The 101,944-nt window shown below is 27.8% G+C and overlaps 6 protein-coding genes across 8 annotated transcripts; 3 read left to right on the top strand and 3 right to left on the bottom strand.

Annotated features, from left to right (window-relative positions):
* Positions 1-23,767: 23,767 nt before the first annotated feature.
* Positions 23,768-32,497, bottom strand: LOC129969523 (N-terminal Xaa-Pro-Lys N-methyltransferase 1-B-like). Its single transcript, XM_056084131.1, has 3 exons — positions 32,212-32,497; positions 29,453-29,642; positions 23,768-24,160 (listed from the first exon to the last, which is right to left on the bottom strand). The coding sequence occupies exons 1-3, from the start codon at positions 32,365-32,367 to the stop codon at positions 23,841-23,843; spliced, it is 666 nt and encodes a 221-aa protein (XP_055940106.1). The 5' UTR covers positions 32,368-32,497; the 3' UTR covers positions 23,768-23,840.
* Positions 32,498-32,698: 201 nt separating this feature from the next.
* Positions 32,699-56,471, top strand: LOC129968633 (transcription factor IIIA-like). 2 transcript variants are annotated; one of them, XM_056082729.1, is made up of 9 exons: positions 32,699-32,906; positions 37,809-37,903; positions 38,942-39,044; positions 41,299-41,381; positions 42,429-42,502; positions 43,998-44,084; positions 50,872-51,095; positions 53,920-53,970; positions 54,153-56,471. In XM_056082729.1, exons 1-9 carry the CDS (start codon positions 32,802-32,804, stop codon positions 54,813-54,815), a joined length of 1,485 nt encoding a protein of 494 aa, XP_055938704.1. In that variant the 5' UTR covers positions 32,699-32,801; the 3' UTR covers positions 54,816-56,471. The 2 variants fall into 2 exon arrangements, with proteins under 2 accessions (XP_055938704.1, XP_055938702.1); XM_056082727.1 differs by having other exon boundaries at positions 54,150-56,465.
* A 170-nt stretch (positions 56,472-56,641) lies between these two features.
* Positions 56,642-66,222, bottom strand: LOC129968634 (eukaryotic initiation factor 4A-III). Its single transcript, XM_056082730.1, has 11 exons — positions 66,036-66,222; positions 63,872-63,944; positions 63,025-63,154; positions 62,550-62,682; positions 62,087-62,167; positions 61,829-61,970; positions 60,733-60,871; positions 58,339-58,454; positions 57,346-57,453; positions 56,988-57,115; positions 56,642-56,885 (listed from the first exon to the last, which is right to left on the bottom strand). Exons 1-11 carry the CDS (start codon positions 66,172-66,174, stop codon positions 56,869-56,871), a joined length of 1,206 nt encoding a protein of 401 aa, XP_055938705.1. The 5' UTR covers positions 66,175-66,222; the 3' UTR covers positions 56,642-56,868.
* Positions 66,223-70,488: 4,266 nt separating this feature from the next.
* LOC129969160 (zinc finger protein OZF-like) lies at positions 70,489-75,424 on the bottom strand. 2 transcript variants are annotated; one of them, XM_056083596.1, is made up of 3 exons: positions 75,315-75,418; positions 73,564-73,944; positions 70,489-72,459 (listed from the first exon to the last, which is right to left on the bottom strand). In XM_056083596.1, the coding sequence occupies exon 3, from the start codon at positions 72,126-72,128 to the stop codon at positions 70,935-70,937; it is 1,194 nt and encodes a 397-aa protein (XP_055939571.1). In that variant the 5' UTR covers positions 72,129-72,459; positions 73,564-73,944; positions 75,315-75,418; the 3' UTR covers positions 70,489-70,934. The 2 variants fall into 2 exon arrangements, with proteins under 2 accessions (XP_055939571.1, XP_055939570.1); XM_056083595.1 differs by lacking the exon at positions 73,564-73,944 and having other exon boundaries at positions 75,315-75,424.
* Positions 75,425-77,138: 1,714 nt separating this feature from the next.
* LOC129969028 (U3-aranetoxin-Ce1a-like) lies at positions 77,139-83,319 on the top strand. Its single transcript, XM_056083426.1, has 4 exons — positions 77,139-77,294; positions 78,136-78,247; positions 79,157-79,272; positions 83,148-83,319. Exons 1-4 carry the CDS (start codon positions 77,244-77,246, stop codon positions 83,232-83,234), a joined length of 366 nt encoding a protein of 121 aa, XP_055939401.1. The 5' UTR covers positions 77,139-77,243; the 3' UTR covers positions 83,235-83,319.
* A 7,077-nt stretch (positions 83,320-90,396) lies between these two features.
* On the top strand, positions 90,397-100,109 carry LOC129969293 (toxin CSTX-20-like). The gene is made up of 4 exons (XM_056083794.1): positions 90,397-90,500; positions 95,855-95,966; positions 97,545-97,657; positions 99,913-100,109. The coding sequence occupies exons 1-4, from the start codon at positions 90,450-90,452 to the stop codon at positions 99,946-99,948; spliced, it is 312 nt and encodes a 103-aa protein (XP_055939769.1). The 5' UTR covers positions 90,397-90,449; the 3' UTR covers positions 99,949-100,109.
* The last annotated feature ends 1,835 nt before the right edge of the window (positions 100,110-101,944 follow it).

The following is a 101,944-nucleotide window of genomic DNA, read 5'->3' on the forward strand; positions in this document are numbered from 1 at the left end:
GCTCAGAATAATATTTGGATAATATTTCCGAGCTAACAGGAATATTTATTGACTTCAATCATATTCTATAAATCCTACTCATCGGTTTCAATAATTCTAATATATTGTGGCAGAAAGACTTCCTCGTCTTTTCACAAAACTTCACACACACACACACATTACTTTCTGGTAGACGGAGTGTAGAGAAAGTATTGTAATCGTCAAAAACAAAAAAAAAAGAAACACGAACTAGAGGCTTTGACGAATCTTCACATTTTAAACCTTCTTAAATAAAAATAAAAAATTTAAAAAAAAGCATAACACATTTTGGGCTTTATGTTTGTCTGTGACAAAGATAATTCCCTTTAAACTAGATGTACGAAATTTAATAAAAGGTCTTTACACCAAATTTGTAGATTTCTTTCAAATTTTGAGCGAAATCTATTTAGAGGAAGTCTCATTGTCCGGTTGTCCGAATATAACTTAACATAGCTACAAAAAGAAGAGAGCTAAATGAATAAAACTCGATACACAGATTTGCGGGCCACTAAAGTGTAAATATCCATCAAATTTGGAACCAAATACGTCAAAAGGTTGACTTCCTGTTGGTCTGTACTTTCACAGGCATGTAAACGCTGCGATAACTCAAAAACACGTTGAATTAAATGTATCAAATTTGGTATGTGATTACTTTTGCTGTTTGTGTCAAATTTGAATTTCAATCTGTTGAAAACTCAATTTCGATTTTCGAGTACTATTAACCGCATTCTAGGGATTAATTACTAAAAAAATCGTCAAGAATTTTAAGACTGATTCAATAAAAATGCTACATTTACGCCAAAGATTAATATTTTGTGACTATTGTTCTACAATGCCATGCAAGGTATTCGTGGCCTTACCCAAAGTCGCCAATTTTATGCGGGATGAGAAGGTAACATCTTTTATTAAAGAGAATGCAAGACAGTTTTGGAAAGACCATTTCTGCTGGTATATTTTTATTGAAATATAATATATAAAAGAAATGAATGAAATGCAGAATTCTTTAATTACATCTATAGTGCAATACAGCTCAGTTTGATAATCAGCATTTCGCTTTCAAAATAAAAATGAAAGCTGCCGGACTAAATTAATTCTTTTTTTTCTACATGCTATATTTGAGTACACAGTGTAAAAAAGTAGAAGAACACTAGATTTTTTTTAAAAGATAAGAATTTTTTATTTTTACTGCAATTATTTTTAAAAGTATTACTTTTTAGATCATTCACCGAAAAAATATTAGTATAATTACCATGATGTTCAAAAATAAAGTATTAATGACAGCAAAAATGGTTTTTTGGTACTCTACGAACAAGCCTTACCCAGATATTTTCTACTATATTCAGATCGGAGCTATTAGCTGGCCATAGTAAAACCTGCCCATTATTTGCAGCGAACAAATTTCAAACTCCATTGGCGGTGTGGATTGAGGCTCCATCTTGTTCAAACATCCACTATTCTCCTAATTCGGAGCCATAAGGAAAAAGCTCGGAATTCGGAACATGAATGTAGTCTGTATGTTTCTGCCTACCATTGAGAAAGACCAAACTCTTTCTTCCACCATAGTCAACTGCTAACCAGACCATCAAACTTCCTCTTCCCGTTTTCATAATTGAATAGTATTGTTCTGTATGCTTCAGACAATTTCAGTAATATTGATAACCGTCTGAACCATCTAAATTGTACTTTTTTTTTATCTGAAAATATCGAAGTCCATTCTGTGGTTCACGACATGCATTCCTTAGCCCAAGATAAACGATTATTAATATGTGTTTGTTTCCACTTTGGAGGATGCCCCGTGTTTTGAAAACGAATCTTTTGGGCATTTGGATGTAGTTGTATACTGTTTGCTATTATGAATAAGTCCTGCTTGATTTCGAGCTTTTGCAACAAATTGCTTTTTAAGCAAATGAGCAAGTTTTCTGTCATCACGTTACGTTGACTTTTTAGACCTACCAATCTTCTTTCTTATTCCATTTAGGAGTTTTAATAAAGTTAGAAGCTGTATTGGGGCTGACGTGCAGTATATCTCTCTACCTTTACCTTCATTTTTGTTTGCAACAACTTGACCCTTTTGATAATCATTTAAGGTTATATATACCTCTAGGCATTCTGAAATTAAATCATCAGTGAAATTTTTAATAAAACACGTTTTCCTGGGAAAAAACAGTTTAAAAAAGTTTATATTTACTCTTCTACTCGCGCACATTCCACCAAATAAAAAAAATGTAGTAAATGTTCTACTTTTTTTACACACTGTAAATCATATATTCTCGTCTTTTTAACTATAAATAGTGGTAGCTATTTCATTTTTACATGAAAACAAAGAAAACATTGTTAAATAAAACCTACATAAGAATCTATTAGCCAGGATAAAAATATAAAAGAAAATTTACAGAAAATTACTGTCCTATTGTTTTTACGCAGTGTATATAGTTTTTCATTTTCATTTAAATCATTAATCGAGTTTATATTTTCAATTTTAAATAATGAAAATTTGCAAAATACCGATTTAAAAATAGTGACACAATATTTAAATTTGTTTATAATAGAAATTGTGCAAAAAAAAAAAAAAATGAATTGACTATATCATTTATTATTTTCTACGATTATATTAAAAGATGTGCGGAATGCGTCAATGTTTACACATAATAATAATTAAAATATTAACACAGAATAAAAATAAGATTTAAAAGTCTATATTACACATTTGAATTAAATTATAATAAATATCTAATTGCAAAATAAATTTTAAACTATATAGGGGAGAGCGTGTAACTCTGCTCTTCTAAGGTAGTTTTGTAATAGTAAATTTAGTAGTGATTTTTCACTGATCATTTTTAATATTCTTTTAGTGCAACCATTAAATGCAAACTGAGAGAAATTCTTTTTTGCGCAACCAGTTTACTGTCTCTGAATTCCGGCAGTTTTGATCTGAAATATTATGAGTTACAAGTAAAAGCATTATTTTTCATGCATAAATGTAAATATGAAAATAAAATTATTAAATGTAAAAATAAAATTTTCCATAAATGTAAATATAAATTGGAGTCGATCTGGAATTCGCATATTTTACTAATATAATGTAATTAAGATACTTAAAACGAAACAAATTTAAAATAACAATGTTAAGATTCACATAGCTTTTTAATCCACAACAATCTTTATGAGTTCAAATACAGAAACTGAACTCATTATTAGTTTTCAAAGTTTAAATTCCGGCAGCATTGAAAGCATAAATTTTCATGACGTTATTTAGTTTCTCTAGATATTAAGGGGCAGAAACGTTTTATCTTTATTTACCTTAATATTTTCTCATGCTTTTACATCGCTGTTATTTGGTTTCTTCTAAATTGTAATTTCTTTTTACTTAAAATTACTTAAAAATGTTTTAAAGTAGTTTTCTACTTTCTTCTTTAAATCAATGACAGGGTTCATGATTGTCAGTTTCTAAATATATAGTATAATTTCGAGGCATTTATAAAACTTGCAAAATACCCGTTAGATAAAGCATTTTTTGTAGGGAATTATACTGCTCACCAATTTCCATGTTACGTGGAATTGACTCACTCAAGTCTTATTTCGATTAAAAATGGATAAATTGACTCAAAAATCGTTTATTTTATGAAAAATGCCAGCTCTGACAATATTTGCAGATGCAAGTTGTTTTATTGCTTTGAAAAAGAGTTTTACCTTAAAAGATAGAAGACTGAACCTGTAAGAAAAGTTTCAATTTCTTTCAATATCCGATAATATTCTAATTAAAAAAAATTAACGGTGAAGTCTTCATCTAATATATATACCTTCCATTATGTATCTTCCAACATATTACACATACGTAGTTGATCCAAAAACATTTTTCCTCGCTTTTTACTACTGGAAAAAGCTATGTGCGGAATTGTCCATTGCATAGAATCACTTCTCTTTGCCTTACGTAGTTTTATAATTCGAAAAAAACATAATCGTTGGAAAATTTTTTAGAATAAATATGGAATGCAAATTACATATTTTACATTAATCCTCTGACTGCGCAATTTTTAAAAATTATTATTTAGTTGTGTTGTTTGCAAATAAGTTCAAATATTTTTCAAACAAAATGGATACTATATGCTACACGATAATAATAACGTAATAAAAATCTGTAATCGCAAAAATAAACACTATAAACTGCGAAAAACGCGGGATGCAGTAGAAAAATGGACTGATTTCCAAACCGGGAATCGCGGGATAAGCGGCTGGAGGATTAATATTTTATAGCAGAAATGCAAGCTTTGTATCTTATTTGTAATATTTTCTATATCAGAATTCACGATTTTGGAGGTACGATTTGGAAGTCCCAAATAGTCCATTAAACTGAATGTTCACCATATTTTACATTCTACCCAGTTTAAATGGTGAGAAAGGAATAGGGATTTTTTTTTTTTTTTTTTGTTAGTTCATGTTTCTGCAATTATATCAAAGAAATTGAAAACACAAAAGCTCGTAACTGGATTGGGAAAAGCACAACTGGAAAGGGAGGAAAAAAAGTGCAAATTATTCATCCAATAGAGTTTGGAACTGAACGCTGATAATTGTAAACAACTTTACTGAATACTAGTCGCCTTTGGCGACCAGCTGTTTCGCCATGATTAATGACGAATAACAATTTTATTTAAATATTTTATGCAATTTGTCCTTAATGGCTTCTTCAGCAAAATGTTTTTTAAGCTTGTGTGGAAAAAGTGTGTCATCACAGAGCATCAAAAAAATTCGTGAATGTTCGATAACATGTACAAACATGCATTTCATGATTTAACGTGAATTTTACATCACTATCTCAAATTGAACAGTTACAAAGTGTCTTGTGTTTGAAAAGTAAAATATAAATTAAGTCATTTTTCATTAATTTTCCCGATCTTTATTTTGGAAAATTAATGAGTTAATTTAACTTGAGTTATGTTATTTATGATAGGTTTACACACTGCCAATTATAAGATGGCCAGAAGGCAGTGCATGCGTAAAAAAGCTGAAAAATGCCGTTCGGCCAATGGAAAGTACTTCTCCCGACAGGACAACAACATGCCACTGTATTATATTTTTTTCTTACTGCGCATGCTTTTGTAGAATTTGGCGGGGGTTTTTGCGTGAAAAAATTGATCACTAATCGTAATTAATCAATTCCGATATTTTTTGCTCCTTTCTGATGCGAGGTTGTGTGTGTGTGTTTTCTCTCTTTCTTTTATTTGCCATTTTTTTTCCCTATAGTTTTCCAAATTTTGGTATGTGGTCTTTTTTTTTTTTTTTTTTTTTTTTTACCATGTTTCTATGTGTAAATATCTATCATTTTAATACAATACGCAGTGAGAAAAAAATTTTCAGTGACGCTAAAACAGCAGTTTATAGCCAAGCATAGAAAGCCAGAATCTATCTTATGAAATCGTGGCAAACATAAACCATTCACGTTCTGCGCATGCGTTGTCTTACTGGCCGTCTTATAACTGGCTGAGTGTAAAGCCACTTTTATTTAAGAAATCTCTAATGCATAAACTGCTTTTGCATTTGAATTCTCATTTTTCTGTTTCTGTATCTTTTTCTTTTATAGAAGAAATCTTCTACAAAGTCATTTCTTGGAAACCTTTTTCACTTTCGTTATTGATTATGATAGGTTGTAGCCTTTTCTCATACTTTATCTTGATAGGAAAAGATATTTTCTTTACAAATGAAGACATAACAAAGGAAAATATGAAAAAAGAAGATACTTTTAATTTTCTAGTGAATCTTTTTAGCATTTTAGAAATGCTGTAAAATTAACTTTCATCTTACCAGTTTTGAAAATATTCTATGACAAATATTGAATTAAAAAATAATAAATGTAATTTCTATATTCATATTTGTTTTTGTTCCATTTCATTAAAATATATTCCTTAAGCCTTTTAGAATATAGGTATAGTTCGGTTTTAACGGCGACCAAAAAGCATCAAAAAAATTTCTCGAAATTATAAAATATATTCAAGTGCATTATTACTTATTATGAAAAATTTTAAAAATTCGAATCACATTCTATATGGTTTAATGATAATACGAAAATTTTTCTTGATCTTTTTTGGTTGCCGTTAAAACTGCTAAGTACCAGAATATATTTAAAAATGTATATACAAAGTCATTTAGTATAATATTTTTAATGACATAATGAGGAGGAAAGTGGAAAGGGGCTTATACAATTCCCAGCAAGGCATTAGTACATAACATGAAGAAAAATAAAAATGCACTCAACATTTGTTAATATGACACAGTATTTTTTAAAAATTTTTATAAAATGTATTTAAAAATATTATTTCTTTTAGAAGGCGACACTTAATTTATAGCATTTTTCAAATTAAATTTATAGAAAAAATCTTGTAAAATTCAAAATTTTTGTCTTCATTTTTATCATAATTTAAATGATACTTTATGATGTATTATCATATGTTATTTTATTTTAAATTCTTAAAAGAAAAATATATATGAAATTTAATAAAATTCTTGATTAATAATGTTCAATTCAAAAGGGTTAGACTTTTTATTTTTTTTTGTATAAGTAAGATTTTTTTTAAAAATCCATTTTCTCTTGATGCTCAGATTTTTTTCTGAATACTTTTTAAATGATATATAAGTGACAATTTGGTGATAAACCAACTTTTTAAAATTAGTTTTACTAGAATTTAATTCTACCGATACCTCCGGAAGAAACCAGTGGTGTCGATTCTATGCAATATTTGTTAAAGCATTAATCCTGGACTGAAATTGTGAAAACTTTCAATAGCATTTTAATGCGAGATGTTTTAACTGATAATATGTAAAATTGTATTTCATTATTTTAATGTAACACGAACCAAAAAGAAAAAGTCTACTTTTTTGTAGTATAAATATGGAAACTCTTTCCGTAGAAATTACATAGCACAGAGAAGGAGATCTCTTTCTCTCTGTTACATAGTATTTCTTTTTTAAATGAATGATACAAATCGTTTGGCATATCATTAAGTTAAAAATGTCGAATTAAAATCTGAAAATAGTAAATCACTTTATAAATAAAATATTATAGAAAAATGGTAAATATAAGTAACAAAAATTACGACATTTTTTTATTATTAAATTGCATGCCTTAAAGATTTTTTTTCTTTCAAGAATAGTGGGAAGAATTAAAACTAGATTCATGCGAAAGAAAACTTGGAAAAAATTCATAACTTTTCCAAAGTCAACTACATATTTGAGACTCATTTAATATTTGATAATTATAAATTACATTTGAAATACAACAGAATTTTTGATTTTGTGTATTCACAATCTTTTTTTATTTTATTCACATTCAATTTATTTTCAAAGAATTCTTAAAATAAGAATTAAATTAAAACTGAAGAAAAAGAATTAAATTAAAACTGAATTCTTATGTGGCAACATATTGAAAAAATTCTTAAGGAACACATTCTCTTCTAAATTTTTAAATTTGAAAAGCCTGACAAATAGGATATCATGTCTGGGAAAGGTAATTCCTTTATCTTCTTAAAATATATGCAGTATGTAAAAATATTTATTGAACACAAAGTTTATTATAAAACAACCGTATTTGAAATTTCTTTTGTATAAATTAATATTGTATTTTAATATATTTTTTAAACATTGGAAGACTTTTTTAATTATATTTTTATATTATTCTGAAACTTTACTACACTTTGAAGTTGTTCATTGTGAAGTGTCCTAAATTTTAAAACTTGCAATCCGCAACAACAATAAAATCTTCCATAACTCCTCTCCTTCAAACAAAATACTTTAATAAGTTTTTAACGAGCATAAAACATTTTTTTTTTTTTTGTGTGTGTGTGTGTGTGTGTGTGTGGATGAAATTCGAATTTCGATGTGACAAATACATTTTCTTTAAATATCTTTTCACTATGTCTTAATCTGGCATAGTATGTGAAATTAATTGAAATATGTATCCAAATACCAAAATGGAATTCACTAGAAAACTATTACATTTTTGATTAGTTAAAGCTAACTATCATTTCAGCAATCATTTTCAAGAGAATAAATTAAAGTCTTAACTAAATAATGATGTCGAAGCAAATTTTTAGAAAAATATGCAGGGGTTCCCAAATCTTTGAGCATGAGCACATTTTTGGTGGTAGCAGAAAGATGTTAAATGCATATGAATCTTTCAACAATTTACGAAAATATAATAAGGGTTTTAATTTATATTCAATTTATATGTTGTTGTTTTTTTCGTTATAAAAGATCTTTTTAGCTCTATAAAATCACTTTCAAGAAGGCTATGTGCTTCATGTTTTTTTTTTAAATCAAAGTATAGAGAGTAAAAAGTAGGCCAGTACAGATTCAGTTTTTCAGAAGAAAATGGATTGCAATGTTTAAAACTTACATAATACCGGATATAATTAAATTTAGGCATAATGAATATTTTAAAAAAATCAAATATTCTTAAAATATGTTCGATTTGTGATTCCTGGAAATATAAAGCATTTAGAATAATGTTATAAATATTATAAAATATATAGAAGAATAAGATAAGTATACGTTTAGAATAATATTATAAATATTATAAAATATATAGAAGAAAAACATAAATATACGCTTAGAATAATATTATAAAAATACTATACGCCTCAATAGATATCAAAAAGAAGAAAAGATGTTCAAACATTTGTTAAGAAATAAAATATATTATGAATGTGATTAAAATTCCAACAATTTAGAGTATTAATATCGGCGCCTCACGATTTTTGCTTTGACTTTCAGATTTTTGTATTAAAAAAAAATATATTCTGCTTTCGCTTTTTTTTTCTTAACTTTTTTTGTATTGATTATTTTCTTTGATTTTAAATGTAAAGTAATTAAAATTATTTTCTCCATATAAATAAAGAGCTAGAGACGTATATTTTCCTTCATAATGAATTCCAATTTTCAGTTTAACTAAAATTGTATTACAATTATTCTTGCAAGAGGAATGGAAATGGTTCAATAGAAAAATGCGGAAATGTTTTTAAATGGAATTTTTTTTTAAAATCTATCAATTATTTGCTTTAATTGAAAGAAAACGTTCTCCAAAAAGGTTTATATTTCTTGCAAGCAACAATGTTCAGAATCTAGATTTCCCCCGCACATTCATTGCTTTTCTTTGTAATTTCAAACTTCAATTTAAATTTTTTTTTACTCTAAAAATTTTGAACAAGCTTGCATTATAAAATGACAAAAATGTTAAAGGTATTAAGTTTATTTCATTCTCATTTAATTATTTCCAAGCGATCATGAATTTTTTTTTATATTGTGAAAAATTTATACTTCTTAAATATAGCCTTGAATTTGAAGCTCACAAAATATCTGTGTTTTCCACCAGATCTTAAATGTTTTAACGTAAAATAGAGCTATGTGCAATTATAAAAAGAAGTTTTGTGCTTTGGAATATGATGGTGTGAATTTTCTGAGACAAACACGATGCTCAATATTATTTAAAGAAAGAAGGCCATTCTCGTCATTGCCGATTTTAATATACAATGAATTCATTTTATGTGTGCTCACGTGATAAACGGCGAAGGTACCGAATTAATTTAATTTTCGAATGCATTGAGAGAGGAAATAAGAATTAATGTCACAAAATATATTTAAAAAACATTTGCAGTTTTACGTTAGGCCACTTGTGCAGTTATTGTTCGTTACACTTTCCTCTTTTGGAGGATTTTACACCATAAAGGGGTGATAAGAATTGAACAAGAAAAGCATTCTTCCGGAGCAATTTCTTAAGCACATTTCCCTTTTAATTATTCATTTCTGCTCTTGATTTTCAATTTCTTCTTTATACTTTCTAATATATTTTAATTCGAAGCTTGTGTTATATTTGAATATATTATTTGATAAAAAAGAATATCCCTTCTACCATCTTCCATCTCATCAGTATTTTGGTGAAAACAAAACCAACTAATGTATACCGAGAGGGATATCATATCTAAAAACAAATAATAAATGTTTAACATTGATGTCACATGAAATGAATTATTTAAGACCACTCCATAAGTCAAACAATTTATGGCTGCAGTAGTTCAAAGGAAAGCATAAATTAGATATAAGCAAGATATTTTCCATCTTACAGAAGCTAGAGAGGCTTCCTGCCGTATTTCATCTCTACTAGTAAATGATATTTCAGGTGAAAGTGACCAGAATGAGGAAAATGATAGCGCATTATGTTTGACAAGGTAAGAATGAGATTTTTTTAAAGTTAGAATAAAGCATAAATTTTAAAAAATCCGATATAATTATGTTTCTTGATAGTTTTTATAGAGGACATTTATTTTCTTTATCTGCAGCTGTATATTTTAAAATAAAAATTCTAACCAGTTTTGAATAACAGTATCTATGTATTATGTAACCATAAAATTTTTGAAAATTTAAATGAAAATAATATTTTAAATATATGACTTAAATGTTTGAGGTTCGTTTTATTTAAATGCACAGTTCAGAAATTTTCATAGACAACTGCTATCATATGATTATTTATAGATATGGAGAATAGATGTCCATTACAGATTAATTTTTATTTATAAAAAATTAATTTTTAACACTGAATGCTAGAGTTAATAGATTTCACTGAGTAGTTCGTAAAAATGAAATAGTATAATATGGTTCAATATAAACTGTAGCTATCAACACTATGGAACAATAAAAGGCGAAAATCATCTTTGCATTGGGCAAAATTAGCACTAAAATATCACATTAAGCTTAGCAATTGTTGAATCATAACATTGTTTGTATTACAAACAGAAGCATGCTAAATATGCAGAACCACTCTGAACGAAGCAAAACGATTAACAAGATATTTAAATAAATGTTGTTGAATAATATTAAGTGATATATGGACTCGTTTTTCGCCGTTGAATTTCAGTAATTTTCTTCAAGACAAGTCCCAACGTATCGTTTATGGTAGCTCAAGTACACAGAACTCTAATTAAAGTTTTTGAAATGCTGAGTGTTTGCTTCTGTAATCCTTATTATTAATTAATCTTTCTTTAGGTTTGATTACCACGAAGAAAAGAAATTACCACGATTTGTCAAAAGAAATTAATTTAATGCCATTATTGAACTTGAAAGTCGGAAAGCAAGGACAGCGAAATTTTAATTTTTTATTTAATGCATTAATCAGAATACACATAATTTAATAAGAAACGATTAAGTATAACGATGAGTATTCATATTTTTCCCAATGAATATTCGTCAAAAGTTCCAGCGTATTTTTTTTTCATTCTATACAGCTTCTGAATTTGTTAGGCTATCAAATAACTCATATGAAATGTGCCAATGATGCTTGGGGGGCGCCTAAATTCAGATCTTCCCCTATAAATTAAAAATTAAATTTTGATCTTCCCCTATAACTAAGGTAAGGTAATGATTAATTACATGACATATGATTTGCACCTGAAGTTAAATATGGTATGACAGTTAGACTATAAATAGATTTTATTCTTATTTTAAATTCTGTCTTTATGAGTGAATCTGAAAGTCATGGTTTTCTCTTTCCGCTATTTTACTATCAGAACAATTCCGATAATTTTTTTTTTTTTTTTGAAAAGGAGTTTATTTTTAAAATCTGTTTTCAATTGAGTAAATAATTCTTTTAGTAAAACTACATAAAAGTGATCAACCACAGACTCCTTTTCTCTATGGGTGAAACAAGCTATGAGAACAAATACTTACCTTTTCTTTTTAAACTTATTGAAATACTATATGTTTAAATTGATTCCAAATTCTTAAATTTTCGTCCCAAGGACATTTCAAAATGTTCTTCACAAAATAAGTGATTAAGAAGATATAGGATATTCAAATCTTTTTTCCGCAACATCGTAGACAATAATGGTGTAAGTGCTCTGAGCTTTAATCGAATGGATTTATATTATTTTTAAAAATTTACTGCAACAATGGGCACGCAAAAAATGCATTTAGTATAATTATATTGTAGATTAATGTGGGAAAAATAAAATATGCCCTGATGGATGCTGAGCCATTGACCCCCCCCCCCCGGTCTTGACCACCATTTGGCGACAAAATCGAAATTCCAGAAACAGCAAGAATCTTGGTGATAACTCTATTAAGATGTGAGTTATAGTGATCTTTCCAGAAATTCTGTTCCTTACCTCAGAAATTAAAAGAGGCCAAGAGACAATGCTGATAACCATTCAGCAAACAGTCAATATTGAATCGAGCATTGAGTTATAGTGATTCGGCAGTCAAGATAAGCTCAAAGGAGAAGCCACATGAGAATAGCAGACATTCGAGAGGTACGAATAGAGGGATGAAATGTCTCTCTGTACTGTTAGGTTATTTACTACCGATCTGCTGCTGGTATGCCGCTGTTTACTGCAAATACTGTTCTTGTATACTTGCCAGCTGTTGGAGTTTCATATGTGTTAACATTATCGTGTAGAAGAAAGCGTCGCTATTTGTTTCTGAGGTTGTTGGACTTTTTCTCCGTACATCCATTGTACTAGATCTTGATTTTCAAATTTTTGAATTTTCACAACAATATAAAATTATTATGTCTACAAATAACGCAAAATGGATGATTAAATGGCAGATTTATCCATCCGCGAAATGTAGGTACGTTGGGTATTAAATGGTGAAAAAAGAGAACAATTAACAGTCCAAATTTTTTTATGTTTTAGTAGTTATAATGGAGCAATAGAAGGTGCTGTAGGTGATGTTATTCCTGTCGACCAAATTCAGCAAGAATTCATTTCAGCGGCAGAAAAATACATCAAGGACATGGATATGCTAACACGGAAAGAAAGATCTCTGTTGATGGCAATCAAGGAAGCTCTTCCACAAGAAGTATAACTACCAATCTCCCTTGAATTAATTTATTAAAAATCTTTTTTACAAATTTTACTCAGATAGATGTAGGCTAAAGAAAATTCAATTGGTATAATAACGATATTGCATGAATTAAACATTGCTTTAATTGAATTGACTCATAAAGACGGACTTTTAATAGGCACAGACTTCACTTTCAAGTATCAACATTTGGCTTTTTATTCAAGGAATTCTTTTCTATAAAGTAACAAAAATTTATACGTAGGAAAAATTAATTACTTTAAAATATTTAATTATAAATAATTATATTTCAGTGCTCAGCGACAGGGATAGTTTTAAAAATACAAAAAATCGTCTATATATTTAAATAGGGAAACCAAAGAGCAAATTCTCCACCTCGATTATCGATTTAATTTCAAATCAAAGTTCATCAGTGATCGAATATCCCCTTTTTGAGAGAAATTTCAAAAAAACTACTTTACTGTACATACTTTATGTTGAGAAAATACACCCCATGATAGAATTTTCCAGACCCAAATCAAGTATCGATTTTGCCAGTTTTTATTGCATTTCAAAGTTTAAGTCATTTAGATACGTCATCAATAGTTGCCTGCCCTTCACTGTCCTTTATTTTCGAAATATTAAAAATAAAATGTGGACACAGTTGCCAGCCTCACCAACTAGGCCGTTTTCACCACTTCATGCACATAGCTAGCTAATTAGAATACTCTGCTAATTGTGCGAGCATAATTTCAAGTCTATTTGATGAAGTAAGATGCAGTTCATTGATTGATAATACTAAATTATTTCTATTAATATCATGGTATAAGAGTTGATTATGTAATAAAACTAAATATTTAAAAATTGTTTGAAATACATTTAATTATTCATTAATCATGAATAATTTAAATCGAAAATGTACAAAATATTAATATGAATTCCTTTCTCCCACTTTATCAGAACATAGATAATTCTAAGATTAAATTTATTTAAATGAATTCATTCAAGTATTTAGAAATATGGCACATGAACATTTCAATTGACACTACATTTAGAAAAAGCGATGAGAGAGGAAAAAGAAAAGGATTTTTCACTTAATTGAATAAATGACAAATTATCAAATAAAATATAAATAAATGGCGGATTTAAAGCACAGAAAGCTATTCAATAAAAATATAAATATTTAAAGCACAGAAGCATGTTATTGAATAAAAATATTAATATTTAAAGCACAGAAGCATGTTATTCAATAAAAATATCTTGCCAGCGAATATGTTTTAAAGAAAGTTAATTCAAAAACAAGTTTGGATCTCTAACTTAGATATTTTGATTCATCTGAAACAAATAGAGAGACTGTAGAAAACTGCTACAGAATTTGAATAAATTATTATTGATTGAAGAAATGTTTCTACGATTATTGGAATCAATTATCACTTTTAAAAAGTAACAATATCAAAACTTTTAAAAAGTATATAATTTCAGTCATTAATAAAGGACACCTCGTAAAAATATTAAATAACCAGTTGTATTGATATCTCATATTTGCATTCTTACATCGACCTTTTCTTTCCTGTTATTGGGAAATATTTTTTTAAAAACAATAACAACATATACTGCGATTATAACAAAACATAACTGAAAAGAAAAAGAAGAAATTTACTGGTATTTAGCGAAAGTTAAAAAAGTTGTAACCCAAATTTTTTCTTCCAATATGGAGAGTTTTCAAGCTAAAGCCTGAATTCGTACTTCTAGTATTATCGTGCCATTCCTTTGTTTAATATGAAAAAAATCTATTTCTTTTTCTTGAAGCAAAGAATAATTAGGAAATAAAAAAAATCCCCTATACTTGTCCTAAAGTAGCGAATTAAACTTGGCATTCAAGTATTCATTTTAATATATTGATTACTTGTTCATTTCTTTTGAATAAACGTTTTAAATCCTTCAATAATAATAATAAATTTCATATTTCAATTTCCTTTTTAGGCTAAACGTGCAATGCGCATCGTAAAGGATTCCATGCAACAAATGCATGCCAAATACGCAAAACACCTGGACGGAAAGTTAAATGAAATGACTGCTGTACTCACTAGAGTTGAACACTTGCACGAAGAAATTCTAGATTTTAAACAGTGGGAAGACGAGTAAGACACTGAATAGAACTTGGTAAATTTGAAACTGAAGGGAGCACAAAAATATCCCAAAATTCGAATTAAAAAAATTAGACGTGATAAAAAGCAAAGAAAGAACAAATGACAATTTTTAAACTAAGCAGTAAAAATTAAATTTAATAGATTTTTTAAAATATATTATTAATAAAAAGCATCAAGTATTCATAATAAACAGGTGATAAGATTTTAATAGCTTAAAAAATCATAATTTCAGTTAATAATATACACAATTGTATAATGTTAATAAATATATATTATACAGCGATATGAATACAATAATTGCATGATCACTCTTCGAAATAAATAGTCTCATTCACTTCTAGCATTTCAAAAGTTTTTAAGAAGTGAGGACATTTTAATTGTTTTTTAAACTGAATACATTGTACAACAATAAAGACTTTGAAAGGATTAAAAAGCAATTTTTAGTTTTTTAATTTTTAGCAAACAATTTTTAGTTTTAATTTTCTACTAATCAAAATAATTTCTAGTTGTAACCTATATTTAGACATTATGATAATAGGGAATTAAAAAAAATTAGAGAAAAAAAACTCAAAATATTGAAAAATTCGAATAAAAACACATCGAATTAATCAAGTTTCACTATATTTATTTTATCGAAGCAAACTTCAGAGAATTTCTAATCTCCTTAAATAATGTGTGTGTATGCGTGCATGCGTGAGTGATTCAAAACAAATAAGTTCTTGAATGTAAATCTTGTACAATTTTTTTAAACAACTTTACGAAGTCAAAATCCAATTCCAATCAATAGAAAAAATTACTATGTTTGTATATTAATAATTGAAAAAAATAATTTCAATTCTGATTTGTAATTAATAATGTGTCATTTAAGCAAGAAATTCATGGAGTTTTTGTACTAGTATTTCTACAAATTTTACATGAAAAAATACTAAACATTTGGTTAGAAAACACAGTGAAGAGATTCGCTATTAAAAGTTAATCCTACGATAGTAATTAATTTTTCTATCTAATTAAATTTTTTTGAAATTAATTTTTAACAATTTAATAATTAATTAACAAAATTATTTACTTGGTTCATCTTTTTATTGAAAAAAAATCTTTTCTAACAGAAAATTTTTAATAAAACAATTACTATTTCAATTAATTCTCTAGCGTTTCTACCGTTCATCTATATAAATTCATACAACTTTTACAAAAAAAAAAAAAAAAAAGAGCTATACATTAAAAGGTTATATTTCAATTATATTTTATTTCGAATTTTCATATGCAATATTATATAATAAATAAAACATAAATCTAAAAAAATATAAAAATTCTAAAATCTTACATATAAAAAATATCTAACCAGCACATCATTATGGAGCATACTATATTTTTTATGATCTTTTAAGGGAAGGTGAATCAAGAATTGAGGCTTTCTTACAAGAAGCTCTACAAAAGAAACTGAAGATAGAGTCAACAATAGAAGATATGATTTCTGAGCTCAATCGGAAAAGACAAAATGACGAAAGATTATTTTCAGAATTTTCCGAAAGTATAAATCAACAGGTATATTTCAGAAATGTTCAACTTAATTGTTTAAAAACTTTATATACTAGCAAAAAAGTACCTAAAATTCGAAAAAAATCACATCGATGAATTGCTTTAAGTAATTAAGGAATTTATTGCTTTAAGTATTTAAGGAATTTTAGTTTTAGTTTAAATCTTCATTTCGATGTGATACGGGGGCTATTTTAGAACAGACCTTATAATTTTGAGTCATGATAAAATGACGATAACACCACTAATCTCTTAGTGTACTAAAATAAAAAAGTGCGAAAAAAATGCTTAAAGTAATGAATAACAATTAAAATACAAAGTATACTACACCAAGGAGGAAGAGTTGAAATAAATATTCATAATTTTTATAAAGCTTCATAACAATATTTGATACTGTTATGAAAAATTAATAGTTACGTTAATTGAAAATAGTAGTAATTTTAAAAAAGATGATGCACTTTTAATAAGTTTTCAACACCTTCGAGCACTTTCTTATAAATTTATTTTGATCAGAATTTTTGCGATTTGAATTCAAAAATAAAATAAGAATTTAGTCTTTCTAAATTAACTGCTTTCAGAAATAGTTAAAAAAATTTCCAATTTTTTTCAACAATTTTGAATACAGCCATTTCTCCATTAAAAAAAGAATCTGTAACAAAACAAACACATTTTTAATAGTACTAACTTACAAACAATTTTCATACATGGGGGGGGGAAGATGTAAGCTTTCAAAAAATTAAATTTAGTTACATTTTATGTAAAAGCAAATTTCATGACAACGTTAAAATGAAGACGAAGGAAAAAAGAACAATTGCGAAATTTAGATAATCTATATGTTCTTTAACATTCAAAGTCAGCGAGAATTCATAAACGTAACCTTTAGGAGCATTCATTTTTTTTTTTTTTCAACTGCAATCTCTTTTCCGCCTTTAGGTCCGATGGTCACTTCAAGTAATTGAACGTTGCCTGCAGAAATCAGACATGCGACGTAAAAATCTTTTGGATGCAAAGTTATCAGAATTAAAAGCTGCACTTCGTGAACTAAAAAAGTTTGTTTAAAGAAGGAATTCTAAATAAAATATTTCTTTTCTTCAAATATGTTTTCAATTCAAAAATTAAAATTTAAATAACTTAAGATTTCTTTTGTATAAAATGTCATACAAAATGTCTCATGTAAAATGTCATACAAATTTTTATGAATGAATTTCAACTTACAAAAAATAATATTCAAAAATTTCCACCTGTTAGCATTACTTAAGTGCAAAACTGCAATATATTTTAGAAATTTACATTTCTTTTTTCACAAATTGGATATTCAAAGTTTTTAAAAACATAGATTTTTATGAATTCTTATTCCAAGAATAACTTTGATGTCTATTCATTAGATATTAAAAATGAATAAAACGATGTTCGAAATGTTATTTGTTTTTTTTTTATGTGAGAACAAGTTTCTGAAGATCAATCTATTTCAATACAAAGGTAATTTAACTGATCAGTGAAATTAGAGGAATTTTATGAAATTAAATGAATCGAAGATGAATAGATGTTCTATGAATTCTGGCTCTTTCTTTTTATCATTTGTTAATATACTAGTATCCATAAATTAAGGAACAAAAACATTTTGTAGGAAAAAAATAAGTTTTAATAGTTTTATGTTACTAAAACAAAAACAGTAATGGCAAACAATCCTTAGGAAAAAACATAATAAAAAGTACGCAGAAATGTAGGAAAAGTACACCAATTTATCATTTTTAGACGGAGAGAGTAAGCAAAAGGATCATAACAATTTGATTATGCTTTTTTTCCCCCATGAAATTTTTGTAATGTATGCGTACACCTCTCATTACTCATTATCATACACGCTTAGTATTTGCTGCTCATACTCTTGACTGGATTATACAAGATAATTTGTGGTTAATTCTATTACTCTAGTTTAAATCCCCCCAAAAAGGGTTTTTTTTTGTCCTTGTACTTGTTACATCAGTCCATAAACCCTCACAAGTATTGTGTAGATGCCAGTTATTACGTTGAAATACTCAGTAGACTGTCAATTTTGAATTCTGGACTGACTATTCGTACAAAAACATGAGGGTAACTTGGAAAACAAGCCAAAATGTCAATTTCTGAGTCCAACGCATAAAACCTCATCTGGAAAAGAGATACCTTGTAGTCTGCAAGCTCTAAATTGTTCTGTAAATATACCTTTCCTAGAAGGATGACAGAAATACGGAAAACCACACTTGTATTCTTCTACAATTAGGCCATCATTACGATTACCTACAGCATGAATCGTCTTCATATTCAAACGTTCTTTGTGACAGAAATATGTCATTCTTTTAGAAAACATACAAGGGCAAATAAAAAATTCTGTTTTCTTACATAACATTCTAAAACTTCACTAAGATATCTTAATTGTTCAGTTTCTCGAATTTTTGTTTCCTTCTTTATAAAGTAGATGTTGCAGTTTTCGACTTCGACCAATCAAAGCGAACATTATATGTGATTAGCGAATTTCTTTCAAGTGTTGATGATGTACTAATAGACAAAATTTACATATAACAGTTTTCTGTATTGAAAAATTTCCATTTCCTAAATATATGCCTTCTAATTCTAATTTGTGAATGCATATGTATGTTGGCGCTCTACAGGCCAAACCACTTGACCTAGAACTTTTTAAATTTAATTCAAATGTTCATTGGAGGATGAAAATGTGCTCCTTGGAATGCTTTTTTTTTAAATTTTAATTATAATCTCTATTAAATAAAAATTAAGCTAGAATTTGAAGGGTTTTTTTTTTCTCTAGTACTTACGAAAATATTTCCGTACAAAAATGATTTTCGCTTTTTTAAAGTCTCAAAAATTATCTTTTCAATGATGCCAATTTAGTTGATTTAAAATTCTATAGTCTAGATTTAATTAACTTTTAAACATATTTTTAAATCTTTACAGTATTTTCACAGTACTGTTGTGAATGAAGTCGAAATTGTTTTAACAAATATTTTATCGTGATTTTCTTCCATTGTTGAAAACTAAAAAAGGATCTTATTTAATATCTATGTAATTTACAGGACGAATAAAAAACTTAAGCTACAATCCCACTAAATTTAGAAACGAACCAGACATAATAGCGCTATGATGTCATGGAATTGAAAAATTCATATATACTATTAGAAAAAATCATATATACAATGAACAGAACATACACAAGATTATTAAAATAACGCAGCTTTAATGCCCCTTAATTCAGTCAATCTTAGTTTCTGAATTTGATGGAACCATGGACATGAAGTTTTTCTAAATGTTTAAACGGGAATTAAATAAAATCAATATCTTCGGCAAATGAACTGCTCAAAATGACAATCAGTTAATAACTAAGATGAATATATGTTGGCGTTTTTCAAGCCAGATATAATAGGCCTAATAGATATTTGCCTAACAGATATTAAATTTGTCACATACATACTTTGGAAGATGAGAATGTACATCTTAAAACGATTTTTTTTCTTGAATTTTTAATTAATTAAAAATTACACTGAAGTATGGTGTTTTTTTGCTATAAGTTCCTTTTTAATGATAAGGGACTAATTTTTCCTGAATTTCGGATGATTTTTAAAAAAATACTATTTTGCTTAACATTACATAGCTGCTTTGAAATTCAAACCGTTTCATTGTTTTATCAAATATTTAATGGTGTGATTTTCTTCACTTGTTGAAAGCTACTGAAGTAGAATTCTATTTAATATAAGCAGTTTGCAAGAGCAATAAAAAAAAAGTAGTTACAGTACTGCAAAAGTTAGATCATCTAACTTTTGTGTAGAACATTTACATTTTTAATAGCACTAAGATGATATGAGTCTAGATGCCATTAGAAGGATTCACGCACATAATAAATTAAGCTTAAGTAAGACAATTAAAAAATAACATGTCGTTAACGTTAGATAATTTGGTGGAATCATGGATATGAAGTTATATATAAACCAACTTCAACATATATGGTTATATATGAAGTTAAATATAACCAACATTCATGGCGAACTAGCAAGTCGTCAAAGGCGACTAGTAACTACCTTTAGAAAAGAATTTATAAGACCAAAGCAGCACGTCAATTTTACTGAATTATTAATAATGAATAAATGATTTATATCTAAGAAGACCTAATATTAATCCAAATTGATTGCAGTCATGCCATAGGACAGCAATTATCATTTTAAGCATTTCAGATTCATTACTGTAAATTGTACCTAAATGTATGCAATTTGCACTCAAAATTAGGCAACATTGAGAAGTCATTGGAGGCGGAAGTCTGCTATGATACTTCAACATGTCATGTGCAAAATATAAGTTGTGACAGTTTTGCTCGTTGTTTCGTTAGTGTGTAAGGGAGCTCAATTGTTACCGCTGTTCCTGGTTATAACTGCATAATACATAGTATTTGTAAATTGTTCTTGGGGTATGCTTAATGTTAATAGGTCTACGATTTACATCAATGCTTTGCTTATGTTTACCGCATTTAAGTTAGACATTGCAGAATTTATACTAAAATGTGAATAGTTTATATTCCTTAACTTACTTTTTCTCTAATAAATTCTTGAAACGCGCAGTGCAGTATATACACTATCAGTACAGAGCCTTCTATTTTAACTCGACACGTTAACAGCAACTGTTTATATAATTCGCCGGGCCGCGTTCACATTTTATGTGGCTTGAGAGAATTGACTGTCTTAATACTCAATAAAAAGTAAGAAAATACATATTATAACAAACGAGTTTTGTTCTAAAAGCTTTGTCTTCTGGTACTGGTGTTCACAGATATGAGTTTATAGAACTCCGGCCTACCCTTCCGCCACATTAAATAGGATACTCAGAAGTGTACTTAATTCCCTTGCGTTTGCACAGCAAATACTATAAATACTTGCAACGTTACAGTTAATTTTAAAATAATGCAACACTTGAATTTTATTAAAATGTTTTGAATTGGTTTCTAGTGGCAAAATTGTCGTTATTCAGAGAAATTGTGAACATGTCAAAGAAGAACAAACATAGTTATCTATTGCCATTTCTCATATATTACTTTTCAGTTCCTTATCACACTATTTAAAAGGGATTTATTTTCAAGTCAAGTGTCGTTTAATACAAAAATAAGCAGGATTCTCTTGCGCAGAATCAAAACTGCCTTGGATAATAATCTGTATTTTTGTTTCTTTCTGATTAAATATTATCAAGTAAAAAGAAAGAACCGAGTTACAAACTTTTGTTTTGTCACAATCATTCACATTTAGGAATTTATTTTCAAATGGGAAATGAGAACAGTTCAAGTGCTTCTAGATCTACTTCCCTACCGTGGATTTTTTTTTTGAGGGAGGGGGATCAGTTTTCCTCTTAATAAAAAAAGGAAACTGAAAATTTGAATGATTAAAAATATTTAAAAATTAAGTAAAATGATGTATAATATTTAAAACATTTCTAGAAAATGATTATTTTCTGTCTAAAATAGTGTATAAATCACTTTTTGCTGTAATTATTCCAGAACTTACAGTAAAAAATGCTGGATATGATTATGGTTTGATTTTTGTTATTTACTTAAATATCTTAACAAATAATTCCAAAAGTTACAAATAATATAAATGACTGAAAAATAGAAATGAAATAAACAAAATTCTTGATGTAACATCTCATTTAAAGCTATCTCTCTCTCTCTCTATATATATATATATCTATATCTATATATATGTAAACGAAATTTTGCAGATGCATGGTCGAAAAGAAGAGGCTTTTGAAATTTTAACTTCGATTTGCTTCAGTATGATAATCATAATTTGTACAAGAGAAAAGCGATGATAAAAGGATGTTCTGTTTGCATCGCGATTTAATTGCACAGTGTCCAAAATTTTTCCTTTCAGTGATTTCATTATGAGATTCTGATAGGGGTTTCTTTGCCACATGTCAATTTAAAAAACGGAAGCTTAAATATCTTTTTAAAAACATGTGCAGGCGCTGAGGATTTTTATCCCTTTGTTCCTGGCGTAGGAACGTCGGAGTCTCACATTTTATTAAGCACATGTTAGAAATAATTAAATAAAAAAAGTGGGAATTGGATCAGGAAATAAGAGAAAATTAATTAGTATTTAAAGTAAATTAAGAAATCATTACACATACACACATATGTAATAATTTCTAATCAATCTATGCTTTAAAAAATAACTTTCTACTCACCTGAAATCTGACTTCATTGTAATTTTAACTTCTGAGTTAAGCAGACCTTTATTTTTCTATTGCTATGATCAAAACGCAGTAGCAGCTAATTTCTTTCTAAAACTATATAAGTTCAAAATGCTTTCTCATGGCCTCTTTTTCATTTTCTGCCTTTCTATAAGGTTCTTGTACTGCTCTTGTTATGGTTTTTAAAAAGGAGATAATTGATAAAAATTGGCCTATTCCTGTAAATTATGGACAATAAAATCATAAGAAAAATTTATGCCCGTTTCTTCAAAGAACATTTCACACACACATACATACACGGAGAGAAAAAGACATCCATTATGTAGAAAAACAAATTATTTGTTCTTTAAAAGGTGAAGTATTTTTCCTTACAAATGTAAACAAAAACTTTATTTGGAAATAAAGTTGTGCTATAAAGTATAAAAGGTTTCATAAAACAAGGTAGCATTATTACATTAAACAAAAACATATTTCTGTGCTAAAAAATTAATTATACTAGTTAATAAAATATTTGTTTGAAAATAGTAACATATAATAAATAGAACATTTATAAATTCATTTCATCAAACAAAATTATTTCAAATAAATTACACAATAGTTGTCAGACATTCTTCGTTTTATTTATTATCATGAGTAAACAAGATAATGTAACATACTGTAGCAAAACCACAATTTTGAAACTATAATGTATATACATAACAGGTAACTTTTTTTTTATACTTATATGGCACAATAATAATAATAATTTTTTAAAGGAAGGTGCATCTTGACTTCCTTTAAAAAAATAAACTTGACTTTTGCTAAAATGACTCTATAAATATCCTTAAATTTCATAAACAAAATAGATGATATCCAAAGATTTTTGCAAACCAATTAGCTTTATAAATTTAATTTCATCTTGAAACATACCATAGGTTTGGCAATATAAAAACATTAAATATATATGAAGCCAAATTCACACAACAACACTTCAACAATGGTCTAAATATATAAGACAGGATTTTATTTGAAAATAAGACAACTTTGGTTTTATAAATATTTTATTTCAATACACAAAAATAAAAGAAAAATAGTGTTCCTATTTTTCATTTAAGGTCATCTGAAAGCAAACATCTTTACTTCATATAACCCTTTAGGAAATTTATATTGTTTTCTTTCTGCTACAAGTTCAAGACCAGCCTTAGTAGCTAAATCTATAATATCTTGTCGAGGGCGAGTCACAGATCCATCTTCATGATCCATATCAGTATCATAAGAAGAAATATTGTCTTTTATTACAACAATTCCATTTTCTTTCAGACCTTTTTTGCACCTTTTCAGAAATGAGATTAAGTCATCATCTGTTAAATATCCAATAACCCACTGAATCCATATCACATCATAACAACTTTCATCAGGTATAAAATCTTGAAGACCTGTTGAAAAACACTTTAATTAATATTAAAATTTTATATAAAAAATCTAGAAATGCTGGAAATGAAAAGATTTCAATTATGTGTGCTTTTATAAAAGAAAACTAACTCGATTAATTTATTAAATATACCAAAGATAAGGCTTCCTAATCCCCCCCCAATCTGTTTTGTCTCAAATAATTTTCTGTTTCTTACATTTTTTTCAGAGAGGGAAGAGAGAAACTGTAACCCTAGGAAAATAAAACATTAAAATGAAGCATTATTTCATGGTAACGAAGAGAACTATCACTTTATACAGTTGTTTGATGAATATTTATGTAATATCTTTATCAGAATGATTTTCTCAACTATTTTTAATTACTAATATAGAAAATTTTTATAAAAAACCCCATGTAATCAAAGTTTAAGCAAACCGAAAATTACACTTTGCAACTTCATTTGAAGCTCAAGTTGTTTAAAAATCTTAGACCCTGTGAAAATCAAATACGCTTTGATGTTATGATTTTATTCAACAATGCTTTTCATTGCAATATTAAATGATTGACATACGAAAATAATAAATGACTTTAAGTAACAGAATATGAGCTTTATACAGATATGAATGAAGAAATATTAAATGTTTCAAAATACTAAATAGAAGATGGCTTTATTATATAGCTCAGAGCGATTTTATAAAACAAAATGTTTTGTTCATGAAGTTTTAATTGTGTGAACAGAAGGTATTGTATTAATAGAAACTCTATGATGCCTATAAAATGCATCAACAAAAAATAAATAAAGAAAAAACTATGTCATTTTGAAGCTATTGCATATTAGAATATCAGCCAAACAAATAGGAAATTCAAATGATTTAATTTGGCATTTTAACAATATATTAAAACATAACTCAAAAACTTTTAAAAAATCATTTTCAAAATTAAGAAATTATGTCACTTTCTTTCACTAAACTGTTCTAAAAATCATTTTAACTTAGTTAAAATGACATGTTTCAATGTACAGCATTTAATTTTTAAAATCATATCTTTTCATTTATGCAGAAATTCACATTCTATCCTGGAAGTGCATTAACTTACATGCACACTCACGCAAATAAATAAATAATGTAAAAAAAAATGTATTTGAAGCTGTTCCGTGACCAAAGAGACACTTTGAATTTTTAAACTTCGCTTTATTCCATCCCGAGAGGCACAATATGTACAAAAAAAGAAGGGACGAGATATGTCAAACTATAGCGTTACAAAAGAGCAAAAAAGAATGAAAGGGAGACCGAAATATTTTTGCCAGTTATTTTATACTATTTATATAATTTTATTATTATTTTATACTATATTCTGAATAGGGATTTCTTTACGTATGTCGATTCAGGTAAGGGAATTATCGATATCTTTTAAAAGAATTTTTCAGCTTGACAGATTTTTATTCCTTCATTCAGAGCATGAGAACTGCTGATTAAAGTATTTTACAGAGATCATGTAACATTAATTAAATAAATAAAGAAGGTAGAAATGGATCAGGAAATAAGAGAACACTTTAGAATGAAGTTAATATGGGTTAAATTAAGATAAAAATTTTAAAATTAATAATTAATTAAATTTAGATTTAGAGATATCATCACACAACACACATGTATGTATGTGTGTTTTGAAGATGCTTTGTTATTATCAGAAGATGCATAACTCACAGAAACCAATTTATGTTCAATGATTTCTTCGCTATTTTTTAAAATAAAAATTTCACATTTAACTGCACTCGCTATATTACTAGATATGTGCGGAAAATTGAACCAATTTCACAATATAAGTGCTCATTCATTAAAATTTTCGCTGATATAAATCACATTTATTTAAAAACACATAAAACTATAATTGCTGTTTCATTTTTATTTGATTTTTTCTTATATAGCAAGTTAATTTCAGCTTTTTCCCTCTCATAACAGCTCAATCAATACATTTCAGATATGACAGTATCAAGATTTTTTTTTTCTCCCCTCTCTGAATGTTGTTGCAAATAAATTCATACCTCTGATGAAGTTTAAAAATGTCCATTTTGCTACTAGATATGAAATGCAATAGTAACATTTTGCAAAGAAAATAAAAAGCATCATATTTCACTAAGATGGTCTCAAAAGAATTAGAAAGAATTTTATTAATTAGTATTTTAATATCTTATGTAAATGTTAGTTTCCACAATTCTATAAATCAGGGGTGTTTGTGGGACCCCAAAAAATCCCCGGAAACTTTTACGGACTTACTACCGGCATTTTGGAGTTTCGAGAAGGGGGGGGGGGAATTAAAAATTACAATTATGAAGTATTGAATGACCTAATTATAAAAGTTCAATGAATTACTTTTTTTGCAAAATTAATAACCATAAATTTTCAAACATATAAACTACTACATTTTATGCAAATCTTTTAAATTACCTGAATTAATTCTTTTAAAAAAAAATTATCTAATTTCTGCTGCTTTTTTTTTATTTTCTGATGTTTGTGGGCTTGTCTTTCTTTTGTGGTGAACTTCATAATTGCAGGAAGGTTGACTTTTATTTTCCTCATTTACAGTTGAAGAAATTTCCTCGAGAACTGCACATGCAGAGGTAGAAGCAGTTTGCTTTTCTGCTAATGTAGAAGGTTTTTCAGAGACTTTTATAGGTGACTCATCTGAAATACATGTTTTTAAGTCCTCTTGATATGTTTTCCAACTTCTGTTCATATTCAGTAAGAGATCTTTGTGAATTGGATCAGTCATTGGATTTTTTGAGCCATATTTTTCACATGAGGTTTCTTTAGAAGCCATTAAATCATATTTAATAGTCTGCACTGCATCTAGGGAATCAATCTTAAGAGAGGTTCTATAGTCAGTGACAAGTGTATCCATTAAGTTGAATGCACTTTCCACTAATGGGCCATGGAAGCAGCTAAGGCAGGCTTTGACCAATTTAGCCAATGTAGGATACTTATAATCATTTGTGAAATCATCTTTTAAATTAAAAACTTTAGACCAATATTTATCAATTGTACACTTGACTTGATTTCCACTTTCATCAGATGTGTAGAGCATTTCTTTTTTGATATCAATATCACTCTGGTATAACCTTATTTCAGCTTCTACTTTTGACTTTTCATTATCACTAAAAATATGGGACATAAAAGATGATATTTTTTCAAAAGCTAATATTGTACTGGTTTTACCTCTTAGCTCTGGATCTAATGCTGTAAAACTAATTAGATATGAATTTTTAAGGGGTAATTTCTGTTTCATATGCTGAAATTTCTAAATGAAATTCTCTTGCGTACATAAATAAAAAAATATTTCAATAAGCGAAACGAAAAATTTACACGTGCATCAATAAATGAAACGAAAATTTTACACAGCGAAGAAAAAAAAGTTCCGAAGCGATCAATGACAAATAGCTAATACGGCGAAAAATCCCCCTTCTCTACTTATTGGCGCCACGCCAGTAGAGATAAGACCTTTGAACCCAGAGTCACGTTATCGCACATCTGGTCGAACGAAATCTCCCCCTTTTTTTTCTGCCGCGCCTACTTGCCGAAAAGAATCCAGAAGAGAATGTCCGAGAACCGGGGGAATGAGTCATAACTCGCAATAAGGAAAGAACAAAAAAGAAGTTTTTTCCCCTTTTCACGCATTATCACTGCCTTTGGAGAAAGAAAGGAAAAGTTTTCACCACACACACTGACCTTGCGTTTTCTACTTTAAAAGCAAACAAAATTACCCAGATCAAAATAAATAATTCATTATTATTCCTACTTCCTTTTGAACGACGATCCCCGGAATTTCCGGGGATCAAAGTTCAAAATCCCCGGAGCACAAACACCCCTGATAAATAGTATATATATATATATAAAAAAAATCTCAATTTTTTTTTTTCTAAAAATAATTTCTTAATCACTAATATTAACTTCTAAGTTGAGTAGTCTATTCTTTTTCTCATGAAATCAAAATACACAGGCAGCCAATTCCTTTCTAAAATTATAACAACTCTAAATATGCTCTTGCACTTTTCTGCATTCCTATTCAATATGCTATCATCATGGCTTGAACGAATTCTTAACAATAGTTGAATTTCCTAGAAAGTATGAAGAATAAAAATTAATGAAAGAACTTTATGCCTTTTCTTGAAAGCATGTTTTACATACATATGTATTAACTTAAGATTGATTAAATTTTATCAACTGGTGAGCTTATTTTTTTAATGCATTAGATATATTTAGTTCTGCACCCAAAAATGATAAGAGGGATTTTTAAATAAAAACTTTTCTAATTATATTTGATGATTAATGAGATAAATGATTCTAGATTTACTGATTAGAGACATAAAAAAAAAAACAATTTTTAATAAATGAAATCATATGGTATTTAAAAAAAATTGGTAGACAGACACCTCAGCAATCTCTATTTATTCTCTTTTACATTTTATAAATTTAGAACATGCCTTTGTCAGAAATGTAGTGAAATATATTTTAATTTATAATAAAGAGACAGAATAAAAGACAAACAATTTGAAAAATTCATAATTTAATTTATATTTAGAGTTATAATTTTATAGTTAAAATATATAAAAATTTAATAAAATAAATATACAGAAAAAAATCTGTTATTTAAAAAGGTTTACATTTAAAAAAACAAACAAATATAAATAGATATTAGTTTTTTAATAGAAGAATATTTTGTAATTACTATTATCATGACATTTTATAAAAGGCATATTCATACCTAAAGATTCTTATTATTATTTAAATGTATTTTAATGGAAATTCTTTCATTTATTCCATATTAACATAACTAATTCATACGGACACAATTATCCATAACTTTCAGAAGTTTCATTTTTCTGTAATCAGTTTATCACATTTAATTTCCATTAAAAGCATTCTTCTTTTTAATCACTATACAGAAGTGATAAAATTTAAAAATCTAAATTAAATACAAGTTGAGTAAAATAAAAAGAATGTACAAAAATAAACAGATAAGAAATTAAAATTGTTATTCACTTTCACAACAGTCTAATTAACAGGAATCATCAAATTCATTAAAAAAAGTAAGGAATTGGGATAGAAAAGCTTTTACATTTTTAACTTATAATTCACTTAAAACTAAGATACCAATTAAAATTTAATATAAATTATTCGAGACCCCACAGCATAAATATACAGGAAATGTGAATTATTTCAAAATATCTTACTTTTACAAGCATTGAGTCAAACACTATTTGAAAATTTTTATAATTTTAAACAAATTAAAATATAACAAAATGGTAAATATAAACACCTACCAGAGTTAAATTTCCTTAAAACACGACTGGAGTCTTCTTCTAAATATGCATTGGATTCATCCAAAAAGTTTTTATTTTGCTCAACCATATCCACTGATTTAAAAAATTTTAGAAGAAAATGTTTTGTGATTCGTCCAATGCCACTTCCACAATCCAATGCATAGTCTGTTCCCAAAGGTCGAGTTTTATCCTGTAAAAATTATTAAATAATATGAATGAATTAAGCTTTGAAAATATGGAAAACACAAGATTATAATTTCCTTACTATTAAAATTATACGATTTAAACACATATCTATATGTAAAACATTTTTAAAAAAAAACATTGATATATATAATAAATAAATCACTTGTTAGAAGTTCATAATTTTATTTCAGGCATTCAAAATCAGTTCTTTTTATTATATAACTAATGTCAAATCAGAAGATCATTTCATGCCACATATCACATGACTGGTCCCTGATTACTGAACTCACTGCTGTGACAATTTGATGTAGATGATGAAGAACAGTCTGCATAAGTTTTAAGAACATACTATACCATCAGTTGTGAAATTCTATACTTGATACTTTTTCTACTTTGGATTTTTAATAGTTATATTTGAAAACAGTTTGGATACACTCAACTTGTCAATTTGAGATATGCGTCACAGAGATCTTCTACTCAAGGTTCGGACTGAACAGGTGATCTGGATCTTAACTTGATACTGAGTTTACTTAATAAGTGGGTATGCTTAGTTAAGTGAAAATTTTTCATAGAATTGAAAACTGATTATAACTTATGATTCTGAGAAAAATAAAATTAAAGAAAACAGACTTTTATATAAGTATTTCTAGACCAGTAAGGCTATGATAAAAATTTAGGCAGGAAGAAGATAGTGAGGTCTCTAGGCATTTTTCAGAAGCATGGGGTCATAAGTTCCAATTTCTTTAATGGCAATGTTGTCACTTTTATCCATTTTTTCAAAGAATCTTATTGAAAGTTTCTTGTGGAATTTTAACAGTGTTGCATGGTGAGGTCTTTAAAAAAGAAATTATTCCTAACAAAGCACAGAATGTTACTGACTTGCTGAATCGTCACATTTTGCAATCTTTATAATGCTATGATAAAAGTCTTAGCAGTAGTCGCTCAAATAGGTGGTGTGTACAAGATTAGAGACCGGAGCATGGTCTTGTAGAAAAAATGTTTGTTTTTCTGAGCCGATGGGTTTGGAGAACCAGTGCTTTTCTCTTTGCAAATACGTATTTCTTTAAATTTCTGATACCAATTGTAAACCTCTTTATTTTGAGCTTATAACAAAATACAACTATGTATTCATTCTTTGCATACTGCAGTATACAAAACATTTTTTTTTAAGGCATCGCTATTTTTTCATTAACAGATTAGAAAATGGCACTTCTACTTTTTCCAGAATTATCTGAATGCTGAAAATGAACTTACATTACTCCACTAATGTATGTCTAATTTTGTATATGTAAAATTTCAAGGATTTTTTTTAAAGCTTGGAAATACTTTTTTATACTTTAGCTAGCAACATTTGTTCTACCAAATTTTATGTGTAAATAGTCATAAGCCAAACAATTTAATATCATATGTCAGTTTCAATATTTGCAAGTTTTTAGAGTAATTTGAGACATAAATATTGTACATATTCTTAAGCTTAAATGTTCATAATTTTATTTATGTATGTGGCAGATAATTACATATCTTTAAAAAACTAGGATAATATATTACTTAAAATATACATTAGGGTAATAGAAAATCATAAAACTTCTTTTTGCTATGTATTAAATAACTGCATATTAATTAGGAAAGCATTCAAATAATTTGTGTCAAAGTAATTAATACATCATTTGAAAATTTAATCCTAATTTAAATTTTTAATCTTGTAAAAATTAAGTTAAAAATTATTCATGAAATACTATGCAGGTGAATTTGATGTCAATAACATTAAATTTTATGATGACAAAATAAAGATACTTATAAAGTCAAATTTAAGTCTCAACTTACAAAAGCTAGAAGAAGCTTTTCATATAAAATATAATAAAGGCAAAATATGATTTATTTGCTCTTTATTAACATTTGAGGAAAATAAGAAAAAAATGTCATGAAATTTCTCGAAACCTTTTTATTACAATAACTGCTGTTGTAATAAGACAATATTTCATATTCATGAAACAATCAGACAATGTATTAACAAATTTAATTTTTAATATGTATGTTTCTCCTTAAGCACTACAGCCTAGAGTAGACCATGATTGTCCCAATCAGTTTACACCAATGATCTTTTTTTTTACATTATCAAGCCACCATCTCTCTTCCAATACCTGTAGGCTTGCTAAACGTCAGCTATTTTGCTGCATTAGAGCTCTCCTCAATACAATTTAAAGCTGCTACATATATATGTGTGCATATGCAATGCACTTTGCATAGTAAAAATATTATGCAGTACGAACCATGGCACAATCTGCATTGAACTCTTTGATGGTGTTCCAATATTTCTGTTAGCACATATACAACACATACAGATTTTTAAGAACTTTTAATTTCTAATTGTCATGTTTAGATGGAAAAAAAAAATGTTACGTAGAATAGTTGTAACAATTATGGCAAATAGTATTTCTTTTGGAAGAATTGAAATATATTACATAATATTTTAATTCAATATATTTAAGCTTCTAATGTAATACAAATTTCTCATAACAGAAAAATCCTTATGTAAAGAATAATATACCCGCACAAAAATATTCCATACATACTTGAAGAAAAGTGTTAATAAATCGTGATGATGCTTGAATGTCTGCTTTAAACACGTTTGAATGACCACCTAACATTCCGTCTATAGTTGCAGGCACATTTTCCCAATAACTTTTGCCCTTTGCATAAAAATCTGTGTTACCCGGTTCACTTTCCATATTTTTCAGTCTTTATAAATGATAAATGAATGACACTATTTGCCGGTAGCTAATTTCTCTACGGGAAAATATTTTCGCTCGTTGTTGATATTTAAAAACATTTGCTTTCAGTGTTGTTTAGTTACTGACCATTCTTACACTAACAATAACAAACATCTCCTAAATTTATTTTGAATTTCACTCAAAAAAAGATTAATTAAAAATTTTTAAATTTGATGAAATCATTTCAAAAAATTATTAAATTAAGAAATATTTTATTCTCCACAATGCACGTTTATATTTAAAAAAACAAAAACCATTTCATTAACTGCAACGGTGAATAATTCCGAAACAAACGCATGTGTTTCGAATTTCACTTGTTTTTATCACCGATAGTACATTTGATTTTAAATTATTATTAAAAATATTTTATAGTTTTTCCATTTTGTTATAAAATGGGACGTATTCCCACGATATATTATTGTCCGTACGAAAACTGCAGTGCTTCGTATTGTCGCAAGGATCGGTATGAAACACACATAAGATCTCACACAGGCGAAGTGAGCATTTCAGATTTTTGTGCTTTATTATAATATTACAAAGGGGAGTCATATTAATTTAATAATAATAATCGAGTGAAGCATATGCAAAATGAATATTAGAGCTTTCTTCTGTTTGCAAGAATTGAAACTTTTTTTTTTATTGGAATTAACTTTTAACTATAATATCGCAATATATTGTAGTGAGACAGGCTTAAGAATCAAACGATTTCAGGCTTAATATGTTAAGCATTTGTTCTAAATATATATAGAAAGCATTAAATAAGTCATATGTGTGATCTTTGTTATTTGTTTAATTGAAGAAGTTTGAGAAACAGATTGCTTGCTGCTCTATATATGCCATATTTTCAGCATTACTAGATCAGACTCAAAATCGATCATGCTCTATAGATATGAAAAGTAGAATATTCAAAATACGTGGAAATAAAAAATTCTCGAACAGTATTGACAAAACTGTATTACAATTACTATAGGTTATTACATTGATCAGAAAAACTCTAAACATATAAAATGCTCATGAATTGAAATCCAAAATATTTTTGAATGGTTTTTTTGACATTTGTAATGTTAAAATCATTATCATAGCTCTGGCCACTGGTGTCATTAACATATAAAGCCAGTTTTAGTAAATTTGCTTATAATGTTTTAGTTAATTCTTTCCTAGTTGTATCAAAGTTTTTAACAAAATCTAAAAAGCTTTCATTTGTTTTATATTAGTATTGCTAATAGTAACTGATCAATTATGGATAATTCATGATGATTTATTTCAAATAATAAACAATATTTATTTGGTTCTTTTATATAAATTTAAAATTTTCAATTGTTTAACATGATCCACAGTAGGATTCAAGCTTCCATTATTTGATAAAAAAATTTGCTGGAATAGATAGTTTTTATTTATTTTTTCTAATATTCCTGATGGCAATTCAGTGTAATTTTGCATAGAATTTTTGTTTTGTTTATCAGTTGATTATATTTATACTAAATGTAATCTAAAATATATTTTGTTTTAAATGAAAGAATGAGACTTAATTTATGCATATTTGATAGACTGAATAAAATTTGCCAGTTGCTATAATCTTGACTTGTTAATAATGTTGTTGTCAGATTTTCTGTAGAAGGATTATAACAGGAACAATGCATACTATTATCAAATTTAAGTAACCGTTTATGTAAATAGTTTTTAATATTAATTAACTATTAAAGCTGGAAGATGGAAAGAGAGCGAGATAGAGGGGAAAAAAGGAAGTTTTACATTTCTACAGAATTGGAAGTGACAAATTTATCAAATTACATTTGATTACTTATAGATACTAGTAATTTGATTACTATGCAAATGAAAAAGTGAGCTTGCTTACTTGGCAGTGTTAAAACTAGTGATATTTGTTCTTGTTTGAATATCCTGTGCAATGGTCTCTGTTAGTGTCCTGTTTGATTTCATCCCATTTTTTTCTTTTATTGATCATTTGATAGCCATTAATATCAATCATGCTTAATGATTCAACCTGTACTTTCTAGTACCTAACCATTAGATGGAAAGGGAAAATGCATGTTATCTGCATAGGTAAAACAAGAAATCCCAACTAATTTCAAGTTTACTCTGATTCTGTTTGAGTATTGGTTCCTTTGAATGGTTTGTCAATGTTTTCTTATCGTGATTCTACAGATATTTCTTCTAACTAATGAGTTTTCCTGAACAGATCTTATGGAGCCTATAATAGCCTGAATAAATAAATTCATTCAAACAGTTCGGGTATGAATTACTGATGGAGGTAGTAATGGAATCGCAACGTTTGTGTAGACATCTATTGGAGTCTCCATTTTAAGTTGTCTTTTTTTTTCTCCTTTTTCTCCTATTGTTGAAATTAAAAGAACCACCTGACCTGCCTTAAACATTTCTTCTTTTTCAGAATTTTTTCCTTTTGAAATATTTTTCAATTGATGTGGTATACTTTTATAGTACTACAATTTTTCCTTTTCTCTCATGATTTAGTACTTTTCTGTAATGGCACATAAAGCAACTTTGTATTTAAAGCTACCTGTATAGGCATCCTAAAAAATGTACATCTGTCCTTACATGACTAATTATGAATGTTCTATTATTAGTGGTTATGCTGTTAGTAGTGCAGCAACCATTTAGATTGCATTTTTAGCAACTGTTTTAAAGAATCAATATAATTTGCAGTTGTTAAAAGAAAAAGTTTGTTATTATTGCAATTTCCTTTTGTTTCTGCTCTTGGTGTATACATATATATATATGTGTGTGTGTACTGTTGGACCTCAATTTGACGAATTCATCAAGACTGAACATTGTGTTTGTTAAATCAGGGTCTGTTTGAAATAACAGGGTCCAAAATAAACAAATTCTGCATTTACCTTATGGAACAACCCCAATAAGCAACAATACAAACACATTCATAATTAGAAATAGTACACTTTCTATAGAGCATGTAAAAATACAGCAAATAAATATGCATTAGTTATTTTGAAAGTATTGAATAATGTTTGACAATTTCCTTGATTCTTGATTCATAAAAGATTTTTCCATTCTTTTTCCCTTTTATGAAGAGAAGTAAATACTGTGTCATTTATGTCTTGTTTTATTAGGTATATTTTCATAGTTTCCAAACTATGTAAAGCATCAGAAAAAGTAGTACTTTTAATGGGAGTTTCAATTTCTACATCAGATTCACTTCACAGTTCAGTTTCACAGATAGATAGTCCATCATCACATGTGACATAATCTTTAAAGTCTATCTTAAGTGCGATTTCTTTCCATGTGACTTTTTCTGAAGAGTTGAATAGAAAAATGACTCCATCATTTTCACTACTTTCCTCTTGTGGACCTGGAAATCCTGATTCCTGAAAACATTTTTTAATTGAATTTTTAGAAACATGGTTCGAAGACTGTCTCACAGAATACACATCAAAACACTGGTTTTCTGTATTTTCTCTGCATTTATGTGTAATAACATAAATGTAGTATACTAGTATGCAATAAAAAATGCAGTATGCATAAATGTAATTTCTGTATTTTCTCTGCAATTATGTGTAATAATTTTTCTTATCAACAATTTTTTGTTAACTTTTACAGAATAAATGATTACACAAACTAGCGGCTGACACACATTTGTGCAGTTTGCAGGTGAGGAAATATGACTTTGATGGGGGTTTTTTAATTGCAAATTGGAGGATATGCAAGACATTGATTAATTAATAAAAGAATTTTTCTTTTTTATCTATTCATATTCATTTAGCTAAAGATATCAAAAACTCTGCAAATACAGAAGAATTCATCCTAATTTTTTTTCTTTTGTATATTTTGTCAGTTAAGTCTTTACGCTTTCAAAACATCATGGCTTTACTATCCTTCCTATCATAAATGGCTTCAATTTGTCAGTTGTATTAGCATCAACTGTAAGCAAAACTCATCACCACCACCACCAAAGCATTTTCATTTCTGTAGCAAATTGCAAAACAATCCTGTTTCTTCTGCGGTGTATGAGTTGGATGGTAAATACCTATCAATCAGTCTGAGTAACTTTTCTTCTGAATCTTTTATTACATTTTCATTTACATTAATCTTTTAACTGCAGACAATCTTTTCCTAATCTTTTCCCTTGGTCTAAGTGGTATTTTTTCTTTAAATGGTTGGCTGCAGAAAAGTCTCGCATTATGATTTTCTACAAGTTGAAGGGTTCTTTGATCAGAAATCCACTAATTGCTATTTTCTTGACAGAAATGTTGTTAAACTGTACCACTACATCAGATTCAAGGATAGAAAGAATAGAGGCTTTCAATAATTTTCTGATTTTCACTAATATTTCATCATATTATGTTGATGAATTTTTTTTTTTTTTTCAATTTCTGTTCATTGTTTAACAATTTTTGCTAAGCTTAAAGATTTCATGATGTTCTTCTAAATTGTTTTGTTGTCCAATGTTTTTGTCAAATTCATATAAAATGTCAGACTTTCCATTCAAAGAATTTTCAGTTATCTGTGATGCTTCACAGTATTTCAAAAATAAGATGTTCTACAAAACCGAGCATTCATTACATCTCACATTTCTACATTATGGAATGGGAAGGGATTTTACTGTCCCAAATTTGTGAAAACAGCTGGATACATTCATAACTCATCTGTTCTTGGTAAGATGATTGCTGTGGTCATTTGAAAAAAAATTCAATATTTTTCTAACTGAAATTAACTACGAAAAAATGATTAGACTGTTAAAATAATTCATTAATTTTAGATTTGTTATTCATTAAATAGTTTTTTAACCCTTCATTTTAATCGAGGAAAAAGAAAAATTTGTTAAATTGCAAAATTCTGGAATTAATGGTTCGTTAAATTGGTACGTGACTGTATGTATGTGTGTATGTATATATATGCATGCACACATGAAACAAATATACAATCAAAATCAAAAACAACCAGATAAGTGTACAACATGAAGAAAAAGTAAAATTAAATAAAATAAAACTTTGAAAGTAAAAAATGTTTGACCTTCGACTTAGTTTTTGATGCAGTATACAAAAACTACTATAATTCTATTTTGCAATCCTCATTAATTTTATCTCCTGATAAATAGTTAATTTATTAATTACCCTGTGCCTCCTTCATTGTTGATTTGAGATATATAAAAATTATTTATGTTTTATCTTTATCCTGTTACATTTGTTATGTCCATTCTTTACAAGCATTGACATGGTTCGATGATGCTACACATTCTCTTATTTCTTCTGAATTTTTAATTTAAAAAATTTCTAATATTAATGTGTATTACTTTAAAATGTTTTATCATTCAATTTCTAATGTGTTTTTTATAAATATTAATGTTTAATAATAATAGTTATTGTTTACATATTTGTAAAGAATTTGAAATTTATAAATATTTTCAGAAACCATTTATCTGCTCATATGAAGACTGTGGAAAAAGTTTTACTAGCTCTTCTCATTTGAAACGACATGAAGGTACTCATGGATCATCTTACAGGTTAATATCTATATAATATCTTATTACATCTATGATTCTGGTACATGTAAATAATTACTACACCTAAGTTTTTTTTTTTTTTTTTTTTTTTTTTTTTTTGCCTAGCAAACAAAAAATATTGCTACGATAGTTGCATTATGTATACTAGAGCTGGGTGAACTTGGCATAATCTGAACTGGGCCAAATTAATTGGAGGGCTGTAAATATCCAGAAGTTTATTATTTTTCTTCCACACAAAGCTAATTTAAAACATTTGATATTGTGTTATTTTTACAATGAATTACCACTATCTGATTTGCATTGAACTTTTCCTCTGAAGCTTAAGATGGTAAACATTTGCTCACTAGTTTTGATATTTTAAATTACTGTTATTTGAATGAATTTATATGAAATTAAAAAGAATCATGTACAGAATGATCAAACTTACACAGTTATGGCCACAAACTTATACAGTTTTGGCCTTTTAAAGCCATTTGTTTTAGCTTCTTTTCAAGTAGTTGAACAATCCTTGAATAAGTGTTTATGTTAGAATTTAAATGAGTATATAAAATATAGAAATTCATCAAGATCTTCAAATTTTGCTTTAATTTAAAGGTGCGCAATATAATATGAAGACTCAAATTTAATTTATATAAATTAAAACTGTAAAATTCACCCTTTGACTTTTGTTAATATTTTTAGAAAATTTTATAGTGCAGGTCTTATACAGATAATTTCATTTACTTTACTCTGTTAAATATTTAGTTTTAACAGAAATGACATGAATGATGCGACTCTGTTTAATTTCTCCCATTTGAATCCTTTACATAGTGGAAAGAAAAATTGAATAATCATATTCAGATTCTAAGGTTTTGTATGTAAGCAATAAAATTGGTAATAAATAATTTGAAAATCATTTTTTAAGTAGCTTTTTAAATAAGTAAAAGTATATATATATATGTTCCTTATTTGAGTTGTTTTAGCTTTATATTGATTTTTTGATTTGAGTTTTTTCTGATGCATTTTATAATTTTCTTTTTATTTTGCTTCTAATTTTAGGTGCACTGTAGAAAATTGCCTTGAAATTTTAAAAACCAAAGATACCTTAAGGAAACATATTAAAGAAGTTCATCTTAAATTAAAAAAGCATAAAGTATATACTGTAAGTATAGTTATGGCTATAAGTTACTGAAGTAATTTTTATTAAGACTCAAAATTTGTTTTTTAGTTAGTGATTTAGGATATGATAAATTATTTTATAATTTTTTTTATTTTATTATCGGAGATCTTCAAACCAAGTCGGGTATAAATACAGCATAGAATGAGGAGTAGTGAAAACGTTCAGGTTTGAATGTGAGTTCAGAGCATAGAAGTTATCTGTCTGAGGTATTTGAGACCTCTGAGCTTGGAAGCTGTTGCTGTATATTAGCTGAATTGGAACGACATAATTGTGACTCAGTAAATGAAATGTCCTGCAATTTCTAGAAATTTTTGCGAATAAAAAACTTCTGATATTCAAGAAACTGTTTTATCAACTCTCAATCCACACGAACCCCGAAGTGTGATACAATATGTAATTTTTTTACATGACTGATACTTTTGAAATGTTAATTGAAGTCCATTAGTATGATTTTTTTCAGCATTTGTTGTAATACAATAATTATATGAATACAAAGGTTTCTTATTGTAAAAATAAATATGTGTTGAAAAAAATTCAATTTAGCACTTTGGAAGCTAATTAATTATTTATTATTTAGACATTGATATTTTATTGTAAAGTTAGATATATTTTTTATTAATTGTACTTCATTATTCTATGTTCTTTTATTACATTAGCTTCACTGGCTTGCTCTTTATGAAAAGATTTTTGTGCTTCATAACAGTTAAATACATATATTGTTAAATCTCTTCTAAGTTGATCTCTTCTAAATCAGAGCATTGAACTTCAATTCATAATAGGCACTAACTTTTCTGAGAACGTATTCTATTGATTTTGCATTATTTTTTTTATCCAATAACCATTCATTGACCTGAAAATTACCTTTTAATTTGGAAATGTTGCTTAGTGCTGTTTATACAACACAGCTTAAGTACTATCTAAGCATATCTACCTATTTATATTATTTATCTATTAATCTATCAATCTACTTGTTCGCCCATGAAAATGTTAAAATAATATCTGTCTCAGTTTTTCTGATATTTTGATTGATTTTAAAAGTAAGAAAATTGAGTATTTTGTGATGAAAACTTTTGAAAATCTTATTGCACAAATATTACTTTTTACTTCTTCATAAAATGTAATGTTATCTTTTTACAGATTCTAATTGACTGACGTTGAATTTTTTTTCCTAATTTTGATAAATTTTAATAACATTTTTATCAAGATTTGCAAGAATACTTTTTTTTGTTGTTGTTATGAAATTCAAACTGTCTTCTTTGTTAATAATAATGTTTAATTATGTGTTTATATTCCATTGTTTAAAGCAAAGAAATAACGATTATGCATATTTTTTCGTATTTTTTCATTTCTACCAGAAGTTCTGTGAATCATAAGATTTCTAAGATAATGCAGCTTAAATTCTTATTATTATTTAATGTTTAAAAATAATTTGTTGAAAAAAACTATAAATATTAAATTAAGCATAAAATCTTCAATTAAAATTTAATAACAACCAGTATTCTTGATGACTTAATGAGTCTATAAATGTGCTTAGTGATTGGATATTTGCAAAAACAGTGGAAAAACTTTGTTTTTCATTGCAACTGTAAAAAGTATTATTTCAAAAAATGCTTTTAAAAAGATGCAAAATTTAGGAAATTAAGCACCTAATTAAATTGAAAAGATAATTTTTTTTTTTTTTTTTTATATTTTAAGATGTCGAAATCATTTATTTCAAAAAGTATTAAATTTTAGCATTTTAATTAATAACAGTTGTAAAATATTCTTTGAGCTGCATGTTTTTGTCTTTTAAAATATGTTTGTACTAACTTTTTAGATCTGAAGATAGCTCTGTGGAGCACCAATAATATACACAACAAATGCACATTTACTTTTGTTGTTATTTTTTTTAATAGAAAATATAAATGTCTGTTGACATTCTGTAGGCCAGACTACAGCTACAAATTTGGCACATATATACCTTGAAATGTGCACCTCAGAGCAATTTTTCTATAGGTTCTTTCTGTGGGTTTGACCTACAACTACCAAATTTGGCACATATATACCTTGAAATGCACCTCAGAGCAATTTTTCTAAAAATTTCAGTTAAAATTCTAATAAATTAAAAATTATACTGAATTGTGATGTTTTTCTGTGATAACTTTTGGAAATATTAATGCTCAACGATTAATTTTTCACCAAAGATAGCTAGTTAGAAATAAGGACAATTAGTTATTTATATTTCTTTTATTTCTAGTGTACTCAATGTGGTAAAGAATTTAATAAACATAATACTCTTCAAAAGCATGAGCTTAGGCATTCAGGACAGTTACCTCATAAGTAAGAAATATTTATTTTTTTATATGTTCTTAATTAATCTTTTATTTCTTTTTCACCTTGCTATTTTATAATTTTAATCTTGTTCATAAATTATTATTAAACAGGATTTTGTGAGAAGGGAATATTCAAAAATTGTGGTGGCAAAGTCTATTTGTTCAAATGCATTGTATATTTTTTTACCATAAAAATGACGTTATCATAAGCTAGCATGTAATTAAATGTTAGATTGCAAATGTAGTTGTATTTGTAATGTCACATGATTTATTTTCCTTCATCATATGGTGTATTACTTGAAACTAATTATTCTTTCTGTGTGCTTTTCAGTGCTTACTATCACAAAATAATTTTGAAATCAATATGTAAAAATTGCAGTTAAATTTTGGGCAAATATTAAGGATATTTTTTATTTTTGTGTCTTTTATTAAAAAGTTCTTGGACAAACCTTTTTAAATAACTTTAAGATCAAAATAGTAACTGTTAAAAGCTTGTAAAGTAACTTAACACTGTATATGTTATTTGAACACTGTATATATTATTTGTTCCAAGCTTGAAATTCTATCTATCATTAATATGGAAATTTTTCTATTCATTACTGAATCATAATATTCATTAAAATTATAAATACTAAATATTTATTCGGAATAAAATTTCTTATATCATTTTTTTTAATTATAAGTATGATTGTTATCATTTAAAAAATATATATAAAATTCTTGATTTTTCTAGGAAGAAAAAATCAAGGATTCTTTTTATTAAAGATTCTTAATAATAATGAATGGTGGTTTTTAATTTTACAGTGCTTTTACTGTAATAAAATATTCTTTTTAAGTATTCTAGCATTTTACCCTAGCATTTTCTTCAGCTGCTTGTATATTTTAAAATTAAATTTTTACTAATATATTTATATTATTAATACTTCTGCTTAAATGTTTTTAAATTATTAAATATGTAAAAATTTGAAAAAAAAATCTCCTTTTAAAAATTTTGAAATGAATAAACATTAAAAAAGAAGAGCACACTTATTTAACATTTGTTTTTTTTTTTTAGATGTTCTTTTGAAGACTGTCAGAAGGCTTTTTTAACACCAAGCAAATTAAAGAGGCACATGAAAGTTCATGAAGGTATATTTAGAATTTTTGTTACATGCTTTTTGTACCATTTATAATTTGCTTTTTGACATTTTTTGCAAAAATCTGTATATTTTAGCTTCATTTAGATATCAGAAGTGCAATTTATAAGAGATAAATAATTAAAAAAAAAGAGTTTGAAATTCCCCATATTATTTACCTCAGTTCTATAACATTACGTACATGTTACTGCAATGTCACATATGTTACAGTATTCGGTACATATGCCACTATTTTGATCTTGCATATGCTAGAGTAAATGCAAACTAAATTTAATTATATGGCTTTTATCATAATTATTTTAAAACAAATTTTTACTGAATTATACACAGTAAAAAACTTCATTAATTTGTAAGACTGTTAAATTTTATATTATAACACACTATTTTTATAAAGTGTTGTGCTTATGAATAGTATAAATATTTTATTTTGGCTATACATATTAAATGACCACTGTATAATGATTTTATGTTTTGGATAATATTTTGTTTTGAATTATTAAAGTGACAATTTTGATATTGAAATATAATATTTCAATTTACTGTAAAACCTTTATTAATAAGTGTAATTTGTTCCCAAATCTTCTTTGTAATGCTTTGAATTTATTAAGTGAAATAATTTTTTCAGTAAGAATTAATGTAAAATACAATGCGTTCCATTAAAATAAAAAAAAGACAAATTTATAATAATATAATTTATTATTTGTAATTCATGCTTTATTTTACTAGCAAGTCATTTAAAGACATTTGTCTTTGGTTTTGCTTCAAAATTTGTTGAAAATGAAATATGTCATTATCATTAAATGAATTTTAGCACTCATAATTATTGCTTGATCAGGGTATTGCTTCTCAATGTATGATGCAATAATTTCTCATGCTTTCAACATCTCCCTTACTTCACTGGAATGCTGTTGCTATACTGAGGCTATTACCACCAAAACATTCACAATGTTTTGGCATCAGCTCTATAAGCTCTTCGGTAATTCCAAATATGTTGTTCTACTAACTTATCGATATCATTGTTGTCTAGCTTTAGCCCTATAATCTTGACCAGGGACACAATCTCATATATGCATGTCAAAGAGAGGAGGTTTTAACAAATTCATGTGAACAATATGCTTCACATGAATTGTTCAAGCCTTTCAGAGTCATATTTAATAATTTTATCTGGTTAAAGTTTCTTCCAAGCAGAAATAAAGATTTTTTTCAAACAATCACTTAACACGATTTATACCCAAAATACATGTCAATCCTGCTTATAATGTCACAATATTTCCTTTTCATTTATTATAAAAAACATCCTTCGTTTACATTCCCCCCACCCCTTGTTATGCGAGGTGTTTGTTAAGTGAGGTTTTACTGTATTTAAAGTGTCCTAGTTATAATTATATATTTGTCATGCATAATTATTAAATATTTTTTAATGACATATATATTCTGGAAAATATTTATTAAAAATTATATATTTTCTGTTTCTAACCATTTTTCAGGATATCCTTGTAAGATTTCTGATTGTGATAAAGTATTTGGAAAATGGACGCTATATGTTCAACATGTAAGAGACTGTCATCGTCCTGGTAAGAGTTTTATTCATAGCTTATGGATTCAGATGTTAAATTTAAAATTTTCAATGTGTGAATTAAAAGAGATATGCTTTATTTAGGGCATTTATAAAGGTATAAATTATGTTAAAAAATTATATTAAAAATTATAGAATAAAACAAACTCTTACCATGTTTTCCTGTTTTAAATTCCCCAAGGTTTTGGGGGAAATTAATTATGAAATTGCATCTGGATAGAAAAGATATAATTAAAATTCCTTGTCTTTTTTTTTTATTTGTATAGTTTCTTCATAATTTTTCTTTTATTTGTTATTTTGGTTCTGTAGCAAAATATTTCCAATAAAAATAGAGTTGCAAGATCTTTATCTGCTGTATATTAAAAATGATGAAGAACTACTTATTAATGTTTTTGAATTTTTGAAATATTTAATTGACAGCAATTTCTTTATTAATTAAATTAGAAATATAAAGCAACGATAATTTTCTTTGTTTAAGCCCTTTGGTTTGATTTAAAAAGTTGTGTATAAAATAACCATTTAATTTTTATTTAATAAATGTTTCAATCATAATTTCTGTATATTGTTAAATAAAGTATAATTATTTTTGAAGTAACTGTGAAATTTCAAAATCTGCACTTTTTGTAATTCAAAGTAAAACTTAATTAAAGTATATATAATAACCTTGAAGCATGTGGTACTTTTCAAAACTATCTAGTAGTTCCAAGGAGTCCTGTATTTTTTATATTGCTGGGAAGTCTCACTTCTAATTTTATTCTTGTGGCAGATACAATGCCTTTTAGTAGGTCTGATTTATTTATTCTTAATCTTCTGCATCTTAAACATCAAAGTCTGCACTATCTTTATCCGTAATGGTGTTTACTTGCACTACCTTTCTCCTTTGATAATAATATTTATTGATCTATGTTCATATTTAATACTTAAAAGAATAAAATCTGACTAACAATGAGGCTTGTACCTCTAATTGTAAACAACATGTTATAATGATCTGCGATTTTTTTGCTAAAATAATGAAACAAAATACAATATTGCCAGTTTCAATGCATTAGGAATTTTTAACTATATTAATTGCAATATTCAGCAGTATGGTACGTAAGCTTAAGGTGAAATACTTAACTTCACGTGACAAATGTTGCTTATAACAGTCTGAGTAGCATAAATAAAACATTTGATAAATTAGATTCATCATTTTATTGCAAAGAATTAATGCTGTTTTAGCATCTTAGTTTCCTAATTGTATAATTACTTTCTGTAGCAGTATTAATGCCACTAAAAGTTTAATTTTTTATAGAGACTGTCATATTATTATATAAATACATTATATAATGATTGAGCTTAATTCTTTTCTTATTGTATGCTCATGCTAATTTTTTGTTTCAATAATAAATTATCAATATTTTAGATATTCTTTTTATTCTGCTCAACGAGATAAATTCTTCTCTTCATCTATTTTAACTAATTAGTGAGTTAGATTTTGTTAAATAAAAACCTTCACGGATTTCTGATAAATGCTAACTGCATAATTTATAAACTTCCGATTTTATAAATTTTAAAGGTTTGAGACATCTTAACATTTATTAGTTCTAATATCTCGGAGCATGCTATTTTAATTTCCTCTATATGCTATTGTTTTACTGAATGCATTATTGACAATCACTTTCTATTCAATTATAAAATTATTTGTCTTTTTTTTTAAGATTACGACTTTAGCAGTAGCTAATGTAGGCCAACAGTATTTGTGACTGTATTGATATTCTCTTTTTACTTTCTCATGTATGAGTATTCTTGTATATCTATAGAGGAAATACTGTAACTATCAAAAAGATTCAAATTTAAGATTTTTCTGAATCTCCATATTTTAGACCTTCCTGAGTTTGAAAAACACATTTTTAGCATTATGTCTATCTGTGAAAAAGATCATTCCAATGCATGAGCTAGATGGATGCTATTTATTATGCATTGTTGACACCAAATTTGTAGATTTCTATTGAATTTTACAAAAAATCCTCAGAAGAAAACTATTTGGCTGTTTGAATATGAGTTAATGTGATACCTACAAAAGGAAAGTAGCTATATGAAATTAAGTACACAGATTTAACATTTATAGTGCAGACATCTTTCAAATTTTGAGCCAGAGGTTGACTGTCTGTCTACATTTTCAGAAACATATAATCACGATAACTGAAAAATGCTATAACTTAAATATATCGAATTTGGCTTGGGATTTCATGACTATAATTGTAATGTAAAGTTTGATTTTAATCAATTTGGGAAAAAGTGTCTAAAAATGCAAATGCACCTTTATCAGAGAATAAGCAAGAATGTTTTGGGGAGACTGTTCCTGCAGATTAATTAGTTATGAATTAAAAGTTTTTGAAATTTCTTTTCAATTATTAAAAATAAAATTTACTAAACTTTTACATAATTTATTGAAAACTTGCAGAATTATTTCATTATAGTTTATATATGTGCTTCATGCATAAGATAGTCAAGAATCCCAAATTACCACTTGTGAGTTACTTGACTGTTAGACTATTTGACTGTTTAGTTTCATCTTTTATCTAATTAAATGGCATTTTGTTTCGGGATTTATTTTATTCATCCCGTATGCTCATGAGCATATAAATTATAATATCAATGAATGATTTGTTTTTCAATTTTTGAATTTAACAGTTCCTTAATATGTTGCGTATGATATATATTAAATCAGTTATATGATTAAAGAAATTTTTCTGTTACCATCTTCTCTCTCTCTTTTCCCCCTTCACCCTTTTTTTTTTTGTTGTTGTTGTTGCTGCATAATATAAACATACTATTTCATAGAAATATTTATTTTCGATTTTTTTTATTGAACTTTTAAATATATGCATGTGTTATAGTTTAGCTATGTTTTTTTTAAATAATGGTTCTTGAAGGATATTTTTACACATTTTCTCTAATCATGTTATCTAGAATTCAAAGCTTTCTCTTGTTTAAAAGTTTAATTACTGCCTTCAGCAACTAATTTATTCAACATGAATATCCATTGCCTTTTATTTTATTTGAATTTCTCGTGCAAGATTTTAAATTCTTGTGTTTTTTTTAAGAAAGTATTTGTCAACTTCATATTCTGAGAGTCAATGAAACTGTTATTTTGATAATTGTGCACTTGCTCTGTTCATTTTGCACATAAGTAGCCTTAATGAAGTCATATGTCTAAATGTAAATATCTTTGTTCATCTAATTGCAAGTTATTTGAATTAATTTTGTTTTCTTATTACTCATGTAAAACATGCATTTCCAATATTAAAATGCTGTACCATATTATATGTCTGACAGTATTCTGGCTAGGTTACAAAATACTAATTTTAATAATTAATAAATTATAACTGCATTTATTCAGCTTACCAAATATATTTTCTGATATAAGTAACATCTCAGATTCCTCAAAAGATATTTAATAAAATACATGAAGTAAATAAAAGAATATGAAAAGAAGAAATAAGCGTATTTTTCATTCCTTGGTTTTTTATCAATGGAAAAGAAACAGACAGTTAAAAGTTTGTATAAGCAATAAAAACGGTTTGAACGGTTCATTGTAGCAATGAAACATATTATTGCTTATTATGCATAAAATTATTTTAAATATTTGTTAAAATTAGCAGCGGAGGAATTGGGCAGCAATTGTTAGAAATTAGGTAGTATATGTATTTAAATAATTGTCCGAAAATTCAAGAAAAAATTTCGTAAGAATTAAATTAATATCATTAATAAAAATTATTTTTTTAATTAAAAAAAATCTTTTTTTTTTGCAATTAATTTTTTGGAAATTACTGCAGAAATACCAAAAATCTCCTTTAATTTTTTAACGAAAATTTTAATTAAAAAAATCACTCCAAGAAGTATATTCCCACCTCTTGACTTATATATATGATAAATTTAACAGCTGTAGATCACCACTACACACACACAAAGATTTTAGTTTGGTAATAATGCAGAAAAAGTGCCTTTTAGGTTCAAAAATAATTTTTAAAAATTTGGTTGAAATATTACATTATCTTGAAATTCCGCAAAGAGCTTGAAATTTGTAAAAAAATTGGAAAAAAAAAAAAAAAATAATAATAGAAATTTTTAAAAAGGACCTTTAAAATTTTTTCTTAGATTTTAGTTTGATAATAGTGCGGAAAAGTTACCTTTTAGGTTCAAAAACGATTTAAAAAAATTTGATTACAGTATTGTATTATCTTGAAGTGCCGAAAAAAACTTTAAATTTGTAAAACAAATTGAAAAAATGCAAATTTTTAAAATGGGTCTTTAAAAATTTTTCTTAGATTTTAGTTTGGTAATATGGAAGAAAATTAGTTTTTAAGTTCAAAAAGAATTGTTAAAAATTCTGGTTGCAATAAAACAATATATCAAAGTATCGCAAAAAGCTTAAAGTTTGTTTAAAAAAATTGAAAAATTATAAATTTTGATAAAATATTTTCATGAATTTTTCATTCATATAATGTTACAAAAGATGATTTTAAAAACATATATAAGCATTACAACTGAAAGAAATCATTAATTACTAAATATAATAATATAAAAATATTTTTTATTTCAAATTTTCCATTTCTTACTTCTGCAACCTTAATGATTAAAAATGTTACAGCTGCAAAATGTTTGTTTCTACTTCACTGCCACATTGAACTGTTTTTTCTTTAAATTAAATTTTTGCTTATTCATAAGTGAGTCAATTTTTGCTCATATGTATCCTTCTCTTGTGATTGAACCACAGACATTTTGAACCGATTTGGCTACCAGTTTCACAGTTCTTTCCATGCATGTGTGAGACAAGGAAGCTGGGGAAAGTCGATAACCGAATCTCCTATACTATTTGACTCAATTTCAGATGCCTTCTGTATAAAAGTCTTTCAGATAGTCATTGGAAACATATTTTAACAAAGGAGGCTCAGTAACGTCATTTTCAAGCCATGAGATCATGTTGATGTAATCCTTTGCATCAAAGTTTATTTTTGGAACATTAAACTTTCTGACTTTGTCTTTACTTTCTGTTCTTGCTTTTAAAACACGTCATAAACCAAGTTCTCTTTGCATTTTACGTTCATCACTTAGCATGGACAAAAGAATATTTTCTGAACCAGCAAACTACCCATTTCTTTGAAAAATCTGGTCTATAACATTTTTGAGATCATCAGAGATATAGTGTGAATATGATATAAGTTTAAAAAATGTTTGGAACCATAAGTATGTGAAGGTTTTAACTTAATATTAAACTACACAGGCACCTGTTAGTTTTGTCTCTTGTTGTCTATTTGATGGATCTGATTGGTTTGTCTCTTTTTATAAAGAACACTGTTCTTCTTCAGCGTTGCCATTGTCGCCAGTAATTTGATACACAAGTATTTTTTTATTGCTCTTGATTAAACTTAATTATTCTCTGTAGTTCTTTACTTTTTCTTATTTCTTCCTTCCTCAAAGCGCATGTGGTAGCAATATCAACATTACCTTTAACCATTTTCCTGTTAGAGCATTGATCATTTAGAAACTGTTGTTCTATAACTGGCACTTTTTTTTCTTTTATACAAGTCAGATATCAAATAAATGGTTAGCTTTTTCTCTAAATTTTATGAGGGTGGAATCAAATTTATCTGAACATTATCTACTTTTACACTTTAATAAATTTCTGTATTTAGCATGATAAGCTTTTACCATTTCTGAAATTTGTTTTTGCTAGAAGCAACGGGAGTAGAAGCTTTTGACCATATTGTTCTATTATGGGAACTAAAGTGTCACATATTTCACTTACAGAAGGATGCTTCTCTGAAGAAATTTTCAGGTTATGACTAATGTAACAGTAGCCCTTCATAACAGATTCTTAAGTAGGGAGTTCAACTTCAAGCAAATCACTAAATTTCTTAAAAATAGAATATTACAAAAGATGTACAAAATTCCAATATTTGTTAGTCTTCATTAATTTAGACTGAGCCATTTTTACTCACAGCAAAGCACTCAAGTGCACAAACTAATAAGTCAGTTACGTTAATTTACATTAATAAATTACACAATAGAGGGAGCGGAGAAGCCAACTCAACTGAATTCGGTAAAGCTACTAATTTGAAGCCGGCCTATACTTGTCACCGGACGTAGACAAATTTCCGCCTTACCACAGTAACAGCCGTTCCGGTGACGACTCAGTGCCATGCCAGTGCAATAGTAAAACTGTTTTTATATTTCTATTCATATGACAGCACCAATTTAAAGCTTTTTATTTCATAATTGAAGCACGCAAAAATTCTTAAAAAGGTGCAAAAAGTGTGTTTTTATAAAACTTCCCTTACCTTTATATTTCCAGGCAAAAAGAATCTACCTTTGGCTGCTGACTTTTCAGTGAAAATTATTTTTATCTATAATGCAGATCAGCATAAAATTTGGGGTGGAAAACTTAAAGCCTTTTTTCCCCATTTTTTTTAAAGCAGTAATATTAAGGAAATAGAATGCTTTGTGAAATGTATAAAAGGAGCTACATAGCTTTTAAAATGAATAAATTTTTATTAGTCATTGAATATTCTTCAATTCATTTTTTCTAATCGATTTTTAATTTTGGTGTCCTTACAAAATTTTTTGAGGAAAACATTTTAATAGTTGATAGTTTTTTTTCACGCTGAATTTAAAAATTATATTTAATTCCTGATTTATGAATTAATTTTGTATTAATAGAATAAACTGTATCTATTCTTATTGATTTCAATTAATTATTCAATTTCTTTAAAATCTTATGTGAATTTCTTTTATTAATTTAGAAATCAAGTGCAAAGTATGTGATAAAGTGTTTTCGACATCATTTGGTCTCAAGTTACATGCTCCACTTCATGATGAATCTCGTTTAGTGTATCCATGCCAGGTGCCAAATTGCAGTCGATATTATTTTGCAGAAAGAAATTTGAAATGGCATATGAGAAAGTATCATGCAAAACGCCCTTTTATGTGTGACAAGGAAAACTGCCATAGAGCATTTAAGACAGAAGTAAATATTGTGTTCCAAAATAATAACATCTGGGATTATTATTTTTTTAAAATTTTGTTTATAGATTTTCAGTGTTTCTTAATATTTTTATACAACTGTGAGGTTTAATAAAAAAATACTTCCTCTTCATTTCTAAAAATAAATTTATAGTATAAAGGTATAATATTATACTTGCTACTGCTTTTTACCAAATTTTTTCAATTTTTAAAGTGAGTGAAATGGTTGTCTTTGATTGACTTAATTCCATACAATATTTTTTTAGGTTTATATAAGAATTCCTCTGTTTTAGAATTGGTAAATAATAATAATTATTATTAAGTGGTATATAATTCCTTTATATGATATTTTAATAATATTCGAGTTAATGTAAGTATTTTAAGGTGAGAATTATCACTCAGATTCCCATTTTTAATTATTTGTTTCATTGTTGTATCAAATAAATTTTAAAAAAAAATATTATGCAAATTTTCTAGTTTTTAAATATTTGTTATGTTATTTCAAGACTTCCACTCAAATCTGGAAAAACTTTCCTGTACTTATATGCTATATAAGGGGAAATGTTTGAACAGCACTTACATGCTAGCTATAATGCGACGACAGAACTCTTGACGAATGGGAACAACAAGGAAAGGAAGCAACAATTTAGCATTATTTGAAATAATAGTATATTAAAAGAACGATTATATTTATATACAGAAAAAATATCCTTTTTTTTTATTTCTTAGAATTGAGCAAGAGAAAATTTACATATAAAGGGGCAAAAGAGTTTGATACCTCTCTTGCTCTGCAATTGTAAGTAGCACAAAATTAAAGACTCATTTAAAATAAAATACAAAACAACATTTTTACCACTATGGTGCAAACCATTTAATGATTTTTTAACAAAAAACATTACAAAGCAAAATTATATAATTTGCATTTATTTATTTTTTCGAATTCATATATTTGGACATCAACTAACCTCAGCTTTTTCAGGCAGTTTCATTTCCCATCCCTTCTTTTGCAACAATTTCATTTACAATGCTGCTTTGTGTTTGTTGGTCTCCTTATCTGTTTCTTTCCCCTGACTGACTAAAGCAAATCTTTTAAAATTTGAACATTTAAAACATCTCTATAAAAGTTCATGACATCATGCACAGTTCTTAGATCTAGATCAATTGAAGAATCTTCTTTCAGATTTCTAACAAGCATATTCTTGTCAATACTAAATCCACGTTCCACCACCATATTGTAATGTGTGAATGATAATTTTTACAACTTCTCAAAAATCAGGAAATCCTTTGCACTTCAAAATAATAAAATATAAATAATCTAAACGAACTTTTTCATTAAATGAATCAATCTGTGTTCACTTTTTAGTTTTTTCAAGAAAATTTCAAATTGAATCTTTGTATGTTCTGAATATGCTTGGAAATTTTGTGATTTGGAACAAAGAAATTGAAGCAAATCAACCGTTTGTTTTTCACATAATAATGCATTGTTCTTAAATATATGTGGATTTAAATTAAATGCAGTTTTTAAAAATTTTTGGACATGTATTCCATTTTTTTTTTTTTATATAGTATTCTTCACAAATATAAAATACTCAGCTAAAAAAAAATCTTCTTTTTCAGTTTCATTAGTATTCAAATATCTTGTATTTACTATTCCAATATTGGTATTTTTTTTTAAAATTCAATCTTAGAATTTTAGGATTATCAAACTCTAAAAAAAATAAGCTAGTTTTTGCTTCTTTGATGATGCTTTTGACGTTACTAATAAATACCTGTGTTCCCATATTATTTTGTGTATTATACAAAGCCAGCAGCATGCAACAAACAGATTCTGTAGAACTTCTCTAATCTATACATCAAAGTCAAGATTGATAATTGCCCGGATTCTGAGCAACTAATTTTTCAAAAAAAATTCTCTTAATCTACTTTAAATAAGCTTACAGCTTCTCAAATAATAAACAAACCATTCATTATACTCACAGGTGAGCCAGAGAAATTCATTCTATTCTCTTATAGCGATCTTATACATGCTTAATACTGAATAGTTTCAATCTGGAAATTTCATAGGGGATTAAAAAAACAAACAAAAAAACCCCTCAATTTTCTCTCAAATTGAAATGGATTGATCGATACGGGGGGGAAAGCAGGATCAAGTAGAAAACGGAGAGTTTCTGGGATCTCACAATTTAGAATGGTGTTACATTTCTCATCATGATGACTATGATCTTTTATTGCAATGTTTAGAGATCAGCATTTTTTTTGTGTGTTGTTATTAAATAAAAAAATTGAAATTTCAATATTTATTAACAAGTCATTTCTTCAATGCATGCTCATGTGAATTTTATTCTTCAATCTCTGCTATGAATATGCACATGAACTCTTTGTAGGTTTAATTCATATCATTGTTTTAAATTTTTTAAATTGCGATTAAAAACATATAGAGTATTGTATCCAGTTTCTTTTTCACCTTAATGAATTTAATAAAATTTAAAAATACTTAACTATTATTATCATGGGCATATATAAAGTAAATAATTGTTATATATACAATTTATGCATATATATACTTTGCTTCGCTTAATTTCAAAAACTAATGAATTGTTTATCTATGATTTGTTTTTATTTTCTTTTGAGTAAAGAAAAGTTATAGATTGTCTTTTCCACCATCAGTTCTTCAACTCAATGTGTACTATTATATTATATTATGTACATTGAAAATTTATTTATTTTGGGTTTAGTTAATTAGATTTCAATGAAATATACATTAGTTTTCACAAATTATGCCCACTTTATTATGTTCAAATTCATATAATCTAAATAATTTTTTTTAGGCTGATTTAGCTGAACATGTTTTGTATCATGACAAAAAGAAACCTCGAAAAGTGAGTATATATACACAAAAATATTTGAAATGTATTTATTTTATATTCAGTATATAATTCAAGTTAACTAGTATTACTTTATACTCTGATAACCACTTTTCTCCTTAATTTTATATGGGGAGAAATTGTTATAAATTCCAGTTTTGTGTTTATGCAAATAAAGTAACATTTTATTTCAGAAGAAAAACAAGCCAAAGAAACCTAAACCAAGCTTAGCAGCTATATTATCAGGTTATGCTGAAGTTGAACAAATGAATGAAAAATCCAAAGAAATCTTAACAGAAGAAAAAGCAGAATCTAATATTTCAGCTTGTTTCAGCAAGGTCAATTTAATTAGCCTAGAATCTGACAGAACTAAAATTTCATCTGTAGATTCTTTAGAATCAAATCAGTCATCCATAAATGAAGAAAACAATTCATGCATCTTCACTAACAAAGATGATGCTAATTGTATAAAATCACCTGTGCCAAACTCATTTGAATCTAGTCAGTTAAGTATTTTAAAAAATATGAATACTTCTCTTCCCTCAGGCAGTAATAACAGCTGTGCTACAGAGTTAGAAGTAGCAAGACTCATATCTAAAGAAAATTTCTTAGAAATGAATCAGTCAACTACTGCAGAGGTATTGGATTTTATTTCTTCCAAAAACATTATTCCTGTGGCATGTGAAGTTGAAAATTCTTTAAATGAAGTTGAAGTTACAGAGTCAATTATTCAAGAGTATACTACCATTGAAGTAGTGAATGGTGAAAATTTGTCTCAATTAGTATCTGTGCCAGTAATCAAAATTGGTGATGAACATTGGAATAGAAATGCTATGGTACATATTAAAACAGGTTCTTGATTGTTATGAAGAAACTTATTCCTATTTTGGAAAATAAAAGGAAAATGCAAGTTACTCTAAATATCCAAAATGTGCCTTCAAGTGCCTCTTCCCTCCAAATGCTATGGTGAAGATTTCATTTACTTTTAAAATACACAGCATGTAGTTTATCATCTGTTTGCAAATAAAAATGGAATTTTTAACCTTGCCTCCCAGATTATCAGATATTAATAAAAACATAGAAATAGAAATGTATTGGTGAGAATTTGTCTCAATTTATTATGCTGATGATGATTTGGTTAGATTTTTTAGGCTATATCATAACAATAGGCATTATGTAATTTTCTTAATATACAGGGTGTCCGAAAAGTATGACTACACTTTCAAAAAGGAATTAAAAATAAGGATTTCACTTATGGTTTTGTGGGTTCCATGAAGAAAAGATAAAAATTCCTTTGAAATGAGATGTCAACTAATGCTACTTCAATGTTTTGCAATGTTATCATTTTAAAATAGCTTCACCACAAGAATGAGCACAAGTTGTAGCATGGTTTATCAAATTTAAATTTGTAACACAGGTGCAGCATAAATTTTGGACTACCTTCCAGATTCACCAGTTATAAGTAGCATGAAAAATTTATGATGACAAGTCGCATGCTGTCAAAACAAAAATCTGGCCACTCTAGTAAAAACTATGATAATTTTACATTAATTGAATGCTTTCATTGTAATCCTTTCAGATTGATTCACAACATGGTCCAGCAATTAATAGTGAGATCATCTATGCATACGGCTTTATGCGAATAAACTTGCAGGGGTTAAAGCCTGATGATAAGCCTCGAGATTGAACATTTACAAATGTCACAAAATATAAAAGGTGATGAAAATTTACTACATTAGGTAATGTTTCACTTTCAGGTATTGTTAACCAATGTAATACTCAAATATGGAGATTAGAGAATCTTAATGCTGTGTTGGAGGAAACAAGAGACGACTGTAAAGTAAATGTGTGGTGTGATTTACTGCATGGTTAAATTATCGGAACTGTTTTCTTTCGTGAAGAATTGTCCACTCTGCATCCTTGAAATTTTAGCATTTTCTTAAATAAAGGACTGGCAACCCAGTATCATTTTCCAGCTGATTGGGGGCCACCACGCTAAAATTTGGAAGTGCGAAAGGTTTTAGAGGAAAAATTCCCTAGGCAATGAATGGATAGGAAGAGGAAATATCTGATCCAACCACCTAGATCTCCAGACATAACAAATTTGGATGTCTTTTTATGGGGATACGTGAAAAATATTGTTTACTAATCTCCAATTGGTGACACTCTTGAACTGAAAAGTCAAATTATAGCGACCATTTGATCCTGCAATGCTTAGAATGTGGCTAGAAATCTCATATAGACTTGATTTGTGGTGCAAGACTAATGGTATGAACATTGAAAGAACTTTAATGTTTTCTTTATAGAGCATAAAAAAAAAATCTTTAGTGAATATCTGTATGTAAAATTAATTTTTAAAAGTTATCTGATACTTTTCGGATACCCTGTATAATTAGATAATATTTAAGTGTGGACAATTTATATAAACACAAATTACCACATAATTACATTAAATTTTAGATATTCATTATTTTAAAAAATTTATGCATACAGGCCATTTTAACTCGCATATTAGTTGCCTGTGTGAATTTTGTCATTGTAAATGCAATACAGAAAGTAAACTTTTATTTTGCATGTGTATTTATTATTGAAAAATTTTAACAATAGCTTTCCATGTGAAATATTTAAAATTTATATTTCATCTATTGACTCCTTTTTAAAAAACACTTTCAAAGAACAAAACTAATTCATATAAATGAAAAACATTTATTTTTTTTCATGACAAATTTAGCTTAGGGTAGTTTTACTGTGTGTCAACATAGAACTCATTTGATCTAATGCAAGTACAATCAAATTCAGCATGAGAATGAGAAATGTTCTTTAAATATATACATATTATACAATGATTTTTGTTGTTGTAATCCATGCCATAATGAAGTCACTTGGTAAACATAAGTGGATGAAGTACTTTTCTTAAATAAGATCAGCCACTGCAAAAAAAAAGAGGAATATAATAAATTTATTTTTGCAAAATGTATTAGCAGAATTCAATATTTATAATTACTCATTTGTATAAAAATTCCTGTACTTACCATTCATGGGCATTTCATCAATCTGTGTGGAGTAGTACTGTTCAATATCTCGAAGAATTCTAATGTCATCGTTTTTTACAAAATTGATAGCTACACCTTTTCTTCCAAATCTACCAGAACGACCAATCCTGTAATAAAATTACATAATTTTGAATATTTAATTATATAGAAAATGTTTGCCCACAAGGTAATATTTTCATCAACATCAGGATGTGTGTGTTTTTTGAATTAAATATATATTCTTACTATGAATACTTAGATAATTTTATATATACACAATTCACGAAACATATAATGTTTGACCATATAAAAGTTATTATATAATAACTTTTATTAAAGCAAAAATATTCTGTTTTACCTGTGAATGTACAATTCTCTGTTATTTGGTAGATCATAATTTATAACCAATGACACTTGCTGTACATCAATGCCTCTGGCCCATACATCAGTAGTAATAAGCACACGTCTGAAAAATAAATTTAAGATGGGGTTTTAATGTAAAAGGTATTAATAGATTTTTTTTTAAATATCAAAACACTTCAAATCTTGAGTATTACAACTAAGTGTGTGTATAAAAATTACTATAAATGCCTATAATTTTTACACTAAAAAGAGTTGTATATAATTAACCCTCCCTCCCTTTAGGGAAAAAGAATGCAGAAGTATATTAAAGTATAGCCATATCAGAGAAAGTATTCATTCCTAGACATCTCTGATTTTATATAATTAAATGTTCCTTGTTACCTTATTCATACCTTAGGTTTTTGAAATCTAGGTCTGAATAAAATTCACTTAAGATTGCTTGTGGATGTAATTCAGTATATTCTAACATTTTTTGTTTATTCACTACAAATTCACTAATAGGTAAACAAGTAGAAACAATTAATATGACAAATATAAATGGATGCATTAGAGGAATTCCAAAAATACTGATTTCATAAATATTACAGAAAAAAAAATCAATACTGCATTTTTCCAAAGCAACTATTTATAAACAGAGGATAAGAAATTCTTAAAATTAGTTGGTTTCCAATTGCACAAGTGCTTTCTATATATATAGTAAAAGATTGAATTTACTTAGTATTTCTGTTAAAAAGAGAAAAAACATTAAGATCAAACATATTATGGACATTTTTAAAGCAACTTTTATTTTTTGATCTAAAGAAAAGTAAAACTACCCTATTATAAGGATTTTTTTTTTCTTCAAAACATTATCTTTTATTTTATGCTACATAATTTCAAATTTAATTTCTTAAGAGTAGATATAATTGTTTCAATGTCTTAGAATGTAAGAACAAATTTTCCAACTGAAAATTTTACACAAAGCAATAATTGAAAAACAAATCCTTACGTCTGTCCAGATCGAAATTCTTTCATAATAGCATCTCTTTCTTTCTGAGGCATATCTCCATGCATAGAAGACACAGTGAAATTAGCATCTCGCATTTTTTCTGTAAGCCAATCAACCTAAAAATAACAGAATTTAATGTACTCACTAAGAAAGTGCAATATTAAAATCAAATAATCAATACCAGGATTTTTTTTATTGTTTGAGAAATGCATATAAAAAATTTTATTGGTAAGTTTAACAAAGATAAATAAATGGAAAAATTAACACTGCTAGTTTTCAGAAATTTCCTAATTTACAAACATTTTAATTCTATCAATATAAGAAGATTCGAAATGTCCATTTAATGAAGTTACATCATCCACCTGAAACCTTGATATCAATAAGGAATTCCCTCCCCCTTTCATGAGTGCGATTGTTTGACTACCCGAAGCGTGTGCTTTGCTTTTTACAGATAGGTTTAGGTGACAGGGAGGAGGAGTTTGAGGATGCATTTGCTTAAAACCATGCAGATCTCTCTCTCACTTTCTATATATATATATTAATTATGGCCAGAAGAAGCTTTAAGATGGATGTAATATAAACTTATTTTTTATGATAGTTGATATAAACAACCCTTCCATTAGATAGACGAGTCTGGGAGAATGCTATATTAATATGGTGTATCAAAGAACAGTATTGGAATGTACTTCATCTAAATATATATGATATTTCACATTTACAAGATGAATTATGTATATTTATGTACATAGTGAATTATAACGCACTTAAAGAATAACCTTTTCTGAATAACAATAGAAAAAAGAAAAGCTAATAGCTTCTCACATTGGATGCAAATATTTTTTGGCCCTCGGTACATATAATGAAATTTGAACCCTTCATTAGATAGGTCGAGAATACTGAATAAATTGAAATATATAACAAACATAGTTTAAGAATTTCACGGTTATAGGATCTGATAAAAATAACTTCTTTCATTTTATGAAAAATTTATATATGGCTTTAAGGGAGAATTAAATTAAGAAAAACTTTGCAATAATTTCATGTGAAATACAATAATAATGCTTTGGAAAGTTACCCAATATTTTTGAATGTTCCATTATATTCAATTCTTTATCATTTCACAAGTTTAAAAATACTACATTCATTATTACCAATTTCCAGTAACATTTTTGGAATTTACATCTTCCCAACATAAGTTCCGAAAAAAAAATCAAAGGATGTGCACTTGATGTTTACCGAGATAAAGTGAAAAACCCAAAATTACAAAAAAGTATCTTTGAAATGATTTTACATATAGCAGGAAGTCCTCCTTAACAATCATCTTCTGTACTTTCTTTCATTAAGTTGACACTGTAATTTTTAGGAGGCTAAGGAATTTTTCTTATCTTTGAAAGAAAGTTTGGGCATTCCAGTATTTTTAGGTACCTGAACTTGAATGCCCTGCACAAATATTGGTTTTAATTCAAGCATTTCTTTTTTAAAGTCAAAGAAACTTAGAAATACTTATTCATAGCTTCCTATACATAACCAATATATTATTTTCCAAACTAATCAATTCATTTTATCTTTCTACTTGTCTGATACTTTGCATCAAGTCAAAAATAATTTGAAGGTAAAAAAATGTGTAATTTTTTTCACCCAGCTTCCTCCAAAAAGACTGGGATACCATTTTCAATAGAAATTTTGAAATCCACTTAGATTTAACCACGATACTAAATATATATATAGATATTTTTGGAAGTGGTGGTGGGGGGGTAATCATATTGATTTGATTTATAAGGGTAGCATTCTATTTTGAAGCTGAGCAGTAGGATTACAAATGCCAGTACAATTATACAATAAGAAAATGGGGGGACCTCATTTTCCCCCAATTATGAAAATACAGGTTTCCCTACAGCCTTTAAAGATGTCAAGAATATTCCCATGGATTGTATAAAAATTTATGCTAATATTTATATATATTAGTGCCAATGTTTTTAGTTGAAAAATGTATAAGTGTTTCCAGAAATTTGGTTTAATATAGCGACTTCTTGCAATAACTTTCATTGAAAGTTGAACCTTTTAGTATAATTCACTATATAAATGCATTTAGAATGTTATAAAAGAGTTCATATTTAAAGAAAGAATTTCTTAAGTAACAAAGAGACTTTAAATTTATTGTAGTCAAATTCTTTTCTTCCATGTTGATGATATATGAATCCTAAAGAGAAAATGATAGGGGAGAAAGCACTTGATAGAACTTAAAACAAATTTATTATTTTTCTTAAATTCATATCAAAAACAAAAAAATATATTATAACTGGTTCCAGCTCAATTTTTAAATTTAGTTTCAAGATTTTTACTACTAAACTTATTCATCCACAAATAAATAATAATAATAAAAAACATATATACCTTCCTTTTTGTGTTGCAAAATATCACAGCCTGAGTGATTGTCAGTGTGTCATACAAATCACACAAAGTGTCAAGTTTCCATTCTTCTCTTTCAACAGCCACGAAAAACTGCTTTATACCTTCCAGTGTCAACTCATCACTGAAAGAATTAATAAATTCATATTTAACAAAGGCAAATGTTTTTTTTTCTCTTTCTTATGTTTAAGAATACAGCTGAATTATACATGCTTACCATAATGTATTAAATGCTACAATCAGTTGTAACTGATATTTACAGTAATTAGACAACTACAAACTCCTGGTTATGTGGTAAAATATATCTGCACATCTAATAGTTATGGTAACAATTCTTTGAAATTAAAGGATTATCACTTTAAATGCACTTTTGTTGCATTCAACATTAATTATTGAGTGCTTGTGTATGATTGCAACTAAATTGGTAAGTTTGGTAATTTTTCCCCCTTACTTGGATTTACTTATGGTTGTAAAGTATACAAGTGCCAATTATTGGCATCAAAAAGTGAATCTGTTCAAATATATGTTTAAAATAAAATCATTAACCTTTTGAGAATGGATTTTATTTTTCCTTTTGATCCCAGAATGGTATTTCCTTTAAAAACACTTTTCTTTAGATATTTCTGCAAGGACATTGATGTAGAGCTAATGTCTCAACAACTTAAATATATCAATATATAAGGCATCAGTACTAGCATGTTGTGCTTATTGTGTTAAGCTGAAAATAATAATATTTAAAACAACTTTTTCTATTATTCAAATTCAGTATTCAAACTATCAGTGATTTAACTTCCATTTATTTTTAAGCAAAATATCAGAGGTCTAATATACAAAATAGGCTTTTATATTTACATTAAGGTATATGTTTTCATCATATAATAAGTACATAATAATTATAAGTAATTAATTAATAAGTCAAAGCAACAAGGATAGTATGCACAAATCAATAAAATATTGAGATTTTTAAAAAATATAAGAGTAGTATTAATCAATGTAATAGAATTTGTGCATTAAAACAAATCTATTTTAATATAGTCCAAATGAACAGAAATTTTGTATAGAAATATTTTCAAACACTTACCGTTTAACTAAAATTCTTACTGGGTCTGTCATGAATTTACTAGTCATTTCTAAAATTTCATGAGGAAGAGTTGCAGATATCAAAACAACTTGTGTACAGGGTGGAAGATATCTGTATACATCATATATCTGATCCTTAAAGCCTAAAATTAAAAGTGATTCACATTTTAATTTTTTTTCTTCCCCTTTTACAAATTCTACAGATTTATAAAATCAGAAGCAAAAAAAAAAAAAAAAGTTATGAAATAATCATCTTTACCTTTATTCAGCATTTCATCTGCTTCATCTAAAACAAGCATTTTGATGGATCGAGTTCTTAAATTTCTTCTTCGAATCATATCTAAAAATGAATTTTATAAAATTAGAAAAATATTTTTGCAATAAATTAAAACTGAAAAAGGAAAAGATTAGTAAGAAAAATTAAGATGTAAAGCAAAGCACAGTGAATAGTCAGATTGCATCATTATGATCATTCTGTTACATATTTAGCCTTAGTTTATCAATTACTATCTCAATCAGAAAAAAGAATGAGGTATGGTACATATTAAATACCCTTGAATGCAAATTGTATCACTTATTAGGTCCACAACCAAATGAAATATTTCTTAAGAAACATGAACAAATCTGAAAAGCTCTTTTCTCCCTTCACACTAAAATAAGCAAATATGTTCACATACACAAAAAGATTATAGTTGTGGAAGGAAAACAGAAATAATTCATACCAAACACTCTTCCAGGAGTACCAGAGACAACATGTTGTCCATAATCCAATTTGCGTATATCTTCTCCCAGATTAGTTCCTCCAATACAAGCATGACATTGGACACTCATATAATCGCCAAGGGCTAAAATAACCTACAAATAAATTTCCCATTATAAATATAAAAATAAAAAAAAATCTTAGTACATTCTGCAGGAATTATCTAAAAATTATATAGAAAATAAACAATAGATCTTAATTTAGCAGATATCAATACAATAATTACAGAGATTCGATACAACATAACATACTCTTTACAAGTTAAAAATAAAAATGTGAAAAATACATAAATATTTTAAAACACATCAGGATTAATTTTTAACTTAATGAATTTGTTTAATTTAATTTTGGATCAGGTGAATATTTGCCAAAATTTCAGTTTCATTAATATGATAATTAACTTTAGTACACAGCTATAAAAAATAAATTATGCAAACCTTTTGGATCTGAACAGCTAATTCTCTAGTGGGTGAAAGAATGAGCACTTGTGTTTCTCTAATTTCTGTATCAATTACTTGCAAAACACCAATTGAAAAAGTGGCTGTTTTTCCTGTTCCAGACTGTGCTCTGCAAAATAAAATATTATGAACTATAAGATCAAAATATAATAAAACTTTCACCAATAATGGCTTATCACCATTTGTATCTACTAAACAGGCCCAGCACTCTTTCAATGTGTACATAAGTATTTCGAATTTTTCACTATGACAGATATTAATAACTAAACCAAAATTACGGGATTTCATTAATAATACTTTTAACCTTTAATTTTTTTAATATCATTGAAATCCTAGATCTTCAATAAATATATTAGTAAAAAGAAATTAATTTGAAATAATTTCTTATGATAATCAAAGGATCATCCTCATATAGATACCAACTCATTCATTGTTCTAAAGATGGGTAAAAAGAAAATCTGATACAGACTTACAACCAAAATATACAAATATGATTACATGTTCAAAGAAATAAAAATTCTCTAAAATAATATCAAAAAAAAAAAAAATAAGTACATCCACATAAAAATTTTTTTTCAAAGCATCTAATTATTTTTTTAATTATTTCATTTTATGTTCTCAGTGTTCAATTTCTCTTCAAATAAATAATTTTCTTATAAGTATTAATCTGTAAAATGATGAATTAAGTTAAAAAATTAAAAATACAAAAATTTTTATACCCATTTTCTGTTTTATAAAAATCAAGACTATGCTCTCCAGATTATAATAAATCCCCAGTAAAGGAAATTAAATATATACTTCAAAATAAAAGTGAAGGACAACTTACTGTGCAATCACATCTCTTCCTTTCATAATAGGTTTAATAGCTCTTTGTTGAATAGCAGATGGTTTTTCAAAACCTAAAACATGAAAATGCATATGATTATCAAAATAAACATATCTATACTTAAAACTATCTATATAAAAATTAAGATGTTATTTGTAATCAAAACTCTTTGAAAGTAATAACAAAGCATAACTATAAAAGCACAATAGGGCTGCAAATTTGAATGGTAATTCATTCATACAGAATCTATATTTCATTAAGCTTTCAATCAATAAATCAACCACCTTCTATCATAATATAATAAAATAATCGATTAACAAAAAAAAAAAAACACCTATCTTTTTATATTTAAATTGACTCCCTTTCTACATCCTCCAATATTGGTTCAAAGATAATGTAAGTGGTCAAGAGGGTAAGGTGATCTAGGAGAACCACCATGCTCAGTTTAATAGTCCAAAATATTTAATCTTGAAAATAATACAAAAACAGTATTTTAAACTCAGTATTTTATTATATCACAGGTTCTTAAACTGAATTTTGGATCATTTTGATGAACATCATTGTCTTTATAGAGATGTTTGTGATGAGATTATAATACTTGAATCTTGAGAGAATTTTAATTCTACTTATTTATTTACTCTTTTTTGAGGGGGGGGGGGGAGTTAAGAAGTTGAGTTAATATCATAAGCAGGTTTTAGCTATATATTTTACTTGTGGGCTCCTAATTCTTTTTTTTTAAATTCATTAAATGTTATAAACATATACATCAATAATGTTATAAAGATATAAATGTGTTTCATTTAACATACAAAAATTACCAATTATATAGCAAAAAAATTAACTATTTTTGTTATGTATCCAATATTTCTTTCAAAAAGTCCAAAAGACAGACACATTTACACTGACCATAAAGTGTTTATAATTCTTTCCATACTATCATCTTAAACTGTCTTCGACTATTTTTATATTAGATCATTGAAATAAAAAAATTAGATAATTGAATAAATTGTTTTAATTAGATAATTAATAATTATAAATAAATAAATGATAATAATAAATTAGATAATTGACCTTGAATTTCAAACCTTATGCTTTGAAATGGGGGAAAAAAATTAACAGTATTCAAAGAATTACTCACTAATACTTGACTGCTAAACTTGTGTACTATAAATTAATTGGGAGAACCGAGTACAGCAACATGCATAGCACATCATTATTGCATACATGGTTACTGCATTATGCATAAAATTTGAATGGCTTTCAATAATTTTGTAATATTGATAGCTCCAGAAACAAAAACTAAGCACTGAATGGAGAGAAAAGGTATGTTGAGGAATATAAGTTTATTATATTATATTTATTATATAATAAATCATGTAAATTAGAAGGTTCATAGCATTAAATATATCATTTGTATAAGTTCTATATGCCTAACAATTCTTCTTTCATGCTACTTTTTGATTATAAAATTATGCAATTTATTATAAAGGATATCTAAATAAAAGTATACTGTAATTCTAACCACATTACCATTTCATAAGTGAAACAAAACAAGTTGCATCATGCCAAGGATTTCTCCAAACAGTTCCGAGTGCAGCAACTCACAATCTTTTTGGTAGGAAGTTTTACAGGAATCAATATTTAAAGTCAAATTAAGAATGTATATAGGATATTATGCATGTTTCTGATGTTGATGTAATTTTTACACAAATGTTATAATGCAAGTTAAAACAGGGGAATCGAGTGACGCGCCAAGGCTCAAAAAAATTCTATACAAACCTATTAAAATTCGTCGAACTAATATAAAGAGAAATTTAAAGATTGACAAATGTGGCGATTTACCACCATAAAAAGTTACAACTTGGTGTCATTCGTTACCACGTAGCGGATCAATTACAAATCATTTAATATTATATTCGCAGCCTTAAGACACATACTTTCCACAGATTATGTCATGAACACGCCAACTAAAATTGTGGTAAAGTAGAAAGATAAGATACAAAGTCAATATTTCAATAAAACTTTGGCATCATCATGACTGAACTGTGAAAATGAATTATTTTAATATAATATTACATGTTAAAAGACAAGATAATAAAATCTTTAAATCGATTCACAAACAGCAATAGATGAGCCGACAAGAGAAAAGCTGTAAAACTCTTACCATATGCGTAGATTCCTCGTAAAAGATCTTCCCGTAAACCAATAGCATCAAAAGTCGGAATAATTTCAACATCTTCACTTGTGTCAAATTCAACATTTGATAAATCTGCTTCCACAACACGACGAACACGGGACGCCATTTTTATTCAATGAATGTATTTTGGAGTAAAAAGAGAAATCAAACAACAATATTGCGTTGCCACAGTGAAATAAAAATGTAATGTTGCCAAATGAAACTAAGCAAAGATGAGTCTTCGGTTCAATTTAGACCTTTATGCTTAAGTTCAACTTGTTCTCTGAAAATAATTTTGAAGTAAAATGTTTTTTAATGTATAATAATTCTAAGCTATCATTATAAAAAAAAAAATATTTTTCAAAACACTTTTCGACAGTGATTTCGAAGTATGTTACTACGCAAAAACAATTTTTGCTCATTTAAAATAAGTAAAATTAGTGGTGCCAATTTTATTTCCGTACAATTTTTTTCTTATTTTTAAAGATATTTTAATAGCATTTTACAATAATCCGTTCATTTGAATGTTGTGAATTTATATTTACATTCGTTGAGATAATAATAAATACATCTGCTTTATAATTTAGAATGAATTTAAAAAATAAAATAAAGGCTAATGTATTAAGTCAATGTTATCATGCTTAAAGTTGTAGATTAGATAATATAAAATTCACTTTTTTCTTTGATTAAAAATATTAAAAAAAACTAGGTTTTTTTAAATATAGTTTTTATTTTTTTAATAATCAAATTTAAGTAAATTGTACAAACTATAATTATAAATATTTTATAATTAATAATATATATTTTTATAAAATAATAATAAAAATGGGGTGAAATATTATTTAGAAATGTTTTGTTCCAATCATTTAAATCGTTGGCTTGATATAAGCCGTTTCACAAAAAGCCACCTTCTGTTCATTCTCGGATTTAGAAACCCTCTGCGCTTTTGCGCATGCACCAAGAGTAGTTTATTTCGTCAAGAAAAGGGGTGAGAGGAAAGATGAAAGGAGAAGATGTATGCATTTAATAATAGAGTGAACTCATATTATTCACGTGATTATAAGGCGAAGTAACTATTCATCTTTCTGCATACCTCCCTTTATTGAAGCACAATCACCGAGAAGTGTTTGGCTCAATATCCTGAAATGAATAGTAAATACAGATGGCGTATGTAGATCTCGACTAGAAATGATTGTAATTAGATGGCTTTGCTTCGCAGCACTCAATTCTCTTTAGTGACAATGTTTGATACGAAAAAAAAAAAAAAAAAAAAAAATGTCCACTGAGTTGAAAAAGAAAGAAATGTTGACCCTGACAGCTCATACAGTATAATAATTTTTTTCACACCTCCGGCGATAGCGAAGTTCTCACGAATATAACAGATCATTATGCAAAAAGGTCACAGTGGTGCATAAAAGAATGCTTGTGAATATTGTATTCTCCATTACATTTGATCCAACAATTCATTTTCCTAGTTGTCTCTAATTATAATAAGTAATTATCTCAATGTTTTTTTTTTGCTAATTGTATGCATATTAATTAAACCTTAATTAAAATTTATATACTCTTGCTTAACTTCAAGTACTTCTGTAACCTTAATAACCGATTAATAAAATTATGTTCTTGCTACGAAGATGAACTGGCGAGATTTCTTTAATTAAATGCTTCCTATACAATATTATCAGTCCTCAGATGAGAATTTTATAGTAGTAGTAATAGTTTATACATTTTCTACGATGTTGTTGTTGCTTGAATTGGTGATTGTTTTTTTTTACATGATTTGTTGCACATTTGCTATCAGATCTATTCTAAAATATTATGAATACATTTTTTAAATATAATTTTGGAAATTTAGTTATATTAATGTTCCAGTCTCAAATCAATACAAATCCTATTTTAAAATATTCCTCGTAATACATGAGCTGATAGCAGTCTTCTTTAAGTTGACGCATCACATCAGCAGGAAGGCGTTTGGGCATGAAGTGCACCAGACCCACTTAAAACGGGGTTCTTCAGTGGAATCGACACTCGAACCTGGAAATCCCGGTTCCGAAGTCGAAAGAGCACTAGACCATCGCGGTCTATAATTTAGATATTTCAAAAGCTGCTGCTCCAAAATAGGCATCAATGTATTTCAACTTCTTCCGAATTGGCTAAAACCATAGATGGCGACAGAAATGACATGGAAAATATTAAAGTAAAATTAATTTTACCGATAATTTTATAATGGTAATAGTGTTATATATCATTTTTCATGAACACATACTTATTTCATTTTTTAAATGCATTTTATTTTATTAACTTTTGGCTTGAGATTTTCCTTTTTTACAAATAAAAAGCAACAACGATTCTACAAAAATATTTGATTAAAAGTCGATTAATCATGCAAATACATAAAAAGCAACAACGTCATAATCATATCATAATTTTTTAAGAAAAAACTCATGAATATTTGCACTAATGTTGAAACACTCAAGAATTAAAAAATATTCCCATTGAGAGGTAGATGAACATTTTTTTTAAGGAATTTTGCAGTCCTCGTGCATCTTAGGGGATCCCTTTTTTAATAGACTGGTTAATTTAATAATTCAAATTTCAATTCATTTTTAATTTTATCAACAATCAATTATTTAATTAATTTATTTTTTATTTTGAAAACTTTGTGAAGGTGTAAATGTTTTTATTAATTGACTTAACCCATGACTGTATGGCAGATTCATTTATACACAACATTATGTAAAAACATGCACATAATTTATAAACCTAAAATACTTAAAGAGAAAATTTTATATTAATTAAACAAATCTGCATTGCACATCATATATCTTCTTTAGCATAAGTAAAGGGAAAATATTCTATTCACTTTATTTCGACATAACATCAAAGGAAAATAAATAAGGTATGAAATTCTAAATACATTATATAAAATGTATTGCAAGCAGAAAGACATTTTCTAACAAAACTATGAATAAGAATAATTACTGGTCATGCCTCAAATCAAAATCCAGTAGAGATGGGAAAAAAAATCATAAGGTATGAAATGCATCCTTCTTTCAAACTTATTTATTAAACAAACAAACAAAATCAATGAAAGATATTTAATTTTTCAATTTTTATTATTTTAAATAAGCAGCATTTGATGTCTTTCAATGCAAATATTGAAAAATTTGTATAACATAAAAAGTGCAGTTGCTCTTTTCTAAATTAATGTGGGAGGATTGGTTGGTTCATTTCCTTTTATTTTAATAAACAATTTATTTTTATTAAGACAATTGATCAATAGCAAGTGAAATAATGAAAACAACTAATAATGCATACTAAGCCAGAATTATTCCTTCATACAATATTAAAGTGAATATGGAGAAAAAAATAAATAAAAAGTTTTTTTTACAGGGAGAAGGAGAGGAGAAGGGAAAAAAAGTGGTGCAAGAAAAATGATAATGATAATTCACTACTTTCTTTAATATAAGAGGAATGCAGTAGAGTTTTTGCTGACCTAGAAATTTCATTTTTCTTTATTTAATCAATGTTACATCATGCACATATGAAGTTATCAGCACAGATTCTCACTTTGCTGGATTTCATAATGATCAGGTTTTTAATTTATATTTATTGTGATGATTCAGACAGTGGCAATAGATTTTTCATAACTAAATTCCAGTAAAAAAGATATGACTAAGAAATTATTTAATTCATACTTGCAAAGTTCATGATCTCTCAATCATGATCTCTGATACAATAAATGGATGAATAAAATTTTGAATTTGTTGCAGCTTAAATGGATGTAATTGATGGAAATAAGGTAGCAAAATAATGGAAGAAAAACCACTGGACCATATTAAGTTGATGGGACCTTGTTACTCTGGAGTGCAAATGGCTCTTCTAGCAAGCATGCCCATTTCAAATTAGTAAGAATTTATAAAATAATTTAAGTTATAGAATTATATTATAGCATTACAGTTAAGAGCTAAGCAGGTGACAAGTATAAAAAGGATGTTAAGAAACAATGAAAATAAAAATTATGCATACATTCTACAACATCAAAATTCCTAGGATTTTCTCTTAATTGTATTCTTTATATTTTCTCTTAATTGTATACTTATTATTTATTTATAATAATTGTATACTTTATATTTAAATACAAATACTTTATATTTGTATTTAATTGTATACTTCATATATATAATGTTTATTGAGTATATAAATAATGCATAAATTCTTACAATGTTTTGAACTAATGTTGAATTTCATTAAAATTTTATTTTTCTAAAAGAATTTACATATAAAGATGTATTTTGTCTATGAAATTTATATGCTTTATGTTTTAGAATCATGGAAAGGAAGCCTTAAAGATTCCTTGATTGATAAACATTTTTCAGGAATTATTGTCAAGAAATGAAATTAACATGATTCTCTTATTTTTATAATAAATATATAAAAACTATTTTCAACAAACTTTGTACAAAAATACAGTTAGCAAAGCATCATACTAAAATTCTGGAAATAATATTGCATCCTTTGAAGTTAAAAACAACCACTGACAACATTATTATGCATATTTGAGAATGGTGGAAACATAATTCCTTTTTGCTATATTTCAAAATCTGGATACACAATTTTTTTATAAAAAAATTAATCATTGCACAGATAGAAAAAATTTATAAAAAATAACTTTCTTCGCAATTGCATAAATATATGATTAAATAAATATTTTAATGATATAAAAACAAATTTTAAAAATATCTCTTGAATTCCCTTCATTTGCATATAGGGCATAAAAGTAATTTTGACTGACATGAAACAATAATAAAAAGCTAAATAGCAATTAGAAGCAAAAGATATATTGCACATTTCTTCATCACAGATATTATAAATGAAATAATATTTTTATGTACAAAGGTCACAATTTTCATATAAACCCCCATCATAAATAGTAGTGCTGGATTCTTCAGATATCAAAGGGCTGTCATTTAAATTCAAAGTATTTGCATTACACTCAGTTTTGCTAGATTCATCAGACATTAAAGAATTTTCATTTGTATGAGTACGATAATGTTCAGTAAATAAACTTTTCCAGGAAAATGTCTTATCACACAAATCACAAGAAAAAGGTTTTTCACTTGCATGTGTGCGATAATGCACCATTAAACTATTTTTTTTAGGGAAAACTTTTCCACATACATCAGAAGTATGTGTAGAACTGGCATGAGTACGATAATGTACAGTCAAATTACCTTTCATAGAGAACATCTTCTCACATACAAAACATTTATAAGGTTTTTCATTGGTATGGATTCGATTATGTGCATCCAGGGCACCTTTCTTAGGAAAAGACTTTTCACATATGCTACACTTATAGGGTTTTTCTTTGGTATGGGTTCGATAATGTATACGTAAAGCACATTTCTGAGAAAAACACTTTTGACATATATCACACTCATAAGGTTTTTCATTAGTATGGGCACGATAATGTATATCCATATAACCTTTATGAGAAAAAAACTTTCCACATATATTACATTTGTAAGGTTTTTCATTTGTATGAGTATGACCATGTTCATCTAAAGCAAATTTCTGATGAAATGTTTTTTCACATATATTACACTTATAAGGTCTTTCATTAGTATGCATACGGTAATGTCTTGTTAGATTGGTTTTTAGAGTAAATTCTTTCCCACACATTTCACATGAATAGGATTTCTTTTCTTTTGTAGTTTTTTCATTTGTATAATTCTGGTAATGTCTATTTAATAAGTATTTTTGAGAAAAACCTTTTCCACAAATATCACAAGTATGAGGTTTTTTATTTAAATGAGTCTCATGATGTTTTTTTAATATATATTTTTGGGGAAAGGCTTTACCACAGATATCACAAACATGAGGCTTTTCATTGGAATGAACAAAAAAATGACTTTTTAGATATTTTTGTCTACTAAAAGAGCTGTCACATATTTTGCATTTGAAAGGTTTTTCATTTGAATGAACAGGGTAATGATCTTTTAAATATCTTTTCTCAGCAAAAGATTTACCACAAACTTCACAAGTGAATGTTTTTCCTTTCTCATCAATGAGATCCTGCATTTAAAAAAAATCAAAGTTAGCTAAAATACACTGAAATTATATTAATGAAAATGACACACAATAAACAATTTTCGACAGGCAAGATTTTTTTTTTAAATGCATATCTCACATTTTGAAAATATTTTACATAGCACAATCATTAGTCTTTGTTATGTAAAAAAATATTTCCTCATACAACAATAATTCACTCAAACTTTCTTTGTTTGTAGTCAACAGTCAGAAAGATGTTGAGAAATTTATTCAGTAGAAGAATTTTAAAATGTTGCTCTCTTCTCAAAGAAAGAGTATGCTTCATTCACTTAAACCAATTGAAGTTCAGAAATAGCATCATCTGAAAAGACAATTAAATTTTCTGTATAATTCTACAAATTTAAGCATATTGAACCACTTTTGATTTCTACAAACTATATTTTTTATCAAAGATAAATGTTAATGTTAAAATAAAGTTAATTATATTTATGATTCTAAGCTCTACAAATATTTTATACATATTTATATGTCCATAGAATTTCTTAAATCGTATACCTGAAAAAAAAAAAAATAACACTACACATTATACTGAAACTGTTGAAAAAAATTTCATAAAGTTTCATTTTTTAAACTTTCACATTTAAAAGCAAAAAAAAAAAAAAAATCATCTTTAAAATATAATTAAAAACTCTGAAATAATTAATCTTTATCAGTAATCAATAATTAATCTTTTTAGAATTGCCAGCAATTAATGCTATACATTTTTATTTATTTCCAAGTTAAGGTAAGATAGATTAAGCCTAGCAGAAGCACTTAAACATGCAAGTTTTTGGGTTCACCTCTTTCCCCTCTGCAGTTTTGATATTAGATATTTTTCATTCCTTTTATCACTATTTAAACGGTTTTTAAATAACAAATATTACAGTAACAAAACATTTAATTATTGATCACCTTATAGAGAACTGCTTTTAGTCACTCTCTTATAAAAAAAAATGTTCATTTAAAAATAATTTTAATTGAAATCATAAAATAATAATAATAATAATAACTTTTTAAACATAATCTATATGTATACTAATACAAAATGTGTTAGGACTTTCAACTAGTGAGTTGGTCAGCCAACTGCAAAAAGCATTTATCAGTAAACAAATTTAAGAATATTAAAAAAAAATTATGAATGGTATGTTCTGAAATCTTAATCAGACTTGATTTTAATTTGAATAACTAATTTTCTGGTCTTTGTAAATCAAATTAAAGTTCAAAATTAAATCACTTTAAAAATAGAAAAAAATTTTAACCCCCCCCCCAGGCAGTTGTCTACTTTATTCATTTGATAATCTGGCCCTGTATTTAAGGTTTGAATAAAAAATTTTAAAAATCTAAATATTGTGGAACAGTAGAAAAAGTTTAAAAATATGGGCCTAAAATAAAATATAACATCAATAGAAGTGTGGACAGTACTTACTTGCAAATAAATAAAAAATCCTCTTGCAAGATTAAATAGTCTCCTGGTTGTAATTCCACTAACACCCTTGAGTTATGTGTGCAGGTTAAAGATCAAATGAGTCTTCATCTATTAGCCAAAAGAGCACTCAGAAAACAACTGAAGTAGAAGTTGACTTAGATACAGTGTATGGCATAGTTTGCCTTCTTAGAGGAGTTTTCAGAAGAAATTGGTCCTCAATTGTGTTTCACTGACAAGAGCCCCAGGGAAACCTCCAGCAAATCCATATGACCATAATGAACAATTTGTTGCTGAAGTACACATTTTTGGGATAATCCTGCTTAAGAGTAATTCCAAAGTTTTTCTTTTGTTTTGTATTCTTTAGACACGCCTGGTCTTGGTCTATAAGGCCAATAATAGGTATATTATGTAGTATTTGAAAATCCAAGTTGTATGATTATTAACTAATTGATAATGTTTTTATAATAAGTTTGAATTATATCATAACGAAATATTTAAAATAGACTTATAAAATATATTTATGTAAAAATTATTCAAACCATGATTGAAGTTTATTTTTTAACTATTCATCTTAGTTATAAATCAATTGAAAGACTGCAAGGGCATAAATATTATTTAAGATAAATTATTTTACTACATCGGAATATGAATAAAAAACAAAATTTAACTGCATTTTATCTATATCAGGAAATATTTTTAACTATTAAAATATAAAAGTACAGAATACGATAAAAAAGTTTTTTAATATAAAGAAAGCAAAAAAAAAAAAAAAATGAAGCTAATAAAAATTAAATTTCGTTAATAATAAATAATTTTAATGGCATTAAATATGAAAAAATTTTGAATGTTAAGTTACATAAGAAACAATTAATTCACAGATTTTTATCATAAAATATAAATTATCAAAATATTATTTGTTGCTTAAATTCTAAATATCACACACAAAAAAAAAACTGAGATAGGGATATAAAATATTACACAAAAGATCCCATCATAAGGATTTTTATTGAATAATATCTACCATCATAGAATAAAAAATACAAATGTTATCAGATTTAAAAGAAAAATGAATGAGTACTTCATAATTTATAAAGTGTAGAATTTCCTGATACAATAGTGCTAAAAACTATTCAATAGTAAATTAAAAAAATCCTGCATACAAATAAAAAATGGAAATGTAGTATTAGTATTCATGATTTAAAAATTTCAAAAATCTTCTTCAATGAGCAAATTAATATTATTTGTTATTCTGTTACAGATGGAATCATTTAAACCAATGTTATGATACTAAAATAACTTTGTAATTTTATAAAAGACTCGATTTTTGAAAAAAGGACCATATAATAGGTATTATAAATTAATATTGTAAAACAATAGGAACTGCTTATAAATATATGTATTTAATTCATGATAAAGCTTGGAGATACAGAATCCCTTTTTTTATTCATTAAATTATTGTTTTCCTTACTTCCCTCTTATGACTATATCATTCAGATTTTATTATTTTTCATCTTCATACCATGCTGAAATATGAAAGATATAAACACTTAAATAAATGTTTATTATAAATATTATTCATCAAGAACCATTTATTAATTTTTTTATTTGTGAAGTGAGATGCATAGAAAAATCATTAACGTTTTTCTTTTATTCTCAATAAAATTGATAGCAATGTCATATTTTTTCCGCTATGCAAGGGAAAAATTACCACGATAAAAACTTGCAATTACAAATATAAGAAAATAATTAACCTAAATGAGAAAATCCGTAAAATATTTCGAAGGTATAGTTTCATGTGCGACTCGAATAAATAATGATGAAATTTAAATCGAATTAATCGCCCAGAACAGCTGAAGCTTTGATTCCAATAAGTTACAGTTAACAGTATCAATTTACTGTTGTATGAGTTTACTGTAAGTATGAGTTTTCTGTCCACCGATGGAACATTTGTCGAGTGAACCTATAATCTTCTTTTTAATTGTTGCTTCGTCGCAAGATACATGACGCACAAATTCTAACATATTGTTTCCAAGAAAATCTATTTTAATATACCTATTGAGTTTATCGCCAATATGCTAACCCAAACAAGTAAGCGAAATAATTATTCCAGCAACAATATTGTTTGTTTATCTTGTTGGCCATTTCGATTTTTCCAACTTGGCATTCTTGGCGATGTGAAGAGGCATTCAAACAAATTTATTTGAGAATAGAAGTAAATTTCATTAAAGTAGATTTCAATAGTTCCCCGGTTTGTTCTTGGCAATTCGAATAATGGCTAAATCTATTTTTTTTCTCCTAAATTTTGTTTTTTTCTCTCATATTTTCGTTTTACTTGTATTTTGTTCCTTCCATTCCAACCATCCATAAAAGTGCAAATAATTCTGAGAGCGCAATTTTTTAGAAAAATGGTAAGTTCTGAAGGATTCTATGCGCATACTCGCAACTACACACTTTTAAGACACTAAAGGGTTACAAAAAATTTTAAGAACTACTTTAATGGATTTGTAGGCATTTGCAAATACGTGCAACACAGAAGTAAGCATTTTCTATTGGTGGATGCAGATCTTTATTTTTATTTTTTCGCGTACGACATGCACAAAGACAAAGAAATTTAATAATTCGAAATCGAGATTTTGATGAACCTGCAAGTTTCAGATCTCCTTGGGGTTTGAAAAATATAATTTTAGAATTATATCTGTCCATAAATAAAATAATTCAGAAGAATTTTGAGCTAGTGAGATGAAATTTAGAATGTTGCTTTTACATCAAATTTATAGATTTCTATCAATTTTTATAGCAAAATCTATCCCCGGGAAGCTTTTCTGTTTATTTAAATGCAAGGAAACACGATAAGAGAAAATCACAAAGAGCTAGATAGATAAAATTTGGTATACAGCTTCAGCAGCTGAAATATAGACCTATTAGATTAAAATCGAAATCCATCAAAGGGCTGCCTATCTATCAGTCTGTACATTCGCATTCATGTAAATGCCATAACTCTAAACTTCAAATTGACTGAAATTATTGAAATTTTGTATATTCTTTTTTTACTGAAATTATAGTTTTGTGGTGTATTTTGGTTTTAATGATGGACAAAAAGTTGTCACAAAATGGGTACTGGATTTCCTTCACTTTACTGCGAAGCGCAAAATGATCATATGATATATTTCGAAAATAAAAAGTGAACCATTTATGGCAGTCGCAACCTTGCCCATGATTTACATTTTTTTTTTTTTTTTTTGAATGAAGGAAAAGGAATAATATCCTTATTAGATAAATATGAGAAAGTTTCGGAAAGGCCACTCACGTTGCTTTTTTCTGAGATTTCAAGAATTCTGCAGATAAATTTTGATATTTAAATGTATGTCAAATAAAAAAAAAACACAACATTAAAAGGGAAATAATGATAAAAGAGCTTTGAATCTTTTATCGGTGAGAAAAAGAAATCACTTTCATATTTTGAATACGATAGCGATAATAAAAGAAGACTCAAGAACGTGATTTCTCCTTCATATATATATTTATCATTATATATATTTATCATTAGAAACGCCATATGTAGTTCAGATGAAAGTTTAGACATTGTTCGCATATGTCGAAAACGAGAAATATTCCCACGATTTGCATATAAAAATCAGGGACGTTATAAGCCTTGATTTATCTCCCAAAATCTAGTCAGAATGAAGACATTTTGCTTTCTTGCCGTTGCTTTCTGCCTTGTTTGCTTCGCGGTAGGTTATCTTCTTTATATATGTATAAAGTAGCCGCCTTTGGCAACCGGCTGGATCGCCGGAAATATTAATTGTATTTAATTCCAATCAAATTTCTTTTACATAGCTTTTATTTTGTTCATGATTCCCTCAAAATTATATTTAAATATGAAATTATAATAGACATCAGTACCTTTATTTTAATTGCAATAAACTTGTTTTGTTTACTTTGCAAATTAAAGTCAAATACCATAATGCCATTATAAACTATCCGGGTAATCCGTTATTATTATTATTAAATGTCACCTTTTGCTTTACTTACCTTGTTCCTCGCTAGTTGCATTTGGCGATCAACTGATTGTTGAAATTTTTGGTTACGTAAAATTGTAATTTAATCTTTTCTAAGTTATTTACTTTTAACGGTATCTCATATTTTTAAATTTCAAATTTTAATAGTCATTTAGCTCATACTATTTTAATGAATAATGCATTCTGATATTATTGATACAAACGTCGCGCTAATGTAAAGCATACATAGCTTGGTAGTAAGGTCTTGTCTTTGGGTCCCAGGGGTTCCAGGTTCGAGAACCATTCTGTCAGCGGGTCTGGTACACACTAAATCCGTCGGGACCGAATACCCTCTTGCAAGTGTGATCTGGAAGGCTGAGAGGGGTGTTGTCCTCGTCCTCTGACCGCTGTTTAAAATTACAAAATAGCCCTAGTGTTGCTTTAAAATGCGATCTTAATATAGCTAAACTAAACCATATGCAGTGAAATGTTAGTTGTAATGAGTTTATCATTTGCTCACACGTTGTGGATTCTTGATTTCTAAGACAGCATTTTTTCTTTTCTCCTTTCTTAGACAGCGGAGTTGAATGAGAAATGTGACTCAAATGCTGACTGCGAAGAGGGAGAATGCTGCGTCCAACTTTCAAGATTCCTATCTCCAAAATGCAAGCCTCTGAGGAAAGAACGTAAGAATCTTTTCTTTTTGCCCAACAGATTTAAAACATATCGCTTTTTTTAAAGGTACATTATTTAATGGGGTTTTAAAGTAAAATTAAAAATGAACTTTTTTATTTATAAATATTTTTGTCTCAAACAGATCATGTAATGATTTTGCAGTAGGAGTAGAAATATCGAAATTTGCAATTTAAGGGAATTGTAATTTAATCAGAATTGCATACTTATTTGAATACATAACTGAAAATTTCTCTTTAGTTAATATATAAATTTTTCCTTTTTTATTCCCTTTGTTATCTAAATTTATAGTAAATTCGGGGTTCTCAAACTATAGAAACTGTTTAGAAACCGAATTTATAGTGACCAGTTTCATCCTTGGCATAATGAAATTTTTCAGAGACGAACATTATATGTTTTTTTTTAAAGATTTTATGGACCAAAAGAGAAACTTCTGTGCAATATAAAAATTATTATTAAATATAATAAATATTTATATAAAAAATAAGAAACAGAATACATAGATGGTAATAAACTGCTTTGCAATTAAGTTGTATGCAAACTGATTCGATGGAAGAGTCTGAGACACCCCATATGGAAACGGGAACTAAAGTGATGCTATAGATTGGATACATTCCCTATCCTTCAACACCAGTTGCTTGTTTGCTTATTGCGCTATTTTTTGTCACATCGATGCTATGCGGATTGCTGATAAGTAAGAAGATTTTGAACAGGTATAACATATATGGAAATTGTTGACAATTACATATACATTCAAGATCTTGTTGCAACTCATTGAAAATTGATTCGCGATAATCAGTTTCAGAACGATATTGTAAATAATTCTGAAAAGTAAATTCCATTGTCAGGGAATTAACTTGTATGCCCTCATAGGAAATGTAATATAAATTTTTATCTTTTAGATGAATTTTGCATGCCAGAGCCAGAGAAGTTCTTACAGGACGATAAGTATAGCTTCATGTGTCCATGTTCAGAGGGATTAACTTGCACTCCTAAGGAAACTGAAAAGAAAGACGGAGTAAGTGACTTTAAAAATTATTAGTATTGTCTGATTATCTTCAGACAATTACAGTCACAGTATAGTAAGTACTTATCAAAAATAAGGCCATAACTTAATGCTCGGGGTTCGAGCTTAGGAGGTCCTCAAGTGAGACTAAAATAGTATATCAATTTTTTATATTAGATATTTCATTTTAAAAAAATGAATTTCTTTAATTATATTTATAATTCCACTTTTCAGCGGAAAAAGTATTTTTCTAATTAAAAGTAAAATTTAGTTTTGGTTATTAAAAGAATGCAAAACCAAATTCAGAAAATTAGCCTTTATAAAAATATTATTTAGAATCTTTCTTTAGCAGTTAAAAGCAAAGATTTTTGTAATCCAAATATATTTTTCAATTTTGGTGCCGGTATATTAACTGTAAGTCTAGCCATAATCTCTATGACTTGCCTTCGGAAATTGATACTCATATCTTCTAAAACAATTATCGTATAAAAGGTTCTTTTTGTTTTATCTTAAAGACTAAAAAAATTATTTTTGTAATGATAAAAGTTTCATTTTCATACAATTTTTCATTTAAGGTGTACGTACACACTAGAAGATTTTTTAAAAAATTTTATCTTTAAAAATCCATTTTTTTTCACAGTAGGTCATTAATATATGTTAAAACTCATTTCAGTGAAAAAAAACCATATAGGACTAATTATTAATTAATTAAATAATATTTAATGAGCTAATTAGATTATTTTTTGAAACATGATATCTTAAATTCTAATTTGTACAGACACATAATTCTAGTTGTAAATTATGCCTAATATTAGTCTTCATGTTGTCTGCCTCAATCAAGTTATAAAAATATATAGTTTTTTTTTAACAATTTTTTCATCAACGATGAATAGAAAAAGCGAGATTTTTTCTGTAATTTTAACTTTTAAATAGCTATAAAAAATTTATTTCTATAAATATAACTTTGATTGAGGCACAAAACATCCTTTATTTCATACAGATTATTTTGATATATAAATAATTGTATTTGGTTATTTTCTTGTTGAGTTATGATTGTTTGAATGAAGCAGCATAGTAGAAAAATATCATTCTTCATAAAATGAGTTTTAAAAAATCCGTAACTAGAATTTTCAATGAAAGCACCTCAAGAAAAATAATTATAACTCGAGAAATATTTCGAATATTGACAACATCTTGGTATCGTTTGAAAGCTAAAGGATCAGAAAATATTATTAAGCAATAAAAAATATTCGATATTTTGAACGATTTTCGAAGTTTCAAGTGTGTAATACATCTTAACTTTTATAATATTCTTTATTCAGTTTGATACATTATCAGAAACAATGTTTTTAAGGGGTTTAGATTCTCCATCAAAACATTCAAGCATACAATCCTTAGTAGGGTTTTCATTTCCGCTTTTATTATTTCGTAATACATTGTAAATTGCTGTAAATTGTTTTAGTTGAATTCATGCGTTTTAGTGGTATTAAATAACTAGGTGAAATGTTTTTTAAAAAGAAATGCCACCCATATTAATAATTTAACAGTCTAATAAGTTAATAATCTGATCGACCAAACTGGTCGCCAAAGGTGGCTAGTTTATTATAATAAAAACAAATAATGTAGATTATTATCTGTGCCACCTCAGAGTCGCGAAGTCTCTAGTTACGAACTTAAACAGAAATAATAACGAAATGTTAACACTTTCTCTGTCATGATTTACGTATGTTTTAAATAACGTATGTGGTTCTTTGTTATCTTTAAACATAGTGACGAAAGATAATTTAATTACGTAGTTAATGCGAACTAAGTAGATGGTACTAGTTAGTTAATGGCTTTGAAACAAAACCCTCAATTTATTGACAATTTACTTTTTTAAAGAACTTAAAACATATGCATTTTTTAAGTCAGTAAGTTTCCGTGAGATAAGCATAAGAAAATATAAAGGAGGAAAATTATTATAACACATACATACATTGCTGGTCAAAAGTATTGTAAATTCGAGAAATTTCATGTTTTTTCAATAATAAGCCCAGTAAAAGTAATATTTTTTTCATTTAAAGTGATATTTTCTAGTATAAATGTGACGGAGAAGTTTTAAGCTATTGTGACATCCATTGTGAAGCAATTGTCTGCAACGATTGCTTCATCCCGGTAGTTTATTATAAAATCCCTCTGACTGCGAAGGATTTCATTTCGTTTGTTGCATTATCGAAATGTATTCGCTGTGCATTGCTTTTCAATTTAAACGGTTCATTTCTCTTTAAAATGAGTGAATTAACTCGCGAAAAGCGTCAGGCTATTATTTTAATGCATCAAGAAAACATTTCAAACGTTGGGATTGCTCATTGGTGCGGCTGCAGTGAGTCGACTGTGTCACGCCTCATAAAGAGACTCAAAACCGAAGGAACTGTACATAAAAAAACCTAAAAATGGTCATCCGTGGTTATCTTCTACATGTGATAATGCTACATTGATACGATTATGCCGTAAAAATAGATCTGTAAGTTCTGCTGCACTTGCAAGAGAATGAACTGAGTCCACGTCTGTCATTGCCAATCCCAGCACAGTTTGCAGGAGGCTCTGTGAAGCTGGTTACAAGGCACAAGTACCTAGAGAAAAAAAAACCAGTAATGACGAAAGCAATGTGGTAAAAACGATTGGAGTCGGCCAAGGTGCATAAAAATTGGAGCATTTCAGAATGGAGACAAGTTATATTCAGCTACGAAAGTCGCTTTTCTTTAATGTCTGACAAACCTGTCCGGGGTTGGGGTAAAGCAAAGGAAAGCATGAGGCCAGAAGCATCAAAACACCCAGAAAGCGTAATAATATATGGATGCATGTCATATCAGTCAACTGGACATCTTCATTTTGTACAGGGAACCATGAATGTTGACAAGTATGTTTGGTGAGCTGAAGAATCAATAGCTTCGAAGAACTTGTGACATGTTCCCAGGGCAGCAATGGATATTTCAGCAAGATCTAGCACCCTGCCACACATCGAAAACGATAAGATAAACTTTACAATTAATTTTAAATTTCATTTCAGTTCAGATCTGATTTCTATATGGAAACATTCATTATTTTATGTTAAGGCTGCATTTGCAAAACATGATATTAATATTTTCGAACGGCCAGTAAATTCGCCAGATTTAAACCCCATTGAGAATTTATGGAGTATAATGGGAAAGAAAATAACTGATAATCTTCCTTGTACAAAATGAGAACTTCAGGAAACAATAATTAAAGTTTGGCTCCGTGAAACACTGAAAGAAGTGTTGCAAAACCTTGTGGATTCCATGCTTAACAGAGTGGCTGCTGTAATCGAAGCCATAGGCGACCCAACCAAATATTAAATGCTTTTTAGTTAACTTGAACTCTTTTATTATCTTTTCTGATCCAGAACTTGAAATTTTTTCTTTACTGCATTTTATTCGGGGTAAATAAAAGGTATTCCGATACTGATAATCTGTACATTTTGTTTGTATTTAATTCTTTTTGAAATAAAATAATTTTTTTACTTCAGTAACTTAATTATATCTTGCCTTTAGACTAACTAAACATATTGACATAAAAAAATATCACTTTAAATTAAAAAAATATTACATTTTGGGGGCATATTCTTAAAAAAAAAACGTGAAATTTCTCAAACTTGAAATACTTTTGACCAGTAGTGTATATTATCATACTATTTTTTATAATTGAAATTAGTGAACTTATTTTGCATGAATATAAAGTTCTTCATGGGTTACAATGTTTTGTTTATACCATCGTTTTAAATACATTTAAAATTATATGAGTGTACATTTATTTTAAAAATTATTACATTTTATTTAGGTACAGAGTTTAAAAAAGACATTGCTAATTGTCATACTTTTGATTTGCAGGTGACAATCTACAAAAATGCTAACTGCAAGAAAGCAGGAGAAGGCGACGGAGAAGGAGAAGGAGAAGAAGAAGAAAAGTCTTTTTAATTCAAAAAGCGAAGATCTAAATCTGTGTTATAGCTTGATGAACTGTAATCTTTGATTCAATAAAAATCTCCTTTTTGTAATTCAATAGTATTATGAATATTATAATCCAAATATGATTCATATGACAACAACAAAACATGATTTATTAATTTAGACCAAAAATGATGAATTTATTTCCAAACCATGAAGGAAACACATTAATAAAAGAAAACTAGTTTAGACTAATTCCCCGGGGAGTGAATACTATATAAAAATTGATGTAAATCTTTACAAAAGTACATTATCATCTTGAAGATTTGTTATTTATTACAGACTAACCGCCTTTGGCGACCTGCTGGTTCATTAGGATTAACACTTGCTTAAATTTTCAATTAAACATTTTACATAACTTTAATGTGGTTTCATTTCTTGGGTAAAATATATAAGCTTCAAATTTTGACAGTCACATAACTCATACAATTATAATCTGTTCACTGCACTATGTATCTCTCTAACTTTTTGTCAGCTCCCATAAAATAAGAAATTTAAATTGAAGTTGAAGTTATTAAACTTAACATGATACAATAACCTTTTTGCTGAAACAAAACATATTTTTTTAAAAATATGAGTACAAAATACAGAATCGTTTAGCATTGAAGTCTTATGTGGGCTACGAGTATTTTTTATAATTTATGCAATGTATCAAAAAATATTATTTAATAAAAATTTCTTTGATTCAAAAGGATTTAAATGAAATAAATCATAACATTCTATTTTGTTTCATTCAGTAAATGTTCTTCTAAAAAATTATGAAGTCTAAATTTTTTACAGCTCTTTGGTACTAAGGAATCATATTCAGTGAAATATTCTTGACCCACAAACTTTAAATTAAAAAAAGAATGTTTCTGACTTCTGCTACAAATCTTACCGAATTTTGAAGTTTGTAATACTGCTATTTCATGGCAATCAACCAATTCAAAATATTAAACTGATCAGTCTTGGGGAAAATCTTCAGGAACTAATTGGTTATCTTCTTTGAGACGGTCAATAAAATGGCCTAAAATTGAGCGTTTTTATAAGATACAAATCCAAATTTTCATAACTCATTCCATTTTAGTCACAAAAAATTGGACCTTTCGTTTTATTTAAAATGTTAGTTTCTCAAGATTATTTTACTAAATATGATTCATAGGACCGAAGGTCTGTATAAAAGTATAAAATTTATAATTCATCAGAATATTTATTGACTCAAATTGTATAAAATAGTATTCTTTATTTCATTTAGATTATTTTTCCTATTAGATGTGTATGTCGAATTTCAATTTTTTAGAAATCAGGTAAGTGGACTTGATTAGGGTGAATATCCTGTATATATAAAAACCATGTTAGCCTTAAATACTACAGCCTTATTAATCAAAAAAATATATATATATTAAAAGCTTAGGTCACTTTTTCTTGCTCTTATCTTTCTTAAAAAATACCATATTTCACCATTATTTCGTTTCTTACAGACGCGCGGTAAAAATTATACCTTCCTAGGTTTAGTTTACAGATAGAGTAAATATGATCTTTTAATTTGAGCTTTTGTTAACGTCAACAAGTTGATGAAAGCTAATTTGTCCCATGTACGCTAACGTACTAGCGCAAGTTAAATTTTATTTTCATTTTGTGTGTAATAAATTGTTGGAAAATATGCTTAAAATATTTTTTTTAAAAACTTATTAAAAGTATAAAAATTTATATGTTAAAGAATTAATATCCTTAAAAGATAATTTTTTTTATCTTTAAGGATGTAAAAATCCTGTTGTATTTAATGTTTTCGAATGCTGTCATGGAAAAAATTCCATAATTTCGCTTCATTTTTAATTAATGAAAATTTTAAAGACAAATTGATCGAGATGCACATTTCCACTTTCTAAACTATATATGCACCAAATTTGGTAGTTCATGGGTTGTAGAGCCCTAACACGCTCACAAATACACGTTTATCTTTATTATTCTAGTCGCCTTTAGTGACCAGCTCGGTAGCTGGAAATATTGGCTATTTTTAATTTCAGTTAAATTGTTTAAATATTGAAACTGCCAGATATAAAATATGTTTACCTTAATTGTCTTGCATAAGCTTCACCCATAATGTACATGAACTTTTCTAATGAAGACCAGTCCAATAGTCTCGCATCACTATTAAAAATGTAAATGTATCGTTCATTTATCATATAAATTTCACAATTGCTTCAATTTTTTATACTTCCATCTTCCTTTTTTTATTCATCACATAAGATACACAGATATTAAATCGAATCCTTCTTCCTTAGCTTTCAACACTGGAAAAAAAAATCACGCAATTAAATATTTGATAAAAATAATGAAAATGGCTTGAATTGTAGGCTAATAATGTAATCCATTGTTTGAAATTAGGTCAAAAATATAAATTAAAACATTATCAAAATTCGAAGAAGATTTTCACGATTATTAAACTGATATAATTAAAAAGATGATTTTAAAATTTTTTTAAATGGCACAAAATTTCTTATTGTGCAATAGCATTTTCTGAAATAATAGCGGAAAAGTGACAATATTTTGCTGACATTTTAATTAAAATTTCAAAATAAAATAAATAAATTACTCCGGGTTGTGGAGGGGGGGCACACACATACATCTTTATTATTAGTAGAGATGAATTAGAAAGTTTCTGTTTTCATGGGTTTTTTTTTAACTGTCCAACTAAGATATTCTGTATTCTAGATCACGGAAACCAAAATCACGAATATTAATAAAATAAATGATTTTTTCTTAAATATTGGTACACGATTATCCTTTTGTTCTTAAAATATGTATAAATAACTTCCTTTTTTATTCTAAATGGTTGCGATTCCCTCCTAGTAGATACATTTTAAAATCTTAAGATACAGAAAGCTTATAACTTAAAGCATTTGAACAGTTAATTAGTGGATATAAAAACTATTGCAGACGTGAAGGTTAACTAGGCATTTAAAGAATATTTAATATGAAACTAAATATTTGAAAATGAGAAGTATAGTTAATAGGAAAAAGTTTTCTTTTATTTTCCAACAATTAACATTCAGTGACTTATAAGGCTTTTGGAAATAACTGATTGAATTTTATGTCTTAGCTTTTCATCATCGCATTTATTTTATAATCCATGGTTAAGATAGTTATAAATATGCAGTTCTGGTTCATAAGACATCTTACCTTATGAACCAGAATTCAAATTGCCTGGTTTTCCAAATATGTCGGCATATGTTTTCCAAGTTCATCATCAAGATCGGGGATCACTGATTCGGCATCCGATCAGCATCCAATAAAGCTGATCGTAAAACTATCTTTCTAGTGATAGAGCTAACTTTCCTGGAAAACAACATTATAGATTAGTAACATTATATAAAATTCTGGAATCTACCTCTCCATAGAATCCAAGAAAATTTTTCGTGATTAACCATGAATGAAGAGGAATTCCAGTGTCTTCATAAGTAAAAATTTGATCGAGGATCTCATTTCATTCTCTCTCGGCAACGTTCATTTAAGCCTAAAGTCCTCATTTCTCCGAATGGACACTCAAAGATTCTTTAAACGACATTATATACTTCAGATTCTTTCCGACATATTTCCTTATTAAACAGACCGCAAATTGCTACGTAGTATAATCAAAATATTCCTACCTGCGATTTCCCAATTTCATTCTAAACGAGCATATTTGCTATATTTGTTAATCTTGCATTAACACGTTGTGGTATCGTATAACGCTCCACTTTTTACTAACCCTAAACTATCAACTGTCAAAATGTTTTTTTATAGGATTGCCAACACTTTACTGCACAAATGGTGGCAAATTCAAATCTTGCATTCATTTTGGGACACCCTTTATGAGAAAAAGGTGACATTTTGTATAAAATTTTCATCCAGACTTCTTGTGCTGCATTGCCAAGTTACATTATTAAATCGAAATGTAACATAAAATTCAAATCTTAAATGATTCCAAAATGACGTTATATGCTGATTTAAGCAAAACAAACAGCATTTATTTACTTTAGAATGAATAAGCTGTTCGAATCACTTCGCCACTAAAAATACTTGTTTAACAACTTGAAAGCAAAAACACTGATTAAAACATCTAAACAAATGATAGTGGCAAAAATAACAAAATGGTTACCGCTGAATATCTTTTCTGAGCAATGAAATCATTGGTATCTTTATTACTTGATTGAAGAATTTTGGTAGGAAACCAAAAGGCCTTCTCTTCAAATAAATAAACTGGGAACATTGTCTCAGTTTATGAAAGATCAGACAAATATACGAGTTCATCAATAAAACAATAGCGGAGTTCAAATTTGATGTCTGTCAAAAAATATTAGGATCTCTGAACCCAATTCAAAAACTCTAAAAACTTTTGACAGCCACCACATTTTAATACGCAAAAGAAACTATAATAATTACACCCTATTTCACTGTAAACCAACAGAGTGTGCTCTCCCAAACATTTTCCCTTATGCTCTCTAATAAAGGTGTTATCCGAGACAAAGTCCATTTAAAGAGGGTGCATAATAGTTATGAATTATTAACATTTGTCTTAAATTTAACATTTTTATTTAATGTATCGTGGGATCCTTGGTGAGTTTCTTGGCGATTAATCCCTAAATGCTGTTAATTGTATCTAAAAATCGAATTTATCTTTTGGCCGCGTTTGTCCCAATCAAAGGAGATAAAAATTTGACACAAAATTACCCTTGTTCACACAAAATCCCATACCAAATTTGACATATATTAAGCCTTTTTGATTTATGATATTTACATGTTTCTGTAAGTACAGACCGACAGACGGTCAATCCAAACATTGGATTTGGCTGTAAATTGGATAAGTGCCTGCAGTATAAATACTAAATCTGTGTACCGAATTTCATCTATCTAGCTCTCTTCATTATATAGTTATTGTCAGACAGACAAACTGCCTCTGAGCAGATTTTACTCAAAATCTGATCGAAATCTGCACATTTGGTGTTAAGACCGTATACCACCCATAAGAATAATTTATTGGAGGAGTTTGATTTAGTTTAGTTTAGTTTTAGTTATATTGACATCCGTTTTAAAGCAACACTAGAGACATTTTGGGACAGACTTCGTAATTTTGAACCGCGGTCAAATGACGAGGAAGACGACACCTTAACTGACACTCCTTCTCCAAACTTCCCCACCACACCAGCGTGAGGTCCCAACGGATTTAACGTGCACCAGACTTGTTTACACGACGGTTCTTCTATGTAATCTGATTTTGAACCTGAAACATTCTCGTTCCAAAGCCGTGACCTTATCACCAGGCCACCATGGCCGACAACTTGTTGAGGCATTATGAGCATCAAATTATTTACAAGATATTTCATTGAAATTAAACATAATCCATATTCCCAGTGAGGCAAATCGTAGGGAAGGGAAGCTAATGAATCTGTAAGTTAGTTTATTGGAAAAATTTTACTAGTTTCCAGATATAATCAGAATACGATCAATGGTCAATGCCAAATGTACCAATTTAAGAAAGGCCGTTGAGAACGGGAAAAAATATGCTTATATCTGGGGAAAAAATACAAGGGAAAGTCAAAAAGTAAGTCATATCACTGACTGTCCGACCCGCCTGAAGGCACACGGTTAAATAATACTGAATGACTGGACCGCCACAACAACAACACTGGCGGGAACTGTGTTTGAGTCCTAAGGGTCATCACCGGCCATTGTACAACCCTCCCTGAAGGAAGTACGTCCCGTCATCGATGGGATGAGCCAGATCCCCCACCTTTTTTGTGTACCCTCCAGGGTGGCGAGATCCAACCACCATACCGGAAGCATCTCATCCTCGTTTCGAGGTGCCCCCCAGGGGTCAAGTCAAAAAGTAAAGAGACTTTTGCAATTTCGCTTTCCAGAGTTTGGTAACACTGCTAATATCCAGCGCTGAATTAGTGTAATCGGCAATACTTCTATGCAACATGTCTGCTACACACATCGATGAAGTGTAGCAGACCGTTAATATGGCAGCTCTATTGTCGACTTGCACCAAGGAGGAATGAGAGTAGTGATTTGCACTTTGTTTGCGGAAGGTGTTAAAGTTAGGCTGCGAGCATGATTTGGAAAAAGCTATCATCATGAGTTAAGGAATTTAAACGCCAACCATCAGCTAGTAAGATTAAGCTAACACTATTCTGGGACATGGAAGGAGTGGTAGCTATTCATTTCATCTCAAAAGGCGAAATTGTAAGCAGTAAGAACTATTATGTTGTGTTACTAACTAAACTGAAGCTTGCAATTAGATCTAAACGTTGTGAAAAATTGCGGAAAGATGTAATCCTGCAGCAAGATAACTTTCGGCCACATTCTGTCCAACGGACTGCCGAAACAATAAAGGAGTTGGGATTCGAAATGGTGGAACATCCACCATACAGTCCAGACCTGGCTCCAAGCTATTTTATATGTCTGAACCATTGAAGAAGGCACTATGAGGAAGAAGATTTGCAAACGATGAAGAAGTCATTGATGCGGTGCAAAACTGGTTACAGATACAACCGAAAGCTTTCTGACGGAATCAAAAAACTTGTCAAACGTTGGGAAAATGCGTTGAAGTCCAGAGTGGTTATGCAAAAAAATAAATTAATAAAATAATGTATGATTTTTTTTTCTATCATTAGAATAAGTGCATTTTTTCTTGAAGGTCCCTTTACTTTTTGACTCTCCTTCGTTTTAAATCAGAATAATAAAAGAAACGACGTTTTATATTCATTAATATTTTTGTGTAAAAAACGAACTATATAAAGAAATGTATAGTACCACTGCTGGCACATATATGACAGGTTGATAATTTTGTATTTTGCAAGATAAATGAAGAATAGAATCTCTTCGAATTCTGACATTAAGATACGCAAAACATCTAACATCTGAAGGAAAATTAAAAAGCTGTTCCGAATTTCTTATTAAACATTAAAAAAGTCAACATAATTATAACATATTATCCTTACCTTATCCATTTAAAGAACATATTAAATGCTTAACACATTCGCTAAACGAATAAGTAACTGATATCACTTAGTCACAAAAAAAAAAAAAAATGTTATCGCTTTTTTTCTGATAGACGCCGTATGGAAATTTACTTATTTAATATGTCTGCTTTTTCCCACGCTCTGTATTCAAAATTCGACTGGAATTGTCTAGACCACTTCACTTGCACATATCGTCACCATGAAAGCTTTCTGTGTATTGGCTGTACTCTTTTGCATCGCGTTCATCGCGGTATGTACGAATTTTTGTTTAGTTGACTGATCAATACGAATTAATTATATGCATTATTATTCATACACTGTAGTGGATTTTTATATGAGATTAATTAATGATCGCACAATAAATGTAAAGTGTACTGTACCAAGTTAAAATTGGAATCAATTGTACGATGAGTATATGCTGTTATCAATGTCAGATCAAATCTTTTACTTATTGAAACAATCGTTTATTTTCTCATTCCTTTTTTTTTCTAGTAATATAAGTAATTTTAATTCTTTAATGGAGTCAATTCACGCTTAATCACAGTTGTATGCCAATGTCCATTAAATAAATATTTAAATTTCGCATGAAATGAAATAATGCTTATGAGACCAGTATTAGCTTAATTTTAGCGTTTCTAGTTTTCTGATTCACAATTCCTTTTTATAAAAACCAATGAAACCTATGAAAATTAATTAGTTTCATAGCCTTCGACTACAGTTTGTGACGAGTTTACTCGTCATGGGAAAAGTACAGCATTTTGCGTTATGATGAGTCTATTCGTCAGGAGTAATAAGTAGTGACAATTTGCAGTCTGAATTACAATTTTAATAAAAACTCAAACATATTCGTAAATTTAAAGATGTTTAAAATATTTTGAGGCCAAGTCGAAATCAAAGGAACAAATAAAAGATTATTATGCGTTATGTCATGCTTTGCTCACTACCATTCTCCAACAGCAAATTAAAATAATAAATTAATTTTTTTATGTTTCTTTTCGTTCATAAATGCAAAAAAAATGTATTTTAGTTTAAGTAAATAAATAAATGTGATTATTGAAATAAAAGTCATTTCATTACAACATAATTTCATATTACACATACTCTGTGTTTGACGAGTACACTCGTCATCGCTCAATTTTTGCAACACAATTTAGGTAAGCATTTTCCGAAGAGGTCGAAGCAGTTAAATGGTTAATGAATTATATTTTAGCAAATGCATTATTTTAAACTACATTTGTTTAATACAGAGTATTATGTTTCATCAGTTATGCATCCAAAATGATGAAATTGGCAAAACTGATTCTTTTGTTGTGGTTGTGAATTGAGACTTTTTTTTTTATCAAGTTTTATTTTATGGAAAATTCAGGAGATATATTGGGCGTATCTAGATGCCACGAGATTTCAAACGAAACGATGATTGGCGAAATCGGATAATTTATTTTGGTTGAGAGATTTATACTTTAGTTTTTTTTTTTAATTATTTCAAATAAATATATGTTTAAAAAAATCAGTAAAATATTTTTGAAATGCAATACATTTTAATGCAATTTAAGGTAATAAGTCTAATGAACATGAAACATACTGATGCAAATAGAAAGCAGTTTTAAATAAATTTTTAAAAAATCAAAAGTGGTCTAAAATTTTGTTATAAAAATTAAAATTATGTCGCCCATGAAAATGCAAATACACAATATTTAACTATCAAAAGATCCGATTTTGTTCTTAAAGTTATAAGCAGCAACTACACCATGTGTTGCAAATTTAATGTTTGACTCTGGTATGTCAGTTACGTTTTATCACGTGAGTAAAAAATCGTCTCCAATAATTTTTTTTTTTTAACTTTCAACTAAACTTTAGGTTTTTATTGTCGTCATTCTGGCTAGTTAGGAATATTAAAGAACATTTGATTAAATTGTGCTGATGTTTCTTTTCTTCTTCTTTTTTTAATAGACTCTTTATTAAAAAAAAACTTTTATCTTTTTTTGTTTCTTCTTAAAACTTACAACAGTATGTTAAAAAAAAAGCTCTTTATACATGGTAAACATAGTATATAGAGATATGTAGGTTAAAAACTTTGCTCAGAGCTTTGACAGACCTCGGGTTATCAAAAATTTTACTTCAAATTACTGTTATTTTCTCTAATATGGAGAACAAATATTGTAAGTATAAAAATTTATACATCGTCCTGGGACGAAATAAGTATAATAATAAATAAATTAATAAAACAATAAGAAAATTTTTTTGAACCTACTAGCTTAAAATGCAAGTCAGAGAGAAGGAAACTTGTAAATCTGTGAGTCATTCTTTATGCATTCAAACATGATAACAAAAATACATTCAGCTAGATAGATGAAATTCAGCATTTTGTTTTATTGCTAGAAATACAATTCTGCATCAAATTTTGAATCAAAATCATAACCGGGTTGATTATTCTTGTGTATTTAAACGAGATAACTAAAAAAAGTTATAAGCTACATAGGTGAATTTTAGCATAAAATTCTAACACCGTAATTCTAAATCCTTGTCAAAATTTGTACCATATTGGTCAATAGCTTTATAATCTATCATTCGTGGGCATGGAAACGCGAAAGTTAATGAAAGCTAAATGAATGAAATTTGTTATAGGATCTTTGCACTTAAGTTGCAGATCTATATCATATTATTTCCTTGGTGTGATGTTAAATGCAAAGCACACCGTACTATGTAAACCTACAGGACATTTGAGGAGCGAATATTCCAGTTTGTAAAAATAAATATTATCAGAAATTACAAAAGAAATCTTAAGATATGAATTATTTCTGATAAGAATCAAACACTGAATCCTTGAAGGATACATTGCGAAACTGAAATTATTAAGAAATAAAACGTGTTAAAAAGATAATACACGTTGATAAAATGATGGAAAGTAGCAGATGCGTTGATTTTCTGTATATCAGAATGCTAAAATGATTCATTGTCACATAAAGATGTAACTTTTTTTGATATTTTTTTTAAATGCTTCTGAAGTTTCGAAAGTGATCGTCTAAAGAGATAAATGATGTGATATTTAAAGCGGAAGTAAAAAGAGGTGGGATACGAATTATATGAAAAGAATTTTCTATAATTTAACATACCGGTTTGACTTGGTGTTCGTTATGCGAACATAAAATTTTAGGAGAAATTGTAGTAAATATTTAAATTTTAAACAACATTATTCAGCTTTTAATAAATCATTAACATTATACAGTGCACAAATCTTGATGTCAATTTTTCGTTTGCAAGTATAAATCTAAATAATGTATAATTGTATTGATTGTACGTATAATTTTTCCTCACGAATCACCAAGTGATGTTGTTCGAACTGAGACTGGGCCATTGTTCCCTGAGATTAAATTGAATTAAAGTAAAAATTGAAAAACATGATCTATTACATTTTATTGAAACCATGATTCTTTTTATAGTGTATTAGATGCTTTTAGTATTTCTGTAAAAGGACAAGACTCTTCATAACTTCATTATGAGGTACATGAAAAAAATAGACGAGTTTCAGAAACAGTTATTTAATTAGTTTCTGGGTTCCACATTTAACAAGACAACTCGAACACGAAATTACGCGACACTTACTTAGCACACAATTTAATAATGAACCCCCAAGAAGAATCATGGGAAATATATCTTGATGTCAATAAGGTAACGCCATCTGTTGTATCAAAAGAGAAGGTAGCATAGTTAAGTAACTGTTACATTTCCTTTTTATGAATTTTTTTTATCATAAACTTTTCACAGCAGTGTTTTCATTACGTTTTTTAATACTTTGTACTTGTCCCATAGGATATTGGGTAATCGCAATGTCTTACTCACCAGTGAGAAAATTAGACAACTTTATATCTTCTTCAATAGTCCTTGTGTCTTTCAAATGTTGCCGTATTTAACGACTGCCGATTTTATTGATTTCGTTGAACTTCGACATCGAAGAAACCCAAACTATTTAAAAGAATATTATTTCTCGCGTTTTTCGTATTCTTAGATAATAAAGCAGCTTCTTTTCGATTATCTTTATAAAGTATGCTATCTCTGAACATATCTTGTTGTAGGGGTCAAAAAACCCTCCAAGGTAGCGACAAGTGTGTTTTGGTGAGTCCTGTCCCCTTATTCACTATATGTAGTGTTTTATATTTCACAGCACGAGTTTCTGACATTTAGTTTCAAATGATTTGGTCTAAATTTTAATAAATTACCACGATTTTGATAACGGAAATTCAAATGTTATTTATTTAAGTTCTTGCATTTGTTAATAAATGCTTTCACATATACAGGGTGATCGGTAAAGTCCTTTTATGCTCTTCAAATTCAAAATGGCGTCTATTATAGCTAGAAATTAACGTGTACTTACAGTACAGCGACTAGGCAGAATTTATTGAAATAGGATATCTTATTTTTTCTATAACATAATAATTTTTTGTAAGGGCATATTTTGCTTGAAGAATCGATACCTGCTTAAATATCGATATCTGCTTTTTTTTTTTTTTCAAAATAAGTAATAAAGAAAAAATTACAATAGGCATTATATATATATTTCCTATTGTTTAGCTACTGCAATGAGCATATTGATATTTTTTTAAATAATTCCCAAAATAGGGCTTCTAAGGATTATGAAGTGATGCTAGAAAAAGCATGTAGATTTTTTTATATTAGATAAATTCATTTTTAGATAAAAATTATTTGCTCTCATATAGCACACAAAATATTACAATAATTGAAAATTTTGACTTTGATATTTTGATAAATTCTCACGTTCTCAACTTTGGAGAAAAACATTTGAGAATTACGAACTTTCATATACGAAGGCTATAACTAAAAACGAAATAAAAGATAATATTTTACAAGATTTCTTAGATCAAAAGTCTCAAAAGTTTTTTTTTAATTTAGTAATATATAAATCAAAATTATATCTATGATTACGTGCATCTAAAAAATTTGTGGCATTTATTTAATATTTTGTGCAAACATTGTACAACCAAAAATAGTTTAATGCATTATTAAGGGCACATGTACCCTAGTTTGAAAATTTTTTTAAATGAAATTTTGGACAGCTCACTTGAATTAGTCCTAAAGTTTCTGAGAGTTTAAATTCTTCAGAAATGCGATTCTTCCTTATTTATGTATTAAACGTTACGAATACTAGTAAATTATACAAATTTTAAATAATAGTAAGCTGTTTACATTTTTTCATTGTTAATCTTTATCCGAGAAGTTTAAGTGGCACAAACGCATAAGAAAATATCAAGAGCAAAAGAAAAAAATTTCAAATGCAGATATATCAAATGTTTCTTTTTCGTTTTTGTTGTCGTATACCTTAGAACTAAAATAGGTCATTCTTGTTAATACGTTGAACTACCATTGACAAAACCTGATTCACGATGTGAATCATATTCTTCCACTATATAATTGGATGGTACTTTTTCTACTGGAACCAAGCGATCAGGGATCATTCAAGAGTTCGATCAAAATCGATAGAGGTAATCTAATTAGGTAGAAAGTCGAGTTGTATGAGTTTTATTAGATGCTGAAAACTATGCAAACATTTTTTTCTTCGTAATTTTTTGTACTTTTTTTTTTTCATAGTTAGCGGAAGTCGGTTCTCCTTGCAAGTCAAACGACGACTGCTCCCAAAATGAGTGTTGCGTTCAAGTTCACTTGCGGCAAGATCCCCAATGCCAAAGTCTGCGAAAGAAAGGTAAATGAAGATTTCCGAATTGTTTATCATTGCACAATTATTTATTAAGCAGCGTTCGCACGACGCCAACAATTGCGCGCAATGGAATGCCACGCCTACCTCAGGAACATCCAGTAACCTCATTGAGACAGTGGCAAATGAGCATTTGCTGCTTTGTCAAGTAGCATTCACACGAAGTCAACTATTGTGAGCAATGGAAGTTGACGCCTACCTCAAGAAGATCACGTGACCGCAATGGGTCAATGGCAAATGATTCTCTCATCTGGACAACCATTTGCCATTGTCTCAATGGGTTATGTGATGTTCCTTATGTAGGCGTGACATTCCGTTGCTCGCAGTAGTTGGCTTCGTTTGAACATTTCTTTAGAATTCAGTCCCTATCGGAGGAAAATTCAAACATAAAGAATGACAGCAGAGGTTCAAAGTACGGGTTTTCGATTCTAGAATAACATAATAAAAGATAGATTAATTGTTCTTTACTAGATTATTTTCTAGATGTTTGATTACACAATATGAATTTGTTTGTCTCCCGGCATGGGATTTCATTTACTATGATTAATTTGTAAGACAACAGATCTTCATTTGAAAATAAATGTTGGCCTATCATTTATATTTACAGGTATGGCCTGAATGCGAGAGGTATCATTTCATTGAATTATTCATTATTCAATACATATTGGGGTTAAAAGCTTTCTAGAAGAATTTTGCAATATCTATTTAAAAAAATAGAATGGCAAAGCTTTAGAAAAAAGTTAAAAGAATATTTATTCGTGTAACCATGATTTTATCTATTAAGTCAACTTTTTTGATTTACTATATCCTGCTATTAAATAAAATATAATCCAAACTGTTAAAGTTTTGAGCTGAATTTAAACTATTAAAGTTATTTTTTATGCATGGAATCCTAATTAAGCAGTAGACACTTTTCAAATATTTCATTGCTCCGGTTACTTTCTATTTCATACAATCTACTTATGGAAACAGGAAAAACCCAGGCAGCACATGCTGTTGCACAATATTGTATATTATTGTTTAATATTATATCATTTAATATAATACAATATTATGCAATATTTCAAATATTATTTAATAACATACAATATTGTATAATATACGTGTGCTACTAGGGAAAAGCATTTTCTCAACCTTGTAAGTCATAAATATGGGTAGTGGATGAAAATCAGTTAAAAAAAGTGACGATGAAAATTTCTAAATTCCAAAAAAGATTCCTTTTAAGAATAAATGTTTATATAAAAAGTTGGATTCAATCCTAAACAGAAAGATATATATATATATACGATAGAACAAGTGCACTAAAACTTTTTAAATTTTGCATCGTATAAATAAGGATCAAAATCAAATCATATTTTCTTCCGATTCTCACTGGTGTGTACCTGGCTTTAATCACTTCATGCCAAAAGTGTACCACCCAAAGTAATGTACCATAAAAGGTAGAAAAAGCCATTAAAGGTACAAAGGCTCATAGTTTGAGAAATCCTGTTTAATGAAGGATAATTTTTACGCTTTATAATTTTGCAGTCCTGGAAAGGAATAATGATATTTTCTTCCGCTTCGCAGATGACTGGTGTGTCCCTGGCTTAAAATTAGGCGACACTACTAGCCACAGATACTTCTGTCCCTGCGACGAAGGACTGGAGTGTAGAGCTGAGGAAATTGAAGAAGAAGACGGAGTAAGTAGAAAAATGCTTATACTTTGAAATTAATTAATAACATTTAATTAAATCCTACAATTAATGCATTTTTAACACGTTCGCTGCCATGATTGATACAAGTGATTTGGACCATTCAGTAACAAGATGGATATTTATTTTCTCTTTTTTAGTTGTAGTAGAGAAGAAAATATCCAATTAGAGAGTATGCATGTAATATAGCACAGATGATTCACATGCTGAGCAACGGGTTAAAACAAGGAGATATAAACTAAATATAGGTTTGTTTGTTTTTAACTCGCATCAACGTCTTGTTCTACTCGCTTGACTGAGAAATTTTGCTGTCACGCGAATGTGTATGACATGGCAGTCAACTTGTTAATATATGAGTGTTATGTATTGAGTTTATCAGCTTAGAATCTGAAAATATAAGCTTATTAAGTGAAAAAAAAAAAAACCTTGATTATATTTTTTAAATTATTATCCACTTTTATGAACATATTGTGCATAAGAAGTTGAGTTATCATTTTGTGAATTATTAAATTGAATCGATGTAAGGAAGAAGAGTTAAAACCAAAATGCAGGCTTTAATTCAAGATTCGTTTAGATAAACATAGATCCTGATTTCGAGTGTAAAAGCAGTACAGCACTGTCTTCATTAGCTCCAAGCATGGCTTTAATTTGAGCTATTATAGAACAAAATTTGGTCGAAACTTAAGGTATAATGTATTATAAAGTAAGGTAAGGTTTAAGGTATTAACTTAAGGTTAACTACGTTCGGGATGAACTCTTTTTTTTTTAAATTTTATATATTACTTAAGTTTTAAACTTTTGCATAAAATAGATAAAACAATGCCCTTATGAAAAAAAATTTAATGGATAAAAGCCATAAGTATTTTAATAATTGGTAGAAATGCATGTTTATTTTGAGGAGGAATTCTAAAAATATATATATGTAAAACAAAAACTTTCCATTTATAAGTTTATCAAAGGATTTCGTCACAATCTTGCAGATAACTTCAATATTACCTATATAAATTTTGAAGCAAATTCGTCAAACGATTGATCGTCTGTATTTTTGCAGGTATGTAAACGCAGTATAAATGGAATGATTAAAATCAATGAAATTTAGCATGTTATGTTGTGGCCACAACTGTATTGTGTCAATCGGCTAGCAAAAATGTGTCCAAAATTCTCCCGATAGATTCATTAAAAATACAAAATTCACACCAAAAAATTTATATTTCATTACTATTGTTAGCCAATGCAAGATTTATCCAAGATCTTTATTGGAGGGCACGAAAGAAAGTTTTAATAAGATCGCTACCGTTTTTTTGTTTTTTTTTTTTTTTTTTGCGTTATGAAACTTTAAAACAGAAAATTCCTTTGAGCAGATAGTTTATTCCGTAGTTCAATATCTACAGAACATATTGGGAAATAACTACACCACCAAATTTGAACAAAAACTATACATTGAATTTTATTTATAATAAAATGATATTTAACAAAATTTAGAATTTGAGAAAATAGCATTTAAAAATGCAAATATAGCTTTAAGATGTTCACTAAGCAAAAATAGAAAAATTTGCAATTTCCCAAAAAATGAGAGTAAAAAAAAACTAAAACAGTTTTATAAAGAAAACTTTAAGAGAAAAAGAATATTAAAATTCAGAGATAAGAAATATTCAACATTTTTGGCGTAGTTATGTTTTCTAAAACTTAATTATCGCGAAATGAAAATTCTCACTAAAGCAATTGAAAAGTAATAAATATATATTAGCAGTTATATTATATGCTTAGACATTTAAATAATGCATGTGCTTATCTATTAGCTTGATAGAAAACAACATATGCCTCAAACATGACATAAAATTCTCAGCGAAAATTTACACTTTTTCGCCAACGTCTCTATTTCTGTATTTGGCGCAGATTTTGATTCTATAAACGCAACAAAAGTGATTAATGGTTATGTTTGGCGTCAATTGTGGTCGAGCAGATGAAAAGATTTAGAATAATGAAATGTGCTAATGTGTGAAAATTGTTGATATTTATATTTTTGCAGAACAATCCGGTGACTTGATTCATCAGTTCGTGAACTCTATTTTTCTTGATTTGATTGAAATAGATTTAGTAGCAAATCGAATAGTAATTTTAGCCGTAAGGTTATGATATGAAAAAATGCAATTAAATTTTTATATTTCATTTCATTGAATATTTATTTGTACATGCATGTATTTTGCATCAAATTGATATTTTTGTTCTTGTTAAATTTTCAGGCTACTGTCTACAAAAATCCCAAATGCTCAGTATAACAGAATCTATGGTGAATCTACAAAGCTAAGCTGGTGTTTTTGATTTTCAAAATGTAAAAAGTGGAGCAAGTTTTGAATGAGAAATGATCAATGTACTTTGAAACAATCTATTAATAAAATTTTTTTAGATTAAACAATAAAGATATTTTTTTGTTTTAAAATGTAAGCAGATTTCCACTTTTAATAAAATTAGAAATGTTTAATAGTGGTTAATTGTTACAATGAATCAATTACAGAGACGATTACAGATATTTTAAACCCTTAATTTAAACCAAATTAATTTCCGAAGCTTTATCTTAATTTAGCCCCTAGTAAAATATTCTTTTATTTCTTGATTTCATTCCACGGGTGAAGCTGTGTAAAAATTACCGCGCAATCAATCTACTTATCAAATGAAAGTGATGCCTTCGGTGCCCTTACCAAGGTGTCAAAGGTCAAAACGTGTATTGAATTGGCGCGTGGCCGGAAATCCCATCTTATATAAGACTAGTGATCATTTGTTCGTCCCTTTTTTTCTTGCTTTTGTTTTTGTGTCGCGCTGTGGCGGAGGTGCCTTGTCCGCGTCTCTGTTTGTAAATAATTATGCTTTCACGAAACGGATATTAAAATTAATTTAAAAATATAACATGTCTCTTCGACGTTTTCGAACCTGCATTCTGCTTCAATCAAAAAAAAAATAATAAATAAATAACTTTACATATATATATAGTAGTATCACTGAAATACTTTCTGAAATTATTTTTAAAAATCTGTATTTTTCACTTTAATTTTATTTAATAGCTTTCCATAATGATAGATGATCATTGAAGATTTAAAAAAAAATATTAAAAGCAAAGTAAGAAGACATGAAAGAAATCCATAAATAGACGAGACAAAGAAAGAAATTGCACATTCAATATCACTGGATGGATTCAAAATTCTTTCACAAAAGCATAATTAAAGAAAAAATCATGTTTCGTCTTCTTGAATTTTACATTTTGGAGCTGAGAATTTCACAACACTGGTTTCTTAAGCATTCGCTTTTATTTTTTATAGATGCCACTAGTTAAAAAAAAAAAAAAAGAAAGAAATATCGTTAATTGTCGAATTAAATTAAAATAATTACAGCTAAAATTTTTGAACTATTTAGAAGTAATGTTTTTTATTTAATAATATTTCAATTGCATTCTCTTCGGAAATATTTCTCACCAATGATTGTGGCTGCATTGACAAAACTCACTGAAAGAGTGCTACATGCCTTATTCCTGCTTGCCATCATACTACAGTTAGTCCGAATGTTCATTATAGAAGATAAAAACCATTTCTACTGGCATGCATTATAATTTGAATGATTTTCCTACATATATGTATCTCGAGTATGTTAATTTTATACATTTATAATTTTATATATTTCTTAATCATTTTTGGCCATGCTGCGCCAACATATTTGTAAATATTGAATTTTACGCTTATATCCGGATGTGCTTCAGTTTTTAAAAACAAATAACTGTTAAATTTTGATCAGTTATTTATTTGCATTCACAATGCATTATTTAATATTTTCAAAAATTATTAATTGAACAATTTTAGTTAAATTCTTAACATAAAAGTTCTTCTTCATAGGCAGCTTTAGAGATAAGCAGCCTGCTTGGAGCTTTCATAATATATATAATAAAGTATTAAGAAAAAAAAGACATAACTAAAGCCTAAAACGTAGGAAATAAATGAAAATAAAGAACTGTTGAAAATACAATTTCATTAGTGCACTGAAAAACATACACATTTTTTTTATGTAAAATCTGGAGATTAAGGTAAAAGTGTAAGATTCTGAAAACAATAGTATAAGGAAATTAATCCACCATAAGCATCATAAAAAAATAAAATTCGTTATAATTCACAAGAATTGTCTTATGTAAATGTCATTAAAATTATATTCATTTACTGGATTTCTGTGCAAACTACGGCAATTATTGTTTGCCAACGGATTCTAAAGCCCTTCGCGCTTTTGCATAAGCAT

The sequence above is a fragment of the Argiope bruennichi genome, chromosome 5 (assembly GCF_947563725.1).
Source record: "Argiope bruennichi chromosome 5, qqArgBrue1.1, whole genome shotgun sequence".
Taxonomy (NCBI): Eukaryota; Metazoa; Arthropoda; class Arachnida; order Araneae; family Araneidae; genus Argiope; species Argiope bruennichi.

What these genes read in the sequence shown, in the direction of transcription:
- LOC129969293 (XM_056083794.1), top strand. Translation starts at nt 90,450, where the DNA reads ATGAAAGCTTTCTGTGTATTGGCTGTACTCTTTTGCATCGCGTTCATC. An exon ending in TTTGCATCGCGTTCATCGCG is followed by an intron (nt 90,501 to 95,854) that starts GTATGTACGAAT and finishes TTTTTTTCATAG; the next exon opens with TTAGCGGAAGTCGGTTCTCC. An exon ending in AAATTGAAGAAGAAGACGGA is followed by an intron (nt 97,658 to 99,912) that starts GTAAGTAGAAAA and finishes TTAAATTTTCAG; the next exon opens with GCTACTGTCTACAAAAATCC.
- LOC129969523 (XM_056084131.1), bottom strand. Translation starts at nt 32,367, where the DNA reads ATGGAAAGTGAACCGGGTAACACAGATTTTTATGCAAAGGGCAAAAGT. An exon ending in TTATTAACACTTTTCTTCAA is followed by an intron (nt 29,643 to 32,211) that starts GTATGTATGGAA and finishes TAATTTTTACAG; the next exon opens with GATAAAACTCGACCTTTGGG. An exon ending in TTTAAGGAAATTTAACTCTG is followed by an intron (nt 24,161 to 29,452) that starts GTAGGTGTTTAT and finishes GTTTTTCAACAG; the next exon opens with GTCTTCAAGATTTTATACCT.
- LOC129969028 (XM_056083426.1), top strand. Translation starts at nt 77,244, where the DNA reads ATGAAGACATTTTGCTTTCTTGCCGTTGCTTTCTGCCTTGTTTGCTTC. An exon ending in CAAGCCTCTGAGGAAAGAAC is followed by an intron (nt 78,248 to 79,156) that starts GTAAGAATCTTT and finishes TTTATCTTTTAG; the next exon opens with ATGAATTTTGCATGCCAGAG. An exon ending in AAACTGAAAAGAAAGACGGA is followed by an intron (nt 79,273 to 83,147) that starts GTAAGTGACTTT and finishes TTTGATTTGCAG; the next exon opens with GTGACAATCTACAAAAATGC.
- LOC129968634 (XM_056082730.1), bottom strand. Translation starts at nt 66,174, where the DNA reads ATGGCGTCCCGTGTTCGTCGTGTTGTGGAAGCAGATTTATCAAATGTT. An exon ending in ACGAGGAATCTACGCATATG is followed by an intron (nt 63,945 to 66,035) that starts GTAAGAGTTTTA and finishes TTCATGTTTTAG; the next exon opens with GTTTTGAAAAACCATCTGCT. An exon ending in GTAAGAATTTTAGTTAAACG is followed by an intron (nt 60,872 to 61,828) that starts GTAAGTGTTTGA and finishes TAATTCTTTCAG; the next exon opens with TGATGAGTTGACACTGGAAG.
- LOC129969160 (XM_056083595.1), bottom strand. Translation starts at nt 72,128, where the DNA reads ATGCAGGATCTCATTGATGAGAAAGGAAAAACATTCACTTGTGAAGTT.
- LOC129968633 (XM_056082727.1), top strand. Translation starts at nt 32,802, where the DNA reads ATGGGACGTATTCCCACGATATATTATTGTCCGTACGAAAACTGCAGT. An exon ending in TCAGGACAGTTACCTCATAA is followed by an intron (nt 41,382 to 42,428) that starts GTAAGAAATATT and finishes TTTTTTTTTTAG; the next exon opens with ATGTTCTTTTGAAGACTGTC. An exon ending in ACAAAAAGAAACCTCGAAAA is followed by an intron (nt 53,971 to 54,149) that starts GTGAGTATATAT and finishes ATTTTATTTCAG; the next exon opens with AAGAAAAACAAGCCAAAGAA.